General features: G+C 31.5%; 4 protein-coding genes across 4 annotated transcripts; 2 read left to right on the top strand and 2 right to left on the bottom strand.

Moving 5' to 3' along the window:
* Positions 1-8,405: 8,405 nt before the first annotated feature.
* Positions 8,406-15,960, bottom strand: LOC148313164 (cathepsin O-like). Its single transcript, XM_088266210.1, has 5 exons — positions 15,524-15,960; positions 14,069-14,343; positions 13,057-13,189; positions 12,167-12,363; positions 8,406-11,241 (listed from the first exon to the last, which is right to left on the bottom strand). Exons 1-5 carry the CDS (start codon positions 15,710-15,712, stop codon positions 10,935-10,937), a joined length of 1,101 nt encoding a protein of 366 aa, XP_088122336.1. The 5' UTR covers positions 15,713-15,960; the 3' UTR covers positions 8,406-10,934.
* Positions 15,961-21,903: 5,943 nt separating this feature from the next.
* LOC148313163 (uncharacterized) lies at positions 21,904-65,127 on the top strand. Its single transcript, XM_088267057.1, has 23 exons — positions 21,904-22,398; positions 26,164-26,444; positions 32,561-32,726; positions 34,668-34,748; positions 35,736-35,852; positions 36,436-36,512; positions 38,382-38,577; positions 42,678-42,840; positions 43,989-44,158; positions 44,761-44,839; positions 45,696-45,944; positions 46,150-46,254; positions 50,950-51,217; positions 52,836-53,001; positions 53,946-54,026; positions 54,967-55,083; positions 55,337-55,413; positions 56,287-56,482; positions 57,336-57,501; positions 59,153-59,322; positions 60,497-60,575; positions 63,314-63,565; positions 64,991-65,127. Exons 2-23 carry the CDS (start codon positions 26,198-26,200, stop codon positions 65,096-65,098), a joined length of 3,330 nt encoding a protein of 1,109 aa, XP_088123183.1. The 5' UTR covers positions 21,904-22,398; positions 26,164-26,197; the 3' UTR covers positions 65,099-65,127.
* Positions 65,128-66,065: 938 nt separating this feature from the next.
* LOC148313162 (putative cytochrome P450 301a1, mitochondrial) lies at positions 66,066-96,836 on the bottom strand. Its single transcript, XM_088266195.1, has 8 exons — positions 96,123-96,836; positions 73,098-73,291; positions 72,196-72,397; positions 70,990-71,152; positions 70,342-70,511; positions 68,092-68,170; positions 67,353-67,553; positions 66,066-66,464 (listed from the first exon to the last, which is right to left on the bottom strand). The coding sequence occupies exons 1-8, from the start codon at positions 96,809-96,811 to the stop codon at positions 66,357-66,359; spliced, it is 1,806 nt and encodes a 601-aa protein (XP_088122321.1). The 5' UTR covers positions 96,812-96,836; the 3' UTR covers positions 66,066-66,356.
* An 8,588-nt stretch (positions 96,837-105,424) lies between these two features.
* On the top strand, positions 105,425-109,885 carry LOC148313161 (UPF0587 protein CG4646-like). The gene is made up of 3 exons (XM_088266971.1): positions 105,425-105,797; positions 107,624-107,740; positions 108,653-109,885. The coding sequence occupies exons 1-3, from the start codon at positions 105,548-105,550 to the stop codon at positions 108,766-108,768; spliced, it is 483 nt and encodes a 160-aa protein (XP_088123097.1). The 5' UTR covers positions 105,425-105,547; the 3' UTR covers positions 108,769-109,885.
* Positions 109,886-127,626: the final 17,741 nt, after the last annotated feature.

Here is a 127,626-nt window from a genome sequence, read left to right as displayed (position 1 = left end):
TGCGTGATCATGTTGTGCGTAAATTCGATCACGCTAAACTGTCATAGTTACTTTCATTTTTCAAAACCGGACTGCCGGACGGTATAATTCCGTGTAGTGCACAAACGCCCTAAGAGCGCTTGTGCACTACATGGAATTTTGCCGTCCGGCAGTCTGGTTTTGAAAAATAAAAGCGACTACAACAGTTTATCGTGATCGAATTTACGCGCAACATGATCACGCGCCGATCAAGAGCACCGATCCGAAGAAAGATGGATAAAAGCACAAGCCAATCCAAGCCTATCATCCGTTTTATCACGGTAAAATTTCTTATAGTGCACAAACGCCCTGTATGTAAAATACTATTCATATATTTAGTATAGAATATTATAATATGGAAAATGAAGTGTGAATATTAAAATTTTATCAATAAATGAAATAACTATTGTATTATTTTTTAAAAACCATAATTTGTGGTGTAATTATACAATAATTTATTAAGGATAGTGATTGTTTTACATAGTAAAAAATAAGTATGTAATTAAGAAAACTACCTATAATTTATACAAATAATTAACCAATACAACTTTATTTGTAATTATTGTTTTTAAAAAAAATCTTAAAATGTTCATTTCTATAATTATATAAATATGTAAATGATATAGTATTTAATTCTCGATTTATAAATTTACTTAAACCTAGTGCCAAGAAGCAAGGCACGTGATGTAAACAATAGAATTGTCGTAGCTATAGCTTTCAGACAAATATGTTTATATTAAAAATATGAAATACTTTATATTAATTAGTGTGATCGAATATTTAAATATAAAAATAAAACACTTGCAAAGACCACTTTTGAGTTTATTAATGTAAACACGACTAGCTTAGAGAACTCAAGATTTTATCATCAACAGTTTAATTAACAAAAATACAAAACCAGTTTTGGGTGACAAAATACATAACTTTGCTCTCCTCCGGGTGCATGGGGAGAGAATAGAATTCCAAACCATCCAACCTTTAAAAAAATACTTGCCTATTTCAATCCTTTTAGATCCAGACCCTTCCTAGATCTCCGTGAAGTGAACCCAGGACTTCACAGGTGGCAGCCAAACAAAATGTTAGTATATTTCTGCTAACCAAGATTACTGTCTAGCGGTTTGATGTAGCCGTCACTTCGTCTGGACAATCTATAATCGGGGAGGTGAATACTTTGAAGGGTAACTTCTTAATGAAGTACATTTTGTTTTATGACGTCAGTCTGGGTATTAATTGAACAGGCCATGTATGTATTTTCCAAAATGGTCATATTATCATATATCTGATGGGTATTCTTTACACCTGCAGACCGCTGAGGATGGGATTTGATAACTATGTACATATCGACGGCCCCTACGTAAAGTACTCTATCTGCAAATCTGTTACTTTACAGGAGAGAGCATAGAAGATTTTTTCAAGGTATTATTTTTTATTAACTAACGGTTTTATTTTAAATTCTTAACCAGTATTATACATTAAAAAATACAATAAAATATTGAATTGTTTTAAAACTTTATGCTTCGTTAAAATTAAGTAGTTAGCGCTTTAGGAGTTCAGTTCATTTTGAAAATTCAATGTAGATAGCGTCTTATACGCCTGAAAACTAGGCGTAATTTATTTTATATATATATATATATATATATATATATATATATATATATATATATATATATTATATATATAGTCAGTTGATAACACACAGCAAATATCTCACAATTGACAAAAATGTTGTTTAGTAGCACTTTACATAGGGCACGTCAATATAGTTAAGATCTCAACAAAGAGATTGGTACATAATATTCATATAAGAACATTAAATATGTAATTCCTTCTTTACTGCCTTTGAAATCAGGCCGGTGCAAAAGGTAAAAACACCCTGCCCGTCCCTAAACATCAATCGACCAAACGGGTAGAAATACTTTTCCCGTCCATAGCGTCCAATTATAAGTACATATATTTAAAAAAAATAAACCTTTAAAGTGCATAAATAACTTTATTAATAATTTCATAAACATGTATAAATAGTATGTCAGTGAATTGAGCAACATTTATTTAAAGGAATATATATTTATATAAACTTGAATATAATGAGATACAAAAAATGATATATTTTAATAAATATTTTATTATAACTTAATTATAATGTCTACTGGTTACGAAGCTAACCGCTTCTTTATCAAGACTGATTAATACTAGTATTATTACCATACCGTACCGTATTAGTAAGTACCGCTTCTTTATCAAGACTGATTAATATTAGTACTGATTAATACTAGACTGATTAATACTAGTATAGTATTAGAAGATTTCGCCTCCGTAGTGTAATGGTCAGCATGCTCGGCTACCGTTCTGGAGGTCCCGGGTTCGATTCCCAAGGGGGGTAATATAAATATTAGTGATTTTTTCACTGTCATATTTATTCAATATTACCCTGGACTGGTACCTGAAGCGGAGGGCTGATCACCTTTCCTTCATGTGTAAACGATCAAGATAACACTGCGTTTATATGACGCAGTGCCCTATGCACCATTGGGTGAGGATAAGGGTTTTATTATTATTAGAAGATTATAGTTTAGAGAAGCGGTTAGCTTCCAAACCGGTTAGCTTCGAAATAGGTTAGCTTCGAAACCGGTAGACATTATAAATAAGTTATAGTAAAATATTTATAGTGATTTTAAAACAAAGTTACATTTTAATTATAAAATGGATAAATTTTAATTTAACATCTTAATATTAGACTTTTTTACAAGTCATCAAATTCATTAACTCACAAAACATTGGATTATGTTAGTCTCACATAAAGTTCTACGGGAGAATGTGTTGACTATCGTTTGATAATGTATGGGTTGTGATCAACACTTGGTGTGAAATAGTGTTTTCTGTCATCATTCAATAAAGGAAAATTGTGTTGCTTACTTTCAAAATCTGCCAGATCCAAGTTTAAAAGATTTAAAAATAAATACTCTATCAGAATGCCAATTGTGGGTTTTATTGTTAAAAATATTTATATCCTTGAAAACCCTGCTAAAAAATAGTTTTAAAAAAACCTTGTATTTCAAATGCCGCTAAATTCATGGAACTTGCCTTCTGACCCGTATCGGCCAATCAGAGAGCGGGGATCGGTCAAAATTAAGATGACGTCATTATTGGTTTGTGTCTCGTGTTTTTTTTTATATACGGAAAAAATGGAAAATTCTCTATTTCATAATATTTTGTCTAAAGATAGACAAATCTTTGAAACATAAACGTTACCCGGAGAATTTTGCATTTTTTGTAAAATCGACTTATATGGATCTGGCGGATTTTGAAAGTAGGCGACACAATTATAAACAATTTTGGGAAACTTTCTGGTATACAAAAAAACCTAATTAGAAAGTTTGAGAAGTTCTTGCAAAATTTGGTGGAATGGAGATATTTAAATAGCACAGCGGGTGATGAAATAAAGATCAGTTTCCTAATATAACATTTTCCGGAATCAACACAATAAATCGTTTATCTCAGTAACATATAAGGCAAGTCCATAGCTCTATCTCATCCAACTAATTATAATCTCTTTTGTTATTATCGTTGTAGTACGAGGAACTATGTCATATTATTTTATTTTATGGCTGAATAACATTCGAGATCAAAAGTGTTAGTAAATTAAAAAATTAACCTTAATCAATTAAAAAATAAATAAAAATACTTTGTGTTTTGATCCACTCACATTTTTATTAACCAACTAGTTTCGGCAACAACCTGTTGCCCTCTTCAGGGTTTAATTTATGACTAAACCCAAAAAATTTATGTCATAAACCCTGAAGAGGGCAACAGGTTGTTGCCGAAACTAGTTGGTTAATAAAAATGTGAGTGGATCAAAACACAAAGTATTTTTATTTCTCGAAATAATATATCAATATGATCCACAAAGTTAATGCTTTCAATATTCAAAGCAATTAAAAAATAAATTAAAACATAGTAATAATAAAAGAATAGAGAATTTTTGAAAAACTGATCATCAAGGTAAGATTGAGGGCTGAAGAGGTATCGGAAGAAGGCGGATCTCCTGGCTCCATAATATACACGAGTGGACAGGAGTACGGAGCGTTGAGGAGTTGTTGGAGCTCGGACTGCCCAAAATATGCAATTTCTCACATAATTTTTTGACATCTCATGAAAGATAAAGAAGAATACGGAAGTCTGGGTATTTACGGGGCTGACGACCGTCAAAGGCTGGTTTAAGTGATTACTTTACTATACCCATTATTGACAACCACACTACTTGTCAAATTCTTGGAAGTTCTATATATATGAACCAATTCAGAAACCTTGTTCTTGAATCACTAGAGACATCTATTGGTGAGATGTAAAGAAGCTTTTTACTAAGCAGAAACTCTTATATTAGTATGTGAGTTCCGAATCCTGGATTATAATGACACATGAGAAACGCCAGAAAATACCATTATCATTTTTATTATTTAAGTTTATAATTTGACCAGATAATTTATTTACAACATTTTGAGTGTGTCCAAATACTTGTTCAGAAAATCTGGATTATCTCCAATTACATTCTCACAAGTGATAGCCAATGTCCGGCGGACCCGACACGACACGTAAAGAAAAAGAATAAAAGCAATTATATTCGACTATGTAGTGTTTTAACCACTAGGTTAGCGCGTTTAGTTACCATGCAGAAGACCTTGGGTTTGATTCCCAGGGTGGAATCAAAATAAATATTCATGATTTATCATTTAATATTTGTTTAATATGTATCACCGGGGAATGGTAACTGAAGTGTGAGATTGATCACCTTACTTTCATGTAAGTAGCAATCATGTAAATAGCAAAACAAAATTGTGTCAATACGATGCAGTGCCCTATGCACCATTAGGTGTGGATAAGGTGAATAAGATGAGAGCCATTTAAGTTTTAATGATGAAAATAGTGCTTCCACTATATATTAACACTTCTGACATCAAGTAGTAACTATAAAATTTAAAAATAATATACATATAAATTCAGATAAATATTATTAGACTTAAAAATATAAAAATGAATAAAAAGATAATATGGTTAACGTAAATTACAATTCTAAATATTTATATATGATTGTTCTTGAATTCCTACAAGTATCTTTAAAAATCTATACAGCCACTTCAAGGCAAGAGTGAATAGAACGCCACCTTACATCTTTGTAAGTATTTTCACTTCCATATTCATGCATCTCTTCAAACATACCTGTCATTTATTCACACTCCTATCCAGTCCATTTTTGACTTTTCGAAGTACTTGATCATGTCAAGGTTTCCTCCATCTTTTCCTGCTTCTATTTCCAACTACATAACCTCATACATTTGTTTTACCATTCTCATATCAAACATTCGTTCCACATACCCAAACCATCTTACCACGCTTTTCTTAATTTTATTGGTAATGCTTTTTTCAGCCTTTGCAATCTTTCCTCATTTCGCCATTCGAATTTCATCTGAGTGATGGAATTAACACATAGAAAATAGGTGTACAAGTATAAAGTGATATGTGTGGATGTTGATATACAGTAACTAAAACGAAATGGCTTAGTTATTTGACTTACCTACAACTAGAAACATATTAAACTTTCAAAATGCAAGTACAAAATATCTATATTTATTTTGTATCGTATTTAAATACTCTTGCCATAAAAAAGCATTTTGAATTTTAATCAAAACACTTTTACAAACATGTTATCTGTTTGAAAAATGCCAAATACTTTTTATGAATTTGATTCAAATCATAAACCCAAAGCAAATGATAGCACATTAAGGTGGAGACTGACCGGAGCATTTTGTCATAACGTAACTTGTTACAATACAGGCAGTCAGTACAGCGAACCGAGCGCTCCATCCATAGTTTCGGATGCTCGCCGCGAACGATGTTACGACGTTATGTTACATCGAAATGCTCCGGTCAGTCTCCACCTTAAGGATATAAATTGTGCAATCTTAGTGTTTTATGAATCTCAAAGGAGTGCAGAAGCTAAATGAAACTTACTATGCATATCTTTGCGAAGGATTATTCTTTAATACATAGTCTGTTACAATGGTAACACTGCCGCAGACCTATAATCATTGTAATATTCAAAAGATAATGAATACTAGTTTCTTGAATAAATATCTAACTGTCAAATCCAAATTCACTGTCAAATTGCATGATTGTGTTCAAATCCTGTTTTTGCTTAGCACTAAAACCCTTAACATGTTGACTGCCACGGCAATTTTCAAAATTCCGGTCTAAAAAGCCAATTCTTTAAAAATATTATTTAACTTCTTGATTTTTCATAATTTTTTTATAATTATATTTTCTGTTAATTTATTAATAAATCTTCTGTTCATGTAAGCCAGCATTGATTTTTTATTCTCTTCCCAGAAGCCATCTATCCATATTAGCACTGATATACTACAAATTTTATCGTAACTCAACAAATATGGGAAGTAAACACAGTAAGAGATAACTCCTAGTCGGCGTCCCAGCAAAGAACGCAATGTATGAGTTATCTCGTAGTTGGCAGTCAACGTGTTAAACAACATCAACATGGGACTATCTCCCTTATTACTTGATGTTTCTTCAAATAAACATTTTAATAAGTATCGGAAAACGGAATGAAAAATTCCTTTGTTCATACGGATAATCTCATTAGAAAAATAAACAGAATATAGCACAATTTAACAATAAATATAAAAACATCTTCATACATCATTAACATATTTGTGAGCACAATTTAAAACCCTGATAAACAAAATAATTGATATTGCAATTATCTTAAAATGATTGAATCATAACCTATACTACATAGTTATTAAATTTATCGAAACAGTCTTATTATTATTTGCACTCTGATTAGTAACCATCCATATATTGAAGTATTTTATTTTTAGTTTCAGCATTCCCTTTGTGGTAAGACTACTGTGGAAAAACACTTGTTTTTTACTACTTGAGTGTTGTATTTTTGTTATGACTAGTTTTGGAAGCTACATATGCTTTTATCTCAGTTTTTATTATTTTTATTATTTTAAATTAACAGAAATATTTGTGTTTTTATTATTCACACAAATATTTAAATTTCATACTATTTCTGTGAGCCTAAGCGGCTCATTATTAGAAATAGGTATCAAATTGTGGTAGAGTGGGTTCGAACCGTGAAACTCTGACTTAAGAATCCGCGACACTATCCACGGGACCACAACCCGAAACATAAATATAAACAATCTACTTATCATTCATCTGTCAGGTTTAAAGTTAAACCCGTAGATGGAAGCATCTGTAGCCTCTGAAACTAGTCGTAACAAAATATAATATTCAAGTGGTAAAAAAATTGTGTTTGTTTATAATTTAAAGTATTTTGTTTTTAATCACAAAATAAGCAAGTCTTACTTTAACAATAGGTTGTTTTCAATCGGGAGTAATATCATATTAATAATATTCTACATACAAATGATATTTTAAGACTGTTTTTGTGTTTATAACAGCCTATATAGTTAATGTCCGCCTCCATAGTGTAATGGTCAGCACGCTCGACTATCATTCTGGAGGTCCCGGGTTCGATTCCCAGGGGGGGGTCAAATAAAATATAAGTGATTTTTTCACTGTAATATTTATTCAATATCACCCTGGACTGGTACCTGAAGCGGATGGCTGATAACCTTTCTTTCATGTGTTAACGATCAAGATAACACTGCGTTTATATGCAGTGCCCTGTGCACCATTGGGGTGCGGATAAGGGTTTGATGATATAGTTAACACTTACCTGAATGCAAAATTTTTGTTTTTTATTAGAAACTGTAAGTTTTTTTGCAAAAATTAACACTTTGAGTACCGGGTACGCCATGTTGGGGTGCTATTTTAGCCATGCGTTATTAATTGCATGTATCTCAGTGGCAACCTTGGTTATATGCAACTTTGCTTGCAAAAAAACATTGTTTAATATTTATGCCCCGAAGTATCATTACTAAATGGCAGGATATACTTACGAAATAATGATTAAAATCACTGAAATCTGTCGAAAACATGAATTAAAAAAAAATTCTATCATTGATTAATATTTCTTAAGTATTTTCTACCATCGAGCAGTGAAATCTCAAAGTGAAAATATTGGATATTTTATTATTATTTTGTAAGCAAAGTTGCATATGGCCGAGCACACGTGGCATATGCAGCAGTTAATTGCAAAATTAGCTTTTTAAAAAATGGCAGTTTCGTAAGTTAGTAATTAATTTCGGCACAGGAGTGATAGAAATTGAAGGATCTATGCCCAAAAAAAAAATATTAGTCTATTGCTACTACTCCACTACTCCCCTTCTGCCTTCTGCATTCCTTGCATTGACAGGTTTAAATATTGACAAGGTGCAACGTAATTGAATTTTTTCTTCGTCATATTTGTAGTATTTTTCAACCTCTTCTTAATTTACTTCCACAAGGACAATCAGATAATTTAACACACAAGGGGTGTCTTCATGGTGATGAATTCCGTTTATACGTAACGCAAGTTTTACATTAGATTTTTCTGAGTCAAGAAAAAAAAATGTAACTTCAAGGTTTTGAAAAATTTTGGCAAATGGAGATGCTGAATAACACAATTGGGGAACTAACTATATGGGTATTATCAACACTATAAAAAAAAACAAAAAAATCTTTTTCAAAATTGAATGATTATAAAATGTTGGTGTAATATGATATTTTACACTTAGGGGGCTTGTGCACAACCCTGAATTTTGCCGCCCGGCAGTCTGGTTTTGAAAAGTAAAAGCGAATACGACAGTTTAGCGTGATCAAATTAAAACGCAACGTGTTCACGCACCGATCAAGAGCACCGATCAAGAGCACCGATCTGAAGAAAGATGGACAAAAGCACAAGTCAATCTAAGCAAATCATTGTTTTATCACGCTAACTGAAGAGTCGGACGGTAAAATTCCGTGTAGTGCACAAATGCCCTTAGAATACCAATTTGGAAAACTATATTGTTTATTTTCAGGTTGATCCAGAAGTTTGACATAAAATGCCTGCGTACATAATAATTTTATCCTCACTAGGTTAGATTTATTGGTGAAAAACGCACTGAGAAATCACATCATTTAAAGACTTATTCATGGAATTTTAAAAATGCTTTTAAAGCTATCACTACAGTTTATTGCACTATACTCTCATATTAAGCACAGCAGGTATATATCACTCATTTGGTGCAACAATGGAACTCTTTTACACTTTTAAAAATATTACTAGAGATGCCATTCAGACGTTACAACACGCCAACAGAAATGGTGCCATTTTACTTAATTCTACAATGACACTTGCGCCATCTCGCAGCATTTCATCACAAGACCAATTCTGTCGATGCTTCTCCCGATGTAAATAGTCTTCCCGCACATTTCGACATACTAAACATGTTTTAAAAAAAGGTGTAATTACGTCACTGTTGCACCAAATGAGCAATATACATTCTAAGCAAACCAGAAAAACGAGGTTTTCAATATTTAAACCGTCTTGCTGAAAATATTCTACATAGTGTATACTATACAGTCTATAGAATATTAATAGCAAGAAATAAGTGTGGATTCTATACAGTGCTAGTTCAATAATCCGTACGCATCGTAATCCGAAACATGCTGTAATTTGAACGATTTAGCATCATATTTGGGCATCAGGTGGCTGTGATGAAGGACTCTAGCATCAAGATGTTTTGAGTGATGAGGGCATCATACGTGCTGTCACATAGCTCACTCCTTTCAAGAACGTCATAAATAAAAAATCGTCGATTTTCAGTTGTGCATGTTTTCGGAATGCCCAGAAAATGTACTATATCCCAGCAAAATCGGCATATTTTTAACTTAATGTTTACCCGCTACAGGGCAGAAAGTTTTGTCTTTGCATTTTGAAGAAATGGTATTGTTTGATTATTTTTTAAATAAACTAAATATTTTTCAAATGGAGAAAAAACCATCAGGTTTTAACTAAACAGATCTGTTGCACAGTAAAAAGTTCAATAAGTGACTTGATATTTATTTTTGATACATTGCGTTATATAACTTTAATAACGTTTTCCTGAAATATCAAGTTTTCTGATTTATGACGTTCTTGAAAGGAGTGGGCGACATGTGAAAATTTCGAGAAGGAATTTGATGACGCCGAGCAGCTGATGCCAGTTTCATAAATTTCACATTCTGAAGCCGTGAAAGCTTTCAACATGGCCTTCAACTGGGCTGAAGAAGCCGTCCAGAACACTGAGGAATTGGTGGTTTTGATATGAATGCGTGATTTAGCCCTTAAACATCAGTTAGGTTCATTTTCGATTTAAGTTTTACACTTAGTAAATACCACTACTTCTTAAAGTCGGAATCGAAACTCGTGTCATAATAGATTTAAAGAAATTGTGGTATTTACTAAATAAAACTGAAATTAAAAATGGATAGATTATTTTGTGACAGCCGAATCAATAAATGAAACCAGTTAGGTTTGTTGGTTCAAAAGAAATATTAGATTTTTTGAAGCTAAAATAAAAATGTTAAAATTTAAAATGATTCATTCAGTATCTAAATAAAAATGTAAAATAAGGGGCATTTTTATAAACAGAAATGACATTTTTTTCATCAGGTTTCTCAAAACACTTAGTAATCTGTACGAATCCCTAATCCCTAGTCGAACGATATATTGCACGATTTATGTTTGGGTTAGCGAGTTGGCACTGTACTTTTTCTTCTTCTTACCCTTACCCGGACCCAACAGTGCATAGGGCACTGCAACATATAGAAGCTGTGTTATCTTGATTGTTAAACGCACTAAGAAAATGTGATCAGCCCTGCGCTTCATATACCAGTCCAGGGTAATAATAACTAAAGAAAAACGAATTCCTGCTGTGCTTAATAGGGCAACATACACGACTAAGCGCCTTGAAAAATTTTCAATGCTATTAAAAAATATTCAACATTGAAACCTCGTTAGCGAGCCCGCATATATTTTTTCCAATGGCGAGGTACAGGTAGCCTCCCAGGCCGAATTTCTTCCCCCAAGAGTTTTTAGCGATGTAGTACGGAATGTCCGCGGTCAGGTCATAGCCAACAAGTTGAACGGCGTGGTTGAGCGACATTATATCCTCGGCGCAGTGGTACTGTATGACGCCCCCGAGGTAGTTCTGCCAGGAGAGCGCGTTTATCGCCACCGCGACCGGCCCGGAGAGCGCCAGCCACTTGACTATGCTCGATTCTCTGCCCAAAAGACTGAAATGAAAGGAAATGTCACAAAATTTGGTATTTAAAAAATACAATTAGCCTGTGATTACATCAGCACTATGAACCGATTAAAGGCATTCGAAATGTGGCTACATCGTAGAATGCTACGCATTCCATGGACCGATATGGTCAGCAACACAAATCGCTCACTCTTTTCAAGAACGTCATAAATAAAAAAATCGTCAATTTTCAGTTGTGCCTGTTTTCGGAATGCCCAGAAAATGTACTATATCCCAGCAAAAGCGGCATATTTTTAACTTAATATTTACCCGCTACAGGGCAGAAAGTGTTGTTTTTGCATTTTGAAGAAAAGGTATTGTTTGATAATTTTTTTCAATATACTAAATATTTTTGAAATGGAGAAAAAAACCTTCAGGTTTTACCTAAAAAGATCTGTTGCACAGTAAAAAGTTCAATAAGTGTCTTGACATTTATTTTTAATACATTGTATTATAACTTTAAACTTTAAAAGCGTTGACCTGAAAAATCAAGTTTTTTGATTTATGACGTACTTGAAAGGAGTGAGCGATATGACACAAGAAGAAAATTGAAAATGAACCAGAATTAATCATATATGTCAATATGAACGCTTCCAGTGTGTAGTAGAGCCGCCACAAAGTTTACCTCTCTTAAGGCACAGAACACCGCTACCACTGGATATCCACTGCTGGCAATAATAGCAGTTTTTATCTGAACAAAGGAGTTGGTAGATAACAAAGAAGCTCATAGACTCCATATACTCTACATAAAGAACGGATACGAATTAAGAAAGTAGTAATAGCCAAACATTAACAGAACTTACGAGCCACAAGTGAAGTCTTTGATTCGCACGCCGGTGTTACTCCATATACTCTACATAAAGAACGGATACGAATTAAGAAAGCAGTAATAGCCAAACATTAACAGAACTTACGAGCCACAAGTGAAGTCTTTGATTCGCACGCCGGTGTTGTTTGTCTTGACCGAATGGCACTTGTCTGTCGTCTTGGTGAGTGGATATTCGTCAGAGAGGTGGATTGTCACATTGTACTTGGTCAGCCACACCAACAGACTACAGATGTCGCCGCCCTTGCAGCCAAAGTTTCCATTTGTGGCGCAGTCAATCATTTGCTAGAAGAAAGCGGCTCCTCAATAACTTCATGGATTAGGAAGAAGGCGACTTAAATTTGCAACATAGTGCTAAAGAACAAATAAACCCTTTAACTGATAAAGATTTTATTTGGAAAAAGTGCAGGTTATTTTACTTCTGATGATGAAATACTTGCAAGTCAGGGTTGAAAGAAAAATGTGCTGTAGTAAAAAGGTTTTAACACATCGTTTGCGGGAAACGCTTAAAAGCGTCTTTTACATACTGTTGGTAGAGAGCGGGAGACGCTTAAAAGCATTCTATTTGCTTACTTTTGGTAGAGTGCGAGAGATGGCAAAAAACATTGTACGGATTGGAATTGCGTTTGCGGTTGCTTGTGATTAGTATACTAATTAGGTTATTTATTGTAACTGCAGACAGTTGGTGGAATTCCATATTGAATGTTGGGTAATATATCCAAAATAAAACAAGGTTTTTGTTGGATTGAATTCTACATTTATTTATATATATCTTAATACGTGACGCGTTTCGTCTTCTTAGGACATTATCAAACACTGACTAAAAATATTTACAAAATGTCCTTATATACTAACAATATACTATATACTAACAATAACTAACAATATATTACCCAACAATACTAATTAGGGTCGGGGTTGATGTAAAAACCACCCGACAACAATGTGTTAGTAAATTATGGCCATAAGAATACTTACTTGTATACTGAGAGTGGTGAGATTGCCAGTTTGCATAGCCGCCATGGCTTCAGCAACCTGGATAGTGCTGTACGCCCAGCAAGCACCGCACAGTCCTTGATCTTCCACACCACTTATTACTCCCCTGTTCCGCCTAAATATGAAATACACAAGTTTAACTCTTACCACTCTGTAAGCCAGACATTCTGGCCCGTATGATTCTATTAGGCAGCTCCGTGGGCCATTAGTCTGGCCCGGCGCAGGCATAACTTTAATCACTGATTTCTCTATCACCCAAGTATTGTATATTCTACCAAAAAATATTTCAGATAAATACGGTTAATCTTAACATGGTCATACGAATTGCCAGACAGAGTCTCCCAAAATATTTATTTTAATGGTAGAAAAACGTCGCATTTTTTTTATCAGAGTAGCTGGATAAGTTATGAGAAAAAATGGTCAGAGTGGAAAAGGTTAAACATCAGTCTTTGACAACAGAAAAGTTGGCAAGTTAGCACATTGTTGTAAGGCGGTTTTTTCATCAACCCCGACCCTAATTTTAGTCAGAAGTCTAAATTTTAGAGTTGTGTGCTTGGGACTTTGAAGGACGAAGTGGGGGTAATAGCTGTTTCTCATTTTTAATAATAATACACCCAAATCACCCACCCGATATATGTGTGTTTTTTTTTAAAAAGTTTTGAGTGTAACACCAATAATTTCAAAACTAAAAAAACTTTTTAATTAGATGGGTATGCATTTATTATTTACCTTGCTTATTATGTACAAGGTTTATAGATCATTAAGTGGATTTTTGTTTCTTCTAACTAAATAAATATGTTTTTATTTAAACCGGTGTTGGCCAATCATTAACTTCTCAGCATTTGCTCATTGCTCGGAAGAAACCAAGTAATACTCCTCAGAAGAAGGTTGACTGTCGTCAGCAGACCTTCCGTTCCACTAGAAGAGGGTTCGGCATTTGTTCTAGCTTGGTTTATGTTACCAATATCCTTCACTATTTACTAAAAAAACTCACCAGTCCAGTTTAAGGGGTAGTCCAAGAGTCTCCATTTCAGTCCGCAGCATGTCGGCTGGGTTCGGACCGAAATATCGAGGGTTAGCAGCTTCTAAGATGGTCAGACTGTGATCTGGTTTCATCTTTCGTTGGTGATTTTTAGATAGTCGTTTGACAGTGTCTAAGTTTACCAAGAATTCTTCTTCGGTAAGATCGGAGAATTGAGTTACGCCGTATACGGCTGTGTAGTTATCTGTTCTAGCGGCATTAAGCTTGTTGATTCTCGCCAGAGAGTCCTAAAAGTAAAAGGTATCTTGATTGTGTAATTTGAGGGAAATTAGCTATTTTTTTTAAAGAATACGATTGAATTTTAACAAAATGACTAACAGAAAAAAAATGTGCGTTAGAGAGCCTGTTTTGTCTGAATTAAGAATCGAAAAAAAGGTAAATAAATAAAAACAATTTAAGCAAAAACAATATAAAACTTATACTTTTGAAGAATTTGCAATAATTATTATTTTCATTAATTGATTCGGCAGTCACTTTTTGGTAAAAATCTATCCCTTTTTTAATTCAAGTTTTACTCAGTAAATACCACTATTTCTTAAAATCAATTGTGACACCTGTTTCGATGCATTCCGCATAATTTTGAAACGCCGTACGGTGTTTGAAAATTATGCGGAATGCATCGAAACACATATTATTGTCACAAGTGAATAAAGGGAATGTAAAGATTCTACCTACATTTGCATAATATACAAGCTGATAAATTTTATCTTTAGAAAGGTTACATCTTATCCTTGTTTTTATATACATCAACTATTCTCAATTGAATAGAAATTTTTTTTAGACCATATTGATCATATGGGCTCCTTATGTTGAAATACGAAAATCACAACATTTTGCTATAGGGTCCATGGCAAAAACTTTTCAATAAGAAGTACATTTAATGTGAATGTATGATTGCATGTATCGAATTGTAGACATCAAGCTGCACATATAATCTCATAGAATTGAGACCTGACTGAGAGGTGGAATGATTTAAAAATTCTAATGTAACAGACAAAAACTAACATCAGCGTGATTAAAAATAATATTACAAATAATCAAATAAGTATTTTGCTACAGCTTAAAGGATTTAAAAATTACACAGTAACGTAATTACAATAAAAATGCTGATAAATTAGAATGTAATGTAAGTACGACAAAAAATGCTGATTATAACCAAAATGTAATGTAATTCCAACAAAAAATGCCGATTATAACCAAAATGTAATGTAAATACAGCAAGAAATGCTGATTATAACAAAAATGTAATGTATGTAGAACAAAAAATGTTGATTATAACCACAATGTAAGCAATATTATAATAATCTTTGTGTTTTCTTGTGACGGGCAAGGTTCGAATACATACAGCAAAGTCATAACAATGCGTCAACGAAATAAATATCAGAGATAATATCTCCAACACATTACCTTGAAAATGTCATATCTTTTGTTATATTCATCAGAACCGGCGGCATAAGACTTGTTATAATGTATAATAAATTCATCAAATTGTCTTTTAGTATCTTGATTATCTGGGCTTTTTACCCTGATGGGTATACCGAGGAACAACAAAAAAATAAGCCCGGTCCAGTTGCAAATTGTCTTCCAAGACGGCATTATTGTGACGTTAAGTAAAAATAAAACCGGCTAGTATTCACACTCAGGACATAACAATAGTATTTTATCATAAAAGTTAACAGATCGACCGGAGGAAAACACAGAAATAAGTTAGACAACAACACAGGCTGCTAATTATATGACAACAATGTGAATGAACGTCAAAAGTCAAAACGAGATCCGAGAAAAATAAAACTGACATCTGCCTGAATTGAGCGAAACGACGTTCCATAACATTAAAGTTTACTAGTCTTCTTCTTTTAATCTGTTTGTTAGTGCAATTTTTTGTCGATAGGGGCTAGTCAATATCATAACATAAAAGTAATATTATAAAGAAGCAATAAATAATATAACAAATCGATAGGTACCTACAAATAGTATGATGAATTTCTAGGCTGTTATCTGCTGCGTCCTCTGAATGCAAAGCCGCGTCCCGTAGATCTGCGGAGAAAGAAAATTACTCATCGGGAATATTATAACTAACTAAGAGTGCTTATGCACTACACTGAATTTCACCGTCCGGAAGTCCGGATTTTAAAAATAAAAGCGATTACGACAGTTTAGCGTGATCAATTTTATGCGCACCGTGATCACGCATCGATCAAGAGCTCCGATACGAAGAACGACGGCCAAAAGCACAAGCCAATCCAAGCCATTCATCCGTTTATCATGCTAACTGAAGTGCCGGACGGTAAAATTACGTGCAGTGCACAAACGCCCTAACTAACTACCTAACCATCACGCCGCTTACGCAGGGGTAGGCAGAGAGCATAGAACGTCACACCATTCTGTCTTTGCAAACATTCCTCGCCTCTTCCACGTTCATGCATCTCCTCACACATACCCGCCGATTATTTCGACTTCTAACCTGACCGCTTTCAAGTATTTGGCATGCCCGATCGTGCCAAGTTTTTCTCGGTATTCCTCTGCTCCTTTTTCTTACTACATTCGCGCCATAATTTTATTTTACCGTTCTTTCCTCAACCATTTATTCCAAACCAAGCCATCTCAACACACCTTTCTTAATTTTATCGATATTGCTTATCTCGGGAATATTATATATGTGACTTATGTATGTAATATTTATGTTTGAGTTCTCGGCAGTATCCATAGTTAAGATGGGCTAGATTTTTTTATTTAGCAGGGACCCTTATTAAATGTATGTAAGAGACTTCTGGGTTTATTTATATTGACATCTATTGATATATAGGAGTTACTTATATTGACATCTCAACATACACCCCTGGACAAAAAAATTTACGAGTCCTCAAAAAAACTAAAATTGACACATAATGAATTATTCTTGATATTTAATTAGTTTTTTTTGTATTGTTTAACATATATGATGACTACTCGTTACTTCAAGGTTAAAATGAAAGATCTTACTCATGAATTGTACTTAGAAATTGCCATTATATACCAGGTATCAGATTATCCGAACCTTAGAGACCCATAACGGTTCTTTTATGGTCGAGTGTTTGTGATGGAGTAATAAAAGACATGTAATTTTTTAATTCATATTTAAGAAGAAGGTTCTAATCGCTTTATTTTAAATTAAGGTATTTTACATTTAAACATATTTATAACATTTAAAAATATTTAATACTTAGTGAATTCACCTTTATTTTTTATAACATGTAAAATTCTATTATTTAACGAAGCGTAAAGCGAATCTTAAATTTCTGATGTTATTTATTCTTCCTAAACTTGAATCAAGTTTTTTTTAATTCCTCAATGTTTTTTTATTTTTTTTTCTCAACTTTTTTTTTCAAAATCGCCCATAAATTTTCTATTGGGTTCAAATCAGGACTATTCCCGGGCCACGTCAACGATTTTAAGCCAATTTTATCCTTGTATTCAATGATCTGTAAGAAAAACAATAAATTATTTATCAAGTGGTCTATAAAGTGCATTAAAAAATAAATATTTGTACTCACAGTGCGGGCTCTATGGCACGGCGCCAAATCGTCCTGAAAAATCGGGTCCGCGGTATACTACGTAATGTCCTCGATTGTTGGAATAAGATGGTTTTTTAACACTTTTTTGTACTGGATGGCATTCATCGTACCCTGTATAAAATTTAGAGGTCCCAAACCGTACGCTTTCATGCACCCCCAAATCATGACGTAGGGTGAATGTTTAACGGTTCGAGTGACGCACGACGGATGGTATCTTTCCCCAAGTTTTCGTCGAACTATCTTTCTGCCGTCTGGACCAAAAAGGTTGAATTTTGATTCATCGGAGAAAATAACATTTTGCCAATCCTCCAAGGTCCAATTCTGGTGCTCCTTCGCCCAATCCAGTCTAGCCTTCTGCATTTTGTTCGTCAGTAATGGTTTCTTTGCGGGACTTCGTGCTTGGAAACCATGCTCCAACAGCCGCCTGGACACTGTTTTTACTGAAAATGTTGATTAGCTAGTAGACTGCACCTCTGCGTGTATTTTAAGTGCCATTAAAAATCGATCGCGCATAACAATTTTTTTTATTAAGCGATCATCTCGGGCAGATGTAGCGCGTCCCCATCCGCTTCCTTTTTTCCGTTCTATGTATCCAGATTCTTGGAATTTTTTAAATAAAAACCTCACTGCACCTTCTGAATACCCAACTCGACGAGGTATTTTACAATTAGATATGTTTTGTTGCGACAGTGTGATTATTTTGGATTTTATCGTAATCGACATTTGCTTTACACTTTCCATGATTGTTGTGTTATGTTCCCTCAAACGCGGGTAAAACAAAATTGTTGAGACATTTTAAAATGTAAATATTGTAGAAAGGTGACACAAAGTGTCTTTAATTTATTGAACAAAAGAAAGAGGTATCGATAAAGGATTTCTTAGAAAAAGAGTTCAGTAAAGTCAAGGCGTGCGGTAGTAAGTAAACTCGTAAATTTTTTTGTCCTGCGGTGTAGATGAAGAAGAAAATGATAATGAGTCCGGGTATTTATTCATATAATGAATATTACAGTGATAACTTTTAAAACTTTTATATTTAACAAGTTTGTCCGCCTCCGTAGCGTAATGGTCAGCACGCTCGGCTACCGTTCTGGAGGTTGATCACCATTCCTTCGTGTGTTAACGATCAAGATAACGCTGCGTTTATATGATGCAGTGCCCTATGCACCATTGGGGTGCGGATAAGAGTTCAAATGAATGTATGTGGTTATCAATCATGGGTAGAATGGTGAACGTTACACGTGTATAAAGTGAGTACATAAACCAGTTTATGATAGGTCGTAAGCCCTGTAAATGCCCTGACTTGCATATTTTTCTTCATCTATGTTGAGATGTTAATAAAGTTACCTGCATTACGTAGTTATATCGGCAACTTCCGTATGCAATGCCTGGCCTGAAAGAATTAGCGTTTTCTTTTTTTTAATGAATATTTGTATTTAATTGGATAAAAGTAAAAATAAAGTTATTTGTTAATTTCCGCATGGTGTCCCTGCTCAAGTCTGATTAACATTATGCACTAGAAAGAAACAGTAACCGTAATAAATGCGTAAGAATTAGAGTTTCCATGCTCCATTGCATTTTATACGTTTCTTGCCTGCTTGAAATTTTTTGAAGTGCAATATTATGTATAATATTATAAAATAAATTTAAAATACTGTTGACTAAAATAAATTTCTACGGAAATAATATATCACATATTTTGGTTGGTTCAATCAGTGTTCCGCAAACTTTTTCTGTTAAATGTACACCTGCCAAATTAACAATTTTCAGTTGTGTATGTTTTCGGAATGCCCAGAAAATGTACTATATCCTAGCAAAAATGGCATATTTTAAACTAAATATTTACCCGCTACAGGGCAGAAAATGTTTGCATTTTGAAGAAAAGGTATTGTTTAATATTTTTTTTAAATACACTAAATATTTTTCAAATGGAGAAAAAATATTCAGGTTTTACCTAAAAAGATCTGTTGCACGGTAAAAAGTTTAATAAATGGCTTGATATTTATTTTTTTAATATATTTTACTACATTCTTAAACTTTAAAAACGATTTCCTGAAAAATCTAGTTTTTTGATTTATGACGTTGTTGAAAGGTGTGAGCGATATATGTAAATAAAAGTAGAATTCAATCCAATAACCGTGTTTAATTTTGGATATATTACCCAACAATTCAAAATGGAATTCTACCAACTGTCTGCAGTTACAATAAATATATCGAAAATTATTTATGCTCCGTTCCGCATACGTGTCATGATTAGTAAGGATATGCGAGGATGTAGGAAATTCCAAATTACTGTTACGCATTCACAAATAATAAACAAAAAATACGTCATATTTTTTCTAAATTGTGCCAAAAGGGTGTGCAGTGTATCATCTGTATTAATTTAATTTTTAATTTTACATTAAAAATCATATAATACACGTGGGTGTACGCCAACTCGAAAAAATACAATTTTTACTTAATGACGCATATTATAAGGTTTTCAACGTTTTATAAACTGGCAAAATACACTAAGTACTTTGAAATGTCATATTTATGTGGTTTTAAAAATAAATTCAATGCTAAGTTCAATAGCGGGTATTTTATTCAGGGTTTACTTACTTTAAATAACAGGGATTATTCAAATAGGGATTTTAGAGTTAACGTTTTTTCCTTATACCAGCGGTCGGGGTATAAGGCAAAAAGGCAAAGGTATAAGGCAAGAGTTTGCCTTATACCCAAATGGGGTAAAAATTATTTCTACTGAAAATTTCATTTTGTCTATTACATACTTTTTATTTTCATGTAACATTTTTTTTTTCGTTTAAATTATTTTCAATGTTTATTTAAAATAAACATTGATTGTCTTCTTTTCAAAATGGTGGGAGGGGGTAGTATCGATTTACGCAAAAATATTTTGGGGTAATGGTTAAAAAAGTTCCCCAACCGCTGCCTTATACCCATGATATGTAGGTTTAAAGTCAAATAAGTTTTAAGCGTAATAATACGAAAACACTTTTTCTTCAAAATTACACAATTATAATTATTATTAAGTGATTCTGAAATCTAGCTATGGCTTATGCAACATCATTTATCATATGGCCATACTTAGGTTTTATCTTTGTATGTTTTAAAGTACCTATATACCTACTTGTGAGTGTACTTTATGTTTAAAGTTACAATAATTTAATGTAATAATGAGTGGAAAATTCTAGGCAAATAAATACGTCTATGGAAAAACCTATACGCAATCACAGAAAATGCCTAAATTCCAAAATTATTTTCTACTTGTGAGTGGATTTATTCTTTATGTTTGAAGTAACTATTATTTCATGTAATTCATGAGTGGAAAATTCTTGGCAAAAACACCTGCTGTAGGGAAAAAACATCCCAGCAAATACCTAAATTTCCAAATTCTGATCCGATTGGAAAACCATGTTATTTGTGAGTGAAAATTGTAGGCAGATACACTCACTAATCTAAACAACATATTAAATAGGAAATTATTAATTATTAAAAAAAAGTCACTTTACGTCAAGCTTTTTTACTAAAAAAATATATTGAAATATCATCCAAATATTCATAACAATACCTTATTTTATTTACAACATTTTGAGTGTATCCAAATACTTGTTCACAAAATCTGGATTATCTCCAATTACAGAAGTTACATTCATCTTATTTTTTGACATCTCATCAAAGATGAAAAAGAATATGGAAGTCTGGGCATTTACGGGGCTGACACGTGTGAATGTTACACACGTGTAACATTCACAGGTGTCAGCCCCGTAAATGCCCAGACTTCCATATTCTTCTTCATCTTTGATGAGATGTCAAAAAATAATACCTTATTTTATAATTTTGACGAATTATATAAATACAGATTGCAATTACGTAAGCACAAACATTGTTTCGTCTGATTGATTTTGGTAATTAAATAATAAAAATTATCAGTGAAAAAGGTGCGTTACATGGAAAAAAGGCCTGGTAATTATTATCGTTTTATAGTTAGGAAGTGACATATTCCAAATATCGATATGGTCCGCGAAATCATTGCCGAGTTTTTGTATTCGGTGTATAACAAGTTATTCTATTTTATTTTATCTCAAGTTCCATTTGCAATAATTCGACTTCCGAACCACGAGTATGAAATGCTTGCGTAAATACATACAATACAGTGCCAGTGGTCCACAAAAATTTCACGTTTCGTAACTGGCCTGACCGACTCTCGGCAGAATTTTTATAAATTTCTCGGTTAGTCGATCCAAGGTACCATTACAGGCGGTATCTTCGTGCGCACATCTCGAAATATTGTTTGATAATAAAAAAAAAACTCTCAAATAAACGCAATATCGCCAATGTTATCAAGTCACTAGTGTCTTGAATCCTATGTGCATTTATATAATATAAATAAATATTTATCAAATTTGAACGAAGTTATGACCGTTTGATTGGTTTATTATACAGAAGGCGATTTAATGGCGATTTTTACATGAAAACTTATGATTATAGTATGTAAATTTTATCGGGAAATCAATTCAAAATATTTAGTGTTTATTATTTTTTCAAAGTATTTTTAGAAAGTGATTAGTTCGTTTATGATTATAAAATTGGAGCAGTTATACTTCAAGATCTAGTGCTTATTTTTATGCGCGATTTTAGTGAAAGTATACGCGTCGAAAAAAATAAAATTAAACGGTGAAACAGTGGAATACAGTTGGATTTAATTAAGAAGAAGATATAAAAAAAAAGGTTTGTAGCTTTTAACAAAACCAACTGACAAATTGGCGTTTCTTGAATAAGCAAAATCATACAAAAAGTACGAGTAAAATCAAGTAGTTTATCATTAAAATTAGATTTATGTTTAAAATGGCAGCGTTTAGGTTGATTTTAAGCACATATGATACGGATCGATTGTAATTTGTTTCAATAAACTAACTACTCGCTTCCCCGCAGAGGTAGGGAGAGAGAATGAAACGCCACATCACTATTTTCCACATTCATGCATATTCTCATGCACACCCGCCGATCATTTCGACTCCTAACCTGACCGCTTTCAAGTATTTGACATACCTGAATGTGCCAAAAATTTTCTCGGTAATTTTTTCAGTGAATATGATTTTCATTAATTGATTCGGCAGTCACTTTGTGGTAAAATCTATCCATTTTTAATTAATGTTTTACTTAGTAAATACCACTATTTCTTAAAATCTACGGTGTTTCAAAATGATGCGGAATGCATCGAAAGTAGATTTGAAGAAATAGTGATATCTACTAAGTAAAACATAAATTAAAAATGAATATGATTTTAACTGGATGAAGATACAAGATACAAGAGGAAGGAATCTGCCTTATCTGTTTTTTTAAATGGACTTTTTATCATAAGGTCAAATTTGAAATGAAAAACTCTTTTTTATTGTTTGCTATTTTACTACATTCACAGTTACATTTGACCATTGTGATAAAACAAATAAAAGCGTACAAAAACTGTTAAGTTAATATAACAGTAATATTGACGAAAAAGTGACAAAAATTACATGAAGTTAAATATATTCAATTCGTGAATGCCTAGGCAAATACTTTTAGAAATGGCAATACATAAGGTCAGGCGTGAATGACGTACCTACTGAACATGTGGTCGAAAAACCCAAAACCTGTTTGATGATGATCAATTTTATTTTTAACAAAACGTCGTCAGGCCAGTGGTTCCATACGGAAGTTACCGATTTCACTGTTAATAAATTTATACAGCGCCATTTTTACGAAATGTCGTCTCAAGGGGGCTTTTATATTATTTATATTTACTATATATTATTTTTTGACATCTTATCAAAGATGAAGAAGAATATGGAAGTCTGGGCATTTACGGAGCTGACCTATGATGGTCGACACACTCAAAATGTTACTATATAATTATGCATTGTAGTATACTTATATGATATTAATTTTTACATTTCTCTTTATCATTAAAATCCTAACCGTCCACCAAACCTCCTCCCTGAGTATTTCCCGCTACCTCCTTCCCTAAACTCCCATTTTCCTTTGCCTTCCTTATTATCATCAATGATATGAACCAATATATATTATGAACTAATTTCGAAACTTTATTCTTGAATCACTAGAACTTCACTAGCGATATCTATTGGTGAGATGAAAAGAAGCTTTTTTGACGAAAATAATATGAGAAATAACTCCTATAATTGGAGATAATCCAGATTTGTGACACGATAAATTTAACAAATCTTTACTGGTGACATGCGCGAATATTTTTTAGAAAAACAGAAAGAAAATGATGCGGTTTGAGAATAATAAAAATATGAATATAAATTTCAAAGAACCAGTATTTATTAAGGCTACTGTTTTATGCTCCATTACGTTTTATACGTTTTTTAATGGCGTCGTTTGAAAAAGACAGCAATTTTCTAGCAGTTGAACACGAGGTAAAGTTATATTGCTATGCGTCATGTGCCAACTAAGGGATTAGCTTTATACGAATTTTGTCATATACTAAATAAAAATGTAGATGTCATATTAACATCTCAACATAGATGAAGGATAATATAAAAGTATGGGCATTTACGGTGCTAACGACCGTTATAGGATGGTTTCAGTGATCACTTTACACACATGTAACATTCACCAATTCTACCCATGATTGATAACCACACTACTCAAATTCTTCTTGAGAACTAAGAACTTCGAATTATATCGATTAAATTCGAAACGAACTGTAAATTTACTAGAATTTTATGGGAGACATCTATGATGAGATGAGAGAAGCTTTTTATTAAGCTGAAACTCTTTCATTACGCTACGATGCCCAGTAAATGCCATACTTCTATATTCTTCTTAATCTATGTTAAGATGTCAAAAAAAATAATTAAAAATAGCTCCTAATTCGAGATAATCCAGATTTCTGAACAAGTATTTGGACACACTCAAAATGTTGTAAATAAATAACCGGTCAAATTATAAGCTAAAAATAAAAATTAAAAGGGTATTTTCAACCGTTTATCTAGTATGCGAATAAAATCCAGGATTCGGACCTCACATACATATTCTTCTTCATCTATGTTGAGATGTCAAAAAAATTATTTGAAAATTATTAATTTTTAGGTTTGTCTCTAGTAGTGTCAAGCTGTCAACACGTGTGTCTTGGTAAGCAAGCAGGTATACATAATCGCATATAAAGCAGTATTAATTTTGTCTTTGTATTTTTTTCTTCATATTTTTGGATTAACCGGGAAATCGGGATTTTTAATGGGATTTTTCCTACCATCCACCCCGGAAAATTGTGAGAGTTGGTACTGTATTAGTTGACGATGCCTGGAACCAACATGGAACGATGACAGAACGTGTTTGTTACTTGTTAAGACAATATTTTTTTCAACGTATTATCATTTTTTGAAATTTTATTTTAACTTGTTTCCCTCAGTCTCCAGCTAAATCTTTCGCAGGTGTTCAAAGTACTGAATTTCGATGAGCATAAATAAAAAAATCGCTTATTGTTTGAATAAACAAATAGAAATTTACTAAGTTTTAAACGTAACAAAACCTTGGCAATGATTTCGCGGACCGTATCGATATCTGGAATACCATATGTCACTTCCTAACTATGAAACAATAATAATTTTTATTTTATTTATTGATATGGCGTTTAGTTTGTAGAACTCCATTTTAAATTATGTATTAATTTTCAATCAAACACAGATTTTTTTAGTCTACTAAGTTGTATTTTATTAACAAAAACACCTAAAAAATTATATTGTGAGAATTGTTTCGCCTTGTTAGGGCATTATCAAACGAATGTCATTCGTTTGATAATGCCCTAACAAAGCAAAACCTATTCAAGGCTAATTGTCACAATATATTTTTTTATGTGTTTTTGTTAATAAAATACAACTTAGTAGACTCAAAAAATCTGTGTTTGATTTAAAATTAATGCATAATTTTTTTTTATTATTTTTAAATATTTCAGGTTAATGCATAATTCCTTTTTCTATACGTTTATCCTTGTTTGGATAAATACTTTTCGAACCAATAATATATTAAAAAATATAAAACATTTTATTTTATACAACATGTAATATATTATAATTTATATTTGAAGCAATAACATTGTGATTTTCGATTTTATAATTAAAATATAACTTTGTTTTGAAATCACTGTAAATATTTTATTATAACTTAATTATTACGTCTACCGGTTTCGAAGCTAACCGCTTCTTTTTCATAAAAAAAGAAAGCTTGAAACCTTTTACAAATCTTAAAACCTTACAAGCTTTTTTCTCAGTGTTTTCGTGTGTGCGAAATACATACATTAATTTGGTATAAATCTTATCCCGAGGGATCTTACAATCGTTAACCATTAACTCACATAACAGGATTCTTTTTCTTCTTCTGTGTGTGTCGTCAGATCCCCTTGATACTTGAGAGTAATTGTGTTTGTCTTGAGAATGTTGCCGGTTTAAACAAATTATTAAAACAGGTTTAAGTTTTGTTTTTTTTTTTCTATAGATTTTATCCATTTTGGACTTCGAATGACAACAAAATGGCGGTGACAAAACTGACATCGCGAGTCTTCAGACTGTTGGATGAACAGCATCCGAGGGTGGCTTCCTTCAGCAGATGGAAGTCCAGCGCTGCGCCTCAGGCCAGCTTCTTGCTGGAGCCTGACTACCAGGAGAACATGTCGGCGGAGGATAAAGAGTGGAGATGCGCTAAGAGTTACGATCAAGTTCCAGGGCCGAGGCCTTTACCGCTTTTAGGAAATAGCTGGAGGTTTTTGCCCTTTTTTGGTATGTAAATATTTGTATTTTGTACATTAAAAGCATTGATAACTTTGTGGTATGGTACTAAAACACTCTTCTTAACATCCATTGGTCACTTTGTGATAGACGTTAAGTTATATTTTAATAATAAATGGAAAATCACAAGTTAGTGCTTCAAACATAAATTATATTCGTATGTATTGTTTACAAAAATATAAATTATGTCAAACCCTTTTTAAAAAATACATATAAAAAAACCTCCCCCTAATTTATCCGTTATATTGAGATTTTACTGTATGTATAACATATTTTATTACCTTAAATAATAAATTTAATTTATTTTTTGAGGAAAATGCATTCAAATAATACTTAAAGCATTATATGAATGTATTCTTATTTTGAGAATGGCCAAATAACGTGTAATTTATACTTAATAATTTTATTTTTAAGTTGTACATTATAATGGAAAAATGTAGAATAGATCAATGACTTCAGATGCAAAAGAATGCAATTTTATAATCAGAACGGAGTCGTTATTTTCTATTTGTAAAGAACAATGCACCGCGTAAATCATGCAACAAATTTCTCCTGATACGCTCTGATTCCCGCGTAAATTTATTATATTTACTAGCTACATACTTTTCACTACATGTATCCAGCAATTATAATTTCCAATAATTACAAGATAATAAGAAATATCGATATTTTGTTAGTCCCAAAGCTACAAAAACAGCGTCACATTTTACTCACTCCTTTCAAGAACGTCATAATAAAAAAACTTGATTTTTCAGGAGAACGTTTTTAAAGTTTAAAAATATAATACAATGTATTGAAAATAAATATCAAGCCACTTATTGAACTTTTTTACTGTACAACAGATCTTTTTGGGTAAAACCTGAAGGTTTTTTCTCCATTTGAAAAATATTTAGTATATTTAAAAAAATGATTAAACAATACCTTTTCTGCAAAATGCAAAAACAACACTTTCTGCCCTGTAGCGGGTAAATATTAAGTTAAAAATATGCCGCTTTTGCTGGGATATAGTACATTTTCTAGGCACTCCAAAAAAGTGCACAACTGAAAATTGTCGATTTTCGATTTATGACTTTCTTGAAAGGAGTGAGGGATTAGTATAAAATGAGAAATTTAATTCGGACATGTATTTTTTTTTTGTGTTTAAGGCAATATTCGATAAAACGTAACTTAATTTTCTTTAAATCGAAGTAAATTATGACGTAAGATGTAATTGTATTTTTTCTTAAAACAAGGATTTTGTATGGAAAAAAATAGTTTTTCTTCGAAATAAATGTATATTATTATGGAAAAAAAAATATTGAAAGGTTAATAATAGTACTTTTTAGAAATAGTGGTATTTACTACGTAAAACTTAAATAAAAAATGGATAGATATTTCCACAAAGTGACTGCCGAATAAATTATTGAAAAAAAATGAAAGTAAGGAGTTAAAATTAAATTCTATGATTGCAAGTAAGCGTTAGAAGAATATTTGAGGTATTTTTTAAACATCGTTTTTGTATTGAAAAAATACGTTTTCCTTCAGAATAAATATAAGGTTTTGAAAAGAAAAAGAGTTATTGAAATGTAGGGAGTTAAAAACATATATAAGAAAATATTTTTTAAATTACCTTTTATTTTTTCAAATAAATATTAGTGATTTTATTACTGTAATATTTATTCAATATTACCCTGGGCACAAGTCCTGAACCTAAGTGGAGGGCTGATCACCTTCCCTTCGTGTGTTAACGATCAAGATAACACTGCTTTTGTATGACGCAGTGCTCTATGGTTTGATGAAGAAGAAATACAGATCCTAAAAAAATTGTAATATGTATTCTAAAAAAAATTGTTAAGCACGCTGCCGGTCGCTAATTGAATTCAATGTATTTTTTGCGAGTAAGGTCTTAAATAAAAACTAACTAAGTAACAGAGGTAAGCAGAGAATATAACTTAAAGGCGTATGACAATTCTCCTTTTTTTCTTCTTAGTTTTATTTATATTGATTTTGTTACAAATGCACTGAAGAAATAAGTGCATAATCAAACAAGAAATAACGTAAATCAACATTAGTTATACGAGTATTTGTCTGCAATGTGTTTAAAATGACGTATTGTTTATATTTCCACTTCAGTTTATCAATATAAGACTCAAGTGAGAATTGTTTTTATCTACAACGGGTTAATTTACAGTTCATATACACACACTTGTTGATAAGTCTTTAATTTTGAGCAATTTAGTAAATTGAAATCACTGGTGTAGCCCAGTGATAAAAAACGAAAATATTCTTTGTCAACTGAGGCATATTGTAACACAAGCAAAAGTAGATATTATTAAATAATAATACTTATTTATTTTTTTTACAAAAATGTTAATAAAATTAGTATATAACCACTCACCGCAAAATGTTAATAAAATTAGTATATAACCACTCACCACTCATCGGTGAGTGGTTATATACTAATTTTATTAACATTTTTGTAAAAAAAAAAAAAAGTAAAAATGACTAACCACAAAGTAAATGCTTTAAATATTAATAATATTGAGAATAATATAAATAAAAATAATAATAAAACCCTTATCCGCACCCCAATGGTGCATAGGGCACTGCGTCATATAAACGCAGTGTTATCTTGATCGTTTACACATGAAGGAAAGGTGTATTTAAAAAGATATTATTAAAAGTATATATTATTATTTTTAAAAAATATTTTGAGTGTGTCCAAATACTTGTCCACAAATCTGTATTATCTCCAATTATAGGAGTTATTTTTCATATTTTTTTTGACATCTCATAAAAGATGGAAAAGAATATGGAAGGCTGGGCATTTACTGGGCTAACGATTGTCATAGGCTGGTTTAAGTGATCATTTTACACACGAATAACATTCACCAATTCTACCCATTATTGATAATCACACTACTCAAATTCTTGGAAGTTCCAAATAATTAACCAATTTAGAAACATTGTTCTTGAATCATTAGAGCTTCACTATCATAATCGAGGATTCGGACCTCAAATACTAATATAAGAGTTCTGCTCCATAAAAAGCTTCTTTTCATCTCACCAATAGATGTCTCTAGTGAGGTTCTAATAAATTGGTTCATATATATAGAACTTTCAAGAATTTGATTGACCATGATTGACTTCTTCGTAACTCAGTTGAATGGAATTGATGAGACAGCGCTGTGGTTTCAACTAGATGGCGCATTATGCCACACGGCAGGTGCCACCATAATTTTACTGCGGGATATTTAAATTTGTATATCTCTAAAAAAACACCCTTTATAATGAATTCATAAATAATCTCTACGCTATTTTTTTACTGTAATTTCAACTCTGCTAGACAGCCTTGTTCGAATAGTACAAAATACCAGATTCTAAAATCTTGAATAGTAGGGTATTGTATATCGGCAACTCTCAATTTGGTGTGTGATTATACTTGAGAATTTGGGTCAGCTGGCTTAAGAAAAGAAAAAGTGGTTTTATCCCACTCTTTATACCGTATGTGCAATTAGTTATATGACGTCATAAGGTAGACACTTTTTTTTTTAAGAGTGCTGCGTTTGCCAGCGAGATAATCTTCATCTGCACATCTCTCCAAAATCTCTCATCTTTTTTTTATTCTTTCGCCGTTTCTTTTCATTCTTTTTACTTTAATTTGTTAATTATTTTAATTTAATTCTCAATATTATTAATATTTAAAGCATTTACTTTGTGGTTAGTCATTTTTACTTATTTATTTTTTTACAAAAATGTTAATAAGATTAGTATATAACCACTCACCGAGATTTTTACGTCTACCGGTTTCGAGACGTACCCGTCTCTTCGTCAGGACAATCACTAACACAGCATGCAAACAATACTACCCTTCACCAATGGTGCTATGATGGTGAAGGGTAGTATTGTTTGCATGCTGTGTTAGTGATTGTCCTGACGAAGAGACGGGTACGTCTCGAAACCGGTAGACGTAAAAATCTCGGTGAGTGGTTATATACTAATTTTATTAACATTTTTGTAAAAAAATAAATAAGTATTTTAATTTCATTTTATACAAAAAAATGTAACATATATGGCAGAGTAAGTGTTGCACCCACCACTTAGTCAAGCTGGAATAAATATTTATTATTAAATCCATTTGAAAGTTTTAATATTAAGGCCTTACTCGCAATAATAGAATTCATTAGCGACCGGCTGCTCTGAGTTACTCGGTTTTCTTTAAACCCAGGTAACATTTAACGTAATCGCATTTATATTTTGCTTAAAACGCCGTTTTTGTTTTTCTTCGAAATAAATATATGGCTTTCAAATAAAAGAGTTATTGAAAGGTAAGGAGTTACAAATGAAAAAAATATATCAATTTGCCAAATTTGAATATACATTGAATTTGACACTTTGTAAATTTGAGAGTATACCCTTAAGGCCAAATTCGCATTAATAAAACTCAGTTGGCTTCCAGCAACGCATAGAGCCGGTCGTCGGGTCACGTCTGTTTTTTACATGCAAATCGCATTTTTGTTTGTTTTTGGAATATGTACTGAAAAAATATTTTTACATTTTTTTATAACTCTTTTTTTTTCAAGACTATATCGTAGTCGTACAGGAGAAAGTGACCAACTACCAAAAGGTAAAATGTTCAGGAGGGCCATTTAAGTCACTTTTGCTTGGCAAGAAAATGAACATCGATGCAGTTAGTCATTTTTACCAAGTCAATATATTATACTTCCAAGTTTAAAATCCTTTGGGATATTTTTCAAGGCAATATTAAGCTAGTAAGATATCAAATAGTCAATGATTACGGTTTTGTAAAAAATGCACTTGGTCACTTTCTCCTGTATGACTACGATATATTAATTTCGAAGAAAACATGTTATTTTCAATACAAAAAAGTTGTGCGAAAAATATCAAATTCGTCAAACCTGGGTTCACAGAAAATGAAATTGCGATTTGTCGTATATTGAACCTTAAATACAACGTTCACTTTTCACAAGGAAAAAGTGTTTATAAATAACAGTTTAGAAACGTTTAAAGTGTTTTATGGAGCTCTTACTGAAAAATAATCTGTAAATCATTGAACCAGTTTCATACGGTTTCAAAATAATATAACTGTTTCAAAAGAAAAACTGATTTAAAGCAACAGTTTTCTGTTATTTCAACCATCTCTAGTATGTAAAAAAACCTTATCCGCATCCCAATGGTGTATAGGGCACTGCGTCATATAAACGCAGTGTTATCTTGATCGTTTACACATGAAGGAAAGGTGATCAGCCCTCCGCTTCAGAAACCAGTCCAGGGTAATATTGAATAAATATGACAGTGAAAAATCACTTATATTTATTTTACCCCCATTGGGAATCGAACGCGGGACCTCCAGAACGGTAGCCGAGCGTGCTGACCATTACACTACGGAGGCGGATAAAAGTATATACTCGTATGTATTTTTGTCCGCCTCCGCAGTGTCGTGCTTGGCACATTTCGCTACAATGCAAGAGGTCGCTGGTTCGATTTTCAGATGGGGTTAAAATACGTCTTTTTAACAATATTTTTAAAATATTTCCCTGGGTTAGTGTAGAAGCACATGAATGATCATCTTGCCTTCATATAATAAACGAAAAAAATAATTGTTTCTGGCGTTTCTCATGTATGTGATTATAATCCAGGATTCCGATCTCACATACCAATAAAAGAGTTTCTGCTCAATAAAAAAGCTTCTTTTCATCTCACTAATAGATGTCTCTAGTGAAGTTCTAACGATTCAAGAACAACGTTTCGAAATTGGTTTATATTTATTGAACTTCCAAGAATTTGAGTAGTGTGGTTGTCAATAATGGGTAGAATTGGTGAATGTTACACGTGTGTAAAATGATCACTTAAACCAGCCCATGAAGGTCGTCAGCCCCGTAAATGCCCACACTTCCATATTCTTCTTCATCTTTCATGAGATGTCAAAAAATAATATTACATCAATTTCATGCAATGCCCTAGGCAAAAAATGCTTTTTCAATACGATGTTTGCGATACATACACGTTATTTACCTTTTAAAACTGAATCCACTGTATAACATAAAAATAACATGAGAAAATTTTATTTAAAGACCTTTAATAGATGTTTTTTTCCCTTGTTACAGGTCAATTCGAACTGGAGCGACTCGATAAGATGGGAAAAAAATTATACGACGATTATGGTCCTTGTCTGAAGCTAACTGGGATTCCAGGAAAACCGGATATCCTTTTCATCGCAGATCCTGATGATATACAGAAAGTCTTCAGAAATGAAGATCAACACCCAAACAGGTACGAGTATATGTACTAAAAAATATAAGCAGATACTTGGGTGAACCAAACTTGCGCGGAGTTTTTTATTTTATTATTTTTAATATTTTTTATGTTGTCTTTATAATACAATGTAGTTGTAAACAAAATATGGCTGATTCCCCTACCATTAAAGTGGAGAAATTCACTCAGTTTGATAATAAACAAGATACTTAATTTAACCAAAAAACGTGCCAAAGAATATGAGCAATATGTAAAAAAAAACATGAAATGATAAAAAAAGGTTTTGCAATTTTACAAACCGTTTTTGATTACAAAAAGTATTTATGAAAATTAACTTAAAAAGTAAAACTTCTAGTTATATCATCATCATCATCTTCTAAAGGCAGCGCCTTGTTGTGTCAGCCACTTGTCTCTGTCAGTCGCCATCCTCTTGAGCTGCGAATAGGAGGAGACGTCCATGAGCCGCTTCAAATCCTGGAAGTATGAAGTTCTTGGGCGGCCTCTTGTTCGTTTTCCCAAGATTCTTCCTTCGAAGATGTTGCTAAGAAAGGTGCTATGTCTAATTGAGTGCCCTATTAGCTTGGCCTTCCTCTTCAAAATATGATTTATAAGCTCTTTTCTTTCTTTTACGTCCTGCAACACCTTTTCGTTGGACTTCCTTACGACCCATGATGTTTTGGTCATCTTCCTCCAAACCCACATCTCAAATGCTTCAAGCCGGTCTTTTTCGTACTTTTGGATGGTCCAGGTTTCACACCCATACAACAAAACACTCCAAACAAAAGCCTTTATGAATCCTTTTCTTACTTCAATTTTTAAATGTTTGTTTGATAGGAGGCTGTACTTTTTCATAAAAGTTTGCTTGGCTAGCGTTATCCTCTTTTTTATGTCTAGGGTACATTTATTGTTATATGTTAGCGTGCTACCCAGATAACAGAATTGATCCAACTGTTGAATTACTCTATTTCCGAGAAGTATTGTTGGATGGAGGTCAGATTGCTCTTTTTCAACGATCATTGATTTTGTTTTGGCGGCATTAATTTTCAAATGGAACTTATCCAGAGCATTAGAGTTATATATAAACTATAAATGAATAATAAAATACTTAAAACAAAAATTACCAATTTTAAAATATTAATTGTAATGTATTAATGTAGTATTGAATTTATGTGATAAAATCAATGCTACAAATAAACCTTTCCAAAAAATTACTAAAATAGTAAAACTTTCAAATGTATGTTTAAAGTATATAAAGATACTTAAGACTAAAATCACAAGTTTTAAAATACATTTTATCTGAAGTAGAAAATAATGTGTTTAAAAGAGAAAAGGCTGGTATAGTGGTTAGTACACTTGGCTACAATGCTGAAGGTCCCTAAATTGTACATTTCAATTATGTAATTTGTCACTTAAAGTGAACACTTACACCAGCATATGACGGTCGTCAGCTCCGTAAATGCCCAGACTTCCATATTCTTCTTCATCTTTGATGAAATGTCAAAAAATAATATGAAAATAACTCCTTTAATTAGACATAATCCAGATTTTGTGAACAAGTATTTGGACACACTCAAAATGTTGTAAATAAATTATCTGGTAAAATTATAAGCTTAAATAATATTTTCTGGCGTTTCTCATGTGCGTGATTATAATCCAGAATTCGGACCTCACATTCTAATAAAAGAGTTTCTGCTCAATAAAAAGCTTCTTTTCATCTCACCAATAGATGTCTCTAGTGAAGTTCTAATGATTCAAGATCAACGTTTCGAAATTGGTTCATATATATAGAACTTCCAAGAATTTGAGTATTGTGGTTGTCAATAATGGGTAGAATTGGTGAATGTTACACGTGTGTAAAGTGATCTTTGATGAGATGTCAAAAAATAAAATGTAATGTCCTTTTCTCCTAATATAATATACCATACACAATTGTTGTTTTAATAATATATTTTTCTTTAGACCCTCAATGCCGTCTCTGGTATATTACAAGACGCAGCTGAGAAAAGACTTTTTCGGAAAATATGGAGGTGTTTTAAGCGTGTAAGTATTTATTTTTAATTAGGTACTGGTAATTATTTATTTATTTATCAAACTTCTTGCAAAGATAGTATAAAAATTTTCTGGCTTATTGCAAAACGCAATATCTTCCAATCAACAAAAAAACACAGATGGGATACTGGTCAAAGTTCATGAAACTTTATATAGACAGCTGTTTGAAAGTTGAGGCGTCCGCCTCCAAAGTGTAATGGTCAACACGATCGGTTACCGTACTTGAGGTCCTGGGTTCGATTCTTAGGGGGAGTCGAATAAATATAAGTGATTTTTCACTCTATTATTTAATATTACCCTGGACAAGTACCTGAAACGCAGGTCTGATCTATATATATATATATATATATATATATATATATATATATATATATATATATATAATATATATACATATATATATATATATATATATATATACATATATATATATATATATATATATATATATATATATATATATATATATATATATATATATATATATATATATATATATATATATATATATATATATATATATATATATATATATATATATATATATATATATATATATATATATATATATATATATATATATATATATATATATATATATATATATATATATATATATATATATATATATATATATATATATATATATATATATATATATATTTGTATATATATAAACATATATTATATGTATAAATATAAACATATATTATATTATCTATCACATATACTATAGTATATGTTAGAGACTTGTGCCCCTCTTCTGTTTCACCACAGATATGTGTCCGTAAAAAAACGATACGATTTATTGATGATATTATTATGGTTATTTACTATGTTTTATTTGTGACATTATTATATTTAATTACTTTGTTTTATTTGTGATATTATTATGTTTATTTACTACGATTTATTGATGACATTATTATGTTTATTTACTATGATTTATTAATGATATTCTTATGTATATTTTCGCAGCCAAGGCGATGTTTGGAGCTCGTTTCGCACTAAAGTGCAACAGGCCATGTTGCAACCAAGAACAGCTAAATTGTATGTAGGAGCTATCGAGGAAGCGGCAATGGCTCTGGTCGAAAGGTAAATCAGATATAGCACTCATTTTCTAAGAATGCAAGGACACAAGTACTGACGGCTGTCCAGACTTAAAACACAGTAAGAGACATTTTTTTGTAGTACGTTTTTTTTTGCATTTTTGGACTGAGTAGAATCTAAGTAGATTCTGTCCAAAAATGCAAAAAAAACGTACCACAAAAAATGTCCCTTACTGTGTTTTGAGTTTGGACAGCCGAGTAGGCACTAGTCCCGGGTTCTAGACCTTCCCCAAGTCAAAGTCAAGGTCACGAGGTCAGAAAGTCAGTTTTTTTTCGGAAAATGCTTGCAATTTATGTAACTTTCGTGAAAATTCTAGGGTAGAGACGGTTTTTATTCTACAACATTGTAAGTGTGTCCAAATACTTATTCACAAATCTGGATTATCTCCAATTATGAGTTATTTTTCATATTATTTTTTGACATCTCATCAAAGATGAAGAAGAAATATGGAAATCTGTGCATTATCGGGGCTGACAACCGTCATAGGCTGGTTTAAGTGATCACTTTACACACGTGTAACATTCACCAATTCTACCTGTTATTGACAACCACCGTTTCTCATTTTCAGAGCTCGTCTGATCAAGGATGAAAATCAGGAAATGCCGGCCGATTTCATGAATGAACTAAACAAATGGTCCCTAGAATGTAAGTCCTACATACTCCAAATCATTTTTACTTTTTACATACATAATAATAATAATAATAATAATAAATCCCTTATCCGCACCCCAATGGTGCATAGGGCACTGTGTCATATAAACGCAGTGTTATCTTGATCGTTTACACATGAAGGAAAGGTGATCAGCCCTCCGCTTCAGGTACCAGTCCATGGTAATATTGAATAAATATTACAGTGAAAAAATCACTTATATTTATTTTACCCCCATTGGGAATCGAACCCGGGACCTCCAGAACGGTAGCCGAGCGTGCTGACCATTACACTACGGAGGCGGACAAACATACATACATACATGCATGTTTCTCATTATTTATTAATTTGGCATTAACTTTGTTATTTCATGATTACAAAAAATGTTCAAGAAACATTATTATATGTATGGTATAACAATAATTATTCATGGAAATTCTGCATTCTATTACCTCATTCTCTCCTGATACCATATTTTTATGTTTGGGTTCATTCACAAAAAATGCACATTTCAAATTCAATCATTACACCAGTGAAATTCATCCATTAGCATATGTGATGATCCATAAACATTGACATTGACCCTGTCGAAATATGTTTTTTTACAACTTTTACCTATTTCGTAAAATGCATTGGAAAAAACCTGTTACATATCCATATAAAATTTTATTTTTCTTCTTTATCAGCCGGATGTAGGCTTATTCTAATGACTTCCAAACTTCTCTAGTTTAGGCTTCAATTCAATTTATTTATATTTTAAGGATAAAATAGTGTTAAACAAAAATTTTCAAGAACATATTACTAGAAATAAGGATAAAATATGACTGCCATTATTGAAAAAAACCGAGTCACAAAATTGTTTAATGTGCAAGGGTTTGAAAATGTATGATGAGATGCCTGAATGTATGAAGAATGAAAAGAGTCTGTACTGTAAAAGTTTACTGCAAGAACATGTAAATATATATATATATATATATATATATATATATATATATATATATATATATATATATATATATATATATATATATATATATATATATATATATATATATATATATATATATATATATATATATATATATATATATATATATATATGTATTTTATATATAAATACATGTGATGTAAATTAAGTGTAAATAATAGTTTATATTAGTGTAATATAAGCTAATTAAAGAAATAAAATAGAAAATTCAATATTAATAACTATATACATTACAAATTAACATTTAAAGCGTATACATTCAAAACATAAATTAAAAAAAGTAAGTAAGAAGACTCTGGTTAAAGGTGTAGAAGAATCCCGCTTCAGAATACCCCCTCGGACACATCGCTCACTCCTTTCAAGAACGTCATAAATCAAAAATTGTCAATTTTCAGTTGTGCATGTTTTCGGAATGCCTAGAAAATGTACTATATCCCAGCAAAAGAGGCATATTTTTAACTTAATATTTACCCGCTACAGGGCAGAAAGTGTTGTTTTTTCATTTTGCATAAAATGTATTTTTTAATTTTTTTTTAATTTACTAAATATTTTTCAAATGGAGAAAAAACCATCAGGATTTACCTAAAAAGATTTGTTGCACAGTAAAAAGTGGCTTGATATTTATTTTTAATACATTTTATTACATTTTTAAACTTTAAAAACGTTCTCCTGAAAAAACAAGTTTTTTTATTTATGACGTTCTTGAAAGGAGTGAGCTACATGTAACAGATCAATATCCGGCGTGATATTGTTCAGCATAGCGGTAGCTCTTCCTACGGCCATAACCATCGGCAGTATAAACTCATTTTAGTGAATGAATTTATAGATGTAACTTTTCTGTAAAATTGTACTCTATTTTTATTATTCATTATTCCAGCTATTGCAAGCATAGCTCTGGACACCAGGTTAGGATGTTTGGACGAGAAGTGTCCCGAGGACACACAGGAGCTGATTCACGCGATCACGACTTTCTTTATAAATGTGAGGACGCTTGAAATCAAGTTCCCATTCTGGAAGTTCTTCAGTACGCCAACTTGGAGAGAATACATCAAGGCTTTGGATTCGATTTGGAGGTAAGTGATTGCATTTCTGGTAGATTAGTGATTTCAAAAATAAATAAATTTCATTAAAAAACAAGCAAGAAAATCATTCAATAAGAAATCACTTAAAAAATACACATACAATAAGTTTAAAAAAATAAGAAAAATCTTGATTAAGGCGTTACTCGCAAGAAGAATTCAGTATGCATCCGGCTGCGCTGTGAGCTGGACGTCACTTCACCCCCAATTTTTATTATTTTAATATTATTTTGAGAAATAAAAATGCTTTGTGTTTTGATCCCTTCACATTTTTATTAACCAACTAGTTTCGGCAATAACCTGTTGCCCTCTTCAGGGTTTAATTTATGACAGGGTTTAATTTAAACCCTGAAGAATTGTTGTCGAAACTTGTTGGTTAATAAAAATGTGAGTGGATCAAAACACAAAGTCTTTTTATTTCTCAAAATAATATATCAATATGATCCACGAAGTTAATGCTTTCAATATTCAAAACATTTATTATTTTTATTTAAATTTTGTTTTCAATGACTATTTTGTTTTTTAAAATAAATATAATAATATTTGTAATTATTGTCGGGTATGTATGAATATAGATGCTCATGCATTCATATGTGGAAGAGGCAAAGAATGTTTGCAAATACAGAGTGGTGTGGCGTTCGATTCTTTCTGCCTCCCCCTGCGGAGAAGCGGCATGATGGTTGGTTGGTTAGTTAGAATAAATATTGAAAAAATATTATTAAATATTTTTTTAACACCTTTGCTTTCAATATCTCTTTTCTTTTCAAAACCGAATTTATTTCGAAGAAAACTTTTTTTTTTAATAGAAAAATGGTGGTTTAAGCAAAAAATTCAATTACGTTATATTTTATCTGGGTTTAAAGAAAATTAAGTTTTGGAATATTAATTATCTCGCCTTGTACCAACCTATGACAAGTTATAAGCCCTGTATATACACAGACTTCCATATTCCTCTTCATCTATGATGAGATGTCAAAATGTTTACATGTAAAATAATGAACGATGTCAATAAAACGTAAAATGAATAAATTTGTAATAAAAAAATAATGCCAATATTTCTCAAGTCCGTCTTAAACACGTTTCCATTGTTCTTTTGTTGATATTGTGTAAGCATTATATATATTTTTTCAAAATAAAAATGCCTGTACCATTATCATGTCTCTATGAACGCATTAAGTTTAAGGTCAACAATTTAGGTCAGGGCTGTGCCTTCCGTATCAAATACGCGTAGATCGCATTTAGCGGATTCACTAAAGTTGTTTCAGTCGACATCTGTAAACCTATGTTTTTCTCGAGGTCAATAGGGTATTATCACTCGGTAGTAATATCTAATTTAACATACTCAACCTATAAAGGATTGTGTAAGACTCGTTTTGTGTTTATAACAGCCGATATAATTATATTTTCATTTTCTTTTGCAAAATTTGACTTAGTAACGAATGACGTCACAGAAACGATTCCACACTACTACTATTACAGCTCTATAAAGCAGATACATAAAGAGATACGCCCCATAACACACCCGATGCGAAAGTTTTTGCCTAGAATTTTCACTCATGAATTACATGAAATCATAGTAACTTTAAATATAAAGAGTAAATCCACTCACGAGTAGGCATAGGCTATGAAACTTATAAAGTTGAAGCCTGAGTAGGGACATAATGAACGGTGTTGCATAAGCCGTAGCTAGATTTCAGAGTCACTTGGACGTTAGGTAATTAAAAAAAACACACACCTGAGGACGTAAAATTTGATGACGTTTAGCGGTGTCCGTTTTTCGTTTTATTATAATATCTAAAGTTTAAACCTTCAAGCCTTACTTCTCTACAGATTTCAATAAGAATGTTACCAATAGTCTGTGATTTTTCACATTAATTTAGCCAATAATAACACATCATGAAAATGATCCATTGCATTTCTCGAAATGCATTGAAAAAAAAAATAAAATAAAATCTCCAAAATCTATAAAAGAAAAAACAAATTTTGTTTGAAGTAGGTAGATGTATGATGGATGTTCGAATAGTGAAATAAGGAAGGAATGAAAAGCTGAGACAAGAATTATCGATAAAATTAAGAAAGGTGTGTTGAGATGGTTTGGACGTGTAGAACGAATAAGTGAGGAAAGAACGGTATAAAAAATTTATGAGGCGATTGTAATTGGAAAAAGAAGCAAAGGAAGACCGAGAAAAACTTGTCACCATCAGGTATGCCAAATACTTGAAAGCGGTCAGGTTAGGAGTCGAAACAATCGGAAAGTATGTATGAGGAGATGCATGAATGTGGAAGAGGCGAAGAATGTTTGCAAGGACAGAGTGTGGTGTGGCGTTCTATTCTATCTGTCTACCCCTGCGGTGAAGCGGCGTGATGGTTAACTAGTTAGTTAGTTAGGTAGATTTTTGCAATTAATTTGTATGTAAGAAAATGGGTATTAATACCTGCATTAACGCCATCTGTTGAAATATTTATGAAAATGATTTTAATTTCTTTAGAAGGAGCCTCTGGGAGGAGGCATTAGGTGGCTTTGTATGCAATCGTAGCGTTCACGACGCTCGTGATTGGCTAGCCTGGATTTCCAAAAAGACTTGCGCACTGTTTGAAAATTTCTTAGGTCTTTAGAGTAATTTTCTTTTTGATCCGTTTTTAAATCTCTGTAAATTAAAATGTAACTCTTAGTTTGTTCAAAATCTCATTGAATATACCGCTCACTCCTTTCAAGAACGTCGTAAATCAAAAAACTTGATTTTTCAGGAGAACGTTTTTAAAGTTTAAACATAGAACACAATGTATTAAAAATAAATATCAAGCCACTTATTGAACTTTTTGCTGTGCAACAGTTTTCTCAAGGTAAAACCTGAAGGTTTTTTCTCCATTTGAAAAATATTTAGTATATTTAAAAAAATAATTAAAAAATACCTTTTCTTCAAAATACAAAAACAACACTTTTTGCCCTGTAGCGGGTAAATATTAAGTTTAAAATATGCCGCTTTTGCTGGGATATGGTACATTTTCTGGGCATTCCGAAAACATGCACAACTGAAAATTGACGATTTTTGATTTATGACGTTCTTGAAAGGAGTGAGCGATATATTTTTCCTAGCTGTAAACAGCTTTCTGTAAATTTTAGACCCCTCTATACATTTATTCCCAAAAAGCTCGCCTGTGCGATATACGAGTATATATGAATAAAGTTATTGACTGAATGCTTTGAAATTTTGACACAACGCTCCCTTCGAATACATGCTTGTTTTAGCCATATATTCCTTGCATTCTTTCCCTCTTTTATAATTCTAGCACATTTCATATTTTGCCGCATGTTAGTTATGTTACCACCATGTTGAAGGTCCCGAGTTCGATTCCCAGGGGGGGAGGGAAACAAATATGAGTGATTTTTTCACTCTGCTACCTGAAGCGGAAGGCTGATCACCTTTCCTTCGTTAATTCAATCAAGTTAACGTATAAATGTATGTATGGTACCAGCAAAAAGTTGACAAATAAATGTTTAAAAAATAAAAAATAAATTATATGAATAAATTAAAATATTCAAGCAAATACATTTATGTGTACACAAGCAAACTGTATATTTGTATATAGTTTGCTTATTATTTTTTGACATCTCATCAAAGATGAAGAAGAATATGGAAGTCTGGGCATTTATGGGGCTGACGACCGTCATAGGCTGGTTTAAGTGATCACTTTACACACGTGTAACATTCACCAGTTGTACTCATTATTGACAACCACACTACTCAAATTCTTGGAAGTTCTGTATATATGAACCAATTTAGAAACCTTGTTCTTGAATCACTAGAGACATCTATTGGTGAGATGTAAAGAAGCTTTTTACTAAGCAGAAACTCTTATATTAGTATGTGAGGTCCGAATCCTGGATTATAATCACACACATGAGAAACGCCAGAAATTTTTTATTATTTAAGCTTATAATTTGACCAGACAATTTCTTTCCAACATTTTGAGTGTGTCCAAATACTTGCTATCCAGATTTTGTTAACAAGTATTTGGACACACTCAAAATGTTGTATATAGTTTGCTTGTTATTGATAGTGCATTCGTAATAATCTCGTTATTTTTTGCAGTATATGTCTGCGTCATATTGAAGCCGCAATCCAGAGAAATAAAGATAGTCCCGACTCCAACAGGAATCTCTCCTTATTACAGAGACTATTGGCTTCCAACACGAATGATCCTCAAATTGCTGTTGTCATGGCTTTAGAAATGTTCATTGTGGGTATCGATACAGTAAGTATACGTACAATATGCTCCGATTCACAAAACCTGTTAAAATTTGACCTTGTAAAGATGTGTCCGTACAAATGAAAGTGATGGAGTTTCTCCCCACTTCGTGTATCCTACCTTTATCCTATGTAAATAAAAAGATTGAAGAAATGAGAGTGATTTCTTGAATATTGATGCAGTAATCTGTTAAAATTTGAACTTTTAATTTGTCCATACAAATGAAATGGATTAAATCTCTCCCCACTTCCTGTAGCCTAACTTTCTTAGTAAATAAAAAGATGTAAATAAAAAGATGTAATAAAAATATATAGATGTGATTCCTGTAGCCTAACTTTCTTAGTAAATAAAAAGAAATGGGAGTGATTCCTTGAATGTTTTTTGCCGATACTTTGTGGCACATTTTGAAAACTTTCAAGAATAATTTATATATTAAATGTTGAAATCAAACACTGTTTTTTATTAGTAAAACTAAACTCTATTTTATTCATAAAAAAAACACACATAAAAATAAATTTGTGACGTTGAAAAACACATAAAAATACATAATAAGGCGAAACACTTGTCACATTTTTTATGTGTTTATCTGTGTTTTTTCAGTGTTTGATTTTAACATTTAATAAATAAATTTAAATGGAGTTCTACAAATTAAACGCCAAATCTATAAATAATAAAATAAAACACAAACTTGTTTTTTTAACCACTTTTATTTTTGATACTTTTTTCCAACCGGTTTAGACAAGCACCTTGTCATCTTCAGGGATGTAGTACTCGTCCATACATCCAAGGCGCTCGTCAAAACTGCTTGAAAAAATTAACACACATAAAAGTGGGCACGTGAATCGAATGAGTAAAGAAAGAATGGTAAAACAATTTTATGAATGTGATTGGTAATATAAGCAGAGGAAGACTAAGGAAAACTTGGCATGATTGAGTATTTCAAATACTCGGGAGTGGTCAAGTAAGGTCAGGAGTTGAAATAATCGGCGGGTATGTATGAGGATATGCACGAACGTGGAAGAGGCGAAGATTGTTTGAAAAGACAGAATTGTGTGGCGTTCTATTCTCTCTGCTTACTCCTGCGGGGAAGTAGCGTGATAATTAGTTAATTAATATAAAAGTGATATATTTAACAATGAAATGATTATTTTAAGGTTAGTTCTGCCGTGTCGTCGATCCTTTATCAATTGTCACTACACCAAGAAGCGCAGGAAAAGCTACATAAGGAAATTATGTCAATATTACCAACGAAGGATACTCCCATCACGGCTGCTAACTTGGAGGGTATGCACTACCTTAAAGCTTGCATAAAGGAATGCTTTAGGTTTGTAATATTTTGTTTATGAAAAGCTTTGAAAACTTTGTGCAACTTCCTTCCGACCTAATTTTTTCCATTTTCTTTATTTTATTTCAGTATTTTGTTTCCCACACACAACCAAAATAATCGAATACGAAAATCCATCTATGTTTGATAAAAATGCACACAATTTAGTATAATTACACATTTCTTTAATCAAAAGATTAATTTTCATTAATTGATTCGGCAGTCACTTTGTGGTAAAATCTATCCATTTTTAATTAATGTTTTTCTTAGTAAATACCACTATTTCTTACAATCTACTGTGACACGTGTTTCGATGCATTTCGCATCATTTTTAAACACCGTATTATTCCGCAATTTTGGGGTAATATATGAAAAAAGGCTCAACCGTTATTTAATTATCTTTTTTATTCGGACCCACACAATACATGACATGCAAAACCGAGTCTATTGCATTTATGTAAATGAAAGTTTTTATTTAACTCTCTATTAGTGGATTAAAAATATTTACACATTTTATGAAAAAAAATGGATTAATAAAACGCATCATTCAGGCTGTTTTTTGTTGTGAAATAATTATAAATAAGGTATTTTTTTCATTCTAGAATGTACCCAACCGTTTTGTGGAACGCCAGAAATCTTAGTCGGGATTGTGTGATACATGGATATCAAATACCAAAAGGAGTAAGCAATATGCTTTTTTTTTTAAATTTAATAGTCCGAATTATGACAAAATTACACACAAATATCCACAGATGTCATTGCTATACAAGTTACAATCATGGGTGGCCAACCTTTTCAGAAGCCGGGTCAAATTTTAGAAATGAGATTTCATACCGGGCCGTAAAACAAAATTTATTTTATTATTCAAAGCAAATATGAAATACATTGTTGTTTAAGAAGATAAAATAAAAATGAGTAATGAAATATATTTATTAGATTAGAGTTAGGCAATACAAAAAATAAACAAAATGAAATAAATTTTAGTGAGACATCTGATTTTGTATGTCAGAACGAAATGAATCAATGTTGATAACGATTGATCTTGTTGCTTCACGCAAATAATATTCCAAATGCTCGTCAGTGATTCTTAGTTGTTAAAAGCCGAACACAAAATGTTGTGATTGTTTTAACACGAATATACCATAGAATAAATTGTCGCGATAGTGAAATACTTTTATACATAAGATATGATACGAACTACGCATGATGGAATGTTTTTTTGGTGATTTTATGTACACTTATATAAAAATGTGTGATTTGCTCCGCGGGCCACAAAAAGACACCCGGCGGGCCGCGGGTTGCCACCCTTGAGTTACATCATACTAACTGACAGACGGACTTCGACGTTCATTCACGTCGATACTCCTTTAAGGAAAATTCGCACTGACATTCATTTACGTCCATGCTCCCAGACAGGTTAAAAAACACACGTGATTACCGGAATAATCATTCCATAAGTCAAATGTAGATCGCAGAAGGAGAGTGTTAAAACTGAAATTTATGAAAAATGGACTTAGTATTTTTTTTGGGTTTTCAGACCATGGTTGTTTTCACGAATTATCTGGCATGTCTTGAAGAGAAGTACTTCGCGGACTGCACCAAGTTCACGCCGGAACGCTGGCTGAAGGCAGGAACCAGTGTGCAGGAGGAGGAGGGTGGGGGGATGAGGATAAAGGGGGAGTGCCCACAGCACCACCCCTTCGCGTCCCTCCCCTTCGGCTATGGGAAGAGGATGTGTCTCGGGAAACGATTCGCGGACCTGGAGATGCAGACTGTCATATGCAAGGTGATTTGTACTTTATTTTTAGATGAAGAAGAAGTAAATGAGAATACTTCAAATATTAATAATATTTAAAGTATTCTCAACTACAATTTCATCATGTTTTACCACAAAGTGAATGCCGAAACAATAAATTAAATAAAAAAACTAAATTTTTCAAAATAATGACATTTTATTTTTATTTTTATTATGTCTATATTTCCTTTTTCAGATGGTGCAAAACTTCAAGATTGAATATCACTATGAGGACTTGGGTTACCACATGAAACCAATGCATATGCCTAGAGGACCTTTGAAATTCAAACTTATTGATAGAGTATGACAATACAAAAAGCACACAATATGATAGGACAAATCAATGTTACTTTACAATGGTTCTTTCAAAAATATTTTGTTTCTTATGTAAGTACCTATAAAACCATTCACCGAGATGTTTAAGTACCCGTCTCTTCGTCAGGACAATACTTCACCAGCATTCAATCAATACTACACGTTACTACCACCGTGGCAATCAGTGCATGTTAGACCTCGTCTTTAACGCATATTGTTCAGTAATTTTTAGTGATTGTTGGTCCTCGGGTTGACTAAAAAAAGCGTATGATTATTATTTTATAAAGTTATAAGTGCATGAATAGTGCTATAATAGTGACGTGTAGTATTGATTGAATGCTAGTGTAGTGATTGTCCTGATGAAGAGACGGGTACGTTTCGAAACCTGCAGATTGAAATCTCGGTGTTTGACGATATACATGAGAAACATTTTGTAAAAAAGTAGAAGTGAGTAGGTAACCAAAAGTAATACTGTAATATGAATATTAAAAATATTGTTGTTCTTCTTCTTCTTCTTCTTATTGGTGTAGGCCTTGTGGCCTGTTTTAATGAGGGATTAGCATCCTGCGATGTTATAAAAATACTTAAAAATTAAAATAAGATCTTTATTTTTGATATTTTTTTTTTATATTACCTACGTGAAAAGTGGAAATAAATATTTTCAATAAATTTTTTTACTTTTTTATTATGATTTTAAAATAAAGTAATCTACAATACATTGAGAACTCTGGGGCATTCCCATTAATTTACTGTGATTTTACATTAATTTCAAAATCATAACCTCATTTCGTTGTGATTGCTAATTACTTCCGTTAGTTATTATACATCCTTTAGTACACAACTATGATACCCATTTCACACACAACGAAGGGTTGATGGTGAGTGAACAATAAATATGGGAGAGCACTTCAATATTATATTATTTTTTGACATCTCATCAAAGATGAAGAAGAATATGGAAGTCTGGGCATTTACGGAGCTGTCGACCGTCATAGGCTGGTTTAAGTGATCACTTTACACACGTGTAACATTCACCAATTCTACCCATTATTGACAACCTCACTACTCAAATTCTTGGAGGCTCTATATATATGAACCAATTTTGAAACATCATACTTGAATCACTAGAACTTCACTAGAAACATCTATTGGTCAGATGAAAAGAAGCTTTTATTGAGCAGAAACTCTTTTATTAGGATGTGATGTCCGAATCCTGGATTATAATCACACACATGAGAAACGCCAGAAAATATCATTTTCATTTTTATTATATAAGCTTATAATTTGACCACATAATTTATTTACAACATTTTGAGTGTGTCCAAATACTTGTTCACAAAATCTGGATTATCTAGACTATCCAAGTACAGGAGATACTTTCATATTAATTTTTGACATCTCATCAAAGATGAAGCGTTTTTTTATATTTTCTCATTTGTTTATTTTAAATATGCTTCTTACCTTATGTTTTTCTCATTTACTTCTTTTAAATACGCTTCTTATGTCTATTTATTATAACTACCTGTTTATTGATTTTATATTTTGCCATGTTGGCCAGTTTTGGTTATTAAAAAAAATAATCTTTTTTGTAACTTTATTAATTGTGTTCCAGTCTTGTTAACCTTAATCCCATGTCCCAAAATGAGAAATAGACATTACTTATCTGGAATATTATATATATATATATATATATATATATATATATATATATATATATATATATATATATATATATATATATATATATATATATATATATATATGACATATCGCTTACTCCTTTCAAGAACGTCATAAATCAAAAATCGTGAATTTTGAGTTGTGCATGTTTTCGGAATGCCCAGAAAATGTATTTTATACCAGCAAAAGCGGTATATTTTTAACTTAGTATTTACCCGCTACAGGGCAGGAAATGTTGTTTTTGCATTTTGAAGAAAAGGTATTGTTAAATTATTTTTTTAAATATATTAAATATTTTTCAAATGGAAAAAAAACCTTCAGGTTTTGCCTAAAAAGATCTGTTGCACAGTAAAAAGTTCAATGATTGGCTTGATGTTTATTTTTATTACATTGAGATTTCTTTTTAAACTTTAAAAACGTTCTCCTGAAAAATCAAGTTTTTTGATTTGTGACGTTCTTGAAAGGAGTGCGCGATATATATTTAATATGTTTTTAAAAATAAATAAATAATTACAAAGTTCCGAGTATTTTTAATTTGTTGCCGACGGAGGTAAGAGATAAACATAGATGTAGAAGAATAAAGAAGTTTGGAAGTCAAAACAATAAAGATTATTTCTAAATACTTTTTGTTGGTGATTTTCATGTAGCTTTTAAGAATATTTACAAAAAAGATTTTTTGTTTTTTTTTACTAAATAACGTGACCGCCTAATGTACATTACGTGTGTACAATCGTTACCGTGACATTGTAAGTGACTACAATCGTTACCGAGTCCAAAAAGAGGCTAACTTTCACCTGAGTAACTCGGCTATTACTACTAGCATTGCCTCAATTTTGCCTCAGCTGGCATCTTCGTCTGCATATTATATATACTACGTTCACAGTGGATGTACATTGCTAGAAATAATAAAAAAAGTCTATTATTATTAAGACACAAAAATTATATTCAAATAGTTTTTGGGTTGGTTTATTTCAAATTGAACCTTTTTAAATATAATATATGTGTGTACATTAACTAAATATTTTTTAAAACCATATAAGTAATACTTTTTTTTTGGGATTCACGTTTTCTCCACATTTTTTTATAAACCCTATTAAATACTTATTACATGAATTTGTATAACTTGTGAATAGTTATTAGTATGAATGGAATTAAAATATTTAAAAATGTATATTTATAATTAAAACTTAATTATTTAATAAATATACGGACTAATTTTCAATAATGAATTCATATTGAAAATTATTCCGCAATCGTAAGAAGTGGGTCTGGGTGCCTTATCTTATAGCCTATGTATTTGGCTCGCTGTTGTGTTACTTTATTTAGTAAGTATATCTTGTCGCTGAATTCCACTAAATTTCATATTTTATTACTTATCTAAGACAGTCAGTTTTGACTATATATATTTTTTAAACTTGTCATAGACAGTCAGTGCACGCAAGTTTTCAGACGGCATTTTCTACTTTCGGAATTTCATATGAATGAATTCTATACAAAAATTCTAAACGCGGAATATTTTTCGATGCGAAAAAAAACAGCCGTGTGCTTGCTACGTTAAAATGAAAACTTTAACCGAATGCGCCAGAAAAAAACTTTGCGTGCGTCGACGCTGACTGATTTGATGTGAACGGAGTATAATGCTTCAGTACACATTGATTTTACGTTGAATACTTCACCGCCGAAACCTGTTGGCAGTAGTGCTTCAACCATACGCGTACGAAGTATATACATCCAATTATGTTAGTTTTAATTTAATATTTATTTATCCCGTGTGACGTTTCGTGATTTAAGACAAACGTGTTTTAAAATAACCTAAAAGTGTTTTAATATAAAATGGAGTGATTTGTTTAAACAAGCTTGAACTGAAAGTCATTGAGAACACATATACTCACATTCCTATCAGTTTTCTAGCGAAACATTGCTATTTAATTACCATAATTTATTACATATCATAATACTACGTGGTGTAGTAGTAAGTGCGTTTGACTACCGACTGTAAACTGTAAAAAATATATTAAATCAATAACAATAAAAAATAGAATTAGAAGAATATAGAAGTCTGGGTATTTTCAGGGCTTATTACTCATCATAGGCTGGATAAGTGATCACTTCAAACATGTGCAACTTTCACCATTCTACCTATGATTGATAATCAAACTACTACATTTTTTGGAACTCCTAGATATATGATCAATATCTTGACACAGTACACATGAGTTGTTTATAAAGTGATCACATTACCAGTGTCTGACAGGTCATTAGCCCTGTGATTACCCGGACTTGGGAAAAAATAATTGGACACACTCAAAATGTTGTGAATAGCAACAGTCCAGTTATTATTTTTGAGAATTTTGCAAAGATAACATCGTTTTTAGTTAGTAAAAAGTAATCTGTTCTTGTTTTTTTATGATATATTTTTGTTTTTATTTACTTTGACCGTGGAGTATGACCTTTAGTCAAACAATTATCACGAGTAAACGAGTACACCTTCTTTGTTGTATCATACAGACTGCTTTTTTTACTGGAAGGATTATCTGAACAATTATTTCATTTATTATAAACACACGTTCATATACATATATGTGTGTACACACACACACACGCACATATATATATATATATATATATATATATATATATATATATATATATATATATATATATATATATATATATACATACATATATATATATATATATATATATATATATATATATATATATATATATATATATATATATATATATATATTTATATATATATATATATATAAATATATATATATATATATATATATATATATATATATATATATATATATATATATATATATATATATATATAATATCTATATATATATAAATATATATATATATATATATATATATATATATATATATATATATATATATATATATATAAATATCTATATACACACATATATACATGTACACGTATTTCTTTATCCTTAATCACAATATGTATTATGTATTTTTGAAGCTTGTGAACTCTCTTTTAAAAACAAAAATGACCATTATTAAATTAACCAAAAGTTTAGTGAATTCGATACTAGTGAAAAGTTCCAATAAATGTGCGTTCAATACAAGATGTAGCTCAACTGCAGCTTCGAATGCCACAAACCGGAAGGGGTTTTTGGAAGAAGAATCCCAAGAACATCTGTTGAGAAATGCCCTCCCATACAGCCAAGTTCCCGGACCCAAACCGGCGCCCATACTTGGGAATACTTGGGCGTTCATCCCTTATATTGGTAAGAAGAATTGCACATAAAAATTAAAATATTTTCAAAAAATGCATACCTAATTTATCTAGTGCAATTTTCGTATTTTTTTATAGATGGGAGTTACATTTATTATTTACCTTGCTTCTTATGTACAATGTTTACAGTGCATTATTAGCATGTACATATATATTAATATTTCAATGAAAAAATAGAACGAGGGGACATTTTATTATTTTTAAACTATTTACATGCCATTATTAGCTCTGCTTAGTAGGATATCTTAATCAACGTCCTCTTGTAAATGCTGTATAAACCATGTATTTTTTTGGTAGGGACTGCTTTTATAATTTACCTTGCTTGCTGTATTCAAGGTTTATAGATCATTAAGTGCATTTTTGTTACTAATGGCTATTTTTTTCTTATTATTTTAATCTGTGTTGGGAACTGGAGGGATAATCTAGTGTGGGCCAATCGGGTACTCAGCATTTGCTCATTGGAGGGAAACCACGTTTAACTCCTCTGGAGAAGCCGGGCCGTTGAATGTTGTCAACAGACCTTCCGTACCACTAGTAGAGGGTTCGGCGTTTTGTGTCCTAGCTTGGTTTATGGAACCAATGTCCTTGACTTTTTTTTATCATGTATGATATCACCTCTCGTGAGAGTTCCTTACTCCAGGCTCCTGCAACGCGCCAATAATAATATGATGACAATAAAAATAGCAAAAAATGTGGAAAAAAGTCGTATATCGGTCTCGGAGTGTCGAGTAGACGGAGTCTGGAGTGAGGAAAAATATGAGCCAATATTTTGCTACGCCTTCTTCTCAATCTTCTTGGGCCGGATCATGGCCAAGATGTTTTACAAGAAGCCTTTCTGAGCGATGATCACGCTGGAGAGCAGCTTGTTGAGCTCTTCGTCATTACAGATAGCCAACTTCCGACATCCAGACTAGCACAAACGGAACATTTATCCCCTCTTCCGTGACCCGACATGATGGTTTTGTCTCTGAAGTTTTCTGCTTTCCCTAGCGTTGAATTGAATCTAATATTAAATTGGCGTAATACTCGTTTATCTCTAATTTGGTTATAGCCTTCTCTGCGACCTTCAACTCCATAAAATGTCGTCTACAAGGCGGTTATTTTTACAGTGACGTTTCTTTGAGTAAAATGGGGCCCACAGTTTTATGTAGATCTTGCCTAAAAACACGATGTACCAATATATTGTCAACCGGTTATGCGAGTTTATTCGTTGCTTGTTGTCGCGCTTGTAGGACCGGGCATATAAAATCAGCGAGTAAACTCGCTTTAGTTTCTAGTACGAATTTGAATACGGTAATCCCTCGCATAACGAACGCTGCGTACAACGAGCTTTCTGTTCGACCATTACGCGACTCACACAACGAACCTAGCTCAATTAGTGTAATGATATGTTAAGCATGTAGTATTCCTAGGTGCAAATTAAGTATTCCTAGGGGTAAAGTAATGTAAGTAAGTACATAGATATAAGAATACATAAGTAAATTCACTACCTGAGTAAAATCAAGAATTAAAATCAGATAAGGTTCTTGTTCGCCAATCAAAGGACTCGGGGTGATCAGATAATTTTTGGTATCATTTTTTAATTTAATATACTATTTTTTGTTTTTCAGGTACTTATAAAATTGAACATATCGACAAGTTATGCATCAGCATGTATAATAAGTATGGCCCAGTGGTGAAGTTGGGAAAACTCCTCGGAAGGCCAGACATGCTGTTCGTCTTTGATCCTGATGACATTGAACTGGTTTTTAGGAGTGAAGACCAACTACCTCATAGGTAAAAGTTAAAAAAAATATATCAATTTTTTTATGATGTTTCGATATAATCTTTGCATTTTCCCACCTCAATCGATGGTAACATTGATTTTTTTCTTCCTTAGAGCGCTTGTGCACTATACGGAATTTTACCGTCTGGCAGTCCGGTTAGCATGATAAAACGGATGACTGGGTTGTGTTTTTGGCCGTCTTTCTTCGGATCGGTGCGCTCGATCGGTGTCCGATCACGGTGCGCGTAAATTCGATTACGCTAAATTGTCGTAGTCGCTTTATTTTCAAAACCGCACTGCCGGACGGTAAAAATCCGTGTAGTGCACAAGCGGCTTCAGTGTTTGTACCCTGCTTATAAAAACAAGGTAAATTAACGGATAATAAAATTTTCCATATTTACTACAGTGTTTTTAAAGACATTGTATGAAAAAAAGTAGAGCAGTGCAGTTCAGCCGCTCCTATATAAACTCGTACAAGGCAAAATAATTGTATGTAATTACAAGAGAGAAATTATTAAATTTTCTATATTGAAGAGTGTAGTTTGTTAACTAGTACAGTGAGAACATATGAGAACATCTGATAACAGTTTGTTTCTATGTGTTGAAGAGTGCAGTTTGTAAACTAGTACAGTTACATAGTATTATCATCCGTTGATAAGAACATCTGAGTAAGTTTGTATATTATCTATGTGTTGAAGAGCACAGTTTGTAAACTAGTCCCTAATACAGTTACATACATAGTATCATAATTTGTTGATGAGAACATCTGAGTACAGTTTTTATAGTATCTATGTGTTGCAGAATGCAGTTTACAGTTTGTATTATCACCTGTTGATGACAACATCTGTAGTTCTTGGAACTAGTCTTGTTTATATTGATAAAAGCAAAAATGGTATTAACTAACGTTTTATTTTTGTATTTAAAAAAAACTCATTGCTTTTATTGTTATTTCCAGGCCCTCTATGCCGTCTCTACATTATTATAAACACATTTTACGAAAAGATTTCTTTGGAGAAATGGCTGGTGTGATAGGTGTGTAAGTATCATGGCATTTTAATGATTCTGTGTGTTTTAATGGACCAAATTCAACTCAGATTATTTAACCGCCTCAATCTTTTTTTTCTCAATATACGAACAACAAAAATTTAACGTTTTTTTTTTAAATATAAAGATATAGCTAATAGTAATTAACGCCACTAAAACTGAAAGACAGCCAATAAGGCAGAATATTGATGATCTACGTAGCATATAAAAGGTGTGTTTATATACCCAAAGCATACGCAATAAGAATGTACATATTTTGCGTACGCAATAGGAATATACATATTTTGTTTTTTGACCACGCGTACGTTATACGGGTTAGTGTACTCTGCGTGCATATTACGTACGTTCAATATAATAAAATAAAATTTGAATATATATTTTAACTGCCACCTTAGCGCTTCCTCGAGTAGAACAAACTCTAAACGAAGTTTCAATATTTATCGTTCATTAAAATTGGTTAACGATGAATATGGGAATTTCGATGTTTTCAACTCGATATTCAAAATTCACGGTATATGGTATGTAGTGCTGATGTAGAGAAATCTCCCTTTTTTACAAAATACAATCTAATGTCACATTTGTTTTGAAAAACGTCCAGTTTGATTTAAAGGGCGTCCAATTTGTTTTGTAAAACGTTCAATTTGGAGTAAAAAACCTGAATAATCTTTAGTAAAAACATAAAAGAACGTTTCTGACAGGATTTTTTTTTCATTTTAATATATTTAAGTAGGTAATAAAAAAAATACTAGCATAATATATTTACATAATAGCGATTTATGTAAATATACTATGTTACATAAAAATATGTACAATAATAACCATGAACGTATTTTTTGCTAAATAGATTTGCATCTTAATTTTAAACCTTGAACTTGACTATAAAACTATTTTTTTTATTATTATTTAAAAATATGTAAAATTTACTGTCACAGACATGGTGAGAATTGGAAAAAGTTTCGCAGTAAAGTACAGCAGGATATGTTACAACCGAGAATCATAAAACTCTATGTAAAACCCATAGAAGATGCTGCAGATGCTCTCGTCAAAAGGTAATTACAATGATGTCAATTATGAAATTTGTTTTTTTAGGACCAGGTTTCAATTGGTTTCTTCCAAGCAGTGTTTCTAAAACATCAACACGATAGTTTTCACATAAAACCCCTGGTCTTGGATTACTCATACGAATAGGGATAATCTAAGACCAGGTATAAAATGTATTTATGATTATTTTTCTACCTTTGTACGAATTATGCCAGTATAGAACGTCAGGTTTCCATGATAAAATTCAAAAATATTTTGCAGGTGTCGGAGTATAAGAAACAACAACCTCGAGATGCCAGACGATTTTGTTAACGAAATACACAAATGGTCATTGGAATGTAAGTTTTGTATTAATATCATCAATTTATTCCGAACTGTCTTAAGTAAATTAACAATTTGAAGCTGGGGTCAAAAATAAGACACAAACTCTGTAAAACACAGTTTATTCGAGTTCGCACTTATCAAGACAGAGTATATATAAACAAAATAGTAAATGTCAACAAAATTATTAAATGAAGGTCTAACATACTTCCTCACTCGGAAAATAGTGTATTATATAAGATAAGCCTTTCGTTCCACTAGAAGAGGGTTCGGCATTTTGTATCCTGGTTCTGTTTATGGTACGAATGTCCCTCAGTATGATACCATGGTATCATATCGCTCACTCCTTTCAACAACGTCATATATAAAAAAAAACATGATTTTTCAGGATATTGTTTTTAAAGTTTAATAATATAATAATATGTATTCAAAATAAATATCAAGCCACTTATTGAAATTTTTACTGTACAACAGATCTTTTAAGGTAAATTTGAAAAATGTTTAGTTTATTTAAAAAAATAATAAAACAATGCCTTTTCTTAAAAATGCAAAAACAACATTTTCCGCCCTGTAGCGGGTAAATATTAAGTGAAAAATATGCCACTTTTGCTGGGATATAGTACATTTACTGGCATTCCGAAAACATGTACAACTGAAAATTGTCGATTTTTGATATATGACGTTGTTAAAAGATATATCATATGTATCATATGATACCACCTCTCATGAGAGTTGCTCAGAGAACTCAGATGCTGTTCAGTTATGGGGCTGAAATCGTTTACGGTTGAAATCCACTTAAAGCTCGACTAAGTAGAAGCTAAGATACTATTGAGTCGTGATAGAAGAATACCAAATTCAGATTTTCAACTTTTAAAATTACTAAATTCCAGCTATCGGAAGAGTGGCTCTCGACACCAGATTAGGGTGCCTTGATGACAATTGTCCAGCTGATACTCAGGAGTTGATAGACGCTGTGATAGTATTCTTCTTGAAAGTCGGAGTCCTGGAACTGAAGGTCCCTTTCTGGAGGCTTTTTAATACCCCAACTTGGAACAAATTCATAACAGCTTTGGACACCATTAAAGAGTAAGATAAGTATTTTAATCCATTGTCACCTGATTCATATTTTTATCATCACCTTCTTCTTCTTTAGAATTATGTCCTCTTCTGCTGGATATAGGCCTCTTCCGCATCCTTCCTGTTTTCATCTGTTGCTGTTTGCAGCTAGTTTATTTGAAAAATAACACTTTTAAATGTTGACCTAAAACATTAAGACCTATATTTGTGCTATTGTTAAAATTTATATTAAGAATTTCGATGTGATGTGACAACTATGACCATACGATAAATAAATAAATGCAGCCAGTTTCTATCCCCATTTTTATCTATGTCGCCGGACCATCTTTTTGAGGTCTTCCGACGTCTCTCTTATTCTCCCAAGGTCTCCATCTTAAAATTTTAGGAGTCTATCTTGTGAAGTCTACTTTATTCTTATCATACGTATACGAGAACTTTGCATTTCAATATATCGCTCACTCCTTTCAACGACATCATACATATATCAAAAATCGCCGATTTTCAGTTGTGCATGTTTTCGGAATGCCAAAAAAATGTACCATATCCCAGCAAAAGCGGCATATTTTTAAACTTAATATTTACTCGCTACAGGGCAGAAAGTGTTTAATTATTTTTTTAAATATACCTACTAAATATTTTTTAAATAGAAAAAAAACATTCAGGTTTTAACTAAAAAGATCTGGTGCACAGTAAAAAGTTCAATAAGTGGCTTGATATTTATTTTTAATACATTTGATGATATTTCTAAACTTTAAAAACGATCTCCTGAAAAATTAAGTTTTTTTTATACATGACGTTGTTGAAAGAAGTGAGCGATATGATCTAGGCACGAAAACTTTTGGTATCATTTTTTTGTTTTCAGTGTGACGTTACATCATATTGAGGCAGCTATGAAGAGGGACGAAGGATTGGAAAAGAAAACAGGCAGAGAAAGGTCCCTACTACAGAGACTGTTGGATTCAAATAAGAACGATCCAAAAGTGGCTGTAATTATGGCTATGGATTTGTTCCTTGTGGGGATAGATACGGTAAGCAACCTTTAAATATTCAGTTCTGCAAAACTGTTGCGATTATTTTCCTCCTTGACCCTTGAGAAGTTATTATTACTTGAGCTAAAAAGCTCCAATAGCTTCAAAGCTTATTATTCAGACCTGACGATGGAAGTTTAGCTGCCGAAAATAGTAGTCATTTAATAAACTAAAGTGGTATAAAAACAAGTGTTTCCTTAATCATTTTAACATGTCTTACCACAAAGTAAATGCTGAAATAATAAATAAAATAGCATCAAAGCTGTAAAAACATCCCTCTTTTCCATTATTCATACCGCTCAGATCACGGTCTATCACTTTTTTCTTACCATGAAAGACCACTATGCATTCCTCACCATAACACATCATTCTTCAGTAATTCCTCCTCTGTCCAAGCGGCCAGACTATGGAATTAATTACCTCTCTCTACATCATTATAAACACATTTTACGGAAATATTTCTTTGGTGACATGGCTGGTGTAATAGGCGTGTAAATATCTTGGCATTTTAATGATTTTGTAAGTTTTCATGTACCAAATTCAACTCAATTTAATTGACCGCCTCAATCTTTGTTTTTGCTCAATATATGAACAGAAAAAAACAGTTTTTTTATTTAAAGACATAGCTAATAATAATTAACGCCACTAAAACTGAAAGACAGTCAATATGGCAGAGTCTTGAGCTTTTTACATCCAATTTACAATATTGTTCATACCTCTCAGATCATGGTCTATCACGTTTTTCTTCCCAAGAAAGAATTTTTTCCATTCCTCGCCATAACACATCATTCTTCACGACTTCCTTCTCTGTCCAAGCGGCCAGACTATGGAATTAATCCTTGTAAAAAATCCACCTTCTCTGATAACTTTTAAGAAACGTCCGAGACATGTTCAATATATATTAACGATATTTATTATAGAGTGTATGGTTGTGTTCCCGTGGTTAGTGTCGCGGACTCTTTAGTCAGAGTTTCTGGGTTCAAACCCACTCTACCACAATTTGATACCTATTTCTAAAAATGAGCCGCTTAGACTCACAGAAATAGTGTGAAATTGATATACGAGTATTTGTGTAAAAAATAAAAATACAAATATTTCTCTTTTTTATTAAAAAAATTATATTGTGCATGGAATATTTATTATTGTGTATTTGTGTTTGATTTTAAATTGCATACGCTTCCCGTGATTAAGGCCTAGATCTCAAGCATTCAAATCAGAACGCGCTCGGCCGCACTGAGATTAGTCTCTTCACGATCTTTTTTAAAAAAAATATTATATATTGGAATTACCTTTTTTTATAATATTTATTGGAAAAATATTTTTTAATTTTTTAACTCCTTAATTTTCACTGACTCTTGTCTTTTTAAAACCATATATTTATTTATAATAAAACCTAATTTTTCTCATTAGTATTAATATTTAAAGCATTTACTTTTTAGTTTACTCAATTACTCTTTTCTTTTTAAAATCATATATTTATTTAGTATAAAACCCACTTTAACTTTGATTTATATTTTTAAAAATGTAAGTAAAATTAGCATATAACTACTCACCGAGATTTTTGTTATCTACTGTTTTCGAGACGTACCCGTCTCTTCGCCAGGACAATCACTACTACAGCATGCTGTTCAAATTTCTCTTCTTGTTTAAGGCTTCCACAGCGGTTGCGTCAATTTTATACCAACTCACACAAAATCCGGTGGTCCAAGAAAAGCTTTACAACGAAATCGTTTCAGTCCTACCCTCCAAAGACTCCCCTGTTACGATGGAAAAGTTAGAAAGTATGCAGTACCTTAAAGCCTGCATTAAGGAAACCTTGAGGTAAGAAAAGTATTTTATTTATTGTTTCTGAATTCATTTTGTGGTAAGACATTATTAAATTGTAAATGAAAACACTTGTTTTTTTTACCACTTGAGTAAAAACACATTTTTTTTACCAGTGGTAAAAAACAAGTGTTTTTATTTACAGGCAAAAGGTTTACAGGTAAAGAAATGGGTAAATGATCAAGAGTTAATTGTATGAATATTATAAAATAGTTTATATTCTTATTTTTTCTCTCTTTGTTGTGTGTATATTAGGTAAAAATGTATAAAAACAATAAAATATGTATGTAAAAAGAACTCTACCGACAAGACACACAAGGTGGCTTTGTGGGTCTCTGCAAAAAATATTTTAAATTTGTTTAAAATTGTTCTTTAAATAAATATATACAATTTATGTTATTAAAAAAATATTAAAAAAAAATTACAAGGTTACAAAAGTATTTCCATTTTGAAATCTCTACATGAATGAATAAGAATATAGAAGTCTGGGTATTTATAGGGTCTATGACTTGTCATAGGCTGTTTAAGTTGGTCGGTCAACACACGTTTGGCATTTAAAAATAACTCCTAAGTAAAGAAACCCAGATTTGTAAACAAGAAATTGGACACACTAAAAATGTTGTCCTGTTGAAGAAGAATAAGTATTTACAGGGCTTATGGCCTGACACAAGCTGGTTAAGTTGGTAACTTAACACACTTCTAACATTCTAAAATAACTTTAAGTAAAGAACCCTAGATTTGGAAATAAGTCTTTTGACTCACTCAAAATGTTGATCCAGACCTCAATTCTCTTCTTCATCTATGTTGAGATGTCAAAATGTAAAAATAACTCATAAGTCTAGAGCTCAGATTTGGGAACAAGAATTTGAACACACTCAAAATGTTGTTCTATATTCTTCCTCATCGATGTTGAGATATCAAGTTTTGCATGGTGTTGTGTCTCATGCATGGTGAATATTGCACGTGTGTAAAGTGATCACTTAACCAGCAAGGTCATAAGCCCTGTAAATACCCATTCTTCTTCATCTGTGTTGAGATGTCAACTGTTCAGTGGAGAAACGCAGATTTGGACACACTCAAAATGTTGTGAAAAGTATTGTATTTCAATGTGAGTTGAAAAATGTCCCTTTTTACCGTTTTAATAAAATAAAATTGAATGTCTTCCTTATAGAATGTATCCTGTTGTAATTGGTAACGGAAGGACGCTAACTAAGGATACTGTCATACATGGATATAGGATTCCAAAAGGAGTAAGTTGCAAAAAATAGCTTTGAAATACTTTTGTTTTAAAATCCAACAATTTATTGCTAATTTCTCGAATTTAAACAATATGATAAAATTTTGACCAAAAGGTTGTAGTTTCAAGTACAAATCAGTACTTTTTTAAAGAATTTTATGTATAATGTTTTTTTTTTAGAATATAGACAGACATATCGCTCACTCCTTTCAAGAACATCATAAATCAAAAAACGTGATTTTTCAGGAGAACGTTTTTAAAGCTTAAAAATATAATACAATTTATTAAAAATAAATATCAAGCCACTTTTTGAACTTTTCACTGTGCAACAGATATTTTTAGGTTAAACCTGAAGGTTTTTTCTCCATTTGAAAAATAACCAGTTTATTTAAAAAACATAATTAAACAATACCTTTTCTTCAAAATGCAAAAACATCACTTTCTACCCTGTAGCGGGTAAATATTAAGTTAAAAATATGCCTCTTTTGCTGGTATACAGTACATTTTCTGGGCATTCCGAAAACATGCACAACTGAAAATTGATGATTTTTGATTTATGACGTTCTTGAAAGGAGTGAGCGATATGTATCTTGAAAAAAAAACTCCTTGCATTTCAATAAAAAAAAATTAAAACATATTTTGGTTCGAAGAAAAACTTATTTTTTCAATACAAAAACGTTTTTTAAGCAAATAATTCAATTACGTTAATGTGACCTGAGTTTAAAGAAAATTAAGTTGCAATTTATCAAATATTGAATTTCAATGTCTAGAACCATGTATGAAAAACCCAAAGCCAACACAGTCTCATGCGTTACGTTAAACGAAATTATAAAGACATAAAAAATGGGCCTTTGTGGATTTTCCCGTACCTGGTACGGCCACCCCGGCGAAGAAATATTGTAGTTCAAACTAATTTTACCATAGTAACGACTGTAGTAGTAGATTATAATGAGCTAGAAATACTAGATAGAAAACCTTTGTGTATCTAAGATAAGTTTTAAAAGTAGCTAAAAATTCTGTTAGCTTATACATTAAAAATCCATAAAAATTTGAAAATTTTGTCATTTAATGCCTTGCATTAATGCCAATGCATTATTATACGAGTCTCATCATAAATTTTTAAAAACCTGTCATTTTTCCAAATAACATCTACATTTAAACTCATTAATCACAGCCTTCGGCGAAATTTTTGCTAGTTTTTCGTTAATATTAATAATGATTAAAGAAAACACTTGTTTTTTACTACTTGAGTTTTATTAAAGACTACATGTTTCAGAAGTTAAACTTCCATCATTCAGGTCTGTATAATGATTAAAGAAAACACTTGTTTTTTACCACTTGAGTTTTATTAAAGACTACATAATACAGTTATTATACAGACCTGAATGATGGAAGTTTAACTTCTGAAACATGTAGTCTTTAATAAAACTCAAGTGGTAAAAAACAAGTGTTTTCTTTAATCATTGTAACATGTCTTACGACAAAGTTAATGCCGAAACAATAAATAAAATATTAATAATAATCAGTATTTTTTTAAACTTTGACGACAATAAGCCTTCTTAATTTTAAATTATGCTTGTTAACATGCTTAAATATGTGGTATGAGCGGATTTATTATCCTGTTTTTTTATCAACTCTCTTTTTTGTATCTAAACCGTAAGAGGAAAATGCTGGCAATAATTCAACTGAGAACAAAACTGAATATAATAGAATATTTCTCTAATATTAATAGTATTATTACCATATATTGGAGACTGGATTATTCACCCTGCGGATGAGATGTCAACTTTAGAGGTGTCACAATATAGGTGTTCAATAATGGGCAGAATGGCGAACGTTACACAAGTGTATAAAGTGATCTCTTAAGCCAGCCAAATGCCATGTTGCAATCCCTGGGATGCTCGGACTTCCATCCTCTTTCATAAAAAAGGGAAGAATAAATGTTTCGTATCAAGCTGAGACACCCTTAAATTTATCGATATCGTTTGTTTATATCGTAGTCATACAGGAGAAAGTGACCAAGTGCATTTTTTATAAAAACGTGATCATTGACTATTTGATATCTTACTAGCTTAATATTGCCCTGAAAAAAATCCAAAGGATTTTAAACCTAGAATTATAATATATTGACTTGTTGAAAATGACTAACTGCATTGATATTTATTTTCTTGCCAAGCAAAAGTGACTTAAATGGCCTTCCTGAACAATTTACGTTTTGTTAGTTGGTCACCTTCTCCTGTACGACTACGATGGAGTTTTTATTTATTTAATACAATTGTAAGATTTGTGAAATTTAATTCATTTGCTGGACATATCTACTTTTAAAAATCTTAAAATTAATTATGCTGTCCTCTCAAATAAACAGACCAAGCTCTTGTGTTTGGAGAGGGACTTACACTCAATGTTTATTGTTTATGCTTATGAGCAATATATGAGTAATAGTTTTTTTTGTATTTGTTAACTTGTGCGTGTTTTTTATTCCATTAACATATATTCTTCTTCTTCTTCTTTCTGGAAGAAAAATACAATTTTTTGGAAAAGGAAAGAATGATACAGGTTTCATATCTAGTTGAGATACCTTGAAAATTAATATTTTTCTTTACATTAATTGATTAGGCAGTCACTTTACTTAGAAGTATCACTATTTCTTAAAATCTTTTGTGACACCTGTTTTGATGCATTCCGCATCATTTTCAAACACCGTATGTGAAGCGAAATCTAAATTTTACAGTTGCGTCCTTTTTCTGTTAGACCCAGGTTATTTTTCAACACTACGTCATCAGCAACCTTGACAAGTACTTCAAGGATAGCGCCAAATTCCAGCCAGAGCGATACACGAAGGCCGCGTGTCCTTATAGTCCGATACCAGGAGTGCAGGGCGCGGAAGGAGATCACAAGAAAGAGCAGCACCACCCATTCGCCTCTCTGCCTTTTGGTTATGGGAAACGAATGTGTCTTGGAAAACGGTTCGTTGATATCGAACTCCAGATGGTAATTTGTAAGGTGAATAGATATTTTTATTAATTTAATCGCTTTAGGAGATAACATACCGCTAACTCCTTTTAACAACGTCATCAAAAATCGTCAATTTTCAGTTGTGCAAGTTTTCGGAACGCCCAGAAAATGTACTACATCTTAGCAAAAGCGACATATTTTTAACTTAATATTTACCCGCTACAGGGCAGAGAGTGTTGTTTTTGCATTTTGAAAAAAAGGTGTTTTTTGATTATTTTTTAAATGCCAATAAAATGTACCATATCCCAGCAAAAGCGACTTATTTTTACTAAATAGTTGCTCGCTACAGGGCAGAAAGTGTTGTTTTTGCATTTTGAAAAAAGGGTATTGTTTAATTATTTTTTAAATATACTAAATATTTTTCAAATGGAGAAAAAACCTTCAGGTTTTTCCTAAAAAGATTTGTTGCACAGTAAAAAGTTCAATAAGTGGTTTGATATTTCTTTTTAATACATTATATTATATTTTTAAACATATAAATGATCTCCTGAAAAATCAAGTTTTTTGATGTGTGGCGTTGTTGAAAGGAAAGAGCGATATTGTTTTGTGCTAGTTTAAATAATTTTCCGAAAAAAACATTCGTAAAATCAATTGACCGCGGGATTATAAATGTTTAAATAAGTGAAATATATCATTTTTAACCATAAATTTTGATATCAATCCCTTTTTACTTGTTCCACGTCTGGATGCGAGATGTTTTGAATGTTTAATTTGTTGTTTCGCATGTAAAAATAAAACTTATCTCTTAGATTTCTAGTTATTCAACATTTTTTGAAATTTCAAGTAAATAACACCGTTAACCATTCACAAATCTAGAATTTGTCTTTTTCTGAGCCATCATGATATCTCCTATCCGTAAGGTTATCAATTTATAATTCCATTTCTAGGATGCTAAGGCTGTATGATAATTTAGAAAATACTGATAATGTCACCATCGACATTTTTAATGATGGCACGGAGAAATACAAGAGGTCTATTACCAGATTGGTGAAATCAATTTCAAATTGATTTCACCGATCTGGTGGAGTCTTGAATTTTGTACCTTATGTAGCATAGTTTAATTTCACTTTTAATTTTTGCTTCAATTTTTTAATTTTTCAATTTCATTACTTTTAATTGTGATTACCTTTTTTTACAACCAAATTTCTATTCCTTATAAGTATATGTATTTAACCAGCACCTTTATTGTTTCTGTAAGCTTGTTGTGTTTTTATCTAATTGATGAAAAACATTCAAACAATTTGTATTGCACTTTATTTCATTTATTGTAATATGTTTTTCATTGTTTGTGAACCAAAAATAAGTAAAATAAAATAAAATAAAAATAACGCCTTACACAGTATGTGTCGAAGGAGGAAGTCGAATATTTAGTTGGCTTTAATCTAATGTTCGATTTATCATTATTTTTTTCAGATGATCCAGGCCTACAAGATTGAATATCATTACGAAAAATTGGAATACCATGTTCAACCAAATTATGTGCCAAATGGTCCACTTAAATTCAAGCTTATAGATCGCTGATGACGTGGCGATAGTCGTACCAATAAAAAATCAAAGAATATAGCCAATTGAAGTAATGGTGAAAGCATATATCATTATTTATAATAACATTACTATATGAATAAATAATATTTAAAACGCTTTTTGGTGATTTGTTTTGTTTTTATTTATTACTAGCTCTCCTAGCCACGCGTTGCTGTGGTAAATAGATTGGTCGTTGGTCTGGTAAAATAGATTTAAAAAATGAAAGCACATTTCTCTAATATATGTCATTTCACAACGCTTTTGAAGCAATGTTGACGATTTAGATCCCGTTTTTGGAATAAAGAGTTTATTTTTATGCGTTGTGGGTGGCATATATATATATACGAGTATATATATATATATATATATATATATATATATATATATATATATATATATATATATATATATATATATATATATATATATATATATATATATATATAAATTTATATATAAATTTATATATAAATTCATGAATATACATACTCGTATATTCATGAATTTGAAATTTTTGTCCGCCTCCGTAGTGTAATGGTCAGCACGCTCGGTTACCATACTGGAGGTCCCGGGTTCGATTCCCAGGGAGGGGTCAAATAAATATTAGTGATTTTTTACTGTTATACTTATTCAATATAACCCTGGACTGGTATCTGAAGCGGAGGGCTGATCACCTTTCCTTCATGTGTCATGATCAAGATAACACTGCGTTTGTATGATGCAGTGCCCTATGCACCATAGGGTGCGGATAAGGGTTTGAATGAATTTGAAGCAATGATATAAGTCTATGAAACGAGAATGCAATTGAAAACATTGAATGTGACAAGAAGCACGATTCCCGCCATTAACAATATTTTTTATTGTTTATTTTGCTGTTTTGTTAAAAAGTTGACGCTGCCATTGTTGCATAAATACTTGATGCCCTTTATATTAAACAAAATATCCGATAAAAATCTTTATTAAAAAAATAATACATGTTATAAAGGTCTTACTTTTAAAACTATTCACAAAAAGACAATATAATAAAAATAATTACCATATTTACATTTTTTGGTGTAAAAATGTTCAAAGTTTCTTTTAAAGTTAAAAGTTATATTTATTTTTTGATTATTCACATGGAAAAAAATCGTCCAATCGATCTTTTGCACAATTTAATAAACACAATAATATTGGAAGGAAACACACTGGTTCGGTAGTTAAAGCAGATCCCCACCCTTGAATTGTTTTTATTTATTTATTTTTTATTTGTTTTTTCTTATCGTTTGGTCATTTTGAATTTCAATTCTCCTTCCGGCGCGTACATGAAGGTTACAGCATAATCCAAAGGTTTGTGGTTGAAGTCCAATTTATAAGACCGGATTAGCTGAAAAAAAAACACATTTATATTAACGAATGCACCCATTTAAGTCAAGTTTAATTTGCAATAATAAAATTTTTAGTGTGAAATATAGAACAGTGCGTGGAACTTTTTGGTATCGTAAGGGAAGTGTAATTACCATAACTATGAGTATTTCAATGTTTTAGAATTTTGTACATAAACCCTGATGATGACAAGGTTCTTGTCAAAACCGGTTGGGTAAAGTGTACCGATAAAAAGTGGTTAAAACAAAGTTGTTTTATTTTATAAAGTTTGTTAAAATATTTTTTTTATTATATTCTGGGTTCTACCACGATTCTATTTTTTATTAATGGGCCTATATATTTTTTATCGCAATTATTTAATACGCAGGTAAGATATGAGAGTGTAAGATTTTCGAGATATGATCAGTTATTGAATTTGTGTATGGAATTTTTCGCCAAGATTTTATTTTTGATTGAATCGTTTGTAGAAGCGAGTATAGGTGTTTTTTTAGTTATTTTTTTATATACATTATATCTTTATTATAAATTATCAACGGGTTATTAAGACTTGGCACGATCAGATCAATAAGAACCTAACATCTGGCGGTGTCAAAAGTCTGTATCTGTCCGTTCACATCCATACATTTATGACTAGATGTATGGTGTGAAGGAGGCGAGGAGTGTATGTCAGGACAGAAAAGTGTGGCGTTCCATCCTCTATCCCTACCCTGCGGGGAAACGGCGTGATGGTAGTAGTAGTAGTAGTAGTAGTATCAAGGGTATAATATCTCTATTATCGCGTTAATATACCCGTTGTTTTTTGCAATTAACATTATTATTTATATTATATAATTGGTCGAGTCGATTGATCGATATTTTAATGAAAATCTATCTTCTGTGTAATGGTTACCTTTGAAAGGAGAATTTGTATCTCCATGTCTGCGAATCGTCTGCCCAGACACATCCTCGCCCCATGACCGTATGGCATGGACGCATAGGGATGTATGGTGCCCTCGGCTCCTCTCAGCCATCGGCTTGGCTTGAAGCTCGCACTGTCCGTCACCCATTCCTCCATGTTGCCAGTCACCAAGGTTGGAAACACCATTCTTGTCTAAAAAAATTAAAGACAAACGTTTTATGTGAAAAAAAAAACCTATATTGTATTAACTATATTGTAAACCCTATAGATCTTAGCCGATAGGTAGATCTTGACGTTGTCCACCTTGGTGTAATGGTTAGTGCGTTTAGCTACCGTGCTGGAGGTCCCGGGTTCAATTCTCAGTGGGATGAAAATAAATATTAGTGATTTTGCACTGTGATATTTATTTAATATTACCCTGGACTGGTTCCTGAAGCGCAAGAGTGATCACCTTGCCTTCATGTAAGTAATGATCAAGATAACACTGCGTCAATTCGATGCAGTGCCCTATGCACCATTGGCTGCGGATAAGGGTTATAAGTAAAGTAAACGCTATATTGTATTAACTAAAATATTACAACTATATTGTACTGTCAAATAAAATTAATGTTGAAAAAATTACATAAGTAGTCGTTATTTCATTATATAAAATGCAGTTTCACCAAAAAATGTAAGTACAAAACTTAAATGTAATTATAAGTATTACCAATATTTTTGGTGTGTAACTTACGTCTTTGGGAATTTTGTAACCACAGACGACCATGTCTTCCTGTAGAGTTCTTCCGTTACCAATAACAGTAGAATAAACCCTAAAAAAGACAACATGATACTCTTAAAACAAGAGATTACATTCGGACTCCATTTAACAAATATAGGCTATTAGATAAGAAATATAATGCATTCTAAAGTCTGGGTCAGATATTTTAATGTTGCTATGAAATATGTATATGTATAAGTTTGGTTTGAAAACCTTTAATTATTATACAATAAAGTTGTACAACCTGCTTCCATTATTCATAAAGTTATTAAAAAAATAAACTTATAATAAAAGAGCTATTTATAAATGGATAATGGAAGTGGATAGATCTGAACAGATCGCATCATTCGGCCATGTCGTATTTGATTCATGTCGTGTATATATATATATAAATATATATATATATATATATATATATATATATATATATATATATATATATATATATATATATATATATATATATATATATATATATATATATATATATATATATATATATATATATATATATTTACATAAATATACATATTTATATAAATCTTTTATGTAACGCTCAAATTTATTAACAAATAAAAACGGTTTTTAACATATAAAAAAATTAAAACAGCTTTTGACATTCACCATCTCGGCTATCCAAATTTAAAACACAGTAAGGGTCATTTTTTTGTAGCAGGTTTTTTTTGCATTTGTGGACTAAGTAGATTCTACTTAGTTCAAAAATGCAAAAAAAAACCTACTACAAAAAATTGTCCCTCACTGTGTTTTAAATTTGGACAGCCGATCTACTACGTATACTTGTATCTCACGTGCACGACAAATTATCATATTTGTGTTAAATTTCTTTAAATATATTTTCAATGTCAAGTTTACTAGCACTTATGAGTATTAACAGGTTTAAGCAAATAAAATTAATGGATCACGGATAGAGGATAATGGCGTTTCAAGTAAACTGGAAAGTAAATTTAATTAGCAAAATACTTGACAAGCGCGTGGCATATACGAGAGCACGTAATGGGTATTCTCGTCTCGATTTCCGCGAATCTCTAAATGATTCAATTACGATATGGGCCAAGTTATGTAGAAACCACCCACAAACCAACTCACAAATGGGCATACAGAAATTATTTTTAGTTTATTTGATTGATTTAGTATGGTTACAAAAAACATTTAATTTAATTTATTTGCTAAACATTTATACTTTTAACATATCGCTTACTCCTTTCAACATAGTCATATGTATAAAAAAAATCAGGAGATCGTTTTTAAAGTTTAAGAATATAATAAAATGTATTAAAAATAAATATCAACCCACTTATAGAACTTTTTACTGTGCAACAGATCTTTTGTCTCCATTTGAAAAATATTTAGTAAGTATATTGAAAAAAAATAATTAAACAATACCTTTTCTTCAAAATGCAAAAACAACACTTTGTGCCTTGTAGCGGGTAAATATTTAGTTAAAATATGTTGTTTTTGCTGGGATATAGTACATTTTCTGGGCATTCCGAAAACATGCACCACTGAAAATTGACGATTTTTTATATATGACGTTGTTGAAAGGAGTGAGCGATATCTTATTATTGTTTTTATCTCCAGAGCTTATAGAAACCATATCTAAATCAACCTTTAGACTCATCTTACCTGATCTGTAAAACCATTTCACGATTTAATTTCCCAAACCTACCTTAAAACTATATAAAAACCCTTGACAAGCTTTACTCATCTTCTAAAAATTAAATATAACCTTTAACTTTTTACGACATGTTCTTATTTTAATTTCTTCAATGTATTTTAAATAATGCATATGAATGCAAATGAAATTAAATAATCCATATGAACCTAAGAGGCGTTATCTTAATGATTTGGAATAAATAAAAATACCTGAAATATACCTTGTATGTTCATACCATATGAACCTAAAAGGCGTTATCTTAATGATTTGAAATTAAAAAAAAAAACTTTTGTATACCTGAAATATACCTTGTTAAATTAATTATTTAAAAAACCTGTATACTTTTGTTCGCCTCCGTAGTGTAATGATCAGCACGCTCGGCTACCTTACTGGAGGTCCCGGGTTCGATTCCCAAGGGTGGTTATATAAATATAAGTGATTTTTTCACTCTAATATTTATTCAATATTACCCTGAACTGGTGTACCTGAAGCGAAGGGCTGATCACCTTTCCTTCATGTGTTAACGATCAAGAGGATTTGAAGAATACCTGAAAACTTCTTTGATGAAAGCCTTCGTGTATAAAAGTTGGTCCAGGTGCGAGGATGTTATCGGTGTATCGGGATCTGGAAGGACGGTCAGCAATTCTTCGTAGATCTTCTCTTGTTCCTCAGGCCTTGTGGCCAATTGGTAGAGAACGGAACACACGGCCATAGAAATCTGGAAATGACGTTTGATCCGATATACAAAACATCCTTTTATTCTCATTATAAATATGCAGTTTTAATGTATTCATTGAAAAATAAGCGTACAGAAGCTTAAATGCACATAGCGATCCATGGAATGATCCATGATTAAAAAAATATATATTAAAATTTAACACTATCCTTATGTTCATTAAATAAACAACTTTGTTTTAACCACTTTTTATTTGTACACTTTATCCAACCGGTTTCGACAAGAACCTTGTCATCATCAGGGTCTATGTACTAAATTCTTAAACATTGAAATACTCATAGTTAATTACCCTTCCCTTACCAAAAACTTCCACTCTCCTTATCTATCATTCATCGTTCACATTATGTAATACCACTTTAATAAAGACTACTTCGTGACTACGGGTTTCGGAATAATCATTCCATCATCAGGTCAAATGTTAAAAAAAAAAGATTTAAAAAAAAGAAAAAAAAATCCTTACTGTATCAATTCCCACGAGAATTAGGTCCAGAGCCATCACTGTAGCTATCTTGGGATCCTTTTCGCTTATGAGGACTCTTTCAAGGAGTGACAGGTCTAAATCTGAGGATACTTCTTTGGTCTTGAGTTTATCCAGCGCCATATCGATGTATTTTGAACAAATTCTGAAAATTAGGGAAAGGTTATGCCAAGTTTTATTAGGTTTACCTGTTTTTCTGATTTTTATACACATTTAACAAGAGTCTTCTTGCCCACTTTTTAATTTGTTTTTTCATGTATACGCCTTAAATGTTAATTTTTTAATTAATTATTGAATAAATTGAATTGAATTGAATTATATTATCGAAAATGTTTAAAAATATTAAACTAAGAGGGCGTCAGTAACTATTGTCTATTTAAAAATGCATTAAAAAAATGGAACCGCTTTTCTTGATTGTATTTAGAAAGTATGCTTATTTGATTAATTTCATTCATTGAATCGGCAGTTACCTTGTGGTAATATCTATTTATTTCTAATTTAAGGTTAACTTGTTAAATACCACTATTTCTTAAAATCTGCAACATTTTGAAACAAAAGAAATTCATAAAAATATAAATAATAATAAACCCAAAATGAACAATATGATAATTACTAAAGCCTCCCCGCTAATGTCTATGTTCCCACTGATAAAAAAATTGCAAATAAATCCGCTTCATCCTTCAACGTCCCATGGACACAACGCTAATGTTAAGACTTAGCTTCACATACGGTATTTGAAAATGATGCGGAATGCATTGAAATACCTGTCATGATAGATTTAAAAAAATAATAATGGTATTTTTCAAGTAAAATAAAAATTCTTTTCAATTCAAACCCTTATTCACACCCCAATGGTGCATAGGGCACTGCATTATATAAACACAGTGTTATCTTGATCGTTAACACACGAAGAAAAGGTTATCAGCCTCCGCTTCAGGGTAATATTGAAAAAATATTAGAGTGAAAAATAACTTAAAAATATTTAATAATAGATTTATATTATCCACTGACACTTCGTGATGGAATTGCATTTTTAATATATTATTAGATTAAAACCAATATTTTTAGCTTTTCCACTTTTTTTTTATTTGACCAGCGACCGGGTTTCGTCGTTACCGACATCATCAGACTGGTATTTAATATAATAAATAATTCCTAAAAGGTTAGGATGAATGAATATTCACTTACTCTATGAAGAAGTTCATGTTGTTGACGTATCGAGACCATAGGGGGGTGGGAAAGTACCGCCAGAAGGGTGCTTTAAGTTCAAGGGTGGCTACATTCCTGAGGGCGAACTTGGCTGCATTGATTATCTTCTGGGGTTCGGAATCTGCGGGGAGCTGAGGGTCCAGGCAGCCAAGCCTCACATCTAATGCAACACGACCAATGCCTGAAAAAATGGTAACATTAAACAAATTATTTCTCAACGTAGATGAAGAAGAATATGGAAATCTGGGTATTTACAGGGCTTACAACACAGAGGATAGAATGCCACACTATTCTGTCTTGGCAAATATTTTTTAAATACACACATGTTGAAAATACTTGAATGTGGACAAGTCAGCAGTCAAAATGATTAGCGGGTATGCATGAGGAGATTCATGAATATGGATGAGGCGAAGAATATTTGCAAAGATAGAATGGTGTGGCGTTTTATCCTCACTGCTTACCCCTATGGTAAAGTGGCAACATTGTTCTCCTCAAGTTCTTAAACATTTGTTTTGAATTTTTGATACAATGTTGCATTCAAATACGAATTTATATAAACAAAAATTAAACAAATGGTAAGACTTTTTTTAAACAGTTTTTTTTTACTGCAATGCAGCGCCATCTGTTGAACGAAACGGTAGCACACGTAAAAGAAGATTCACACTGAAGATAGCTTATGTTATCATTTAAAATGTTTTCGATTGCATTGTTGTTTCAAAGATTTTTAAAATTTTCATCGCTTCAAAAGAATTGTGAGATTATACATATTAAAAAATTATACATATTAGCAATTTATTTTCTTTCTTTTTTATTTTAACAAACTGAGCCACAGCATAGCATAGCCGAGTACAGCTAGCACATAATAAAGTAAATTAGCTTACATTCCAAAGACCACTTGTGTATCTCGTTGTCGAAGTCAGCTGGCATCTCGTCCTTACTGTCCTTCATGTCCTGCATTCTCTGTATAAAGTCGTTGGTCACCTGTTCAATGGGCTCTATGTACTTCCTTACTGTTTGTATCTGTAGGACCGGTTTCTGGACCTTGGTTCTGAACTGCCTCCATGGTTCGCCGTGTCTGTAAAGTCACCTAAATTATTATTGGCTTAGAATTTGCAAAACAACTTAATAAATTATTGGCTTGTAATTTGCAAAATAATCCAACAAATTATGGCTAAAACTTTGCAAAATAACCGAATAAATTATTGGTACTAATGCGAAAAACTACCGATTAATAATTGGCTAATAAATTATAAGTTTATAATTTGCAACATAATAAATTATTGGCTCATAATTCGCAGAGCAACCAAATAAGTTAATGGCTATTAATTTGCAAAATGACCGAATAAATTATTTGATAAAAAATTCTAAATAACCGAATAAATTATTGGCTAAAACAACTGACAGTCGTTTCCAAAATGACGAAGTCGTAAGTAATAAAAGTATGAGACCAATGATTGATTTAAAAATATTTGTCTTATTTACGTAGATAAATCCATTAAAATTACAGCCATAATGATGCATTTAAAATTTGAGCAATGATGACTGACTGTGATGGAAAAATATGTGAAGAGAAAAGAAAACAGTGAAGGCATAAAAAATCTAGTATAACATAATGTTTAAATGCATCGCAAGTATGTTTTCATACCATGCGCATCGAATTGTGGATATTTTCTAATATCCACAAGACGAGGAACTCAGCAAGCTTCTCTCCAGCGTGACTTTGAAGACCGTTACTTTAATTAATTTTTCTCATTTATACCGAACATTTTAATGACTTGGATTTTATTTCACGGAGAAGTAACTGGATTTTTGTTGTTTAGTAAAATATGAAATTTAATATTTTCATATAAATTAATATATTTAATGCAATATAACATACTTGATGAAACAATTTCAAATTTGCTGTTGTCCACTGTCGAATATTTCGATTAAAAATATTCGACAGTATTATTTTCTAGTTTATACCTTTTTTATAATCAATTAATTCATTTACACTTCATTTCCTCCGGCACTTATTTCCGCTTCATTCAATTGTATTTTCTTTTATTTCGTTTTAATTTGTTTGAATCCACAACCTTATTATAGAGTGCTTATAAAATATGCAGTCAAAAACTTGATTTAAATAAACTATCAATGTTCATTAGGTATAAAAAAAGTCAATAAAAAGTTTAATCTTTTATCCAAATGTTTATTTGATTTACGTTCTCTTTAAACATTCGCACACTCGTATCAATTCGATATTGAGTTAGTTGACGCGAAATTAAGCACCAATTTTTTACTATCGTAGGTGCATGTGCTAGATAGAAAAATATAAATTATTATATATATACTTCCTGTACTCTTAGTACGCTTTTATTTGTTTAAAAAACGCAAGTTTAACATTGTCTTTTATTGAATTATTTAATGTTGCTAGTATTTACCTTTTTTCTATTCCTAGCCGATATTAATCAGATGAACCAATATAATTCAAGTCTTTGCAAATGTCAAAAGTATCAAAAACAAAAGTTTTTGTTCTTGATAGTTTGAAATTATCTTTGTGTACATTTGGATATTATATGTATATATATATATATATATATATATATATATATATATATATATATATATATATATATATATATATATATATATATATATATATATATATATATATATATATATATATATATATATATATATATATATATATATACATATATATATATACATATATTTATATATATATATATATATATATATATATATATATATATATATATATATATATATATATATAATAAATCCCTTACAGCACCCAAATGGTGCATAGGGCATTGCTTCATAAACGCAGTGTTATCTCGATCGATTACACATGAAGGAAAGGTGATCAGCCCTCCATTTCAGGTACCAGTCCAGTGTAATATTGAATAAATATTAGAGTGAAAAAATCACTTGCCGTTCTGACCTCCAGAACGGTAGGCGAGCATGCTGACCATTACACTACGGAGGCGGACAAATATATATATATATATATATATATATATATATATATATATATATATATATATATATATATATATATATATATATATATATATATATATATATATATATATATATATATATATATATATATATATATAAATAAAAATATATATATATTTATATATTTATAAATAAATATATGTGTGTTTGTGCTTGTACGTATGTACGTTTCTATGTATGTGCGATTTGAGCCACATGTAGATTGCTAGCACAATCTGTCAAAAAAAATGTGAAGCAATCAGCCGGTAACGTTATTAAAACGAAGTTGTGGGATGTATTTTTTATTGCTCGTTCTTTAGTTCGGCCGTGTAGTGTAATTATTACACGGTAGTCAGGTGGTCAATTCGAGAATTCAGTGCAGAAAGTAATACATGCAACTTTCTCTGTGTGATATCGAGAAAGCACGGCGAGAATGTGCGAGGAGCAATTGTCATTACCGTAATACAATAAATTCATTTCCGACATGTACGGCTACCACGTTTTTACCGAGTCCTATGTTCGATTCTTGGCTAGGTTAATGCGTATTTAATTTAATTTTAAGAAATCGTTTTGTAACCTGTGTAACATAACATTAACAGAAGTTAATATATGTATGATGAGATGCCTGAATGTATGAAGAATGAAATGTTTTAATTTGTACCAGAAGATAAAAACATCTGTAAGATTTCGAAACTAATCGTATAATATAAATAAAACTCATATAAGTGGTATATTCAAGTGTTTAATTAAAAAAATAAAAAATAATCAAGAATAAAAAGAGTCTGAAAGAATTTAAAAATCAATGTTTTGTTTTACTGTAAGAAGATGTACATATATATATGATGTAAATTTAGTGTAAATAATATTTTGTATTGAATGTAATATAAGCTAACTAAAGAAATAATCATTGTAAAATACACTGATACAATGGTAAGGTATAGTTTTTGTTGTTGTTGTGCTTTCAGTTTGCAAATTGCATTTTAGGTTCAATATTTTTGCTACCAATAAGATGTGTGATACGAAATGTATCATTTAAAAGACAAAAAGAATGTGTTGCTTAAAATTGTTACATAGTCATATCAATACACAGTCCATATACATATATCGTTTTTTAAGTCTGATTTTGTTAAACTATATTCTAAATTAACATTTAACCGATATTTTATTCTGGATACTGAGTCGAGTCAAAATACCTTATATGATTATGAAAAAAAGGGAATATTATATATATATATATATATATATATATATACATATATATATATATATATATATATATATATATATATATATATATATATATATATATATATATATATATATATATATATATATATATATATATATATATATATATATATATATATATATATATATATATATATATATATATATATATATATATATATATATATATATATATATATATATATATATATATATATATATATATATATATATATATATATATATATATATATATATATATATATATATATATATATATATATATATATATATATATATATATATATATATATATATATAATAATATATATATATATATATATATATATATATATATATATATATATATATATATATATATATATATATATATATATATATATATATATATATATATATATATATATATTTACGCTTTTACGTATTTTGTATCGTCTGACCAGTGACCTAGATTATTTTTAATTTTAGTACGAAAATATTTGAGACCGACATGATAGTGGATATGAACGGAGAAAGTAGACCTCACGTGTTACGGCGTATGATTCTCAACTGTTGTGCGAAAACGCACTAACAGTTGAGACGTGTAGCGCTTCACGTTTTGCTCTTCTATTATCTAGAAGCAATTGAAAAAAATGTCCATTGTTTCCATACAAGGCCACTCAAAAGCTAGCCAATCATCCAAGGTGTGTATTTGAATACAAATTTGCGTATGAATACGAAATTTATGGAGATCGTTTAAATGACAACATAGAAGCGTTCGAAATGTGGTTACATTGTAGAATGATACGCATTACATGGGCCTCTAACATGTGCTTCAAAGAGCAAGAGTAGAAAGACAATTGATGGCTGATATCAACGTGCTGAAGGTTATTAGGATAGGAAGTTATTGTGCCTAATCATAAAAGGCAAAATAGAAGGCCGACGAGGTGTGGGCAGAAGACGGATCTCCTGGTTCCGGAATATATGAGACAGGACGGGGATCAGGACCGTATGATGATAAGATGCTGCCCATTCCATAGACCGATACAGTCAGCAACGTGATGACTTGTTGAATGTGCTTCAGAGAGCAAGAGTAGAAAGGCAGTTTGCTGACTGATATCAAAGTCCGGAAGGTATTCTATGTGGGGCATGTGCTTAGAGAGAAGTACGAGCTAAGTACACCTAATCATAAAAGGCAAAATAGAAGGTCGACGAGGTGTGGGCAGAAGACAGATCTCTTGGTTCCGGAATGTATAAGATTGGATGAGGATCAGAACCGTCGAGGCACTGTTTAGAGCTGCCCAAGACAAGGACAATTAATTAATCTCAAGTGATAGTTTACGTCAAGGGGACCTGACATGACACGCAGAGAAGAAGTTTACTTGTAAGCAACTAATCATTTGCAGTTGGCTTGGCCATGTACTCCGCATGCCTCCTGAGAGCTTTAATCAAGCTTGTATCTTTTACAAGGCATCAGGTTCGCGCCGACCAGGACGACCACTGCTGACAATTCGTCGGCAGTTCTCGTCAGAACTTCCCTGACTTGGGAGGATGCAAGGGAGCTGGCAGCCGACAGAAAAGCCTGGAGACAGTTTATGGACTCCACCTAGGGAGCGGATATGGTTTAATGAATTATTTGCAAGTCACTATTTTTTTTAAAGAAGAAAACAAATAACGAATTAAAAGTGTATTCGTAAATATTTAAAATAGACCATAAATTTTATTAATGGTGTGACCTTTAGTGACGTAATTCTTATACTGACAGTGTTGGCATTGAATTTAAAATTTGGTAATCGCTCCTACGAAATTATATACAATAGTTTAAGTTGTCTAAACTTCCGGATTGCTAACGGATTCATTTGATAAAATATTTTTTTTAAATCGTTTATCAACTTTGGGAGATTAAAGATTATAAAAAAACGAATATTTTCATTTTTGTACGTTTTTAATTTAGTATTTTATATTCATTTTCATACATTTATTTTCAATTGGAGTGATTGTGATGTACTTTTCTAACTTATCATCTCTATTCTTACTATCCTACCTGCACACAATCCTCTAAAATAGAGGCTTTGCGGGTTATTCCTTTTAAAAAAAAAAATTATTTAGATCATTATTTTTACCGTACATTATTACATCTCCGTTCAATGTGAGTGAAATTAAATCGCAATTTTTTATTTAAATTTTACTTAGTAAATACCGCTATTTCTTAAAATGTATTGTGACACATATTTCGATCGATTGCGAATTGAATACCGCAAACTGTGTTTAAAAATGATGCGGAATGCATCGAAACTCGTGTCACAATAGATTTTAGAGATAGTGGTATTTACTAAGTAAAATTTAAATTAAATATAGAAAAATATTACCACTAAGTAACTGCCGAATCTAATAATGAAATTACACCGAAATTATTTATCGCAAGCACAAATTTTTCCCTAAGTATAAAATATAAACAAACAAAAAAACATTGATTTTTATGTACGAGTATATTTCCCTGGACTGTTGACTGAAACGCTGGACTGATTACCCTGCCTTCATGTAACGCGGAAAGCGTGCTTCTTGACAGCTGCTGCCACATTAAATATTTTCAATTGAGTTGCTGTTTCACAAATTTTAAATATATTCGTTGCCTCGCAAGCATTGTGAAATTAAACAGATTAGAAATACGTTATTTGTATTTTCTTTCTTTACCATTAGACCAGATTGTGCCACAGCAACACGTGGCCGGGTACATTTATCTTTTAAAAAGACACTTTGTGGGGCAGATGTGTACACACGCATTATTGATAAATATTCAGATTTGATACTTAAAAATGGCTGGGATTTGCCAAATTGAGTACATCGTTAAAGTAAATTATTTATTTTTGTTAATCGAATTGAAAGTACCGCTCGGTTTTAAGCGTTATTAAGCAGTTGTGTCTGTTGGTACCTTACAAGGACGCCAATGGTCAGCTTAACGTGTTAACGTGCCAAGTCAATACGAGTTAACACGAATATCAATTATTTTTACATTTAAAATAAAAATACAGAATAGTTACACAAAATAAGTACTTGTAATATTTTAATAACAAAATTCCACATTTGTAAATTTGTGAAAGTAACTTAAAGAGGGATGGGAGATAAAGGAAGGATTAAAGCTCAAGTCAAAGACAAATTGTATGAAACTTAGGACATACCACGATATAAATGTCGAGTTACAACATTCCATATTCCTCTTAATTTATGTTGAGATGTAAAAATAATAAATAACCATAAAAATGTAAAGATAAGTGAAGAAAACTCAGATTTATGAACAAGTATTTGCAACATTTTGAGTTTGTCCAAATACTAAATAATAAATTGTCTGGTCAAATTATAAGCTTAAATAATAAAAATGAAAATGGTATTTCCTGGCGTTTCTTATGTGTGTGATTATATTCCAGGATTCGGACCTCACATACTAATATAAGAGTTTCTGCTTAGTAAAAAGCTGCTTTGCATCTCACCAATAGATGTCTCTAGTGAAGTTCTATTGATTCAAGAACAAGGTTTCTAAATTGGTTCATATATAGAACTTCCAAGAATTTGAGTAGTGTGGTTGTCAATAATGGATAGAATTGGTGAATGTTACACGTGTGTAAAGTGATCACTTAAACCAGCCTATGACGGTCGTCAGCCCCGTAAATGCCCAGACTTCCATATTCTTCTTCATCTTTGATGAGATGTTAAAAGATAATTCCTTTTTATTTATGTTGAGATGTCAAAAATATAGAAATAACTATAAAATTATAAAAATCAGTGAAGAAAACTCTGATTTATGAACAAGTATTTGGATAATGTATACTGGAATCGGATTTTTTTTAGGATATATGGCATATTGAAAAAATTAATTACCACTTTTTGAAGTCTTCGCCTTTCAATAATACTTTTCTTTTCAAAACCATATTTATTTCGAAGAAAAACTAATAATTTACTACAAAAACAAAGTTTAAGCAAAAAATTATATTACGTTCAATGTTCCCTAGGTAAAGAAAATTAATTTCATTAATTGATACGGCAGTCACTTTCTGGTAAAATCTATCAATTTTTAACCAATGTTTTACTCAGTAAATACCGTTTTTTCTTAAAATCTACTGTGACAAGTGTTTCGATACATTCCGCATCATTTTCATGTTTGTAACATGAACAAAAAGTGGTATATACGAATTAAAACATTAATTAAAAATAAAGAAAATTAAGTTGCAGTTTATCGTACATTGGGCCTTTAATCAATTTTTTTTTAAAGTTTTACTTAGTAAATATCACTATTTCTTAAAATCTACTGTGATATCATTTTAAAACACCGTATGTGCAATGAAAATGATGCGGAATACATCGAAACACGTGTCACATTAGATTTTAAGAAATAGTGGCATTTACCAAGTAAAACATTAATTAAAAATGGATAGATTTAACCACAAAGTGACTGCCGAATCAATTAATCAAATAAAAATTATCAAAATAATCCAACTGGGTTTATCGGGTTAAAACGTTGAGCCGACGAAATTCATATTTAAAATTTAATACATTCATACATTAATTTTGCAACATTTACGTATTGCTTATACAACAAGTAAAGTAGGTCAAAAATTTGCAACCAAATACGTATAAGAAAATTTTCTTCACATTTCTTCACGAATCTGACCATGATATGTCAGTAAAATCAAGATATTATACTACAAGTTTCGTTTTATCAATTTTTAAGGGACTTCTTCTTCTTATTCTTTTTGTAGATCCTATGGATCTGTTTGCGCCTCCACCTGTCGCTTTAGGATGTTGATTCTCTGCTATTTTTCCACCTTTTTGGAGATCTGCCTGGAGGTCTGCGTCCTTCAGGGTTTCCTTGAATACGTGGAAGTCTGTCTTCTGACATTCGGTTTACATGCTCATTCCAGTATCGCCTTAGATATCGCTTCACTCCTTTTAAGAACGTCATAAATCAAAAATCGACAATTTTCAGTTGTGCATGTTTTCGGAATGCCCAGAAAATGTACCATATCCCAGCAAAAGAGGCATATTTTCAACTTAATATTTACCCGCTTCAGGGCAAAAAGTGTAGTTTTTGCATTTTCAAGAAAAGGTATTATTTAATTATTTTATATAATATACTAAATATTTTTCAAATGGAGAAAAAACCTTCAGATTTTACCTAAAAAGATCTGTTGCACAATAAAAAGTTCAGTAAGTGGTTTGATATTTATTTTTAATACATTGTATTATATATTTAAACTTTAAAAACGTTCTCCTGAAAATTTAAGTTTTTTGTTTTTTGACATTCTTGAAAGGAGTGAGCGATCTGCTTCGGATGTCGGTGTTTCTTACTCGGTCTGAGAGTCTTCATCAGATCCATAGCCGACTAAGTGACTGATGGTACAAATTACCAGGATGTGCCTCCTTATCGTTAATCGTTCACTTTTTGTAATACCACTTTAAAAAAGCACTAATTCATGACTAACGGTTTCGGAATAATCATTTCATAATCAGGTCAAATGTAGATCTGATGATTTTTGGTCATGATATGGTGTTTTTTAAAGTGAACGATGAATGATGAGGAGTGTTAAATTACTTTTCCACAAAGTTAACCAAGCTTTTGATATATAAATTAAATTACCAGTGGATCAATTAATTAAACATGCCAATACGAGTATGGGTATGCAACTCCATGTGCCTTTAAAGCTATTCACCCTTACTTGCTAATCTTCTTTATTTCCTTTCCCATATGCAGTAAATTAAAACCTTAAAAATCAGATGTTAAAATATATACGACACGAAAAGTAACATAACGATATTTGAGATAAGGCAAAAACGTCAAAATGAATTAATTAAGTTGAAATGCGTTCTCTCAGACGAATGTTCGGCAAACGTTAATAGATGCTCGAATGGAGATATCAGGAAAGAATGCAAGGCAATAAGCGTGATCGAAGAAATCAAGAAAGGCATGTTGAGACGGTTTGGGCATGTGAATCGAATGAGTGAAGAAAGAATAGTATAACAAATTTATAAGGCGTATGTGGTTGGTAATTATAGAAGCAGAGGAAGACTGAGGAAAACTTGGATAATTGAGTATTTCAAATACTTGTGCGTGGTCAGGTCAGGAGTCAGTATAATCGACGGGTATTTAAGGAGATGCACGAATGAGGCAGAGACAATTGTCAAGCAAAGACAGATTGTGACGTTTTATTCACTCTGCCTACCCCTGCATGAAGCGGCGTTTTTTTATATTTTGGAGTATTTACTCATATTTAAGTTTTATTAAGTACGTACGTTAAAATGTTTATAACCAAATTCGCAAGTACGAGTGTTGTAACGTACATTGTAAATCACTTTCCAAAGAAGTTTATTGGAGGTCAAGTCTTTATTTTATCTCAATATAATATAATTTGTTGGCCTCGTAAATACAGGAAATTATTTTTGGAGAGATACGTATATTATAAACCTTTGTAATTTATTTATTCAAAATATGTACAACATTGACAAGATTATGAACATGATATTCAAATTGGTAGTGAGTTGACTGTTTTGTAGAAAGGACAATGTACAACGTTCAAAAGATTATAAACTTAATATTCAAATTGGTAGTGAGTCGGAAAGGATACTGATTTAAAAATTTAATAAAAAAATAAGATATTTCACTTCAAAGTTATAAATGGCACAAAACGAAGTATTTATTCAAAACACATTGAAAGTTATCCGACCGCATTTCCAGATCTGATTCAGAAGCATCTAGGCTTCCTGACAGACCTCTTTTGAAGCATTTTTATTGTAGTTTGTTTTATGAACTCAGTTGCGAAATTTATGTAAAATTTAAACAAAATTGTATCCTAATTTTACTGCGAATTTAAAAGCTTTTAATATCCCTGTCACTGCCAATCTAAATAATCTAGCTTTTAAAACCACCACCAAATTTCTAAAGGTGTCCCAGTGTGCCTACACTAATAATATGTATTTTGACCGAATTTTTAAATCGAATCAGAGACCTCGTGCTGATAATTTTGGTTAGAAAAGAGCACTTAGTGATCCGATGTTATTTATTGATATATCGATGATACATTATGGACAGCTGTATGTAAATTAAGTAAAAATTCTTGGGAGTCTTTCCCGATGTAATTATTTTTAAAAATTCCATTACTTATCTCGTTTTTGCATAAAATTAACTTTACACCCATAAATAAAAAAATGGAATAAATTAACCTTTTCTCTAACCTTTAACACGCTGGATGTACGTGCCAGGCGCGTACTTATAATTTGCCCTGGTGCGGAATACGCGCTAGAATAATTACGTAATGTAAAATATACCCTTACAGTCTAGACACAGTATTTTATGTCAGTGTGTAAAGTCAGTGTAAAAAAATATTTGAAAAAATAAACAAATAATTAATTTTCATGAATAAATGAATAATGATTAAAAAAAACACTTCGTTTTTTACCACTTGAGTTTTATTATAGACTACATGTTTCAGAAGTTAAACTTCCATCATTCAGGTCTGTATAATAAATTATTAATTCAGGTTACTATACAGACCTGAATGATGGAAGTTTAACTTCTGAAACATGTAGTCTATAATAAAACTCAAGTGGTAAAAAACGAAGTGTTTTCTTTAATCATTGTAACATGTCTTACCACAAAGTTAATGCCGAAACAATAAATAAAATAAAAAATGAATAATTTGCGAATGTATATGCAGCTTTAGTCCCCTTGACCATTCATGTCTATACTCGCTTGTCTCAAATAGAGTATAAACATGAACCGCGCATGAATGCTTCACACATAGTAAACTGTGTGTACTAGTATATACAAAAATAAATTTCGTATCATTTCATAATTTTAATATAGTTATATCATATTTGAAGATTGTTATTCTGTCAGCATCTTGTAATTGTTTGCGATATATTGAATGCAGTAAGTGTGCTAGCCCGCATATATGCCGAGACCATTATATTTTAAAATTGTATGTACATATGTATATAACGTGGTAATATTTTTCTTTGTAAATTGGGTGTAAATAATATATAAAGTGGGTGTATAATAATGTATAATTTTTTCTACCGGATGTCTTTTGTTTTATTCTGTGCGACGCATGCGACATCTGGTGGTAGAACTGTTTTAAGTAGGTACTATTTGTAAGTACTTAATAAAATGTATAGGTAGGTACCTAGGTATTTTATTATATGTATACAAATAAACCTTGAGTTGACATCTTCACGATACAGGGCATTGTGTCCGGTGTAATAAATTATTATTATCAGTTATGCAACTGCACATAGTAAATACGAACCGCACATCGGTTGAACCATTCAGAAACATAGCTATTATCTTCAACCATTATGTCAGTGACCCAAATGACATCTCTTGACAATTAAGGTTCAAAGCCTATAGAGGCACAAATGGTGATCTGACAAAACGCGTCATGTTCTGAATATTAAGGCGGGATAATCGATAACACGCAACTTAATTTTCTTTAAACCCAGGTAACATTAAAAAAAAGTTTTTCTTCGAAAATTCAATGTATGGTTTTGAAAAGAAAAGAGTTATTGAAAGGTTACTATTAAAAAAATGTGACATATTTTTTCAGTATATATTTAAACAAATTGTGTGCGGAGACACGTCTGGCTCCTAGTCGTTTGCTGAATTCTATGTTTGCGAGTACCCCCTTTATTCATTGATACTAAAATTCGAGAGCGTATAGATCGGCTGTCCAAACTTAAAACACAGTATGGGACATTTTTTTTGACAAATGTTTTTATTCATTTTTGGACTATGTAGATTCTACTTAGTCCAAAAATGCAAAAAAAACGTTTGTCAACAAAATGTCCCTTACTGTGTTTTGAGTTTGGACAGCCGAGATGATCTAGTTTTTATAATTGTTTTGGCATTAAAGTGTTTTCATTTAAATGTCATCTTGTCACCTCATAATATTAATAATAATGATAATAATATTGCCCAATCTATATAGCACAATTTTCGTAAAAAATCACCCCAAGGGTCCTTTACTAACTATCACGCCGCCTCCCCGCATGGGTAGGCAGAGAGAATGACACGTTTTTATGTGAGTCCTCGGCAGCATCTATGGTTGAGTTGATTAAACTTTACATTTATCAGAAAATTCTTATGAAAATAAATGTAAGATTTGTCCTGAATAATTTTACATACTACATATTTTTCATCCGTCATACTAGGTCTCTAAATATCTCTCTCTGTAAATACTTCCATATTCTTCATCTATGTTGATATGTCCAATATATGTAAATAACTCCCAAGTGGAGATACTTAGATATGTGAACAAGTATTTGGACACACTCAAAATATTGCGTCTCTTTTTCTTGTTGACCTTTCAGTTATTGTTAAAATTTATGAAATACAAAAATATGCATACAATTATAGTCAATAAACCTACCTACAAAGGAATGAAGCAAGCTTGAAATATTTCACGGCGCCCTTGAAATATTTATTGCTTTATTGCTGATTTTTTTAATACCAAAAACAGAGCCATTAATCAATAATTACTTCTTGTCTTCGGATTTACTTATAAATCTCTATATCTCTGTATCAAAACTAAGAATTTTTTTTCATTTATACCTAACAAAATATTTAACCCCTTAACAGTTGTATTTTGGCGACAAAATTCATCTGTGCTGGAAATTGTCACCCACAAATCGAAAGAAGACTGTCCGAACACCACTCCAGTTTATGTATTAAATGTTAAAATCATGTATTTTATTATTTAAAAAAAAAAACACATAAAAACTAATTTTGTGACAATTTTTGAAGCTAGTTATGGTATTTTAAAGGAATGTTTGAAATGCCATAAGAAAATGCCATACGTACAGGGTAAAGAATGAAAATGGCGTAGAAGAGCCCCAACAAGAAGGAGGTATGCAGTGGCGTGCACAGAGGTTTTTAATCAGGATAGGCAGTAGGGTTGGGTAAGGATAAGGCATAGTAGACAATGGTTGTGTTTCTATATGGAACGCGAGTAATCCAGGGGGGGGGGCACTGGTTTTCTACCTTTATAGAATGCATATAGGTATCATATTACAGGAAGTCATAAATGTGCTAAATTGTTAATTTAATCGTCAAAATATCGAACAATTTGAAAGGTATGACTTACAATATTCATAAGAGTGCCAAATCGTTCAATTGTTCGACCGAATATCGAACTTTTTTTTTTATTTATTCGAGAATTGTACAGCTTAACATTCAGTAAAAGTATATAATAAAAAAAAGTTACATTAATAAAAAAAGCCAATTACACAATTCCACATTTATGTTATATTCAAACCCTTATCCGCACCCCAATGGTGCATAGGGCACTGCATCATATAAACCCAATGTTATCTTGATCATTAACACATGAAGGAAAGGTGATCAGCCTTCCGCTTCAGGTACCAGTCCAGGGTAATATTGAATAAATATTAGAGTAAAAAAATCGCTTATATTTATTTTACCCCTCCTGGGAATCGAACCCGGGACCTCCAGTACGGTAGCCGAGCATGCTGACCATTACACTATGGAGGCGGACAAATGTTTATGTTATAACAACGATAAAAAAACAAAAATGAATAAAAAATAAATAAAAAAGAGTGGTAGTGTGTGTGTGTGTGTGAGGAAGAAAGTAAAAGGGTAAGGGTATGGTATAAAAAATAGATTTTGCATGAAGGAGAATTCACATGTATAACGTATGACGTTCTAATGAGTGCCAGATTGTTAAATTATTCGACAGAATATCAAACAATTTGTAGTGAAGGATTGCTATGACCAACTTAGAAAACCTGATGTTTATGTTGTCATATTGTCATCACCAGAACGTTCATACATCGCTCACTCCTTTCAAGAACGTCATAAATAAAAAAAAATCGATTTTTCAGTAGAACTTTTTTAACGTTCAAAAATATAATACAATATTAAAAATAAATATCAAGCCACTTATTGAACTTTTTACTGTGCAACAGATCTTTTTAGGTAAAACCTGAAGGTCTTTTCTCTATTTGAAAAATATCAAGTACATTTAAAAAATAATTAAACAATACCTTTTCTTCAAAATGCAAAAACAACACTTTTTGATCTGTAGTGGGTAAATATTAAGTTAAAAATGTACCGCTTTTGCTGGGATATAGTACATTTTCTGGGCGTTCCGAAAACATGCACCACTGAAAATTTACGATTTTTGATTTATGACGTTCTTGAAAGGAGTGAGCGATGTATGAACGTTCTGGTGATGACAATATGACAATATGACAACATATGACAACATAAACATCAGGTTTACTAAGTTGGTCATAGCAATCCTTCACTACAAACATAATTGAGCTGACACCCTTCACACGTTCAGTACTTTGCTGTTTCATTCTAACTAACAGTGGAAAATTACTGCGTTTTGTAATACATTTGACACAATTTGACAAAGACAATTGTACGGAACGACATGAAAATCTTTTTGTTTTGTCATATTTTTCTTAATATAATACTAGTAATATTATATGTAATTATTTACTATAGTATACCACAAGCAATCGCAGGCATGCATACGTAGTACGTATGGTTTCTATCGACACGCTATTAAATAGTGTTTTAACTCACTTATATCACATGTTATGTGCAATATTTTTTACACTGAAATGATTTTATTTTTACATCGACCTTCTCGAATATAAGAACTTTATCCCGAAACTAAAGATTTGCACGTGGCTGAGGGGCATTGCACTGTAGTCGGTTTATAAATAAATAAAAATCTATAATTCATAGATATGCAAATCTTTATTTTAATGTATTATCAATAAAAAAGACCAGTTTATTAAAGATATGTGATATCGATATTTATGAAATTAACGTCAGAAATAGGAATAGATTGAAATGTACAGGTTTAATTTTCAAAAATATCAGCACGTTTTCGCAAAAAGTACAAAAGAAATTTGAATGTTAAATAAAATAAAAACCCTAACAAGAAGTTAAGTTTTTAAAAAATTACTCAAAAAGTTACAAGAGTTTTTTTTATGTACATTTCTATAATTTATATTTGAAGCACTAACTTCGTGATTTTCCATTTTATAATTAAAAAGTAACATTGTTTTAAAATCACTATAAATATTTTATTATAACTTAATTATAGTGTCTACCGGTTTCGAAGCTAACCGCTTCTCTATCAAGATATATAATCAGTCTTGATTCGAAAACGGTAGACATTATAATAAAGTTATAATAAAACATTAATTGTGATTTTAAAACAAAGTTACATTTTAATTAAAATATACATTTCTTTTTACTATCTTAATATTAAAAAAGCTTTTCTCTCTAATAAGGAGAGCTCTTGTGCTTGGAGAGGGACTTGCATTTATTATTTATTGTTATGTTTGTGGGTGATATAATTTTTTTTCTCGATTAACATGTAGATAATTCATTTAATTGATTTTTTTTAGCATTTTAATGTCTATTTTTTATGTCTGTAGAAAGGTTATTAAAGTATTTGATTCCCAAATATTTAAAGTTCTGTTGGAATTTGGTATTGCATTTTGCTGTTTAAAAAAAACGTTAAGTCTCGAAGATGAACTTTTCTTTAGATTCAAGTATTTTTCACCCTTAAATAATTGAAGAATTGCTGTTTTCTGAAATTGGTTTACAACAAAAAATAAAATTATGTTTAATAGTTATAAGAAGAAAAGGAATATTAATATTATCACTATTAGAGTATTTTCATTTATTTATATTATTTAAGTATTTTAAAATGTACCACCTTCCCTCTTTACGGGAAATCTCAGTGAGGCGATACTATTGTCATTTATCATTATCATTATTTTATCATTATCTACACCTGTATATGCACCCTTGAGGCAGTATTTTACAAAAATTGCGCTATAAAATAATAAAAATTATAACTTTTATTTTATCATTTTTACATTCTACATGTCCGAGTTTTCAGTCTTATATTTATTTAGTATCACCCTGGACTGGTACCTGAAGCGAAGGACTGATCACCTATCCTTCATGTGTTAACTAACGATCAAGATAACATATATTATGTATTTTTTGACATCTCATCAAAGATGAAGAAGAATATGAAAGTCTAGGCATTTATGGGGCTGACGACCGTCATAAGCTGGTTTAAGTGATCACTTTACACGCGTGTAACATTCACCAATTCTACCCATTATTGATAACCACACTAATCAAATTCTTGGAAGTTCTATATATGTGAACCAATTTTAAAACATTGTTCTTGAATGACTAGAACTTCACTAGAGACATCTATTGGTGAGATGAAAAGAAGCTTTTTATTGAGCAGAAACTCTTTTATAAGTATATTATCTTTGATGAGATGTCAACAAATAATATGAAAATAACTCCTGTAATTGGAGATAATCCAGATTTTGTAAACAAGTATTTGGACACACTCAAAATGTTGTGAAGATAACACTGCCTTTATATGATGCAATGCTTTATGCACCATTGGGTGTGGATAAGGGTTTGAAGAATGAAGAAGAATTTTACCTGCAGACAGGCCTCTAAAAATAGAGGCTTTTTGGGTTATTAATTGTTTTTTTAAAAAAAGTTATATGATTGTAATCAATGATTTAGGATCAGTAGATATGTATAAAAAACTGGTAAACAAAAGGTTGTTGTAAAATAAACAATAATTAGGAAAGCTTGTACTCGAGTACCTACCTAGTTTGAGTGGTCAATAAGTTTACATGGAAGAAAAAGAAAACTGGAAATACACGAAGCCACTGTTTGTTTTTCAATTGAGCAGCTAAAATAAAAGAATGCGGTATTTTAGATGAGTTCTGGGCGTAGACCCGCCATATCTGTAAACCGGATTGATGACATTACCATCCGACTACTAACTGTGGAAGATTTGCCACAATGGAAATCAAGGTAGCACCTGCGAACTAAGTCCCACGTGGTAAATCCGCCTGGAGGCCTAGAGCTTTATTCAAACGAAATTACAAGTTTAAAACATTTTATTGCGCTCAAATACTTGTTTACAAATCTGAATATCCATTACAAAAATTTAAAAACAATATTTTTTTTTTAAATTATAAAAAATACATGTTTCTAGTAATAATAATAATTATAAATTTGGATAATTTATAAGGAGATTAAAAAAAATATTAATAAAAATATATATATGTATATATATATATATATATATATATATATATATATATATATATATATATATATATATATATATACATATATGTATATATATATATATATATATATATATATATATATATATATGTATATATATATTTATATTTATATATATGTAATAAAATACCTAGGTACCTACCTATAAATTTTATTAAGTACTCACAAATAGTACCTACATAAAACAGTTCTACCACCAGATGTCGCATGCGTCGCACTGAATAAAACAAAAGACATCAGATAGAAAAAATATAATATTGTTAACTGTCAGAATCAGATAGATAGAAAATTATTGTGAAGATTAATTAAGAATAAACTTTTACTGTCGTTTCTTTAATTACAAAGCAACACATTGTGTATTCTAAAAATATCCAATAAAATTTCTTTTTAAAATTGGGCGTGAATCAACTCAATTATATTATAAACTTTCTGATCAATATCTGCACACAATATTGCATTTTCTCATTTATATTTATTTTACCAAAAAAATCACTTACAAAAGACGTTTATACAATCAAATATATTATTATAAACATATTTTAGAGGCCTGCCTGCAGATAGAATCTTCTTTGACTTCAACTTCAAACCCCTTATCCAAACCAGATGATGCATAAAGCACAGCATCATATAAAGTCTGTGTTCTCTTGATCGTTAAAACGTTATTTTTACATGCTATGATATGAGAGTATGAAACGCCACAATCTTCTGTCCTGACATTTATTCCTTGCTTCCTTCACATCCATAAATCTTGTCATACATGCCCTCCGATTACGAAGACTTTTGACACAACCAGATTTGAGTTTTAAATGATCTGATCGTGCTTTTTTTCTTTCTTTTTCGGCCGTCCTCGTTCTGTTCTCCCGCTTACATTCATAATAATTCGTGTAAAATATGAAATCCGAACATTGTTGTTTTATGAAGAAACCTGTAGTCAATTAATTCACACGCACGTATGATATTATTTATTGTAGTTTTGCGATTTCACTATTAGTAATTCAATGAAAATACTTTACCGTGTATTTTTTTACCGCATGGTTATTGCTTTTGGATAATAAAAATCTCAGTCATTTTTAAGTTACAGATCTGTAATTAAGGCCCAGCATTCGTTATGTTGCAACTTTATTTCCTCTAAAGGTATCATTTTACGTAAATGATTTTTTTCGCATAACACCGTTTTTGCATTAAAAAGTAAGTTTTTATTCGAAGAATGTAATTATTTGGTTTTGAAAAGTAAAGAGTTATTAAAAGGTAAGGGCATTAAAAAATATTTAAATATGTATATTTATATATATATATATATATATATATATATATATATATATATATATATATATATATATATATATATATATATATATATATATATATATATATATATATATAAAGGGTCCGCCAAATAACTTTTTTTTTCAAAAACAGGGCGCAAAACATCGAGTGTAGCTTCGGCTGTGTGGCACGTAGCGCCGTCCTGTTGAAACCAAATGTTGCCAATATCCTCCTCTTCAATTTTTGTGAACAAAAATCCGTTCAACATGGCCCGATAACGATCGCCATTGACTGTAACGGCCACTCCTTGCTCATTTTCAAAGAAAAATGGCCCAATTATGCCTCTGGACCAAAATCCGCACCAAACAGTGACTCGTTTTGGGTGTACCGGCTTTTCAATGTATGCGTGCGGGTTTTCTGTGCCCCAAATACGACAATTTTGCTTGTTTACATACCCGCCAAGATCAAAATGAGCTTCATCCGAAAAGATGATTTTTTTGGCAAAATCGGCATCTTCTGTAAGTCGATCGCAGGCCCACTCAGCGAAGCGAAAACGCATTGGATGGTCAGTTGGCTTCAACTCCTGAACCAATTGGACTTTGTATGGCGTCATACCAAGGTCTTTATGCAAAATTTCGTCTCAATGATGTCTCCGAAATGTTCAATTGTTGAGAACGACGGTGAATTGATGTTGATGGCGCTTCACGCACACTTTCTGCCACAACATCGATATTCTCGGGTGTACGCACTGTTTTTGGCTTTTCACGCTTTGGTTTATCGATGAGGATGCCAGTTTCTTTCACTTTTTTCACAAGATAACGAACATACGGAGCTGACGGTGCTTCTCTTCTTCCAAAAACCGTACGCAATTTTCGCACACATTCTGCAACATTACCATGATTTTCAAAGTAATGTCGCAATATTTCCCAGCGTTGTTCAAGCGTATACACAACCATATTCGCTCAGCGGAAGGATAAAACTAATTATCTGTCAAATCAGACATGAGCTAAGTGTTACCATTCACGAAATAAGCACTAGTTGAAAAAAAAAACTTTAGATGGCGGACCCTATATATATATATAAATATATATATATATATATATATATATATATATATATATATATATATATATATATATATATATATATATATATATATATATATATATATATATAAATATATATATATATATATATATATATATATATATATATATATATATATATATATATATATATATATATATATATATATATATATATATATATATATATATATATATATATATATATATATATATATATATATATATATATATATATATAGGTATTCTAAAAAAATTAAAAAAATATTCAATAAATATTCTTTAAAAAAATCGGGCTTAAATTAACTCAATTCTTTAATTTTTGGTCGTAAATAGAAATATAAATTTTCTGATCATTAATTTTCTTATTATTACACAATATTGCGTTTTCTCTTATTCTTCCCACTTACAAAAACTATTCACTTACGAAAGACGTTTATAAAATCAGAATTTAAAAAAAAAATTTATGACGTACTATGATGAAAATCCTTTAAGAAGAATGTTTCGTATCACACCGAATAACTAATGTGACGTAAGTTAAAATAGTTACATATTTGCGAAGTGAAGAGGATAAAGCTATTGAATAAAGACGATCTCATTTTTTTTTACATTGATCTAAAAGGTTTTATGGAAATTTTTCCTCATGACTCAACCCTGTAAACGAACTTTTAAGCACAAATATAAGGATATATTAGGCGATATTATTATTATTTTTTTAATATTAGTTGTAATATAAGTGAGCTTATATTACAACTAATATTAAGACTTAATTTACGTCATCTTTAAATATATTTACATCTCCTTACAGCAAACAAATCATTTATTTCAAAATTCTTTCAGACTCTTTTCATTCTTCATACATTCAGGCATCTCATCATACATTTCAAACCCTTATACATTAAACAATTTTGCGACTCGGTTTTTTCAACAATGGCAGTCTTATTTTATCCTTATTTCTAGTAATATCTTCATGACAATTTTTGTTTAAAACTGTTTTATCCTTAAAATATTTAGGTAATTTATCGATACAAAAATTATCAGCATACTTTTAAGTCTCTTTTTTTCTTAGATAACTTGTTGAGTTCCTCTCTCATTTTTTTCTTTATTATAATATCTATTTTCCTTAAGAACTATTCTCATCGCTTTATTTTGTATACTTTATTTCAATTTCCAAAATTATTTTTTGATATTGTAATGGGATAAAATTTTACGTTCATTCATTTTTTCTTTTTCAACCGAAAATTTCAATGGCTTAGATTTTAATTTATTGTTAAGTACTTAAATTTTATTTATTTTTACGTATTTTTTCTTTATGTATATAAAAATTACTGGTCAAATTACAAGATACATAAAAAAAATAGTCATGTTTTCAAGCATTTCCCAGTATGTGAAAATATTCCGGGGTTCGGATTTTGCATGCAAAAAAAAGGGTCTGTGCTAAATAAACTGCTCCCCCAATCCAACATAGATGACTATTGTAAACTCATATGTACTGTGTCATGAGATTGATTAATATATATAGGAGTTCCAAAAATTTGAGTAGTGTGATGGGAAGAATGGTGAATGAATATTGTACGTGCGTAAAGTGATCACTTAACCAGCCCATGACAGGTCATAAGTCCTGTAAATACTTAGATTTCTACATTCTTTCTCACCTTTGTTGAGATGTCAAAAAAAACGGAAAAATGTTTAGTTATTTTTTATAATTTAAACACTTGAATATACACATTAATGAGTTTTATTTATACATGTATATACGACTAGTTTCAAAAACTTACAGATGTTTTCATCTTCTGGTAAAAATTAAAACTTTATTAACTTGTTTTTAAGTTTTGATTTTTACCAGAAGATAAAAACATCTGTAAGTTTTTGAAACTAGTCGTAAATATAAATAAAACTCATTAAAGTGGTATATTCAAGTGTTTAATTATAAAAAAAAACATCAACATGTCATTCCACAAAGTTAATGCCGAATCAATAAATAACATTATTTAGTTATGTCGTTTTTAAGTATTAAAAATTACTGGAACTTGTAAAGTGGCGCTTTAAATAATAAATTGTTAAATCAATGAATAACTAACGTTATTTCTTAAATTGTATATAACGACATAATCAAAATTTTCGTTGAAAGCTTCATAGGTGATAGATATGCGTATCTCTATAGGAATATATTGAAATTCGTAAGTTAGCAAAAGCTTTTATGCATTTTAAGCTCTACCGCCTAAAAATATCGTTTTCAATTTTAATAAAAATGCCAAAGAACTCGTTGGCATTGGATATGGGTATCCTGAGGAATCGATGACCCTCAATAGTCGTAATTTTTTTCTGATGTCATTGGTTAAACTTCTGACTCGTATTTATCCTGTTGTTTTCTCTCTTCCTCTTATCTCTCTTTCACACAAATTTTTATTACATTTACAGCTTTTTAAATATTATTTTTCCTTACTTAGAGGAAGGAACTGATCCCAGATAGTCAGGCAATGTAACCATTTTTTTTGCATTTTAAAGCTTGGATCTGTTTTCAAAATAAATGATTTCATAGATACCCATAAATATATACAAATGTATATTTATGTATAAATAATATATCAATACATATATACATACATATTTTTTAAATTGTACTACACATTCAATATCCATAGCATAAAATCTAACCCAATATAATGATGCACAGAAGAGGAAAATTAATAGATACATTTGATTTTAATTTTAAATTAATAAATTTATCTAAATTATACATGAAACTTCTCTTTGTAACTATCAGAAATATGTATTAATTTATTTTTAACGTTTTTTGTATGAGTGTATGAATTTATTTTTAATGTTTTTCTTTAAAAAATCTAGCTACAGCTTATGCAAAACCGCTTATCATGGCCCTACTAAGGCTTTAATTTTTTAAGTTTTATAGCCTACACCTACTTGTGAGTGGATGTACTCTTTATGTTTAAAGTTAGTTTAATTTTATGTAATTCATGAGTGATAATTCTAGGCAGAAACACTCGCTATACGCAAGCCTAGCAAATGCTGAAAATTCCAAATTATTTTCTTCCGTTAGCGGATTTACTCTTATTTACTCTTATGTTTAAATTTACTATAATTAAATGTAATTCATAAGTGAAAATTTTAGGCAAAAATGCTCGCATTTTTATACTTACACTCCGACGACACCAGCCAGTTCCCCGAAGAAATCCTTCCTGACAATGCTCTTATATTCCACCAAACAGGGCATAGACGGTCGAAAAGGTGTGGGCCCCTCTCGCCTGCAAATTTTCTCAATCTCATCAGCATCGTACACGAACACCAGATCAGGTCTTCCGATCAACCCGGACATCTTCACGATCATCCCGAATTCATCGTGAAGAATTTGGGACACTTTACCAAGGTCTGATATCTGATACTGTCCGACAAACGGGATTAGTCTCCAAGTATTCCCGATTATAGGCAAAGGCTTCGGACCGGGAACTTCAGAGTATGGCTTCGATGTTTCCAGCTCCTTGGCTGAGTAAGGACATGTGGCTTGTGAACTATCCAGCTCTTCGACAGTGGCTGTCGATCGCTTACGCACTTGCACGGAACTTTCAACACCGTCACCCTTAATCTTAACACTTTGATCAATCGAATACGAACGATTTTGGGAGTAAAAATTGGAGCTTTTTCCTGATTCGAACGCTTTTCGTCTCGCTTGAAAATTCGCACTATTATTGAAGATTGATTTATAATTTTCGCGTGTATTATTTTCTTTATTATATGGGAATAAGTTATTTATTGTTGTTGATATTCCCGCCGTATTCGGCTTTATTGCATCTTTTGATACGGTTTTTAAGGCGGTTCGTAAGGCCGACATGGTTGCCGCTCGGTTGCTAACGACTGACTGAATGTACGCGGGAAAAGAATGGTCAGCGATCAACGTTATTATTTTTAATACAGAGATGTACCTTAACTAAAGGTTGATGTATTTATATTATATTCCAGTATGGCATTGTTGGATGAAGAGGAGCATACAACAATGAACTCTGTCAAAATAGTATAGAGCACAATTATCAAAGTATTTTTTTTTAAACTTATATTTCATATCATTAAAGCATTGTTGGCTTTGTGTTATGATAACACTTTAATCTATAGTTGATCTGATGAATGAATGGTTATTTCGAATCCGGTAGTCATGAAGTAGAATTTTTAAGTGTATTGCACAAAGTGAAGAATGTTTTTTTTTAATTTTCATTTATTTGTTAAATATATGCACCTTCATACATGTACATACGAGTATGTGCATATACGTATACGTTCATTTAAAATTTCAAAAACAAAATTAATATTTTATTTTTTTATCAAGCCAATATATGTGTCTCGTCGGTGGAGTTCTTTTTACATATGTTTAAAAAAAATGTATTTGACATAATATGCATACAAAATAAGTTAATTTTTTTTACAATATTAGCTCTCGATAATTTACCCATTCCTTCATTTTGCCTTTGGTCCATATTTTTGTTTGCCCTCTTACCTCCGCTATGAATTGATATGTATTGAAGTGTTCTAATTCCATATTTATTATTCACTCTTGGGACCAGCAATCCCTCGTTGTTGGTGAAGCAGGCATCATAGTTGTGTACTAGAGAATTTTTATACTTTTTACCTGTTTGTTGATCAACTATAATATCCATCCACAATATGAATAATGGATGATAAGAATAGTGTTATATTGGCTTTTGAAATGCAAAATATATACTACATATTTTGTATTTATGCTTTTTTTTATTATTATTCCATGGTTCGATTCTGCTTACATATAAAATGTAAGCCGTGTAACTGTGTGCCAACCAGTACTAAGCATCATTTCTACCGCCTGCATACTGTAATACATACTATCAAACCACATGAATATCTTCTCTTCAAAATATTCTTCAATTGGCAGGCAAAATAAAACTACGTTATAAAAAATGTATAAGTAACACCTCCACGTACCTGAAATCGTCATATTTATTGAATGCCACTTTTACTCGGTGCCCAGTCACGATTGGAATGCTGCCCATCACGAAGCACCCATGAGAAATACTATACACTTTTCACTTTTCTGTTCCACGCGATGAATTTTAATTCTGCTCATTGTATTCGATTTGATGTACTGTTGTTAAGCATTATTATTTTACCAAGTAAAATACAAACTAAAAATATTTTTTCTTCTTCTTTTAAACACTACCCGCACCCAATGGTGCATAGGGCACTGAACGGTATCGAAGCAGTGTAATTTTTATCGTTAATTGAATGAAGGCAAGGTGATCAGTCGTGTGCTTGTTGTATCAGTCCATGGTGATATTAAATAAACATGATAGTGAAAATCACTTATATTTATTTAGACCTCCCTGGGAATCGAATCTGGGAGCTCTAGTACGGTAGCCAACTGCTTTTACTAGTGCACTACAGAGGCGGACTCAAAATCAACAAAGTTATGATAAATTGTTTTATTTTATCGAGTTCTCGTGAAAAGCTTCATAACGAAAAAATATACAAAAAAATGAATCTACTCTACTGAATGGAATTAAAGCATGGATTTGGCAAAAGAAGGATGAAAATGGACTAAATGCAGTCGAAATACGATCTCTAGACGAATGGGCGCTGAAACGATGTACGATAGATGTTTTAATGGAAACATTAAGGGAATATATATGATGAGATTTTTTTTAATCTTACATTTATTTTGCTATATTGTTTATGCAATTAAATACGATGGAAATGGCCGAATGATACGATCTATATAATATATACCCACTTCCATTATCCATTTATGTAAAGCCTATTTTTTTATATTTAGTTTCTATTTTAAAGAGTTTATCGATAATGGAAGCAGGTTGTACAACTTAAGTATAATTATTATCATCCATTATTTATATTATATCCGCGTCCGTAGCGTAATGGTCGGCACACTCGGCTACCGTTCTGAAGGTCCCGGGTTCGATTCCCAGGGGGGTCAAATAATTATGAGTGATTTTTTCACTCTAATATTTATTCTATATTACCCTGGACTGGTACCTGAAGCGGAGGGCTGATCACCTTTCCTTCACGTGTTAACGATCGAGATAACACTGCGTTTATATGATACAGTGCCCTATGCATCATTCGGATGCGGATAAGGGTTTTTGATTTATAATAAACTAGCTGACCCGACGGACATTATCCCGAACTTTTTTGTGACAAATGTTTCTGTACATTTTAGATTTTTTTTCTAAAGAATTAATGCAAAATAAATTTAAGATTAAAAAAAATCGCATCATATATATTCCCTTAATGTTTCCATTAAAACATCTATCGTCCATCGTTTTAGCGCCCATTCGTCTAGAGATCGGATTAGGGCTTTATTATTATTTTATTTATTAAATAATTTATAAATATTTTTTTAGAAATAATTACCCCATATAACATTTCCCTCGTTAAATACTAAGTAATTTTAGGAGAAAGTAAAAACTTCTCTCGATAACTCGAGTTTCTAGTAAGAGTATATAATTTTAATGAAAAAAACTCTCATCGTCTCATTAGTAGTACAAAAAATAAACAAACTAAAAAACGATATTTTTCTGAAATTTTATATCCATAACGGGAAATTTATGCGAAATTCTAGCGGTCATTCAACGCCATGCGGAAATTATCATATTTACATATCTCATAAATTTTTAAATCATTAAAAGACTTGTAGACAAGGAGTCAATGTACCAATCATATGCGTTTCAGAGGAAAATTGTGATTTAAAAAAAATCTCGTACAATCTTGAAATTACTCAGGATCAATGCGGTTGTCCAAATTCAAAACGCAGTAAGGGACATTTTTTTGGAGTACGTTTTTTTGCATTTTTGGACTAAGTAGAATCTACTTAGTCCAAAAATGCAAAAAAAACGTGCTACAAAAACATGTCCCTTACTGTGTTTTAAGTTTGGACAGCCGAATGGTTGCCATGGTGGACTGTTCCAGAAGTCTTTTGACTGTATCTCTCCTCGTAGAACGATCTTGTGCTCTGGGGATTGGTTTCCATACGAAAGTTGACGATTTAACTTCGTAGTGTATTTAACTTAAACATTATTTCCGGCCTTTTATTGATATTTTGTCATGGCTTGTGGATCCATATTGTCAGAAAGTTAACGGTAGTGAAAAATCGTGATGAATATTTATTTTAACACGAATATCAGCAAAGCTTAAGTTGTCTAAAGTACGAAATTAATACGTTATCTTTCGTACTTAAACAAAGCCCTATAGTGGATCTTCTACCCTATAGGTAGTCTTCTTACTACTCTTCAATCGTCCACATTGCCTTGTAATATGTATAAGGCTGAGATAAGCATTGTTGAGATAGTTTGGACATGTGGAACGTATGAGTGAGGAAAGAACGGTTAAACAAATTTATGAGGCGAATGTAGTTAGAAAAAGAAGCAGAGGAAGACGGAGGAAAACTTGGCACAATCAGGTATGTCAAATACTTGAAAGCGGCCGGGTCAGGAGTCGTAATAATCGTCGGGTATGTATGACGAGATGCATGAATGTAGAAGTGGCGAAGAATGTTTGCAAAGACAGAGTGGTGTGGCGTTTGATTCTCTCTGCCTACCCCTGCGGGGAAGCGGCGTGATGGTTAGTTAATTAGTTAGTTAGTAAGTTATGTACGTTAATACGTATTACTTAGTATTTGTCTCTCTTCATAAGCTTTAGCTTTCTTTTCTTTAAAGCGTTTAACTATAGCTTTTAACTTCTTTCTCTCTTTTTACGTAGGTCTTGAAACATCTTCATTTCGAACTCTCTCAATCCATAATATTTGATCATTCTTCCAAAGCACGACATTTCGAATACCTACTTCAATTTTATGGGGTAGCTTGGGTGAAAGTCCAGCTTTCGACGCAACAGAGAAGCATTTAACCGATGTAGTATCGTATAATTCTCAGGCGCAGATTGATGTTGAAGTTTCTATTATTAAGAAGGTTACGCATTTTGAGGAAGCATCTACGCGTTACGCGTTTCTATCTTAGCTTAGATCTCTTGGGAATAGTCCTCCAGGCCACTAAGCCAACGACCCAGATAATAACATAGATAAAGGCATAATAAAGCAATAAAGGCATTGGAAACATGAATCTATCGAAGGATGTTGAGTGTTTCTAAAGTGAAAAAATCATTTATATGTATTTTATATTTTTGACATTTCAACATACACGGAGAAGAATGTGGAAGTCTGGGTGTTTACAGGACTTATGACCTATCATAGGCTGATTAAGTGATCACTTTACACACGTGTAACATTCACTTATTCTACCCATGAATGACAACCACACTACTCAATTTTTTTGGAACTCCTGGATATATTGATCAATCTCGTGACACAGCGCACCGCACACAGCACACAACAGCCATAAGTATATGTTGTTTTATTCTTTTTTATTATGAAGTCAAGGGATCTTGCGTCCCTTATGACACTGCGATCACATTGGGTCTATTGTGACCTCCCTCTGTATCATAGCTCACTGTAGACCTACATGAGTCATGTAGCTCACTACCTGTCTTGTTGGTAGGAGCTTCACCTTCTCGGAGTCCAGTAGTGGTCCTCCAAGGAAGTGACTTCGTTTGCTAGCGAGTTCATCACAGTTATAGAGAATGTGGATTGGTGTTTCTTTATCCTCCATACAAATTCTGCATACTGGGGAGTCATGTATGCCCTCTATGTTGGTATGACATTTGTATTTATTTTAAACCATCTGGGAATACCGAATTAAGTAGTTTTAGTAGACCACAAGTCAGATGAGAAGCCTGTAAACTATATTATGACCTTTTTTAGTCGATAAGAAATTGGACGACATTTTCGACCTTTGGGTGCCCGAAAACCTTAGCAAAAGGATGCCAAGGAGGCAAAGACCGGTTCTGTTCATGCAATTATAGCATTTATATTATTTCATACGGGGTAGGTACTTATATTGTAGTTCTTCCAATGACGCAGATTCACAGAAAGACTTAAATCATGTAAGAAATTAGTACCTACCAGTTTTACAAATTAGGTATAATTTTCTTCTCAAATAAACTTTATAGGGGTTTTAAGGTTTTAGATGCTAAACGCTTGATAAATTTGACCAATTGAACATGTCAAAACACACACTGTATTCTGGGAAGCAAATACCTTCCTAAATTCTCATGGTCACCTCAAATATAGGGTGAGCCAAACCTAAATGAACATTTGTCAGTCAGGTTTGATTTTTTTGTAAAGTGTAGATGCGTACAATTTGTTATAGAGCTCTATATTCCAAAATTGCTTGGTTATCATTATACGTTAATTTTTTCGTGGATGTCTCATCTTGAAATTTGGTGACGTCTATCGCCCGATTTGAATCCGCCAATTTTTGCAATAGGTAATGAAAATAGCCGCTCATCAATCGTCCAAAGTTTCTTGACAATCTAAAAAACAACATTCTAAAATTTAGGCAGGAACTCTGCTCCACTTCTAGAGATGAGACTAATGATAACTGTTACACTTCGGTTATCTTATTCGAATAGTATTCGTAATCGGTTTATATTTCTTTCCAGCTTTTTTTTCATGTCGAATTGTCAAGTTAATTAGAAGATAGAAATACTCGATTTGCAACCATATTTGCTCACTGATTGGCGTGATTAGATTTGAATAATCGACTCTAAAAACCGAATTATGTTTTTTTTTTTATTTTTTAAAGGCTATCTTTAATTCGATAGTCCACGTTATAGGAATTGCTCAAAAATAAACAGTGATTGCCTCAATGGTAGAGGTATCTATTTGTGGGATATGTTTCACATAGAAAAATTAATTGTACTGATATCATTTTTCTTAAGCGTATAACTCATATAGTTCATATTTGTTAACTTTTTTTCATTTTAAATTTCAAGTTTTTGATTTTTGATTTTATATTTTATGTTAAATTCAAATATTTATAGTTTATATTGACACTTTAAATCTAATTTTATTTCTGATAACATCTTTTGTATTCTTGCCAGTGCCCTTTACTATCCTTAAATATAATGTATACCTCTTTGTATTGTATTTGAATGTAGATCTTTTATTGTATTTTTTTGTACTTGTTTACATTATATTGTGAAATGCAAAAGAATGTAAAATAAAGAGAAAAAAAATGTCAATTCGCAATATCGAAATTATTTTTCAAATACCTTAGTTATTTAAAAAAAATCATTCACTTATGAGTTCACCCTATATAACATTACCTACATATTATGTGTGTTTGCTGTGTTTTAAAACTGGTAGGTAAGTACCTGTGAACAAATATACATACTAAAAATATGACCAACAAATTGAAAATGTGAGTTTAAAGTATGACCACAATTTTTTGCCACGACTTTCATTCATAATTTCGTTGCACGAACTAGTATTTTAAAAGTCATCAGTTATAATTTTCACAATCGAAAATAGGTTAATTCGTCAACTGGTTAAATCCTTACTACGTTCGACGATAAACGAAGTCGTTTGTTTATTTTTCTCATGTATTACAATAAAAACAGTAATTGCGGGCAGTAAAAAGCGTCATTATACACACCTTAATTATAGGGTACAGAGAGAGAGAGATAACATGAGATAACGCAAAGTACCTACCTGCCCGAAAAAAAATAATTTTTGTGTTTTTTTTCGTAAATATGCCTACAACGCGTTGCAACGTAATAATATATTAATTTTGATAATTCAATATATTAAAAGTGGAAGCGAAGCAAAATGCAAAAGAACAATACAAATAATGAAATTTTAAAACACATTTTTTCAAAATAAAAATAAAGATAACGAAATATAAGATATTCTTCTTATCCTCATCCGCACACAATCAAATTGATCAGTGTTTTGTTGATGGTGAATCATATGAAGGCAAGGTGATCAATCCTGCGCTTCAGGTACCAGTCCAGACTAATATTAAATACATATTAGAGTATGTAAAGCATTGGTATAGAGTATACTCTTGTATATTAATTTTGACCTCCCCGGGAATCGAACACGGAAATCCAGTATGGTTGCTAAGTGTGGTAACCAATACCCTAAGGAAGCGGATAATGCCAATTATGCTAGTAGGTATATAACCCGAGATACTATATAGTATATCGGTTTCGAAGAATACCCGTCTCTTCGTCAGGACAATCTCTACATCAGCAGAAAACAAAACTATTCACCACACCATGCACTATTCATATTACTTACACATACAAAAACAGTAATTAGATATTATGTGTTGTTAGTTCAATGTTGCATTTTTTATTTATCTTTAATTCTTCCTCCTAAAGTGTCCAGCGAACAACTTTAGGAGGAAAAATTAAGCTTGTCTCTCAAAAGGAAGTGGGTCAAGGATCAGCGGGTTTGGGAGAGTGGAAAAGGATTAAAGTTGGTTCTTGCCACTAGTACATATTATTTGAGCAATACTTATCTACGGTAAATACTTAATGTTTAACCACATTACCGGTAAGAAATATAAATATATACTCCTGTATGAGTTAATTGAACCCAATGTGCAACCAATGCAACAAAACCGGTTTCATTATTGATGTAAAACTGCATTCGACAAGGCTATCTACCAGATTCCAGGCATTCAATGGATTTTATGAGTAACTAAAAATCGTAAATACCATCGAATACAAATATTATTTTCCTCCTTTACATTATTTTTACTATGTTGAATAGATTTCTATACAGAGAAACAATGGTTCGATACGGTGCAATACCCTATGCACAATTGGATGCTGATAATGGTTAGAAGAATTAAGAAATAAAAATGTAATAGTAAATACATACAGTGGAAATAAAAAAAATACAGTGTCTGATCTTCTGACAAATAAAAAAATAAAATAAAAGACAAACCAAAAACTTAATTTACTTTTACGCTGAAAACTAAGTCGATTCAATATTCAACATTATCATTCGACATTGATATCATGGTGTGTCACTCGTTTCGTACAATTTGTCTTTGACTTTGTCTTTGATCTTTCCTTTTTCCCCTTTTCCTTCCTTACGTCCCTTTTTTTCACGTTCCTCAGGTATTTTTACAAATGTGGAATTTTGTTATTGGAACAGTACAAGTAGTTGTTTTTTGTAATACTCGTTTGTGTAAATAGTTTGATAAAACGGTTCCGTTTAATTCTCAAATAAAATAGTTTGAAAATTTAAAAATAAACTGAAATAAAGTAAATCGTTTTACAAATTTATCTAAAATGCAATAACTATTCTAATTTATGCGCACATATTTATAGAAAAACCGGTATCATAATGGAATCGAAAATTTATAATGTCATCTCCATTATTAATTGCCTCATCTGTGAGTTTCCAAAAATATTATTCGTTAAATATAGTTTTTATTATATTTTTGTTTTTGGGTTTATCAAAAATGTTACACGTAGCCCCGTATTTTAATATATTTGAATCCATAGAATATTTGCTTTGTTCTATGAGTTTTTGTCTGCGCTTTTACTAGCCGCTTATTTTGACAGCTCCGTTAACGTGTTTTCTTTTTTTTGTATTTATATTACGTTTAGTGGCGAGAAATTTCCCCCATAGGATTTCTTATTTTGAGAAAAACAATTGCCGGTCTAAATCAGTTTCAAAATGGTTAAAATTGGCCTTCAAATTAAAGCCGATATGGAGTTTATTGAGAAGTTGTACACATGTCATCCGGAATTTCAATGGTTTTTGAAGCTTAAATGTAGCAATTGCGGCGAAGTGCCTGACAAATGGCAAGTAATAACTGAATCCGAAAAAGTGCCATGTAAACACAATAGATCCGAGAGCAATTTTCTTATCAAATGCAAGCTTTGTTCGAGAGAAAATTCGATGGACGTGATTGAAGGAAGCAATAGTATGTATCTTAGTACTACTTAATTTATTTACTAGCTAGTTTAATAATTTAGTAATTTTATTCATATTTTTTTACATTTGCACTAATAATTTATACTACCCATGTGTAGTGAGTTGAAAAATGATATTTATTTGTATATTCTCAACTTATTTCTTAGTTAGATTTTTATATGGATTGAATTTTATTGAATTATTTGACATATCAATTTATCCCACCCAATGGTAAAAATTCTTTCATCACTCAGTTCTTATTAATTGTTTTATCTCTATAATATTTGTTTCCTACAATGCAGTTATTAATTTACTGTGGATACTACTGCCATCTATTGCTTAAAATGTTAAAACGTTCGTCACTGCCATCTTTTGATCAAGTTTTGATTTAAGTTCTTATAAAAAATATTATGGAATGTAATTATTATTTTTATTCTTGGGAAAAATATTCAATCTTGCAGTATATTTCAGCTCTTTCAATATATTTTAAAGTTGGCAACGTTTGATTATCATCAAATACTTTCAAAACTTATCTCATAATTTCAGCAGGTATGATGTTTACAATCAGGCAATCATTAAAAACAGAAGTTAATACATAATATTTAAATTATTTATAGTAGATAACTTTAACTTTACTTCACGACTTTTACACAGGAGCTGAAAGCACTTTGTCCTTTATATTTTAATTTATTGACTGGGATTGTGTTTATTTTATAGAAATCCATATTATTAACACATTGTTGGGCCGTTTTTATCAACCCCGACCCTAATTAATATACTTATTAGGGTCATGTACTAATCACAAGTAATTGCAAACCCAATTCCGATCTGTACAATGTTTTTTGACATCTCTCGCGCTCTTCCAAAAGTAAGCAAATAGAACGCTTATAAGTGCCTCCCGCTCTCTACCAACAGTATGTTTAAGACGCTTTTAAGCATTTTCAGCAAACAATGTGTTAATTAAGACATTTAAAGAATTAAAAAAACAGAATTAAATGTATCATAATAAATATCTTTAATTAATTGGTTCGGCAGTCATAATAAAATTCTATTTAACATAATATTTATTTATGAGGTAGTATTTTGTCCGCCTCCGTAGTGTAATGGTCAGCACGCTCGGTTGCCGTACTGGAGGTCTCAGGTTCAATTTCTAGGGGGGGGGCAAATAAATATAAGTGATTTTTCACTCTCATATTTATTCAATATTACCGTGGACCTAATGCGAAGAGCTGATCACCTTTCCTTTGTGTGTTAACGATCGAGATAACACTGCGTTTATATGATGCAGTGCCCTATGCACCATTAGGGTGCTGATAAGGGTTCGAATGAATAATTTTACGATAATGTCGTTACATAAATCTTCCAAACTTACTATTATTATTCAGTAATATCGCTAACTCCTTTCAAGAACGTCATATATCAAAAAACTTAATTTTTCAGGAGAACGTTTTAAAAGTTTTAAATTATAACACAATGTATTAAAAATAAATATCAAGCCACTTAGTGAACTTTTTACTGTGCAACAGATCTTTTTAGGTAAAACCTGAACGTTTTTTTTTCCATTTGAAAAATAAGTAGTATATTAAAAAAAATAATTAAACAATACCTTTTCTTCAAAATGCAAAAATAACACTTTCTGCCCTGTAGCGGGTAAATATTAAGTTAAAAATATGCCGCTTTTGCTGGGATATAGTACATTTTTTGGGCATTCCGAGAACATACACAACTGAAAATTGACGATTTTTGATTTATGACGTTCTTGAAAGGAGTGAGCGATATGTACTTGATACTGGAATACATTAAATCGTAAATTTAATCAAACAAATATTTTTTCAGAACCATACATGAATGAGGATGGCAAATATGAAACTATTGTGGCTTTCGAATGCAGAGGAATCGAACCAGTTGAATTTTCTCCAAGAGGAGGGTGGATGGCCGATGGCAAAGATAATGGTACTTGAAATTTCAATAATAATAATAATTTTATGTTAAATAACTACTTCACCAATTTCCCAACTGATGGAGCCGCAATCAGCCATACTTCACAAACCTATCGACAAGTCTACCCATATGTGTAATAAGACCATTCCATATGTATATCATATCCGTACAGGAGAAAATGACCAACTAACAAAATGTAAAATAAGGGCCATTTAAGTCACTTTTGCTTGGCAAGAAAATAAACATTAATGCTGTTAGTCATTTTTAACAAGTCAATATATTATACTTCCAAGTTTGAAACTTTTGGACTTCCTTTGGGACTTTTTTCAGGGCAATATCAAGCTAGTAAGATATCAAATAGTCAATGATCACGTTTTTGTAAAAAATGCGCTTGGTCACTTATATATGTTTCTGTAAGAAATGTGGGTATGTTGGTGTAGCAACAATATCTCGCGATCATGCGAATACAATAGTCTGGCATGCGTCATTCTAGATTAGTCTCTCCTTAACCCATCGGCATACCGGCCGCCATATATTGGCGGCTAATATTATATTTTACATTCGCATATCAGCCGCAGTTTAAACAACGCCTCCGTCTGTGGTAGTTCATATTATAAGGATACTTTAGTGTGATATCTTCAAATCAATAAAGAAAGCTTTTTGTAATGCATTATTTCTTATAATTTTTATACAAATCTTTTGGCGACACTTGACCAATGTCCCTGTAAGGATAGAATTATCCTTTTGATTGAAATATCAACTAAAATTAGTTAGAAGTCAAATTAGTTATGAATTTAAGATTTCAGCAGGATTCAAGTGAGCTAACCACCTCACTATATAGGCAGACTTCAAATTGATATTTTTTTAACATATTCCAGAGAAAACTTTTGATATACATTTTTATTGTATTAATTTGTTTTTCAGGAACCAAATTCACCAACATAGATCTAACTGAAAAGGAATGGGCTGACTATGATGAAAAAACTAATGTTTCCGTTGGAATATATGAATTTGAATCGCAATTCATAAAAATTAAATAAATACTCATACGTTATACTTGTACAATGACTTGTGCATTGGCCTGTGAAAAACATTTTTCAATAAACTACAGTAAAACCTCGATATAAAGTACTTCTATTTAACGAACTTCGGATATAAAGGACCTAAAATTCAGGGAAATGTATAAAACATTAAAACGTCCTGTTAATATTATAAATGCTTAAATTCAAGTGTCGCCACATGTAAAAAAAATAGCGGCCATGATGATGAACAAAATTATGTAAAACTTCAAAAGTGCAAGCAGAACTTGATTCCTTTTTCGAAGCAGGATTACCAAAAGCGCAACGATATCAAACAGCAACGTCACTTCACAAAGAAATTCTAAAGACAATAAATAGAATTTTGTTTGTGTTTTGTTTTGTTTATTTATATCTTAATACATACATATTTAAATTCTTTTATTATTTTAAATCTATTTTTAAATAACGGAATTTCGTCTCTAAGGGACACCCCCTCCCCCCAATCAGTCTGTTATATCGAGGTTTTACTGTAGTATTTTTTATTGTAATACATATTTTCTTTTTTTATAATTTTTTGTTTACTTTAATAATAAGATTACATGCTTTTGGAAATTTTTTATTTTGTTTATGTATCGTAGAACGGGGTCACATGAACTTTGATGTGTTACAGTACAAAAAAAATATTTAGATCATGGTATCGATCGAAGTATCGTGACAATAAGTGTCACCTGTCAGGGAAACAATGAATCATGTCGATACGTTCATTATTGTAGACCAAATACAGATTTAATTTTTTTGTACTGTGCTCAAGTAACACATCAAAGTTCAAGTAGCCCCGTTCTACGGTATCTCCTTTAGTTATCGTTATTTTTTTACTTTTTTTGCTATCTTTTTTTGATGACCCATGTATTGTTTATCAGTAAACAATTTTTCTTTCTTACATTTGATATATTTTACTCATATTTTAATCCTTTTTGTTTTCTTTAAGTTTTAAAAATATACTTTTTGTTAAAAAAACATATTTGGCTCTACATCTTCTTAAATGATGAGATAAATTTAGCCTTTTTTTTGTACTTTCGTTACCAATGACCTGTATAGGTGTTATATTTTAATTTAAATAAAGCATATTATTGATGACTATTTTTTTATTATTTAACCCCCAACCTTGCTCTCAAAATTATGGAGTTATACTACACCGACATTAAATAATTATGATTTTAAAAATATATCATGAAAAAAATCATGTTTTATCAATTTTTTTAATAAATTTATTACCAAAACAAGTATTCTTCTTCTTACCCTCATTTTCACCCGGTGGTGCATAGGGCACTGCGTCAAGCTGATGCAATTTTAAGTTGATCGTTAATTATGTGAAGGTAAGGTGAACAGCCCTGCGCATCAGGTATCAGGGTAATATTAAATAAATATGAATGTGAAAAATTACAACATTTTATTTTGACCACTCTGGGAATCGAACTTAGTACCTCCGGCGCGGTAGCCAAACGTGTTGACAACTACACTACGGAGGTGGACAAAACTAGAACAAGTTTTATGTTTAAATTACAAAATCGGTACAATATCAAAATTTTATCCCGACCATTCCTAACGCTCGAGTGACGCTCATCCTAAAGCAAAGTGTTCAATCCCAAAAGCATAATATTTTGTCCTGGCCTTCAGGTATATATAACCCTTTAGGTGCCGCAACTGATTTTACGAATTTATACGAAAAGTGTCACACTATAAAATAAAGTATGGGTATTGTATTTTTTTACATTCTCTTGTTATCCATTCGCTCCACTTGTCCATACCACCTAAAAGAGCTCTTCTTAATATTTTCAACTATCCCTAGTTTAACCTTACATTCTTTTATAATTTCGTTTTTAACTATGTCATACAATGAGTTTCCACACGTTCATCTGAGGGAGCGCATTTCAACGGCGTTTGCAGCATCTAAAGCAGTATTTCTCATAGTGGGCGATAATGCTCCCTTGTGGGCGTTCTAGAAGACCTTTACAGGGCATAAAAAGCACAAAGAGATAGATAGAAGTGCTGAGGAGTAAGATGCATATTTTTTATTCCTTCCCTATTTATATGATGGGACATTCTGGCCATTTCATTTTCCCCTTTGGCGAGAAATTTTGATAGAGGGCGCCATTCTAAAAAAGTTCGGGAACCTGTGGCTTAAAGGGTTAAATGGATCTTTGTCAGACGGGAGGAGTATCTAATTTAACATACTCAACTTATAAAGGATTGTATGAGACTCGTTTTGTGTTTATAACAGCCGATATAATTAATATTTTCATTCATCATTTTCTTTTGGAAAATTCGCCTTCGAAAAAACGTAATTTTCGTAAGTTGGCAATAAGAATGTTATCGATAGTCTAGTGATTTTCCATATTAATTTATTAGCCAAAATCCAACATCTTGACAAAAGCCTATTATAAGAATACGACCATACGTAAATTTAGCGTGTATTTTGAAATTTGGTGCCATGCAAACATTGAAAATGCTCCTTTTTTCTTGTAAGCGGTGTGCAATTCTCGAGAAGTTATTATGCGGCAATTTCCACACTTCGCATTGTTCCCCGTTTCTAAATAGGTCAAAATCCTAGTTTCATTTCCCACAAAATTGGCTCCATTCATGAATGCGACTCGAGCTTCGGTCCCGACGCGACAAATTATCATTACGACAGCAATAAATGCCTCGAAAGGGTCGTACAATCCCGCCCGCGAAGAAAGTAGAGGAGTAGTAATGGCTCGTATTTTTCTTTTACGTGTATCCGTTTTTACGGGGTAGTTGCTGGGAAAGCGTAAAGTCAAACGAACCTCCCACACATTTCCATTTGGCAAGAAGTTCAAATTGTGGGTGGGGTATACTACGTCATTCTACCCACTATTTGCCGCTCGGACAAAATTTAGCTGATCCATAATCCATTTTTATGGTATATCATCGAAATGTTGGTTACTTTAGTATATAATCAATCATTTTAGGCGTACCTTCGCAGCTTGTCTCATTTTCCGGTCCAAACTGGGAGATATCTTCATATCTATCATACCTTATACATACCATATATGTCCATATCTTTCATATCATATACTCGAATACCTTTTGCTTCTTTCTGGCTCCATCCCAACTTATCATCTTTGTATTCTTGGTGTCAGCTCTCCCCGTCCTCAGGTTATAGGTCCTTACATTATGGACAACGTCACCTAGTCCATGTTATCTGTAGGACCCCTTAATTATTTGGTCTTCCTTTCGATGTCTTTGGAGGAAAATCCATGGCGATTGCCTGGTTCACAGTATGTTCAGGTTTTCTGCTTCGTATATACCCATATTGCCAATACCATCTCAATCGCCTTTCCTCTACCTCACAGTCGTACATCTACCCAAGTACCCAGTGGTCTTAAACTTCTTCGTGAGCCCTCTGACCTCCACTGCTGGATATAGACCTCTTCCCCTTCTTTCAATTTCCTCCAGTCGGTTGCTGCTTGCAGCCAGTTTTAACCCCCCACGGCGACTATGTCGTCGGACGATCTCCTTTGGGGTCTTCGGACACCTGTTTTGTTTTCCCAATGTCTTAAACTTATAATAATAGCAATAGAAGCCGTATAATAATTTAATCGCATTCTTTATGAATTTAATTGCAATACGACAATTCTATAACATTTCCTCTCTTTTTCTGTGCGTGTCATGTCAGGTCCCCCTGACTTCACTTGAGAGTAATTGTCTTGTCTTTGGCAGCTTTAAACAGCGCCTCGACGGTTGTGATCCCCGAGTTTATCCTAATTTTTGATCATTTCCATGGTAATGGGGAAGATCCACGATGAATTGTTGCAGTTTTATCAAAATGGCGCTTGAAGCTGTCTGGAAATAGAGACATTGCTCGCCCACACAGTGCGCCACCGTCTGCTCTTGACGTAGACCGGTGGAGTGAATGCATTTCGACGAGAAAATAAAAAAGGTCACACCCACTACGATGCAGAAAAGACCCGGAATTAATACACTATCGGACCTATTCTTGAACCTTTCCGCAATCGCTAGAATATGTCAAAATCCAACTTTTCGATGCAATATGTCTCTAAAATCGTGAACAGAAAATTTCGTTGGTAAAATGATTTATAACATTTTGAGTGTGTCAAAATACTTGTTCACAAATTTGGATTATTTCCAATTATAATTGGAGATAATCCAGATTTGTGAACAAGTATTTGGACACACTCAAAATGTTGTAAATAAATTATCTGATCAATTTATAAGCTAAAATGATATTTTCTGGCGTTTCTCATGTATGTGATTATAATCCAGGATTCGGATCTCACATACTAATAAAAAAGTTTCTGCCAAATAAATAGCGTCTTTTCATCTCATAGATAGATGTCTCTATTGAAGTTCTAGCGATTCAAGAACAATGTTTCAAAATTGGTTCATATGTATAGAACTTCCAAGAATTTGAGTAGTGTGGTTTTTAATAATGGGTACACGTGTGTAAAGTGATCACTTTACACACGTGCCAAACCAGCCTATGACGGTCGTCAGCCCCGTAAATGCCCAGACTTCCATATTCTTCTTCAACTTTAATGAGATGTCAAAAAATAATATAAAGATATCTCCCTGCCTGACTTGTAGGACTGATCATGTATTTAACATTTTGTACAATTCTGCATCGTAATGACGCAGTGCCCTATACACCTTCAAAATCACCGTAAATTGTAAAGCGCGTCGATTCCTCACGAAAAACTGCGCTAAATAAATTTTCCAATAAATAAATGTCAAAATATACATCGTATTTTGTCTACATACATGAAAGTTTCAAGCAAGCACCAGGTTTGTTGTCAAGCTTTGCGTCGTGGGGGTCTATTAAATGTTAAATAAAACACTGATTTTTTGAGTTTACTAAGCTGTATTTTATTATATTCTCATTATTATTAATATTTAAAGCATTTACTTTGTGGTTGGTCATTTTCACTTTTATATTTGTTGACAAAAATGTCCACTACCTTCAACTGACGAGTATATAAACCCGATGTATTTTAACTAACATCCCTTGTGCATATCAGACGTCAACTCTTAATGCATGTTTGTACTGCAACCCTTAGTACATGTTTGTCTTTGGGTCGACCAAAATCGCATGCGATAAACATTTTTTTGTAGTTTTAACCTATCCAGGAGTGAGTTTAAAAAAATATTATTTTACTCTTTATAATTTATATCTTAGTCGATGCTATAAGCAACATTTTTTCTTGAATAAAAAAAAACATTTACACCAGTAAACATGATTTATAGCCACATTGGCAATTTTGACAAAAATCATGTTTTAAACATGTTTTGATATAAATCACGTCATAAATCATGCTTGGTATTGGTCGTATATATACGACCATACTCCTGGAAAGGTTAAGTGCGTGAATAGTACTATGGTAGTGACGGGTAGTATTGTTTGCATGCTGTGGTAGTGATTGTCCTGACGAAGAGACGGGTACGTCTCGAAACCGGTAGACACAAAAATCTTGGTGAGGGGTTATATACTTATATTACTAACATTTAAAAAAATATATGTATAAGTAAAAATGACTCACCACAAAGTAAATGAAGTTTATAAAATTAATCAATTTTGTTTTAACCACTTTTTATTATTAGTACACTTTAACCTACCGGTTTCGACAAGAACCTTGTCGTCATCAGGGTTTATTAAATTCTAAAACATTAAAAACATTCAAATACTCATAATTAATTACATTCCCTTACCAAAAACTCCGTCAAAAATCCTAAATGTAAAAAATCCTAAATATAGGATCTGCGAAAAACATTAATAAAATAAAGTAAATGCCTTAAGTATTAGCAATATTGAGAATATGTATTTTATTGTTTAAAAAATACATAACAAAATTTTTTTTCGACAATTGTTTCGCCTAGTTATGGCATTTTCAAACGAATGTCTCTATTTTCGATCCTAGGTTGTGACCGGTGCGGGTGTAGTCCAGATTTCCCGCCCTCCCCGCGGCCTCCTCACCCTCGAGCGCCGAATGACGTCAGAGGCAGTCACGTGTGGGCGGCTCGTGACGCTGCGGATCGATCTGGAATACAGACGACGCATTTCTTCCCTTCGTCCCTCTCTAGCGAACCTCTTTTTTATTCTATGCTCCTGGCACCTCTTTGATTTTTCTCGTAAGCCGGCGCTACAAAACTACCCCCAATTTGAATTTTTCCAATAAAAGTATAAACTTTGTATAAATCGAGGCGGATTTAAACTAATTTACTTGATATGCCTACTAACGTCACTTAATTTAATAGTGATTTTTTCGCTGTTATATTTATTCAATATTACCCTGGACTGGTACCTGAAGCGGAGGGCTGATCACCTTACCTTCATACGTAAACACTGCGTTTATATGACGCAGTGTCCTATGTACCATTGGGGTGCGGATAAGGTTTTTATTATTATATATATATATATATATATATATATATATATATATACATATATATATATATATATATATATATATATATATATATATATATATATATATGTATATGTATATATATATATATATATATATATATATATATATATATATATATATATATATATATATATACATATATATATATATATATATATATATATATATATATATATATATATATATATATATATATATATATATATATATATATATATATATATATAAATATATGTATATATATATATATATATATATATATATATATATATATATATGTATATGTGTATGTGTATGTATGTATTCTTATTTTTAATCCTCTTACGTAGAAAAAATAATCCTTTAACCACTCTCAATAATTCCTGTCCTTTCCTTCTCCTTCTTGCAAAATCTATTTTTTATACCACACCCTTACCCTTTTACTCCCTTCCTCACACACACACACACACACTCCCACTCTTTTTTATTTTATTTTTTATATCTTGTTGTTTTTTATCGTTATTATAACTTAAAAGTGGAATTGTGTAATTGGCTTTATTTTTATTAATGTAATTATTTTTATTATATACTTTTACTAAATGTAAAGCTGTACAATTGAATAAAAGTACAAATAATACTAAAAGTAAAATAAAATAACAATAAAATGCAGGGGCGTACATTCCATATAGGCAGAAAAGCAGTTCCCATCTTTACCCACGTGACATAAAAAAAGCAAACAATACCTTCCCTACCTTACTAAGTAGTACCTAGCTTACATTACTACCTACCTCTACTGCCCACCCAAATTAATTATCTGTATACGCCACTGATAGTATGTAATGACAAAAATATTAAATTTTCTATGTAACTAAATTAAACACTGCTTTTAATATAAGAAATATTTGATTTTTAATTTAAGTTTTACTTGGTAAATACCAGTACTTATAGATATATTTATTATGATTATATTTCTTACAATGGATTTTAAGAAATCGTAAATTCACCAAGTAAAACTTAAATTTAAAATGGATAGATATTCCCACAAAGTGACTGCCGAATGAAAATATTTAATAAAGCTATTTAATTAAATACATAATATATAGGATTTTCTTAGTTTTTCCGCTATTTATTGCACCATATTTTCATAGTTTGGTTTCGTTTGTAAGATTTAAAAAAAAAAAAGTATTTTGTATTTCAGCACAAAATTCCATTTTTACTAAAAAAATGGCAGTATATTTTGCATAAAAGTAAAATATTGAACCATTTATTTATTTGTTATAAAATAATAACTAAAACAATCTAATAATGAGAGCTTTGTTAACGTCAAGTCTTCTATATTCTTAATCTCAATAATTTCTTCTTTATTTTAAAAAGATTTTGGCATATAATATAGGTTCTTAAGATTTTTAAAACTAATTTCATTAATTGATTCGACCGTCACTTTGTGGTAATATCCAAAGCGTTTTTTTTTAAAAGAAAAAAAGGTCTCGAAACTCTTTATGTCAAGCTTTTTACTAAAAAAATATTTTTTTACTAAAATATTCAAATATCATTTTAATATTCATTACAATACATATGTACCATATTTTATCATTTTGACGAAGTATATACATACATAAATATTTATTGTAATTACCGTAGCCCAAACATTATTTCATCTAATTGATTTTTAAAATAATAAAAAATTAAAATTATCCATGATAAATGTGCCGGAACGCCGTTCCACTGCGTTATATGGAAAAAAGCCCCGGTAATATCTATGCATTTTTAATTTACGTTTTACTTAGTAAATGCATCGAAACACGTGTTTCAATAGATTTTGAGAAAAAGTGGCATTTTCCATTATTTTAAACATTAAAATTGGTTTTGTAATTTGAGCGTACAGTACTGCGCAGAAGAAGAGATTTATTAAAGTTTTCACGTCTACGGGAATTTTTAATGAACTGACGCATTAACACGCTATTATTAATGGCTATTTGTGTGTACTTTATTATTATGACAATTCTAAAAATAGTATTGTGACTTTCACTCACGCAATTCCCTAAAAGTTTCTTTCAAGTGTCCTACTAATTTTTTTAATTAAAAAAAAATAAGTAAAAATAATTTATTGAAACTGCAGACATTTGGTAGAATTCCATATTGAATTGTTGGATGATATATCCAAAATTAAACACGGTTATTGGATTGAATTCTACTTTTATTTACAAATATATATATATATATATATATATATATATATATATATATATATATATATATATATATATATATATATATATATATATATATATATATATATATATATATATATTTGTAAATAAAAGTAGAATTCAATCCAATAACCGTGTTTAATTTTTGATAGATCACCCAACAAGTAAAAATAATATTGTTCACTAATATTTGTTCACAAAAACTGGATTTAACATCATATATTGTTAATCTTCTTCTTCGTCTTACTCCTCATTACTGAGGGTTGTGACCCTTGTCGAAGCAATGACTCTTCTCCAGTTATCCCTTGACTGCGCTGCACGTAGCGCTCCAACCACCGAGGTGCCTGCTGCTGCCTTAACTTGATCGGTCCATCGTGTGGGATATTCCTTTCCCCCTCTTCCCATCCAGGCTACCGATCAAAATCAGTCGTTTCAGGCTATCCTCGTTGCCACGCGCAACGTGTCCAAAGAACTGAAGAATCCGTCACGTACATACACTGGCCAGAGTCAAGACATCCAAGTGCAACTGCTGAAGAATGGACTCGTTGGTGCCTCCATGGGATTCGAAGCATGCAATAATAATTTTAAAAAAATATTCGAGTTTGACTGCGTGCAATATGTTCTTATTTAGACAGCTATATTTTGTTGGAAGCGAAGCATGGAGTTGACAATAGAAGGATGAAAGCAGACTGAATGCAGTCGAAATGCGATCCCTCAGACGAATGTGTGGCAAAACGATGTTTGATGGATATTCGAATGATGAAATAAGGAAATAATGCAAGGCGATGGCAATTTTATCGATAAGCACTATCGATAAAATTAATAAAACTGTGTTGAGATGGTTTGGACATGTGGAACGTATGAGTGAAGAAAGAACGGTTAAACAAATTGAATTGAGGTTAAACAAATGTAGTTGGAAAAAGAAGCAGAGAAAGACCGGGGAAAACTTGGCACAATCAGGTATGTCAAATCCTTGAAAGCGGTCGGGTCAGGAGTCGTAATAGTCGTCCGGTATGTATGAGTAGATGCATGAATGTAGAAGTGGCGAAGAATGTTTGCAAAGACAGAGTGGTGTGGCGTTCGATTCTCTCTGCCTACCCCTGCGGGAAGCGGCGTGACGGTTAGTTAGTTAGTTAGTTATATTTTGTTTACGACTACGTAGTAATATAAAAACAACATTATACTATCTTCTTCTTCAAATTGTGTCCTGTCATGTCCTCCCAACATTGGCGATCACTCTGTGCAAAGGAACAACTCCACCTCCCCATGTATGTTTTTTCAAGTGAAAAGAGTTGTTTTGACAACAGATAAAAAGGTTTTTCATAAATAAATGTACAACTGATACGTTCGCATGTTATCATGATATGAATATTAAATGAATAATGAAAAGCCCGTATTTTCAAATTTATTACGACCTACTTACTAGTTCTCGAAGCCTGAAAAATGATGAAGACATGAGGTACATGCTCGCATAACTTGTTACATTAGATATTTCAAAAGAATTGTCGTTAATATTTTTTTTCTTTATTTTAAATTCTTATGCATTATACAAACATGACATAAATTCAAATACAAATAAAAATGAATAAAATATATTTTATTAAAATTAAACACTCGAATAATCCACTTTATCGAGTTTTATTTTTATTTCCGACTAGTTTCGAAAACGACAATTGTTTTCATCCTCTGGTACAAATAATTTTTTTTTAATTCCACAAAGTTAATGCCGAATCAATAAATAATATAATAAAATATAATATTTTTAAATTCTTTCAGACTCTTTTCATTCTTCGTACATTCAGGCATCTCATCATACATTTTCAAACCCTTATACATTCAACAATATTTTTTTTCTTCATATTAATATACATGAAAAAAATTAAATACTTTATGTTTCTTTAAAAAATATATTTAAAGAAACAACAGCATGTTCCCCATTCTGTCATAAAGTTCTGCATTAAACTAGGCACAGAATTTCTATCTTAAGGACTGTATTAAAAAACTTTTTAAAATGCACCATCTTTTGCATGTGACCTCAATCGTTATGGAACGAACGGTACCTTCTTCGTGTTCAACGTTTAGGTAATGGATCTTGTCGAATGCATTATAGATTCGTCTCACGAGAAGAACAATTTATGGAAGTGGAATATGGAAGTCACGTGGAAGCGTTGACAGTTTACGATCTGCTATGGGGTGATGTAGAAATTTAGACAATCACTTTATATACAATATATAGTCGTGCAATTTTCCTAATTCTACTACATTGCTCACTCTCCTTTCAACAACGAATATATAAAAAAAAAACTTGATTTTTCAGGAGATCGTTTTTTAAGTTTAAAAAATAATACAATGTATAAAAATAAATATCAAGCCACTTGTTGAACTTTTTACTATGTACAGATCTTTTTAGGAAGAACCTGAATGTTTTTTCCCCATTTGAAAAATATTTAGTATATTTACAAAAATAATTTAACAATACCTTTTCTTCAAAATACAAAAACAACACTTTCTGCCCTATAGCGGGTAAATATTAAGTTAAAAATATGCCGCTTTTGCTGGGATATAGTACATTTTCTGGGCATTCCAAAAACATGCACAACTGAAAATTGACGTTTTTTGATATATGACGTTGTTGAAAGGAGTGGGCAACATGTTATTTTTTACATCTCAACAAAGGTGAAGAAGAATATGGAAGTCTGGGCATTTACGAGGCTTACGACTGTCATTGGCTGGTTTAAGTGATCACTCTACACACGTGTAACATTCACCAATTCTACCCATGATGAATAATAAAAGTATTAATCAGTCTTGATAAAGAAGCGGTTAGCTTCGATACCGGTAGACATTATAATCATATTATAATAAAATATTTACAGTGATTTAAAAACAAAGTTACATTTTAATTATCTTATTTTATTACTTCAACCACTGGGTTTAAGAATGATAAACATTTTACTTTAATATAATTATTATGACCACCAGACAGAAAGACCTTCAAAACGGTAAAATAACGAACCATTATTATTCCCAAATAAATATTTACTATTTTTGTCATGGCCAAAAACAGTATCATAGCTTTAATTAAAGTACCAGACATTTTATATACATTTAAAGTTTAATCTAGGTAAATTTGTTAATTGGTTCTTTATTTATGGGCGGTGTTAACAAATTAAACTTTCAAGAGTTTCAGAACGCCTGATGACGGCCCTGTAAGGAAAGCATTATAGCAGTTTAAATCGACCTAATTTTCTACTTCATTACATCGAAAAATTTATGTACTAATTTTAAATCAAACACAGATTTTTTGAGTCTACTGAGTTGTATTTTATTAACAAAAACACATAAAAAATTATATTGTGACAATTGTTTCCCAGAAAATAAATATAAGGGTACATACCTACATCCCCCATTAGCTACTGATGTCTCCCATAAATTATTGCTGCACGTGTTAAAACTGTCACTTAGAATTGTATGGCTACATTAAGGACCGTAGTCCATTTGATCTTCACATTCGTTTGATAATGCCCTAACAAGGCGAAACATTTGTCACAATATATTTTTTTATGTGTTTTTGTTAATAAAATACAACTTAGTAGACTCAAAAAATCTGTGTTTGATTTAAAATTAATACATAAATTAAAATGGAGTTCTACAAATTAAACACCAAATCAATAAATAAATACATCGAATAATATTGCATTAATTCATTCCCAAGTGCACTGATAAATTAGATTGTAAAATGCACTGACTTTTTTCATGGTAAGGATAATCAAGATATATATGTATATGAATTTATATGTTCGTAAACCACGAAGCCTTTATTTTAAGAGGTTTATCTGCAGGTAAGATAGTAGATAGTATATACCATCGTTTATACATTTATGTATATATATTTATACATGTATATACATTTATAATAATAATAATAATAATAATAAAAGCCTTATACGCACCCCAATGGTGCATAGGGCACTGCGTCATATAAACGCAGTGTTATCTTGATCGTTTACACATGAAGGAAAGGTCATCAGCCCTCCGTTTCAGGTACCAGTCCAGGGTAATTTTGAATAAATATTACAGTGAAAAAATCTCTCATATTTATTTTACCCCTCCTGGGAATCGAACCCGGATCCTCCAGAACCATTGCTGACCATTACACTACGGAGACGGACAAATACATATATAAATGTTCGTTTGTTTAGAGTCTTAGTAATCAAAATCGCAAAGCGAAAGCTTAACTGGCAGTACACGACAAGTTTAAGTTCCAACCCTAATGTATAGAAGTGAGTAATGGAGTTGGCAAAAGGAGGACGAAAGTAGACAGAGTGCAGTTGAAATGCGATCCCTTAGACGAATGTGCGGCAAAACGATGTATGATAGATGTTCAAATGGTGGGAAAAGGATGTAATGCAATGCTGAGATAAGCGTTATCGGTAAAATTAAGAAAGGTGTGTTGAGATGGAAAGCTTGAAAATGTCAAACGAATGAGTCAGGAAAGAACGGTAAAACAAATTGATGAAGCGGATGAAGTTGTTAGAAAAGGGAGCAGAGGAAGACCAAAGAGAGCTTGGCATGATCAGGTATGTCAAATACTTGAAAGCGATCAGGTCAGTAGTCAAAATGATTGGAAGTGAATGTGGAAGTGGCGAAGAATGTTTGCAAAGACCACTGTCTTTGTGTGTCTAGTGTAGTGTTATTTTCTCTCTGCCTACCTTTGCGGTATAGCGGCGAAGATAATGCTTATCTCAGCTTTCCTTTCTTTCACCATTGGAAATCTCTCATATAAAGTGAATGCAGGTTTTTTTTTTTCATGTAACGCGGTGGAACGACGTTCCGGCACCTTCTTTCCCGAATAATTTTTAAATTTAAATTTTCAAAATCGATAAGACAAAAAAAAAATGCGCTTACGTACATTATTATAATAATAATAATGTACGTTAGCGTTAAATATAGATTGTAATTACATTATATGTAATTACAATCTATATATATATATATATATATATATATATATATATATATATATATATATATATATATATATATATATATATATATATATATATATATAATTACAATCTATAATCTATATTGTAATTACATTATATGTAATTACAATCTTTATTTTTATAATTCGTTAAAATTATAAAATATGGTATTGAAAAGAATATTTTTTTAGTAAAAGCTTGAAATGAATTGAGTTCTGGGACCTTTTTTGTTTAAAAAAAGCCCTGGGGTTGAATGAATGAAAATTCATACTTTAATTTCGTTATTTGTTATTCGAAACTTGTATGAACAGGTTAAAATGGCATATGGGAAAAGTTCTTGTGTACAGCGGTTCGCAAGTCGAGGTGCCGTTGTACATAAACGCTAGAGCTATTAAGAGTTAAAATTAAATTTGTGCCAAATATAGGTCCATTTACGACCAAAGTGAGACACGTATTGTTGAGCGAAATTAGAACAGCTCGGTGTCGAAAATAAGCGAGCCTTGATAAAAACGTAGTACAACTTCAATAAGTAGGCCACACTAATGGGGAAATGTACATACTTTCATGAGCGGTGGATCCATTACGTGGCATTGGGCTAAAAAATAAAATCTTTTACGAAATTTTTTTCCATGAAAGAAAGTAGGTAGCAAAGCGAATTTTCGCATCAATGCGCCCTATTAAAAGTGAAATTCATTCAAGTTAAAATTTCCCTTGAGTCTTTTCCTGAGTATCTTTGAATTTTCAATTTACATCCGTATTTAAAAGATATGAAAGGGATAATAAAACCATCCCTTTGGATAATTAATCAAAGAAATTATTTTTTTTTATTTATGATTACTCAATTGCTGGTAATGTGTTGGCAAAGGTATCAGTGATTAAGGATTTGGGTATATTATTTGACCAAAAATTGACATTTACCTATCATATAGATATTAAATACCAGCAATATATTATTATACCAGCAAGGCTTTAATAAAATATTATTTTACTAACATACATTGTATACATTTAAATCAATCCCAATTTTACATATTTAGAACAAATTTTTGCGGAGTAAATATGTCAGCTAGACTATTTATAAAAAAATGTAATGTAGATTATACTTTCTTGTTATTTTGTGTATTTGCATGTTATTGTCTTATAACAACTCTATATTTTTTGTAACTTGAATTTTTACTTGTAAAAGCCCTCTGGGCGTTTGTGTGAATAATTTTTTTTTTCGATTTTCCAGCGCTTATTTCCATTTCTCTCTAAGCTTAAGACATTGACTACTACTACTACTACTACTACTACAACTACCATCACGCCGTTTCCCCGCAAGGGTAGGCAGAGAGGATGGAACGCCATACTCTTCTGTCCTGACATACACTCCTCGCCTCTTTCACATCCATACATCTAGTCATACATGCACTCCGATTACGCAGACTTTTGACACCGCCAGATTTCAGGTTCTGATTGATCTGATCGTGCCAAGTCTTTTTCGGTCGTCCACGTTCTGTTTTCCCTCTCACATTCGCCAACGTATATTTTCTTAAGTCATTTTCTCGTTATCCATTCGCTCCACATGTCCATACCACCGCAAAGAACTCTTCCTAATCTTTTAAATTATTCCTCGTTCAGCGTTACATTCCTTTCTTATATCGTCATTTTTAATTCTGTCATACAATGATTTTCCACACATTCGTCTGAGGGAGCGCATTTTAACAGCGTTCACTCTGCTTCCTTCCTTTGCCAGTTCCATGTTTCGCTTCCATACATTAGTGTCGGTACTAACACGCCGTTGTGAACCGCTAGCTTGGCTTCCATGGACATATTCTTATTGCCAATCACTCTGTTAAAAGCACCATTTATCCTATTCCCTGCATTCACTCTTCTCTCAATATCCTTATCCACTTTTCCATCCCTTGTGAACATGCTTCCTAGATATAAAAATTCTTGCACCTGTTCTAGGGATTCATTGTGCACGATAATCTTGCATTCTGTCAAATCTTTCTCTCTTTCAAACACCATGACCTTTGACTATTAATATAATATGACCAAGACATTGACTATTAATATAATAATGCTTGTCTGCACCCAAATATGCAAATGCCTCTCAGAATAATGCAGCGTCATCTGTATAATACAAGAGCCTCCTAGCAAATCACACTAATCACAATTAACACATTTTATGATAACTTACATAGAATTTCAAGTTCCAAAACACAGAAACACATCAAATAAACATTTTTGACATCCCAACGTGGATGAAGAAGGCACACATAGAGGTCGCGTTATTTATAGGGCTGATGGTTGATTTACCATTTTACCCATGATTGACAACCGCACTATTTTTTTTGGAACTCCTACATATATCATTAATCTCATGAAACTGTACATGTGAGTTCACTAGAACCATATATGGTTGGATTGAGAAAGCATTTATTTATCAGTGACCCTTTTATTTAGATGCATGCGAGATCCAAGCTCCGGATTATTTTTACATACTAAAAAACGCCAGAAAATATTATTAAAAAATTGTATGCTGCTTATAATTTGACCAGTAAATCAGTGTGGAAAACCCAGGTTTTAAAGGTAAAGTGATCTCATATATGATGAGATATAAAAATAGTATGAAAAATAACTCCTATAATTGGAGATAATCCAGATTTGTGAACAATTATTTGGACACACTCAAAATGTTGTAACCCAATAACGACTCTTATGAAAGTCCATGATAGATCGTAAATCCTGTGAATGTCTAGATTTCCAACTCATAAAAATTAACTTCATCTGTGTTGTTCATATTATGTTTGAAAAAAATTAACGAATTTGAGATCAGTTAAAATTTTATCAGTTATCAGTAACCGTATAAAACGTTGGTTTTTTGTTGTTTTTTTTCATATAAACTTTTTGTTGTTTTGCAATTGTTTCTAAACTTATAATATTGGCAATTTGTCTCAATCAACGATTGTATGAATTTTTTTGAATATATATATATATATATATATATATATATATATATATATATATATATATATATATATATATATATATATATATAATATATATATATATATATATATTTTAATAATTTATTGAGTTCATGGATTTAAAAAATAAATTAATGTTATTTTGACGTATAAAATGCCATATTAGTCATCGACGGCTCGTAGGAAGAACGTAAGTACCTATATTATAGTTATTTATTTATTGATGAACATACTTTGTCTTTTTCATATATTCAAAGTTCGAAAGGTGTTGCCAGGTATTGTAATATTTTTGTAAAATGTAAACAAATAAATAATAACAATAAACTTGTTGAATGAATTTCAAATTTGTGTCATAATATTATTTTAGTGTGTTCGTAGATCAATTATTGCCAGAAATGGAGTGTTGTTGTGTATGAAGCAGTTCCAAACAGTTCCCGACGCCCGCGCCCGCCCCGCCATTACGTTTTCAGAATGACGTGTGGAAGGCTTTTCTGTTTTCGGAATCGGCGCCTGCGCAAATGCACCTGCCGCAACCGTCGCACTCGAGTACAGCCATTGTTGCCAACGTCAGGCGCATCAGTAGTTAATCTCGTCTCGAGGGGGTTGGTCGCATCGCCGGCGAGCGCGCGTAGCCACGAAAACGAAAACTTAACTTATCAATTTGTGTTTTGCGTCGATAACGCGGCACCGATAAACGAACGGCAGTGCGTGAATAATGTACGGATAATGCGAAATCCTTCAGTGAACTTCGGCGGGTAAACACGCGGTGACATCATATAGTTTTGTGAATGAAATTTTCACAAAGATGGTGGACTGTGTTGATATAAGGGTGACTCTTTGAAAAAGTGAAACTGGTGATTGAAGGACCATGGATATGATTGTGGCGCCGTTTGGGATGAGCGGAGGCCATTCAGAAGGGGAAAATATAGCGCGAACATATATATTCGTTGGATAACTTTTGGTTAATGCGATACGAGTCAGCAAAGGGTCATCGATTCTAACAAGAAACCTAGATGTAAGTCTTTAAACTGATATTTTACACACTACAAACACCTTCAAACTTCATAAATTTCCTTTGCATCATCCATTTTATCAAAATTTAGCTTCTGTTTTTGGAAAACGCGTCTAAAAATGAAAACAAAATGGGGGTAGTGGCATGTCTAAAAATAGATTTAACATGGCGCACTGCACGTACATCTGTTTATAAGTTTATTTATACTTATTTATAAACATTATACTTCTTATTAAATATAAAGTCGTTATTAAATTAAAACAAAAGAATGATGATCAAATAAGTGTATAAAGAATTTAAGAGTTTTCCATTCGGATATTTCCATTTCCATATTTTTCATATAAAAAAGTTTTACTGAAACAAATTTTGTAACGTTATATTCTGAAAATTATGTGTCAATAATACGTTAATTTAGTTTGTTATATACCTCATATCTCTGAAGATTTCGTTTGATATATTTAATATGTTTTCCTGGAAGTAAAAAATAAACATAATTAAACGTGAAGTAAACATCCAAAAGTATGTGCGGAAAGGAAATTTCAGGCAGTATTTCAGGAAGCAATTTCAGGATTTCAGGATTCTTTTGTATATTTTTAATTTAAAAAATGGTCAGATCAGGAGTCGGAATATTCGGCGTGCATGTATGAGAAGATGTATGAATGTGGAAGAGGCGAAGATTGTTTTCAAATACAGATTAGGGTAGCGTTCTCTTCTCTCTGCCTTCCTTGCGGGGAAGTGGTGAGATGGTTTGTTAGATAGTTATATTTTTGATATCACACCGTAAACTGAAAACGTAAAATAAAGTGAATGTGAGATGATTTCGTTAACCTGAAAAGTTTTCAGGTACTAAGTTAACCAAATTTACTGTTTTTTTGTGGATATTTATTGAAATTTAAATAAAACGTTAACTAGTGAAAGATCAATTTAGTTCATATCGATACATATTTACACTCTGCGTATATTCATTTAACTTATTTGACTGAAATTTCACTCACGTAAATTAACGTTTTCAGCATTATTCTTTCAGATTTAAACTTTATATTTTTGGTTCTCATAATGTGTATATCTATTTATAGAACTCATTGAAACGTCATAATATTAATAATGCCGTTATGTTATCTTGTCTGTTGAGTGAAAAATCTTGTGAGTATAATTATATCAGTACAATTATATTTACAATTTAAATTTTATAATGTTTTTTTTAGAGGGATACAAATTTAAATTTCCCGCAGTAATTTAAAAAAAATTATTTTT

This window comes from Brachycentrus maculatus, unplaced genomic scaffold, assembly GCF_059751285.1.
Source record: "Brachycentrus maculatus isolate JH-2025_06_01 unplaced genomic scaffold, ASM5975128v1 h1tg000017l, whole genome shotgun sequence".
In the NCBI taxonomy this organism is placed as follows: Eukaryota; Metazoa; Arthropoda; class Insecta; order Trichoptera; family Brachycentridae; genus Brachycentrus; species Brachycentrus maculatus.
Note: the sequence above shows the minus strand (reverse complement) of the source record. Positions and strands in the feature narration are given on the sequence as shown.

What these genes read in the sequence shown, in the direction of transcription:
- LOC148313164 (XM_088266210.1), bottom strand. Translation starts at nt 15,712, where the DNA reads ATGCCGTCTTGGAAGACAATTTGCAACTGGACCGGGCTTATTTTTTTG. An exon ending in AAAGATATGACATTTTCAAG is followed by an intron (nt 14,344 to 15,523) that starts GTAATGTGTTGG and finishes TTTTACTTTTAG; the next exon opens with GACTCTCTGGCGAGAATCAA. An exon ending in TCACCACTCTCAGTATACAA is followed by an intron (nt 12,364 to 13,056) that starts GTAAGTATTCTT and finishes GCTTTCTTCTAG; the next exon opens with CAAATGATTGACTGCGCCAC.
- LOC148313163 (XM_088267057.1), top strand. Translation starts at nt 26,198, where the DNA reads ATGGCGGTGACAAAACTGACATCGCGAGTCTTCAGACTGTTGGATGAA. An exon ending in GCAATGGCTCTGGTCGAAAG is followed by an intron (nt 35,853 to 36,435) that starts GTAAATCAGATA and finishes TCTCATTTTCAG; the next exon opens with AGCTCGTCTGATCAAGGATG. An exon ending in GATATAGGATTCCAAAAGGA is followed by an intron (nt 60,576 to 63,313) that starts GTAAGTTGCAAA and finishes TTTTTCTGTTAG; the next exon opens with ACCCAGGTTATTTTTCAACA.
- LOC148313162 (XM_088266195.1), bottom strand. Translation starts at nt 96,811, where the DNA reads ATGTCGGCCTTACGAACCGCCTTAAAAACCGTATCAAAAGATGCAATA. An exon ending in ACACAAGTGGTCTTTGGAAT is followed by an intron (nt 72,398 to 73,097) that starts GTAAGCTAATTT and finishes CCATTTTTTCAG; the next exon opens with GCATTGGTCGTGTTGCATTA. An exon ending in TTCATCAAAGAAGTTTTCAG is followed by an intron (nt 68,171 to 70,341) that starts GTATTCTTCAAA and finishes TGTCTTTTTTAG; the next exon opens with GGTTTATTCTACTGTTATTG.
- LOC148313161 (XM_088266971.1), top strand. Translation starts at nt 105,548, where the DNA reads ATGGTTAAAATTGGCCTTCAAATTAAAGCCGATATGGAGTTTATTGAG. An exon ending in CGTGATTGAAGGAAGCAATA is followed by an intron (nt 105,798 to 107,623) that starts GTATGTATCTTA and finishes ATATTTTTTCAG; the next exon opens with AACCATACATGAATGAGGAT. An exon ending in GGCCGATGGCAAAGATAATG is followed by an intron (nt 107,741 to 108,652) that starts GTACTTGAAATT and finishes TTTGTTTTTCAG; the next exon opens with GAACCAAATTCACCAACATA.